The sequence below is a fragment of the Canis lupus genome, chromosome 26 (genome assembly GCF_048164855.1).
Source record: "Canis lupus baileyi chromosome 26, mCanLup2.hap1, whole genome shotgun sequence".
NCBI classification, from domain to species: Eukaryota; Metazoa; Chordata; class Mammalia; order Carnivora; family Canidae; genus Canis; species Canis lupus.
In genome coordinates, this window is record NC_132863.1 from 43,522,832 (window position 1) to 43,635,380 (window position 112,549).

The 112,549-nt window shown below is 46.0% G+C and overlaps 2 protein-coding genes and 2 long non-coding RNA genes across 5 annotated transcripts; all 4 read left to right on the forward strand.

Moving 5' to 3' along the window:
* Nucleotides 1–19,288: 19,288 nt before the first annotated feature.
* On the forward strand, nucleotides 19,289–22,082 carry MC3R (melanocortin 3 receptor). The gene is made up of 2 exons (XM_072799770.1): nucleotides 19,289–19,411; nucleotides 19,718–22,082. The coding sequence occupies exon 2, from the start codon at nucleotides 19,785–19,787 to the stop codon at nucleotides 20,754–20,756; it is 972 nt and encodes a 323-aa protein (XP_072655871.1). The 5' UTR covers nucleotides 19,289–19,411; nucleotides 19,718–19,784; the 3' UTR covers nucleotides 20,757–22,082.
* Nucleotides 22,083–34,193: 12,111 nt separating this feature from the next.
* LOC140618663 (uncharacterized) lies at nucleotides 34,194–83,978 on the forward strand. 2 transcript variants are annotated; one of them, XR_012018728.1, is made up of 3 exons: nucleotides 34,194–34,467; nucleotides 71,213–71,308; nucleotides 82,687–83,978. It is a non-coding gene; the product is annotated as an uncharacterized lncRNA (long non-coding RNA). The 2 variants fall into 2 exon arrangements; XR_012018729.1 differs by lacking the exon at nucleotides 34,194–34,467 and adding an exon at nucleotides 54,895–55,090.
* A 10,610-nt stretch (nucleotides 83,979–94,588) lies between these two features.
* On the forward strand, nucleotides 94,589–99,528 carry LOC140617923 (uncharacterized). Its single transcript, XR_012018071.1, has 3 exons — nucleotides 94,589–94,770; nucleotides 96,566–96,744; nucleotides 99,036–99,528. It is a non-coding gene; the product is annotated as an uncharacterized lncRNA (long non-coding RNA).
* A 1,927-nt stretch (nucleotides 99,529–101,455) lies between these two features.
* On the forward strand, nucleotides 101,456–110,942 carry FAM210B (family with sequence similarity 210 member B). The gene is made up of 3 exons (XM_072801478.1): nucleotides 101,456–101,673; nucleotides 108,152–108,327; nucleotides 108,517–110,942. Exons 1-3 carry the CDS (start codon nucleotides 101,488–101,490, stop codon nucleotides 108,731–108,733), a joined length of 579 nt encoding a protein of 192 aa, XP_072657579.1. The 5' UTR covers nucleotides 101,456–101,487; the 3' UTR covers nucleotides 108,734–110,942.
* Nucleotides 110,943–112,549: the final 1,607 nt, after the last annotated feature.

The window sequence follows — 112,549 nt, forward strand, 5'->3', positions numbered from 1 at the left end:
GGACGGCATTCTCAGCAAGGACTTCCCTTAAAATGAAAGAGAAGCACTTTCCAACAAGCACTTCCCAGGCTCAGATGGTCTTCCCAGGAGCTGAACCATCTTGTGTGCCTCCAGAGCCTTTCCTTCCTCCAGTGACCGACGGGATTCCGGCCTGGCCCCAGGAGGGAGGCGCAGCCCCCCGAGGGCAGTCCCGCAGACGTTCTGGGACATGTGCCTGACACCTGGCACTGTACAAAGCCGCCACGCTGTGTGGATCTTTCATCCAACCTCAGCCTCTGGCTGGCAGCAGATGCCTGCCTAGAGTACCAGCCTCCTGCAGGATGAGAAGGACCAGCCTCCTGCAGGATGAGAAGGCCTTGGCAGGTGCCAGAGGCTGCTCTCCAACCCGGCACCCTTGTGGCAGCAGAGGCAACACACGCCATTCTTCGTATGTGTCACCAAGAACGGCAGCTCCCCCTCCTCCCTGCGTCTGCCAACAGTGGTTTGACTTCTGTTCCCCTAAACAGGGAGAGCAAGGCTGTCCAAGGACCACCCTAATTCAGCTCCGGACTCACAAGCACATAGCAGGTCCAGCTGCTTCTGTGGAAGCAGGGGAGGCACCTGGAAATCAGGACGCAGGGCAGAAAGTTGTCCCCACCAAGAAGTGTGCTCTTGGGTCAGATCCACGGCTCCTAGAGAAATGTGCCTGGATTGCAAGTCTGGTTCTTCCCATGGGGATTCTGTAGCCCCTCCCAGACTCTTCTGGAAAATACAGTGAATCCAACACTGCCCCACAGGGTCACTGTGAGAAGAACCTGAAAGTGAGCCCTTCCTTAAATCTGGGCCCCCAGAGGCGTATGGGCCCCACCCCAGCCCATGCTGCCAAGGCCAAAGATGGGAACACGTATAGAACACGTGCTCTGGGGCCGACCGCATGCAGGTCCCAGGCCCCACCACCACTGCCGCCTCAGGGAAGGACTGAGCCTCTATGGCTCACCTTCCTCATTCCAGCTTCCAGAGGCCCCCACGTTCCTCAGTTCCAGGGGCCCCTTTGTCCTCAGGGGCCCTCGGTAGCTGCACATCTGGTCTCTCCACACCTGCATCCTTTTCACTGCAGCAGGGCAAGGGGGTCCACTCGTAAGGATTACGTGAGGCTTACGAAGATAATCTCCCCATCTCAAGGTCCACTGTATTAAACAACTCTGCAAAGTCTCTTTCGCCATGTAAAGTCACATATTCAGGGATTGGGACACAGACATCTTTGAGGAGGGGGCATTATTTCACTCACCACACAGCTGGAAAGGGGGTTTTAGTCTATCAGCATTGATCTGGCTCAAAAAGATGACAGATCCAGCTACTAATTTAGCTAAGCATAATGTGCATGGTTCTATTCCCTAAACCCACATGCATTAAGCTCCTGCGGTGTTGTAACCGCATACATCAGAGAACCAATCAGAGTCCCTGCCTTCGTGGAGTTTACAACCTAGTCAAGCAGCTCCCAAAGTGTGGCCCTTGGACAGCATTATCAAGATCTTCTAGGAACTTGATAGAAAGGCAAATTCCTGGACCTCGTTCCAGGCCTGCTGAGTCAGAAATTGAGGGGAGTGGTAGTAGACGTAAGTATTAGACATCTGGAGGGATGGATTTGTGTCCTAATAAGACTTCCAGGTGATTTGAACACATGCTAAAATTTGAGAATCACTTTTGGGGGGGCAAAGATAGTGGCTAGTAAGCCTCTATCTCTGGGACTGGCAAACATTTTCTATAAAGGGCCAGATAGTAAATAGTTTAGACTTTGTAGGCCACTCGTGTCATAACCACCCAACTCTGCCATTGTAGTACAAGGGCAGCCATGAATGTACATAAATAAATAGGTCTAGCTGTTTATTTATAAAACCTTATTCATAAAAACAAGTGGTGGGCCATAGTTTGCCAGTCTCTGCTCTATCTAAAGGAAATGAGTTTTCTAGGCTCTGGGGAAGATTTGATTTAAGGATAAAAATTTTATTAGGCTTTCACAGAATCAGGTGCCCCCTCTCAGCCATCCTCCTTCCCCTCTTCTGATTCCTAACTCATCAAGAAACTTCTGGATAATAGTTTACACTCCCAGGAATTCCAGAAAGAGGGGACTCTCTATATACAACACTCAAGTATTCTGGTCTCTGAAAAAGGGATCTCATCATTATAGATGAATACATTAACCTTGAGTTAGCATGAGTCAGTTCACCAAAGAACTGAGCATCTATGGATGTTCTAAGAACACTCTCTAAATGGTATGAAACATTGGACAGTGGCCTCCAAAGATGTCCACTCCTAATCCCTGGCCCCTGAATATGTTACCTTACACAGCCAAAGGGACTTTGCAGATGTGATTAAGGTCATGAGTCTTTTTTTTCTAAGATTTTATTTATTTATTCATGAGAGGCACAGAGAGAGAGAGAGGCAGAGACACAGGCAGAGGGAGAAGCAGACTCCTCACAGGGAGCCCAATGTGGGACTCAATCCCAGGACCCTGGGATCACGCCCTTGAGCTGAAGGCAGACACTCAACCGCTGAGCCACCCAGGTGTCCCAAGGTCATGAGTCTTTAATGGAGCAACTATCCTGTGCATCTTGATGTGAGGAGACAGGTGAGTCAGAGTTAGAAAAGGAGGTGTAGTAGAAAGGTCAGAGTCGGAGAGAGATTTTGATTCTAACTGCTGGCTTTGAGACTGAAGGAAGGGTCCCTGAGCCAAGGGAAGCAGTTGGCCTCTAGAAGCTGAAATATACAGGGAGACAGATTCTCTCCTACAGACTCCAGGAATAATGCAGCCCTGCCAACCCACTGGGGGTCTCTGACCTCCAGAAATGGGAGAGAATACATTTCTATTGTTTTAAGCCACCAAATTTCTGGTAATCTGTTACACCACCTAGGAAACTAATATAGACCAAGACAGAGGGATGCCAAAAGCATAATGTGCATGGTTCTATTCCCTAGTTCTAATCAATCCCAGAAGTCTTTTTTCAAGTTGAAGCCTTGGGATTTCTTAGTGCCCAGATCTCCAGATGTCTAATACCTATTGACCCAAATTGGAATGCAAGAAGAGGTCAGATCCTTGTATATAAATAACAAAATATATTATGTCCAGTTTAAACAGAAAAGGAATTTATTAAGGACATTAGGTGGCTCACAGACTCTCTAGGAAAGTCAGAACATTAGGCCCAAATCACCCTTTTGGACAGCCCCTCTGTGGAGCCTTTGGCCACCATCACTGGTCACACATTGGAAGCACTGATACAAACACAACAGCTGAGACATCTGCTGTCTGGCTGCAGTTCCTCAACTGTCATCACAGTGAATTCCACACTGGGCTTGTCCCTCTTAGCACTACTTCCCAAAGTCTAAAATGGCTAGATCTCTCTCCTTGCCATTCAAAGTCAAGTCTGTGGATGAGCAATGTTGTTATTGCCCAGACCTACAGAACCAGAATCTACACTTTGACAAGATCCCTGGGTGGCGATCCAGGTGCCCAGCTAAGTTTGGAAAGCCCTGATCTGCACCACCCCACCCCGATGTGAGACAACTCAATGGCGCAGACCCTACAGCCATAACTTCACCAACGTAATGGCCCCACGAAACACAACACTGAACACAGAGAACCCAAGTGTTAACCAAGCAAAGAGAACAAGAGTTGCTGAGGAAAATAAGGGGTACTCCGTTTGGTGATTAGTGAAGGAAAAACAACTGCAAAGTGCTAAGATTTATTTTTAAGATTTTATTTATTTATTCATGAGAGATACAGAGAGAGAGAGAGGCAGAGACATAGGCAGAGGGAGAAGCAGGCTCCATGCAGGGAGCTTGATGTGAGACTCGATCCCTAGACTCCAGGATCACACCCCAAGCCAAAGGTAGATGCTCAACTGCTAAGCCACCCAGACGTCCCAATATTTTTTTTTCAGCCATAAAATATAACAGAGACTATGTTTGGACACCACAGAGGCTTTTTTATTCATTACCTCTGATCTTTCAACCAGACTTGATAGCATCAAGAACTCAGAACAACGTGGATCATTTTGTCTTCTACACACAGGAGAGAAACTCCTGCCCTTTGTCATTAATTTGACTTGGTTGCCACAATTTGTGAATCAGCAAGAAGAAAATGGGACTTGGAGAAGTAAATTGGTTTTTCTCTTAAGTTTCCAAAAGTGGATCTTGCAGAGTACAAAGAAAAAAAAAATTTTTTTAAAAAAGGCATGAAAAAGTACCTTGACCTGTTCCTTGCATTCAAGTGTTCAGAAAACAATGCACTCTCTCTCTCTTCACAGAATCTCCTTGACATCAAGAGATGAAGAGGAAGAAGTTCATGGTTTGTGGTTTTGAATGTTCGTGGAACTTCCATGCTGGATTTTAAACAGGAAAATTTACAGTTCTTGGGTTTTTTTTGTTTTTGAATCTGAAAAACGACAAAGTGAGAAAATGGAGGGTCTTTGATCTAAACCCAGCCTAGCGGGGCATATGTTTTTTTGTTGTCACATAGAGATAGAAAGTAGACTAGTAGTTGCCAGGGGCTGAGGGAAGGAGAGAATGGGGAGTGGCTGCTAATGGGTATGAGGCTTCAATCTGGGGTGATGAAAATGTTCTAGAATTGCAACTATACTAAAAACCACTGATTTGTATACTTTAAAATTATGAATTTTATGGTATGTGTAGCTCAATTTTAAAAAGGGAAAGAGAGGGTCACCTGGGTGGCTCAGTTGATTAAGCATCTGCCTTCAGCTCAGGTCGTGATCCCAAAGTCCCGGGATCGAGCCCCGCATCAGGCTCCCCACTCAGCAGGGAGTCTGCTTCTCCCCTACCCCTTATGCTGCTCTCATGCTCATTCACTCTCTCTCTCTCTCTCAAATAAAGAAAATCTTTAAAAGTAATTAAATAAATAAATAATAAAAAGGTAAAGAGATAGAGATTTGCAGGCATACAAAATATTAGGAACCTAATATATAAGTAAAAATAAATCTTGAAATTAGTTGGGAAATAGAGGTGCCAGGGTGGCTTGGTTAGTTAAGCATCCAACTCTTGATTTGGGATCAGATCATGAACTCAGGGTCCTGGGATCAAGCCCCATATGGGCTCAGCACTCTGCAGAGTCTGCTTGAGATTCTCTTCCCTGCTCCCTCTGCCCCTTTCCCCATGCTTATATGTGTTCCCTCTCTAAAATAAATAAGTAAATCTTTAAAAAAAATTAGTTGGGAAATAAAAGCTTATTCAGTGCATAATATTAAAGTATTTGGACACGGAGTTGATAAAACAGAGCTAATTTTCTTCTGCATGCCATTTAGACAAATTAATAGATTTATATACTTGTATATAAATGAAAATCTGCAGATTAAGTGAAAAGGAGGGAAGGAGCAAATGAACAAAGGAAGGAAAGAAGCAAAGTGCCTGGCACATCGGAGTATTCCTAAGGGGATGCTGTTACCGGCAGAGTAGGTGTTGTGGCACTTGGCTGTGTTGGATCCGGTAGAGAAAGGACAGGAAATAGAATATGGGAAAGAACAGGAAGACGACCATTGGACAACGATGTAGGAACTGCCCTCCCATCCTATTATTACAGCTAATTAATACTCATGTATCACAACCCATATCCCTTCCATGAGTAAAAGTAGGGTTTTAAGACCCAGAAGAAATTCACATAAAAATGTTAAGACCTCGAAGGCCAAACTTGAGTAACCAATTGAGTAAACTCAAAATTGAGTAACTCAATTACATAAGACGCTCATTAGCAAGTGACCAAGGCTAGCATCTCAGGGATGCCAGGTAGGTGGCATGTGCCCCTGATACGATGTGATGAGAAGACATGTCACTTCTGTGGTATTCTTTCCAGAAACCCATAACACCAGCCTAACCATTAAAAAAAATCTGACAAATCCAAATTAAAAGACCTGCCACAGAATATCTGACTAGTGCTTCTCAAAACCATCAAAGTCACGAAAAGCAAGGACAGAAATTGTCACAGACTGGAGGAGGCTAAACAGACATGACGACTTAAGGCAATGTGGTCTCTCACATGGGATCCTGGACCAGAAAGGGAACATTAATGGGAAATGGGTGAAATAAAAATGTGGAGTCTGGTGAATAGCAATGCACCAAAGCTGGTTTCCCAGTTTCAACAAAAGGATTGAGATGATGTAAGATGTCAATGATGGGAGGAGCAGGACAAAGGACAAAAGGGAATTCTCTGCACGGTCTCTGCATCGTTGCTGTAAATCTAAAACTACTCCAAAATAAAACACATAAATATGATTTTTCAAACTCAATCACACAGCAAAGTGGCTGGCCACGATGAGAGTGTTACGAATGTGTATCAGAAACTCCTAGATTCTACTTAGATCATCACAAAATGTGGCTAGCCCTCCAGTAACACTCATAGATGAGCTTGTTCCTTGTCATCTTGTTCCTTCCCCAGAGGTGCCCCTGCTGTCAGCTCATATTTGGGCAGTGAGTAACTCTGCCTCTGCTTGTTCTAACCACTCCCCGTAATGACACGAGCTTCGAGCCAAGCACAGATCTACCCTGACCCTTCGTCGAAGGAGGTGCTACAGTCGGTACCCTCATGGAGGCAGCTGCCATGTCCCCCTCTGTGAGGGATGTCAGGAACAGAAATGCCGCCTCCAGCTCTCCCACACTAGTGGCAATGCTGTAAAACCCGATTCCTGGGTACACACAGTGAGAATACTCCCTGCTGCCCAGTCCCATCTCCATGTGGGCACATATTCATCTCTTCTTTTGGGGTGAACAAGGAGCTGCGCTGGCCAGGCCCCTCCAAGCCCCATTTGTCAGCTGGAAGCCTCTAGCTTTATACTTCCTTCAGGATTTGTCTCAGCTCAGAACACCATCTTGCCCAAGAGCCCCCTTGTCCCACACAGCCCACAGCTCATGGCTGACAGTGATAGGTATCAAGGCCCAACCTCTTCAGCCCAACAGGGATGACTTGGGTGGACCACATTTCTCCAGAGCTCCCCACGGTGGGCTGAGGCCAGCCTGCATCACTCTTTGGCTCCTTCCTCCACCCTGTCCCGCCCTCTCCCCTTCCCTTCCCTCCCCACCTCCTCACCATCCCTCTACTCCCCTCCCCCACCTCCATTCCTCTCCCCTCCCCTTCCACAGGTGTCAATCCCTAATAAACATCCCGCACAGTGAGCACCATCTCAGCATCTGCCTCTGGAGAATTCAATCTGTGACCTCTTCTTGATGTGGGGATGGAGGAACAGTATGTTCAAAATAACCAGCTATATAATCCTTAATCCTGAGTGCCCAGGCCCCCTTGCAGCTAGAGTAGAGCATGTGATCTCAAAGGTCTCAAAGCACAGCAACTCATTAGGAAAGCAGAACACCCTATACCTGAGCATTCTGAAATACAAACTATTTTGTTTGGCTTTTGCTTAGGAAAATGACCACCTAAAGTTTTCCATTTCCGGCTACCATTTCAGGAAAGCAATCAGGTCTCAAAATACCCATATGCATAACAGGTTGTTTTTTTTTTTCTAGCCAAGTGAACATCACTGCTTTCCACTCACACATCTAAGACCTTCCAAAATGGAAAAGGAGAAAGCAGCCTCAAACCACTGGAAAGCAGTCCAAAAATGCACTGCCATTAGGAGCACACAAATAGACATTTCTGCTTGAGAATAAGTCAATGGAATTGTTTAATCTCTGTAAGAGCCTCATGAACAAGGCACTACGATTATACCCATTTTACAGACAGGGAAACAGCTTTGAGAGCTGCAGTAACCAGCCCTAGTCACACTGCTAACTTGTGGCAAGAGCTGGTTTCCAAAACCTTAGAAAAAGCAACAACTCACCCAATCTGCCCTCAACCTCCCAGAAAATGATTTCACTTTCCTGAAGCCCAAACAGTGATTTCATCAGCGAGCCATTCTATCAGATTAGGAATCTATCAGATTCCCCTGAAATCCCTGTCTAGTGAATACAATGAGAGAAGTGTGAAAAGGGTTAATGACCGGTTCCCATTACTGTAGTGAACCGGGACTGCGTCTGGTGTCCGGCATCTGCAGGGAATGTCACCACACTTTCCTCAGGGGAACCAGCCTTCCCTCTGGGTGCACAGGACTCGGGTCTAGTTAACTTTCCCACAGCTCCAGAACCGAGTACAGGACTCCGCCCTGGCCAGTGCGACACCACATTCCCCTGTCCCTAGCAAATGGCCGAGGGATGTGCCCCTGGTCCAAAGAGATTCAGAAAAATGCAGTCTGCATGTCTTGCATCAATTGAGAACAAGACCCTCCTGCCTTTCAGCTGGACTTGAATTCCTAGCGCACAGGTCTAGAGCCACCTTTACCCCAACACGGAACCTAAGATTGAGGCCAACGTGAAGGAGGGCAAGGCCACGCTATGGAGCAACTCTGTGCTATAGATTAAATTATGCTCTCCCAAAATTCATATATTGAAGCCCTAACCCCAGGGTGGTGGTATTTGGAAGTGGGGCCCTCAGGAGATAATCAGGATTAGATGAGGTCATGACGTGGGGCCCTCCTGATGGGACTGCTGTCCTTGTAAGAAGAGATACCAGAGGGACGCCTGGGTGGCTCAGTGGTTGAGCCTCTGCCTTTGACTCAGGGCGTGATCCCGGGGTGCCGGGATCGAGTCCCACATCGGGTTCCCCACAGGGAGCCTTCTTCTCCCTCTACCTGTGTCTCTGCCTCTCTCTGTGTGTCTCTCATGAGTAAATAAACAAAATCTTAAAAGAGAGAGAGAGATACCAAAGAGCTTTCTTGCTCTCTCTCTCTCTCTCTCTCTCTCTCTCTCTCTCTCTCCATCATGTGAGGACCACACCTGCAAGCCAGGAAGAGAGCTCTCACCAGAAAAGAAACTGCCAGACCTTGATCTTGAACTTCCCAGCCAGAAGGACCGTGACAAAATAATTTCCATCGTTTAAGCCACCTAAGCTACGGTGTCTTGTTATGGCAGCTGCACTAATGCATCCTGGGTCCTTGTTAAATTCACTGAGCCTTAAATCCAGCCATGTCTGAATCCATAAACCCCCTGAAATTTTCATTATATGAGACATAAAGTAAATGTTTTTGTTTTTTTGTACTTAAGCCATTTTGGATTCACTGCCAGAAGTTCTTCCCCACCCCATGAGCCTATCAGCTCCTTGGGAGGACGGCTCTGCACAATCTGGGATAGAAGGAGCATAGAGCCTTTATGGCTTTTGACAAGATTAGAAGCACATTTGTCATCTTCAAAAAGGAGCCCCAAAGTGAGCAAGTCATTACTTCACGAATATTTCCTGGCTTATCATATAAATCCTCCTCCACAAGTGCAGCCAACTACAATTTTACTGTCTGACCATCTTATGCCAGCCATACGCAGGCTACACCACCATACGCAGGCTACACTGCCACACGTGGCCCACCCTGCCACTTGCGGCCCACACCGCCATGTGGAGGCTCTACCACCATACACGGGCCACACCACCATCTGGAGGCTACACCACCACCCACGGCCCAGACCACCACACGCAGGGTACCCCAACACATGCGGCCCACACTGCCATTGGCCAAACAAGCTCTATGCAATCCCACGTTGCCTTAGAGTTTAAGTATCACCTCTAACAAGTCGTGATTGCCTAAGTGATCCTTCCCAGTGCTCCCCTGGTGCTTTCCTTATCTCTCTGCATCGCTCGCTCTATCCATGAAGGTTCCATGAAGGCAAGAACACTGTCTCGCTCCTCTTTCTCTTCCCAACACCTAGCATGGTACCGGGCGCGCAGATGCCACTCCATAACCGTCTAATGGGTGAGTACATGGAAAAACAGCTTCATCTTCAACCTTCTTTCCAGTGGGGAAAATAACACTGCATTACTGCCCAACAGTCAGCTGCGTATTAGCTAGCGAACGCTCCAAAGTGCTGTGACCGAAAACCCAAACTTTTGGTGACTTACACAAAATAAAAGTTCAATTCTCTTCCATGGCACGGCCCTGAAGGAAGTGGCTCCGGGCAGACGAGGAAAACTAGCCATGTAATAGGCGGTTTCCACGCCTGGGTCTCAACCACTGACGCGGGGCTCCCGTGTAGGCTCCCATCCACGGTCACGGCCACGCAGCCACAAGGGAGGCTGGGAAGGGCAGGCCCTGATGGGAGAGCCACGCGCCTGATTCAAACCATTCTTGGGGTCTCTGTGATTAAAGAAACAGACAATCGATTCTTGTCGGACAATGTTTGGTCATAGCAGGTAAGGATTTGGGCAAAGTATGAGCTTCTTACAGCATTTTTAAGTAATTTCAGGAATAGTCTCGTACCCTTCATCCATCACCAAGTGCCTTCACTGTAGAATAACCCTGAACCGAGTTTGTATGCCCTCACTGCTACAACCACCCCAAGCCCTGCTCTGTACCAATCAGGGGTCCGTCTGGCCCTCATGATAGACCCCAGGAAATGGAGTTCTCCCCAAAATCCCAGTCCCACAGCTAGGTTCCGAATAGCTATTTTCAATACCTACAGAAGCTTTATGATACTGGGGTTGAGCTCTTCGGCTCTGTGGCCAGACAGGAGTTTCCCATTTCCAAGATGTGTGCCTTTCCCAAATCACAGAATGCCTTGTGCCTCAGTGTCCCCATCCACAAAGCAACAATTTCAATTCTCACCTATAAAAAACGTGACGTAGGGCCTCACACAAAATAAGCCCTCCGTAAATGTTGATTGTGGCTTTGACTTCCAGTCCATCCACACTCAGACAGTAAGTGCTGGCCTGGACCTCTCTGGAAGTATTCTTGCTTCCAGCTGCTTCCACATCACCAAATAGGACCAGGGGACCCTTGGCCGACCCCGAGACATTGCATACCTGTGAAGGCCACTGCTCATTAACTTCCTCAACAGTCCTCTTGGGGCCTCAAACTTCAACCTGTTGGCAAACATCAGGTCCATCTGCAACCTACTGCATCCCTGCCTGGCCCACTACACCCTGACACTGGCCTGATCTTGGATCTGACAGGTGTTTGTAAAATGCAAAGGACTGAGAACTTAGCAAAAGTATAAGAGATTGTTTTTACGTCCTTTTGTGTACAGTGTGTGCCTAGCTGGGAAGTGAGGCCTATTAATTCAGTCTCCTCCGGAGAATGTCAATCACAAAACTAGTATGCATTAACGAGAGAGAGAGAGACCTCCTTAGAGCAAATAATAATGAAAGCTTTAAGAATTAAAATGCAATTAGAAGCTGCCAGCATTACAGATACTTTGCACTCATGGATCAAGAGGCTAGTTGCTATTTAATCATCTACAGAAGGAAACACAGTGAAAAGAGCTTCAACCACTCTCCTAATGCAATGTTCATGACAGATCTGAATTACAATGATTCCCCCCCCTTTCTCTTTCCTGCCTGTTTAGTGCCACTCCCCTCCCCTCCCACCCTCCACCTTAATTATGAATTCCAACAAACCAAGATCTGGTAGAAAAGACATTATCTTGATTCCACGGGCATAAGAAGGGCTCTCTTTTCCTCTGGGCACATTGATCACACACTCAAGACGATGATTAAAGACCCCACTTCCACATTCAGCAGGTCTTTGTTACTATCAGGATATTAATTTATTACTCAATTGCAAATGTCAGATGGGCACCTCAGACCCTCTTAATCAAGATACAAAAATTGGGGTGGTGGGATTCACGTGACTGAAGGGTTAAGGAATATAAGCTGCAGACATGCTGGATCAAGCACTCGGAGGATGCACAAATCTCCCTCTTCAAATTCCTCTGGGTTGGCTTCATCGTCAGACAGGCCCCCCTCCTCCCATATCTTATGCCATGGAAACCACCTGCATAGGGCCTTCATCACCCCACCTGTGGCTCCTCAGTCGGCACCTGACTCATCACTATGGCTAGAGGGGTGGAAGGCGTTAGGCCAGAGCTGTCTGAAGGAACTTTCTGTGATGACGGAGGTTTTCTACATCTGTGCTATTTGGTATAGGTGCCACTAGCCACACATGGCTACCGAGCACTCACAATGTGGCAAGGACAGCTGAAGATGAGAAATTTAAACTTTGCCTTATATTAATTCATTTAAATTTAAATGGCCACGTGTGGCTAATGACCACCATATTGTTCAGAGCCTCTTGATGATGTAAGTCAGGGGGCACAGGTCCAAGTTCTTGCCACAGAGAATGAGAAAAGAAAGGAAGACAGAGGCACAATTTCGGGTGGAGGAGAAGTGGCTGCTGAGGATACAAAGACAACTGAGGCTTTCTGGTTTGCACAGCTGGCTGGAAAGTGAGGCCATTTACAGGAAAAGAAACACTGAAGGGTGGCCAGATCCAAAGGAGCAAACACAAACCCAGTGCTGGACATGCAAGTGTGAGTCGCCCATGGGGAGAGATCAGAGAAATGGTCTGGAGCTCCAAGAAGGCTGAGCTAGAGGTATGAATTGGAGGGGCGCAGATCAAAACATTGGAGTGGGCACAGGATGAGATTCCACAGGGAGAAAAACTAAATAGGTTCAGGAAAGGGGAGCCTCCATGCTGGTGTAGGGGAGGAGGAGGAGCTTGAGAAGTGGGATGAGAAACAGTGGCCACAGGATCAGCAGGGAAATCAGGAGTGCAACAGGAGCCAGAAGAGAAGGATCTTAGAAGGAAGGAGTGGTCGATAGTGCCAAAGTCAACCAGATATGGGTTAAAGATGAAGATGTGCCTTGGCCTTAATGACAAGTTGGTCATTGGTGCCCTCTGCAAAATCGTTTCCATGGAGTAACTGGGACAGAAGCCAGGAGGCATGGCTTGGAAGATGATGAGTGGAGAAAGCAGGTGTTGACCATTCTCTCAAGACCTTCAGATGGGAGGGGAAGGAGGGCTGAGAAGTAGCTACAGGAATATATGAAACCAGAGAAGAGCTGAGGTCTTTAATGAGAAGGACACGAGTATCTGCAGAAGAGAGTCTCATCCCACCTTTTCCCCAGATAGCAGAATTTGAAGGACACAACTAAGCCATTCAATGATTTAGGAAGGGGGGCGGGATCCATTAAGAGGCTTGAACTTCTAAAACGGTGTGCTGGGTCAGTGTTTACTTAGGGTGGCACGAACTAATCAGGAAGTCCCCCAAGACTGTGGCACTCCCCCTTTCCCCGATCTTCCAGCAACTTCAGGATGGTGATGGTGTCTTCCTCAAGGAGATAAAGGGATGCAATTTTAAAATACATTTAAAGTCTCTGTCTCCCATAACAGAAAAAGAAAGGAAAATGGAAGCTTTCCTTCGGATGGGTGGTGAGAAGGATCAACAGAATGAAAACTATGAGACAGAATGAAAACTATGAGACAGGCTTCAAAGAAAGGAAATAAAGTCGAAGCTGGTGATTATGAGAATAAAATCTCCGTCCAGGGTAAGGAAGCAATGAAAAGATGCCTGCATATCTATCACGAGTGTCAGGGTGTGCTTCCAGAAAGATGTCCTCCCTGGTCTCCACTGTGAAGGGACACACCTCTAGCAACTCTTCATGTGACTATCGACCATTTAAGGCTGAGGGAGCACAATCATGATCATACTTTTAACAGGAGCACTTATACACCACAAACTTCATCCGTGCTAAGCATACAAATGGTTCTTAGTAAGTCTATTCAATTGTGCAACCATCGCCCTCACCCGGTTTTCAAACATATTCACCACCTGGACTGTGCCCACTGATGGTTAATCCCCACCGCCAGCCCCGGTTCTAGGCAACTACTAATTCAGTGTCTGTCTATACAGATCTGCCTTTTCCATACACATCTAGTAAGTGCAGACACCCCAAATATAGTCTTTTATGTCTGACTTCTTTCACTTAGCATTCTGGCTTTGAGATTCACTCATGCTGTGCACGCATCCGTGTTTTTACTGCCGATTCGTGTTCCACGGTGGGGATATGCCACATTTTGTCTATCCGGTCACCAGGCCAACGGACATTAGGCCGTTTCCACTGTTTGGCTACCAGAAATCACACTGCTGTGAACACCCACGTCCAAGAAATTTGTGCAGATGTTTATTTTCATTTCTCTTCTGTAGACATCTAAGAGAGGAATTACTAGAGTCAGATAATTAAGATTACGTTTTGCTTTCTTTAAAAACCCTATTGGATGTTTTCCAAAGCACCTCTACTGCAATGTTTGCCACTGTCGGTTATGCCAGGGGCTGACATATAAAAATGAACAAGTCAGCTCCCACTCACGAGCAGCATATGGCCTAACAGGAGAGAAATTATCAATAAAATTACAGACCAATGGAGTTACTTTCGGAGAGCATCTAAAAGTGAGGTCTATCGGGTTATTACACAATTAGGACTGTCTAGAGTGGAAAAAGAGAAAGACACGGAGCTTCTTCCTTTGAAACATTTTTGGAGCACCTAATATGTTTCTGACAGAAATTGGAGATAATTGAATAGGAATACGGTCATGCTTGAGGGACTTTGTTCATCTGGGCGGAACAGAACACCTCACATTACTAGAACTTACATAAATAAAATGTTGCTTGTTGGGACGCCTGGGTGGCTCCGTGGTTGAGCGTCTGCCTTCGGCTCAGATCATGATCCCAGAGTCCTGGGATCGAGTCTGCATTGGGCTCCCCACAGGGAGCCCGTTTCTCCCTCTGCCTATGTCCCTGCCTCTCTCTGTGTCTCTCATGAATAAATAAATAAAATCTTTTAAAAAAAAAGAAAGAAAGAAAGAAAACATTGCTTGTCTGGCACATAACTAGAAACCTGAAGGCAAGCAGTTCAAGGCTTTGCCTGCCTCTCAGTAAAGTTGACAGGGTTTCAGCTCCCCCGCCCCAGGTTGGGTGCCCCCAAAGGATCTGGCCCTTGACCTCTGACTTACAAAACAGGACCTGGAGCTCCAGCCTTCATGCTACCATTCCACGTAAGGGCAAAAGAGCGTGTGCTGGTTGAGTCCATTAGCTAGCTTAGCAGAGTGACCTCCCTAGACCTCCCCTGCCTCCACTGGCCAGATGCAGGTCATGCTGCCTGCAAAGGAGGCCAGGAAATGAGTGTGTCATCTGGGCATGCTGCTGGCCTCAGTATATTAGGAGCCCAGGAGCGAGGAAGAAGGGGACAACAGGCCCCTTCAGGCTGGGTGAGAATCCCACAGTCCTGCCTTCTGTCCTTGAAGTAAATAATCAAGCAAAAAAAAAAAAAAAAAAAAGGCAGGGACCTGTGGCACACAGGCAGTGCTCTGGATACCTTAGTTTAGGTCCTCTTCCCTCTTCCTCCTCCCAGCAGAACCCATGCCAGAAACCTGGGAGCAGGTAACTTATGTGTGAGATGATCCCAGGGAACAGGCATGAGGGGGAAGGAAGGAGGAGGCCACCAGGGCTCAAGGCCACAGGGGCCACAGGGGCCTCTGGGGAGCACGCAGGGCAGCTCCCGCTTGCCCACCTGAAGGACAGGAGGCTGGCTCCAGCCCTTAGCAGCTGAGTGTTGCCCCAGACGGTGTTCACTCCCCTTCACTTCCAAGCTGAACCTGACCAGGCTACAAGGGCCACTGCCACTGCCCCACATCAGGGGAGACGCCGAGATACCACGTGGAAGGAGCCCTGGATGTGGGACCTGGCAAAGAGATTGGAAACTGAGCTCCCTGGCACCTGCCCAGCAAGGGGCGGCTGAGATCAGAGGCAGGCTGGGGATGGGAACACAGCCAAGAAGGCCTTCTCCTCGGAAATAATTAGGGTTAATGATAAAATCTAATCGTCCTCTCCAATATGACCTCTGGCCAGCGCTGTGCCCATTGAGTGGCGTGGGACGTGACTACCAATTACATAACATTCTGCATGTCATCAGAGCGAGGAGGAAAGGGTGAGTTTTGTCAGTTGGGGGGCCAGGGATGTAGTGGCTGAAGAGGGAATAAAATGAATAAAGTACATAAGATCTGAGGAAAGCTGTAAAACAAAACAAAAAACCAGTTCACATCCGAGCTGGGTCTTGAGGGCTACGATGCATCTGAGGCCAAACTCAAGGAAGCGTTCTTTGGGCAGAGAGAACTCCCAGGTGGATTATCTCTTAGCATAAGAAGCTCCTCGTTATGGTTTACTAGAACATTCAAACAGGCACCCCTACACTGCCAACAATGTAAGGAAACACCGGAGAAGGTCGTGGCTCACAATTGTTATTAATAGAGCCCATTCATTTATAGAAGATTCAATTTAAAAATAATGCTGCGTCTGAGCGGCTCCCCCAGGAGGGTGGGGGTGGCGTTTAGGGAACGCCAAATCAATACTCATCAGCAGAGAGGGTGCGTCTGAGAAGCAGGTCGGCAGCAGCGGGCCCCATCCACTCGCTCACGCTCAGCCCGTGCCACGCACAGAGCATGAGGGGCCCGGCTGGTGATGGATAGACCGTCTTGACTGCCTAGCTTTGCAGGTAACACCACTGCCCCTGAAACCAGACAAGACAGGATGAATACACCTCTGGATGCATCCTGAGGGTGAGGAGGAGAGGCCCCCCCCTCCCAAGGATGAAGAAGATTGCGTTTTTTCCCCAACCTGGAAGATGGGTGGTTTCGCATCAGAAATTAAGTTACTCTGTTGAGAATAAATAGAAGTGGTATCTCTTATGCCTCTAGGCAGACTGAGATCCCTACCCAGACACCTTTTTTATTTTAATAGAAACTGCCCAAAGATGAGACTATTCACAAACACTAGGATTGCCTTGCAAGTGTTTTCCCAATATTCTCTCCTGAATTTGGTATTTTTTTAATTCTTTTTTTAAAGATTTATTTATTTATTTATGATAGACACAGAGAGAGAGAGAGAGAGAGAGGCAGAGACACAGGCAGAGGGAGAAGCAGGCTCCCTGCAGGGAGCCCGACATGGGACTCGATCCCGGGTCTCCAAGATCGCGCCCTGGACCAAAGGCAGGAGCCAAACTGCTGAGCCACCCAGGGATCCCCAAGTATTTTTTTTAATAAAAAATTTATTTTTTATTGGTGTTCAGTTTGCCAACATACAGAATAACACCCAGTGCTCATCCAGTCAAGTGCCCCCCTCAGTGCCCGCCACCCAGTCACCCCCACCCCCCGCCCTCCTCCCCTTCCACCACCCCTAGTTCGTTCCCAAGTATTTTTTTTAATTCTTGTTAATCTAACTGGAAGAATGGTATTGGAGTCCTGTTTGGATTTGGATTTGCCTCACTCCCTAGAAGGCTGGACATTTCTTCGTATGTTTACTATCCATTTGTATTCGCTCTTCAGCAGAAATCTATTCATACCTTTTGCCCAATATTCCAAGAGGAAATTCATCCTTTTCTTATTAATTCCAAAGTACTCTTTTTCTATAAGAGACAGTAATCATTCATTGCCTACGGCAAATGTTTTCTTCCTGGTCTGTCTCCTGACTTTGCTTATGGTGCTTTTTTTCCAAACTCTGAATTTTGGATTGCTCATCTTGTTAAGAAAATCTCTCCCGTCCACAGTTTTAAATATTTAAAATGTTCTTCTATTTCCTTATGCGTGTTTCTTCTCTCTCATACACACAAACACTCATAGTTAGGTGGATCATTAATCCAACTGGAATGTGCGTGCATGTGAGCGTGTGCACGCGTAGGGGCAAAGGGACTCTGTGCTTCAAGAATTCACACAGTCCTCGTGTACAGCACCAAATGTGACATGAAGCAGGTACTTGGGTCTATTGCTAAATTCTCCCTTCTACATTTTCCAGCTCAAAAGGCATCTCTGTCCTCCCTGCTACTTGAGAAGGAAGGGGAGGTGCTCCCTGCCCACTGCCTCGCCCACAGTTGCATGGTCAGCCACCCTCAAATCTCAGCCAATGCTTCTGCCTGAACACCTCCACCCCCTCCTCCCCTGGCCCCACGCCACCTCCTCCTCGCTCCAGCCTACCATCATCTACCCCAGACTCCGAAGCCCTGGCTTCCCTGGTTCCTTGCCCCTCCCCTTCCAATTCTTTCTCTACCCTGCAACCGGGAGTCTTTCTAAAGCACACCCTCCCCCCAGCCCACTACCTAAAGCCCTTTCTTCCACGGCCCCCACTGCCCACAGGAGACAGTCCAACCTCCCACATAGGGTAGCACCATCTTTCTGGATCCAGGCACTTCTCAGCTTTTGTTTAAAAAAAAAAAAAAAAAAAAACCTTTGAGGTCTTAATTCTCAAATTTTGTCTCCCAGTTGCACACTCTGACCAAACTACTTTCATTTCCTCAAAAACACCGAGCTTCCTTGTAAAATACCTAAATCATAGGGATGAAAAAATACGGCATAAGGAATATGGGCAATAATACTGTAATAACACTGTCTGGTGGCAGAGGCTATAACTATAGAAATCGCACCAAGCACTGTGTTGGGTCACTATATCATACACCTGACACTAATATTACACTGTGTGCCAACTGGACTTTGGTTTAAAAAACAACAGAGCAGCCCGGGTGGCTCAGCGGTTTAGCGCTGCCTTCAGCCCAGGGTGTGATCCTGGAGACCCAGGATTGAGTCCCACATCCGGCTCCCTGCGTGGAGCCTGCTTCTCCCTCTGCCTGTGTCTCTGCCTCTCTCTCTCTCTCTCTCTCTCTCTCTGTCTCTCATGAATACATAAATAAAATCTTTTTTAAAAAATGACAAAAAAAGAAAAAGAGAAAAACACCAACCTTCCTTTTCAATCGATCTCAATCCTGGCCATGCCCCAGGTCACCAGTCGAAAACCGGACTCACATTTGTCCAGGTCCTACCCCTGGGGATCTTGATTCAGGAGGTCAGGTGGGTCCCCGTACCCACATTCCATGATGATCCCCATGGCCAGGGTGGAGAGCCACTGCTCTTTGTCTCCTGGTTTGGGGTATGTGACTCCCTCTGCCCGGGACTCTTTTCTACCTCCTCTGACCCCAGTCCCACGCCACCACTAGACATCACCTTCTTCCTCCAAGTCAAGGCTCAGATGCTCTTTCGTCCAGGAACTTCCTTGGCCATCCAGGTTGGGCCTCCACCCCCACGTCCCCCCAGCCCTCTGGCCTTCGTCATCACACATTCATCACGATGAACTAAGGTGTCCTGACTTCTGGTCTCCCACCTTGGACGCCGAGTCTGGGGGAAACCGGGACGGCGTGTGGGTCTGGCCCACCCTTACATTCCCTGCTCCCAGCAGAGACCTGACACAGAGTAGGTGCTCCATAAGTGATGGCTATTTAAAAAAAAAACAAAACAAAAATGAATGAACAAGCTGGATGAATGGACAAATGCCTGTGGCAGTTTCCATGACAAATAGGAACCGCTCGGCCAAGGCGGCGCGCAGACCAGCGCTGTGGCCTGCAGAGGGCACCAGCCTGCTTCTCACGCTCCCCACCCGAGCAGGTGCCGCTGTCGGGGAGGCGCCTGCTCCAAGCTGATGCTCAGTGGTCGTTCCGCGGCGCTGGAGATGAAGCAGGAGTTGTCTGCCCGCAGCCCGTGTGCGGAGCCTGGTGTTCACCCCTCACCTCTAGCAACAGGTACCTCGTGCCCGGTCCTGCTCTGCAAACGGCTGGCACTCCAGCAACCAGTGGCAGCTTTTCCATTCCCAGGTGGGGGGGTGTGAGCAGGGGCAAGAGTGGGGGAGAAGGCAGACGACACAGAAGAGTGTCCGTGAAACTGGGTGTCCCGGAGAAGCAGAGGAAAGTTCTCTCATCTGTGTCCAAGCTGACTTTCCCTCCCTCTCTTCATCCTGTTGCTCAGAGGGGAGAACAGTACCTGTCGGGACCGGACGGGCATCCACGACCAGCATCTGCAGGGTGATTTTTTTTTTTTTCCTTTCCCAGAAACAGCAGCAGCAGCAGGTTCTGGAAGCTGCCAGAGCCCCAGCTCTGATCCACCGGCCTGTTAGCAATGAACGCTTCGTGCTGCCTACTGTCTGCTCAGCCGACGCTGCCCAACAGCTCGGAGCACCTCGCAGCCGCGTCCTTCGGCAACCAGAGCGGCAGCGGCTTCTGCGAGCAGGTCTTCATCAAGCCCGAAGTCTTCCTGGCGCTGGGCATCGTCAGCCTGCTGGAAAACATCCTGGTCATCCTGGCCGTGGCCAGGAACGGCAACCTGCACTCCCCCATGTACTTCTTCCTCTGCAGCCTGGCGGTGGCCGACATGCTGGTGAGCGTGTCCAACGCCCTGGAGACCGTCATGATCGCCATCGTCAACAGCAACTACCTGACCTTCGAGGACCGGTTCGTCCAGCACATGGACAACGTCTTCGACTCCATGATCTGCATCTCCCTGGTGGCCTCCATCTGCAACCTCCTGGCCATCGCCGTGGACAGGTACGTCACCATCTTCTACGCGCTGCGCTACCACAGCATCATGACCGTGCGCAAGGCCCTGGCCTGGATCGTGGCCATCTGGGTGTGCTGCGGCGTGTGCGGCGTGGTGTTCATCGTCTACTCCGAGAGCAAGATGGTCATCGTGTGCCTCATCACCATGTTCTTCGCCATGCTGCTCCTCATGGGCACCCTCTACGTGCACATGTTCCTCTTCGCCCGGCTGCACGTCCAGCGCATCGCGGCGCTGCCACCTGCCGACGGGGTGGCCCCGCAGCAGCACTCGTGCATGAAGGGGGCTGTCACCATCACCATCCTGCTGGGGGTATTCATCTTCTGCTGGGCCCCCTTCTTCCTGCACCTCGTCCTCATCATAACCTGCCCCACCAACCCCTACTGCGTCTGCTACACGGCCCACTTCAACACCTACCTGGTCCTCATCATGTGCAACTCCATCATCGACCCCCTCATCTACGCCTTCCGGAGCCTAGAGCTACGTAACACCTTCAAGGAGATCCTCTGCAGCTGCAACGGCATGAACCTGGGGTAGGGCGCCGGGACCACGGGAGCGGGCGTCGGCTCTGTCACTGGGGACCCTCCAACCAGCCAAGGTGTTTAGAAAACAGAAGAGGCGGTAGAGACATCCTTGCAAGACTTAAAATATGTCAACAGCCATGACAGTCCGTGTCTTTTGTCTTTGTGCTTGCAAAGCCTTTTGACGGAGAAAATGGTACATATCAGGCTTTCTCGAAGGATTCTCAAGGGGGTAAGTCACTGATTTCCCAAAGAGGCCCTGGCAGGACTCAGTGAGGGCTGCTCTGGGTGCCGCCTGCATTCACTTCCATGCCCCCGGGGTTTGTAATGCCCCTGCTCACCTGCCTCTGCTCCCCCTCCCTGTGTCTCCCTGCCACACATCAGACCAGAAGAAGGACCCTCACTGACTGTAAGAGGGGTTCGAAGGCCTCCTCAGGAAACCTGTCACGGCTCTGGCTGTCAGTTGCTCAGCTGGTCTTGTCCTTGTTTCATAAGAAACTGAGTTTCTACTCTCTTGCCTAAAAAATACTGAGCCTTGTTATGGAAGAAGCAATGCCGTGTATGCCCCTCTTCTTAACCCCCATACTGGCCTCCCCTCGAAAACTAGCATGGGGATGCAACCCACTTCTATCCTGGCTGCTGCTGGCGTTGTCGGGTTCTTATGCATTAAATCTAAGGCTGCTTTCAAAATTCTAATGAAAGACAGATGCAGTGCTTTGGAAAATCAGCACATACCTGTGCACCAAGTATTTTGAAATCTTGCTATTTTAAGGGATAAATTTCCCTATTTAAAAAAGAAAAGGCCTCTTTCCTATTATTCCTTTTCTGTCATTCAAGCGAGAGAGGGAAGCACGGATGAGAGGGCACGTGTCTCAAGAACTTGCCATCCTGTAGTTTCAGAAACTGTGAAAATGCATGTGGCTTTCTCGGCAGCACTGTGTTTGCTCACAGTAGCTGTGTCTCTATCACCTTATCTATACCTGAGTTATCTATGAAAGAGAAATTTCTTGGTTCACTGCTCTTTTTTCTTCCGGCATGATATAAAAGTTGGGGTGACGACCTGGCTCTCAATGCCCGCACCTTATCAAGTAAAGCAACTCATTCCTGTGAGCGTAGGGCGAGCTTTGCTGACTAGCACGGTCTCTGCGCGCTGTACATCACTGCGTGCTACACACGCAGACCCTTGCCTGCTCTAAAGAACTTCTTGCTGTGCTTTCTGGCTGTCCTCACACTGCCCCCCGCAACCCCGGATGAATTCTTATAATATGCTGTGTCTTTGGTGTACAATTGTGTATTTTTCTTGTGCTGGAATATATTGTGGTTACCTTGTACCTGAAGACATCCTGGCAATATAAGCAATATCACTTGTCTCTTGTTTTGGTTGTGATATTTGGAAATAATAAAAGGCTTTTGTGGCTGCTAAATGTGTGACCCATTAAAATACGCCACCTGGAAGCATCCTGGTGACTTTTGCACATGGCCATCAGACCTTACGCTGCAATTCAGAGTATTTTGTAAATGGCATAAACACTGCCATTGACCACACTGCTTATCTTTTCTAGGGCAATGCCTTTTAGCCAAACTACAAAATTCTCCCATTTAGTTTCCAAAAATACCAGGCCGTAGTTCCTGGGCCACTCTCCCTCTCCATTATTCTAATTGAGGCACCAAATAATAGGTCTTGCCCATTGCCACTCAGCCAGCAAAAGTGGAAAATGGGGAATCAGATTCTTTGAAAATTGTATTAACAGCTATAAAAATTATGATGTCCTTTTTCTATGTAAACAAGATAAAAATACCTCACTTTTCACTCTGATATCAGCTTTCACATCACTTATCCTCTCAACAAACTTCTAAAACAGGTGAGTCATTTTACAGACGATGAACCCGTGCAGGAGGGGTGACGTGGTTGTCTAACAATGCCCAGCTGGTTAGGGTCACAGCGTTATCTTGTGTCCTGGTGCAAATGTCTTTTTAGTGCCAACATGATGTTGGCAACAGGTTTCCATATTCAAACCTGACTCAGCTCTCCTCGCTGTATACATTTTCACTTACAGTAGCACTTCCAGATGTAAATGCCCACAAGAATCACCTGGGATCTTATTCAAGTGCAAAATTCAAATTAGCCGGTCTGGGGTGAAGCCTAGGATTCTGCATTTCTGACTCTGACAAGTCCCCCAGGGGATGCAGCTGATAGTCCAGGGACCATTTTTCACAAAGCAAAGCAAGGGCATTTAGGACTTTCACCTGAGCATAATGGAAACCCAAAAGTACTCATCTGCATAGAGCGCTGACCCCCGGCCAAGAACTGTGCTAGATACTGTATAGGCATTTGCTTCTCTGACCCTGGCAATAACTCTACAAGGTAGATACTGTGATCACCCTTATTTTGCAGATGAGGCATCTGAAACTCAGAGATTAAGGAGCTTGTCTATGAAAATTCGGTAACAAGTAGAGAAGCAGAGGTCCAAACAGGCTGCCTGACCCACATCTGCAAGTCCAACGCCAATGCCCTAGCACCTCTCACGAAAACAGTATAGATGATTGAGCCATGACCCGATGACACCTGAGGCATGTGCTGCCATGGAGGGAGACTAATGCATATTTCTACAACTCACAAGTCCAGAATTTCATAATAGAGTTTCCATAGAGATGTCACAAGAACCAAAAACCAATTAATCATTTTATTTGCTCTCCTTTTCCAAAGCCTGTAGATAGCCCTGGGGAGTACATCTCTTATTGAGGGGGTGAACAATATCAGGCGTCCACTTCCATGTGGCCACTACATGTGCCAGAAAGCCAATAAACATTTTAAGCAGCAGGAGTCAGGTTTGAAAATGCTTAATTTGGGGAAATAAAAGCCCATCATGATTTTAATTCATTTGTTAAGTTACGTTCATCTTTCACTCCCATCCCCAAGGTAAGATCACTGCAGTGGTTGGCTCCCGGGGTCTCTAGAAATGGTTGCCTGTTGTCCTTACTTAAGTTGAACTTTTGAGCTTAATTCTGATGTTCTCCTATAGGGCTGGGAGCCACAACATACTCCAGCCTCCTTGGCTGAAAACCTCCCCCCACCAAATGTGGAGTCTGAGAAAAACAGCCCAATCTCTGATACTCACAATCCAGCAGATCACAGGTAATGTCAGGCATCTGAAATCTTCAAACTCCACAGGCAATTATGATGTACACCAAACTATGAGAACCACCTAACCCAACAAGCACTGCTCATTTCTGAAGAATAACAAAAAACCAGCACCCAGGGGCTTAAGTCTCTTTCCCGTCACCATTTCCTGTCAGGGTGTGAAGCACCTGCAATTAATGTTGGGCCCTCCAAGTGCCTACAACATGAATCTAGAAGCCAGGACCACCAGATGACAAAATGCAGACTAGAAGGGAAGCTTTCAATTGAAGAACTCAAACTTTCTCATCTAAGAACACCTACTTGGGAGCCAAATCAATAGAAATAATAATAATTGGATGCGATATGGTGTTAGTATGTGCCTGATACTGTGCTAAGTGTTCTGATACATTAACTCACTGAATTCTCACCAGAAGCCTGGAGGTAGGCACTACTCCCATCGCAGCCTGCAGAAAAGGAAGCTGGATGGTGGAGGAGGTTAATCATCTTGACCCAGGCCCCAAGAAGGTGAGAGAGAGCGCCACACCACCCCAGCTGTGTGTTCTGCACCCATCACTAACTAGCTTGTCATCAAGCAGGACTGGGCACAGATTCTACGTCCCTTCTATGCCAGGAGGAGAATAGTTCATGAAAGTTAGTCTTCACCAGGGGCAGGGTTGTGTCACTGATGCTCAGTGAGTACCAAGTGCTGTCCCATGACTCAAAACCATTCACTTAGAAATATCTAGGCATCCAGAGCTTGCCCACTCTGGGTAAAAGTCATTAATAACAACAATAACTAATGTTTAGAGAGTATTTAATTAAATGCCAGATATCGTCCTGGGCACTTTACATCTGATCGCCTTGAACCTTCACAACTGTCTCCTAAAGACAGTGGTTCTCAACCAGGGGCCATGTGGACCCCAGGGGCCATCTGCCGATGTCAGTAGATACTCTTATGGGTCACATCTAGGGTGGGGGTGGTACTGGCATCTAACAAGTGGCGGCCAGAGCTGCTGCTAGACTCCCTACAGTGTACAGAACAGGCCCCCACAGCCAAGAATTATCTGCCTCAAATGTCGGCAGCGCTGAGCTGAAGAAGCCGAGTTGTAAGGTAGGTAACCGCCATCCTCACCACCTCACACGGAAACGAGCTGCAGAAAAGAGCCTGCCCGAGGTCACGATGCTTCCAGGAAGCCCTAGCATGGAGCCCAGGCTCCAGACTCCCCCTACCGCCAATGCAGCCCACTGAGGGGGCCTCCTGTGCGCTAGCCCCTCCCAGGTGAGGGGACCACTGAGGTGGGCAGGTGGATGGGGACCTGCCCTCCTGGACGGCCAGGGTATTAGGGAGATGACAGGTACGCGGACACCTAGCAGGTGGGAAGGGTGCCAGAGGGCTGCAGAAGCAGAGAGCACCCCCCCCCCGACTCAGCCAGGGGTGCCCTGGGGTAGGGGGCCGGGGAGCCTCGAGGAGGAGGAAGCAGGGAGGGAGGTGAATGAGACACAAGTGGGAAAAAATGAGAAGCACAGGCCAGAAACTGAAGGAATCTCAAGGAGCCTGGAGGTGAGGGCCAGGCCTGCAGGAGGGGAGGCGGCAACCACCGCTGAACTCCTGGCTTCTCTGACCAGCCATGCCTAGAAAGGCACCCAGGGGCCTTCAGGGAGCCCTGTAATCATCTTTCCCTGGGGGCTATTCACTGCTCCTCAGAGCCTCCCAGCCCCCCAAAGGGATTAGACCCAGTGTCAGGAAATGGCAGCTTACCTAAGCCAAGCCCCTCTGCTCCTCTCCCAGGTGGGCAGACACGTTTCTTGCTGACCAGAGAGAGGACGTGGGAAGCCCTCCCCCTCGGCACCCTGACCGGCTAGTAGTGAAAGCACCACGGCTGGCCTCGCTGGGGTGGCGAGCCCCTGGGGTAAAGCAGGGTCAGAGTCCTCTTTCCTGCAGTGGGTGTGAAGGCAGGTCAACACTCAAGGACACCCAAGGCTGGGCTATCGTGGCAGCAAGGGAAAAGAGACTTCTGGGCAATCACACCAGGCACAGGTGTGAAACCGCAGGCCTCTGTGAGCCTGTGTGCTCATCTGTAAAAGGGGGGAAAGGCACCCCACCCACTTACCTGGCAGCATTTAGTTGTGATGACTGAATGCAATGTAACAAGATCCAAAAAATAATCAACATAGGAATTTTACACTCCCCTTCCCTGCACTGGCTTGCCTCTAGAAATTTCTGGAGCTGCCTGCCCCTCCTCCCCCAGGCACCTGCGGATGGCTGTCAGCAGGGAGGAGGAGGAAGGAGTACGGTGAAGGTCCAACATGTCCCATTTCCCAAAGTATAAAGTGTGCTCCACCACGGGCGTGCACGAAGGTCCACGGCGGTACACATTTGCCAACGGCTTCTGTTTTAATAGAAAACTTTCCTCAGTAAGGCACAATTTGAATATTTGGATCTTATTTATACTGTAAGTATATCTAAACGCATATTACATCGTTTACAAGACTCGTGATCTCTTAAGTAGTGTTGCCCAGGACGGGACTCGAGCAGTATTTACAAATAAAGATGTGAGTTGGCGATGACACTCCTCAGTAAATGGGTCACGGACATGACAAAACCATCAGGGTCACACACGAACGAGTGAAGTTTGAGAAAATCTAGCTCAAAGATTTTTTTTAATTTTATTTATTTATTCATGAGGGACACAAAGAGAGAGAGAGGCAGAGACACAGGCAGGGGGAGAAGCAGGCTCCATGCAGGGAGCCCGACGCGGGACTCAATCCTGGGTCTCCAGGATCAGGCCCTGGGCTGAAGGGGACCCTAAACCGCTGAGCCACCCGGGCTGCCCTAGCCCAAAGATTTTCACCGTAAAAAGAAAAGTATTAGGGGAGAGGAAAAATCGGTCAGGATATGGGGCAAGAGAGGAGAAGCTGCCGCCTGTCCATGTGAGTTCAGATTCTCGGGGAGGCTCTTGGTGCGGCTTCCTCGGGTCCCCAGGCCGTCTCCCAGGACACTGCAGTGATCAGCATTGAACTCCGGCCAGGTTTCTCGACCCTGGCTTCACAGATCTCGGGGCCAGACAATTCTGTCGTGGGGCCATCCTGCACATTTTAGGATGTTTAGCGGCATCCCTGGTCTCTATCCACTAGATGCCAGTGGCACCTCGCATCATGACATATGGCACATGACAACACATGTCTCCGGACATTGCCAAATGTCTCGGGACGCCAAACCCAGAGAACCACTGCAATCCGTTCATTTGTTCTCCGCATCTTTTTTTTCTGTGATGCCACATGGAGACTGAATCAAGTGGTTTATGCGGGCTGCCGGGCATGTATGCAAACATCCTATCAAGAGTCTTGAAAATATAAAGTGTTCAGAAAACGGTGCCGTTGTACTAGGTCAAATCATCTCTCACTCAAGAGGATGCGCACAGCACTCTGGGGCTTATGTGTCTCCATCTCACACAGCACTTTCTCAGATCCTCAAGGCTGGGTTGAGTGGCCTTCCCCCAAGCTCTCCAGCCCCATCGACCTCCCCAGACTGAGAACTTACCACGCTGTGTAACTGTCCTGTGGACTCCTCTCTCTTTTCTGCCAGTGAGCTACCCTGAACCTACCAGGGCAGACAGAGTGCCAGTGGCCTCAAACAATGTAGGCCTGGGTCTCCAACACAGGAATTCACAACTAGCTGCATAGACATATAAGAAAACCCTCATTCCCAGAATTCCCATGTGATTTTTTTTCCCCCAGTCTCTGAGGTCAGACAGACCTGTGTTCAAAGCCAGCGTCTTCAATTTGCCGCATAAAGAATGTAAATTCTCATAAAACCAAGTAGAAATCTGGCAGCCAGTAAACCAGGGCTTTATTTTATAATTAAATTATTTTCATTGGCAGGAGGGGAGCTCCCTGAGGTGTTGGAAGCCTTCTGTTTCTCAATCCACTTGTGAAAATTCATTACACTTTATTATTTATGTACTTTTTAATGGAAGTGTAATAAACATTCAGGGAAGTTCTTACAAATTCCGTTTTGCCAGGTTCTGTGATAGGCCATGCAGGAAGCGGGTCTACCCCCGAGCCAGCAGTTGGCTGCGAGTGGAAAAGCAGAATGGAGTGAGTTGCTCCAGCCAGAGGAATAGATTTCCCAAACGATACCTGAAGAATCAACTCAGTTCTCCAAACACTCTATAGGATACGCATCTAACACTGCCGATATATGCATGTTCCTGGCAGTGTTTTCTTTGTTTTTAATTGTGGGGGGAAAAGATCCTTCCTTGCACTGACTGTGTTTATGCACCCACATGTTCTGATTCTGAAGAGGCTGGCACATCCCACTCAGCACCAGAGTGAACACAAGAGCAATATCGCAGATGGTCCTTTGGGGTGAATGCCATAAGAGTGGCTCTGAAGGGCTCTGTTTGTCAGGAAGGGAAAGGCTGTGGGTACCACCCTGAAAAGACTGGGCGGCCAAACGGAGGAAACTCTGAGCTGAAATTGAGGAGAGCCTGGGACCAGACACGGCTCTAGGCTCGCGTGACCCTGAGCAAGTCTGTCACTGTCTCTGGGCTTCGGGCACACACGGATGTGAGGGGCAGAGCTGGACATGGTGGGTGGTTCTCACCTTGTCCCTGTCCATGGCAGTCACAGGTGGGCCCTGCTTCAGCACAGGTGGGCACAGACCCCACCTCAACATAAGCCACAAGGCAGGTGCCTGGCCCCCACCTGGCCACCTGTGGGTCCTCCACCTCTTGGGCACAGCAGCCATATCTGTGACCCAGGACGGCCCAGGGAGACTCCATACCTGTTCTTGAGCCACTGAGAAACAGAGGTCCTCCTGCCCCTGGAACTCTGGGTGCCAGAGGGGACTGCAGGAGGGAGGCATCAGTCTGTCTGACGATGAAGCCAGCACCAAAGGAAGCCGGCAGGAGAAAGAGAGAAGAAGACCCCCGCTGTTATCATGTGAACACCTGCATCCCTCTGTGCCTGAAGGTAATACTAAATCTGGCCTTTAGGTGACTGAGCTGCTGCCACTTATAAACAGCGGCATTCTGACAAATACGGAGGCCGACGTGTGGCTTCCTCAGGGGCCAGGGTGGGGAGAAGTCAGGTGGGGGCCGGAGCGGGGAGGGCAGAAAAGTAACAACCGAGAAGGGCTTCAAGCCCAAGGAGACCAGCTCCAGTGTGACCAGGTGTGCATACAGACTGGGTTTACTGGGTTTTCTTTTTTTTTTTTTTTTTTTTTTTAATTTTTATTTATTTATGATAGTCACACACACACAGAGAGAGAGAGAGAGGCAGAGACACAGGCAGAGGGAGAAGCAGGCTCCATTCACCAGGAGCCCGACGTGGGATTCGATCCCGGGTCTCCAGGATCGTGCCCTGGGCCAAAGGCAGGCGGCAAACCGCTGCGCCACCCAGGGATCCCTGCGTTTTCAAGAAGAGCTGAAAACAAAGACAAACCACTAGAGTAAGACGATCCAAGGAAACTTCTGGTCTACCCTCATATTACACTAAAGGTAAAGCAAACAGAACTGCATGGAAACATTTCTAATCAAGGTATGAAATGGAGGGTAGAAAATTGGGCAACAAAACCCAGTTTCCAGTATGCTAGGCCACCCACCTCCTCCTCAGTGACCCACCATCTGTACGTGGACCTGTCTCGAGCACTGCTCTCCTGCTATCATAACTAGAAACTATGATGATGTTGACACAATCTAGCTTTTCTTGGCAGCCAAACTTGGAGACAGACATGCCTGTGCCAGGCAGATGCTCTGAGAAAACTGCAGGGAAATGCATGGATCTCTGGGGCCTGTGAATAGCTGGCAGAGAGCAGAGTCTCCGCAGAAGGAAGGAGGGTCTGGATGTCTAGTGGGGACAAGATCTGAAATGCATGTGGTCACCAGTGCTTGGAACAATGGATTTGCCCTATGGGGGCAGGGGTGCAACAAAGCACTGAGTCCTACCTTAAGGTGAGCTCAGGGCATGGACTTGGGGTGCCCACAGGGAGCAGGAGAGGTTCACACCTTATACATGTCTGCCACTCCTCCCATCCCTCATCCTCTCATCCCCTCCCCTAACTGGGAACACAGGGAGGAGGTAGGCTCCTGTCGACTTCTCCAAGTCCATCTCAGTCCTGGTCCAAAGCAGGCACTCAGAAAACATCTGAGGCGTGAACAAACAGATGGGAGCAAATGGGGCCTCATCTTTAACTCATTCAAACAGATCAACGTCATAGCACAGAGCCTGAGGTCGTGAGTTTAGAAACAGGCAAGATCTCAATTCGGCCCAGGGCCCTATTTCTCACAGCCTCTCACCTGAGATGGTAGTTTATTTCTGATCCCTCACCAAGAAAAACGGGAATAAGGTCAAACGTGGTTGAGACATTTCAATGAAATAAAACACAAAAGACTGGGTGGCTCAGCGGTTTAGCGCCACCTTCATCCCAGGGTGTGATCCTAGAGACCAGGGATCGAGTCCCATGTCAGGTGCCCTGCATGGAGCCTGCTTCTCCCTCTGCCTGTATCTCTGCCTCTCTCTGTGTCTCTCATAAATAAATAAATAAAATCTTAAAAAGAAAAAAAAAAAAGACTCACTGTCACGGTGCTTGGGGCCCATTACATTGCTCCCATTGCTAACATCGTCATTAAAATTAGTGGGTCATCTTGTTCCATTCTGAGCACACCCAGGGGGCTTCTCAAACAGGAATGTGCACCCCAAACTCCCTGGGGACCCTGCCGAAATGCAAATTCTGATTCACCCCGCTGGGTGGAGCCTGGGGTTCTGTACTTCTAACGGGTGCCGAGCTGATGCCAGCACTGCCGGTCTCAGAACCCCGCCCAGTGTGGCAAGGCCGCCCACGATCAAGACATCAAAACTGAGGCCAAGACAACTTTCCACAGCTGAAATCCCTCAGAAATCCCACCAGAAAACTCCAAAGGCAGTAAAAACAGGTTGAGCAGCCAGCAAGGCTTAGAGCCTCCGGCTGAGAGAAAGGGGAGTAGGGTGACACAAAGCTTCTAGAATCATCATCACTGGTGCTAAGTGAACCAGAAGCACGTAGGGCTGTGGTTCTCAAATTTGGAGGCACATGGCAAAACTTTAAAAGTTCTGATTCTGGGTCCTAGCCATCAGAGAATTTGATTTAATGGGCAGAGAATTTGATTTAAATGGTAGGGGGTGCAGCCTCATGGCACAGATCTTTTTTTTTTTTTTTTACTCTTTTAAAGCTCCAACATGATGTTTTGGATATTTGGAATCAGGTCAGGAGCAGAATGCCATCAGTGCTGGGTGATGCTTACCCCTCGGTGCCTAGGGTCTCCCCCCTATGAAATGGGAATAGAAACTAGCTTCAGGATAATGGCAAGCGTCCCAGATTAAAAAAAAAAAAAAGTGCAAAGACTCTGCTCGGTATACAACAGTCACTCCTGGGCATCTTCTTGCCCAAATAAGACCTCATCTCCTTTAACTTATATCTTACCTAAAGTCTCAAACCAATTTACCAGTCATCTGCCTCACAATTGCTGGTTTCAGAAGACATCAGGCTTCAAATATCCCACTTAGCACATAAAATGCGTACTCTCTTCTGAACTCACCTGTTCTCCACGTCTGCGTCGTCTCTTCCACCATCACAAATATTTGTTGAGTTGGTTTTTTTTTAAGATTTTATTTACCTATTTGACCAGAGAGAGTGGGAGCACACACAAGGTAGGGGAGCAGCAGGCAGAGGGAGATGTAGAAGCAGCTCGATCCCAATGTGGGATCGATCTCAGAGCCTGGGATCATGACCTGAGCCAAAGGCAGACGCTTAATTGACTGAGCCACCCAGGTGCCCCTTGTTGAGTGTTTAATACGGACCAGCTACCATACCCAGCGCTGGGGAAGGAACACTGAATATGACAACCCTGTCTTCATGAAGCCTGGTGGCAGGTGTAGGGACTGCTCTTGGACAAGCAAGGTCTGGATTCTCTTTCAAAGTGAAAGTTTGCAAGAGAAGAACGCACAGCTCCAGGCTGATTGATCTCTTCACTGTGTCTCATTGACCCAATGGCTTTGCCATTTTGTGCCTCGGTTTTTCTCTGTAAGGTGAATGAATGGCTCTTGTTCTCACCAGCCATCCTTGAGTGGAGAAGGAGGCCAAGAAAGTAATAAGGAACACTTTGCCAAGTGGATCCGAAACTGCTCCAGACTTCCCTCCCAGTGTCAGATCACCTCCCTGACAAAGGAATAAAGAAGGAAGCAATGGCAAACAAATTGTTTTGCGTGGTCTAAAGCTCAGCCAGAAAAATTTAAGAAAGGTCAGACTTTGCTCCACAGCACTTGGGAACAAGAGACAGCATGTTACTCTCATTTTTAAAAATCAAATTCTGATGACCTCTATTTATTCCAAACATAAGCAGAGTCAAGACTCTTGCAATTGCAAGCAACAAAAATTCATCTCATACTGGCTTAAGAAAAAAAAAAGAGAGAGGGAGGAAAGAATTCAGGCCCTGCTACTTCTAGACACTGAAATGATGTCATCAGAGATCTCTGTACCTTGAGACTAATTTCCTATCCTTTGACTCCTTTCTTAGGCAGGTTTGTTTCACATGGTGGGCCCAACGGCATGAGGCTCTACTCTCTAAGCTCATTCCTCCAGTAGAAAACCAGCTTCTCTTCCCCCATAGTCCCTCTACCCATGTCCCACCACCCAAAAAAAGAAGAAAATGAACTTCGAGTCAACTAACTTAAATCATATGCCAACCATCAAATCAGTTGCTGGCCAGCGCCTTCACTCAGGCCTGGATAGACCCCCAGCCCACCACAGGGACTATGAGATGGACAGCGGGTCCCACACAAACACACTGGGTGCTACTTCCAAAATAAGTCAGCACACCAGCCACTGTCCACAGTCTACATCCCTGATGCAAGTACTCTCAGCGGGTTCCTCAAGGGGCTCCATCTGCATGACCCACTTTGCAATTCTTTTGTTTCCCATAAAATATATCAGCTAATTCCTAGGTAACTCCATAGTGCATTCACTGTAAGATTATGCAATTCACAGTGCATTCATTTTAAGCTAATAAAATATTGTTTAAAGAGTTTATGCATAAATACAAATACATGTGATAGGAAAGATACTGAATGGGGTGCCTGAGTAGCTCAGTTGGTTCAGCATCCAACTCTTTTTTTTTTTTTTTTCCAGCATCCAACTCTTGATTTCAGCTCAGGTCACAATCTCGGGCTCAAAAGATCAAGCCCCACATTTGGCTCCACTCTGAGTGGGGAGTTGGCTAGAGAACCTCTCCCTCTCCCTTTGCCCCTCCACCCACTTGCACATACTCTCTAAATCAATCAATCAATTAAATCTTTTTTTAAAAAAAAGAAAAGATTAAGTTTTTAACTGGGTGGTCCTACAAGTTTGGTTTCCTAGTGCTTTGTTTCAGACATTCAAGGGCTCACATAGTTTGCTAAAAAGTTTATTTCTCACCCCCCAGTGTTGACTTTGGTTTCAAAACACCAATAGCGAAAGCTTTGACCTTTCTGGGCCTTAGTACTCAACACTAATCAGGTTGGACGTGTCTTACAAATCAGACAGAAATATAAGTAGACAGGGGCACCTGGGTGACTCAGTCGGTTGGGCATCCAACTCTTAGTTTCCGCTCAGGTCACGATCTCAGGGTCATAGGAGTGAGCCCAGCGTCAGGCTCTGTGCTCAGCAGGGTGTCTGCTGTGGATTCTCTCCCCTTCTCGCTCTGCCCCTCCCCTTGCTCCTACTAGCACTCTCTCTCTCTAAAATAATAAATCTTTTTAAAAAGAGAAATATAAATAGTATCTTACCTTTTAAAAGAGCAATATAAAAAGAAAATGAGTGGACCATTGTTTCCTCAAATATCACTTCCATTTGGTAAGCTCCCCTCACCCGTTGCAACTCACATTCATAGTTCAACCATTATTAAAATAAGTAGATTATTCATGCAAATGTTCTAGAAGCACTATATATCATAGCCAAAAAGTGGAAAAACCTAAATGCCCACTGACTCGTTGAAGGGATAAACAAAATGTGAAATATTACTCAGCATAAAAAGAAATGAACCACAGTTACAACACAAATGAACCTCAAAAACAGAATGCCAAGTGAAAGAAGCCAGACACACAAAACTAGAGCTTGTGCAATTACATCCATATGAAACACCTGGAAAAAGCAAAGTCATAGAGACGGAAAATAGAGTAGTGGCTGTGTGGAGCTAGGGGTAGGAACAGAATGAACTGTAGATCTGAATGAGGTGACAAAAACACCCTCACACTGGATTATGATGCGACTGTATGTGACATAATAAAAAGACTGGAATTTGGTCTTTGTCCCTGGTTCTTGGCACAGGCTCCTAAAGTCCTTAGAATCTCCCGAGTGATGAGAATGGATATCGCATGCTAGTGAGATGAGCTGGTGGGAGGTGGGAGTGGGGACCCCCAAGATAGCTCCAGGATGAGGGCTGGTGGCCAGATAGACCACGGGCATGATCACAGAGTTGGCAGTTTCAGCCCCAACCCCAGGAGAGAAAGAAGAGCTGGAGACTGAGTTATCACACCAACAACCACTGATTCACTCAGTCCTGCCTACATAATGGAACCTCCATAAAAACCCGTAAGTGGCGGGGGTTCAGGGAGGTTGGTGACCATACTGAGGACCTGGGAGGGTGGCACGTGCTCCTTCCCACATACCCTGCCCTGGGTATCTCTTCCATTTGTGTATTCTGAAGCTGTACCCTTTGTGATAAATCGGTAATAGTAAGTAAAGTGTTTTCCTGAGTCATTTTAGAGCATTATCTGACCCGAGGAGGGGGCTGTGGGAACCCCAACTTACAGCTGGTCAGTCAGAAGTGCAGGTGACAACCTGAGACCTATATCCAGCATCTCACCTGAGGGCAGGCTTGTGGGTGAGCCCTTAACGTGAGGGTCCCTCCTAACCCCGACTAGTCCGTGTCGGAATGGAATTGAACTGCAGGACACCAAGGAGGCGTCCAGAGAGTTGGCAAATTGCTTGGTGTGGGGGAGAAACCCATACATTTCATGCCAGAAATGTTGTGAGTAAAAACAGCTCCTTGCACAACTCAGTAAAATTGCTGAAAACCACTGACAGTACACTTAAAATGGGTAAATTCTGTGGTATGTAAATTACATCTCCATAAAGTTGTTTTAAAAAAAGTAAACCTGCCAGGAAATAGGCAAATGACATGAGACATTGTGCAGGCAGGCTGTCCCAGAACACAACGTTCTGGGGCCCAGCTACCTGTACCGACAGGAAGTCCAGACCGCCCCCCCAAAGATGCTCCAACACCCTCTACTTCCATTCGTGCCAGGGAGGGAAGAAGGGTCAGTTCTGCTCCTGCCTATCTCCAAGAACAAATTAGATGCAGCTCCTTCAGGACCAAGGATGGCACAGTGTGGAATCCCACTCCACCAACATTGTACCCCATCCCCCAGTGGCCCAGATCCCCACTGCATCAGGGACCAGACCCCTTAACCCCACTCGAGCTGCAAATTCTTAGGGCACAGACCTCCCACAGCAACCTAAACCCAGCGTTTCAGTGTAACTCCCAATTCCATGGTAGACCCAACCCCCAGGGGGTCCTTCCACTCACCCACTCTGCAGGTTGCTAGATTAAAAGAGTAGGGGGTACTCAGTTCAATTTAAGTTTCAGATAAACTTACACTTTTTCAATATAAGTAGATCCCAAACATTGAAGGGAACATTTTTTTTTAAAGATTTTATTTATTTATTCATAGAGACATAGAGAGAGAGGGGGGCAGAGGCACAGGCAGAGGGAGAAGCAGGCTCCATGCAGGGAGCCTGATGTGGGACTCGATCCAGGGTCCCCAGGATCACGCCCTGGGCTGAAGGCGGTGCTAAACCGCTGCTCCACCGGGGCTGCCCTGAAGGGGACATATTTATAATAAAAAATTATCCATCGTTTATCTTGCAACCCTGCATAGGGAATGAATGAGATGGTTCTACTGAGATATATTTTTATTCACTAAATCTGGCAATACTACCCCCAGAGCTATTTTATCTCCTGGGACCCTTTCTCTTCCCTGCTTCTGGATCTTTGTGGGAGCCCAACCCTAGAAGGTCTTCTTAACTTCAGTCCCAGGGACAGGCAGTTGTGTGATCAACCCTTTCCCTTCCAGAAGGTTCCAGGGCTTCTTATGCTGGTTGGTCTGCCTTCCTCTAAGCTCTACATTGCAAAGGTCAGGGCAGCCTTGCTAAGTCCAATAAAAGCTCCACCTTCCTGCTGTCCTCTGAGCCAGCAACACCTCCTCAAGCATCTGTAACTTTTTATCTATGTAGAGACCAAATAGCAGCTTCTCTTGCTGAAAAGAAAAGTTAGGGGCAGCCTGGGTGGCTCAGCGGTTTAGCGCTGCCTTCAGCTCAGGGCGTGATCCTGGAGACCCGGGATCGAGTCCCACGTCGGGCTCCCTGCATGGAGCCTGCTTCTCCCTCTGCCTGTGTCTCTGCCTCTCTCTGTGTCTCTCGTGAATAAATAAATAAAATCTTAAAAAAAAAGAAAAGAAAAGAAAAGTTAGCACAAGCTCTCTCTTCGGGCAGGGCCAGCACTTGACTCAGGAAATGCTTGTTAGCACGAATATTTGCAATTTCTAAAGCACCTACTTTGTGCCGGGCTGTGCAGTCAGGAACCAGGGCACCCTGTGAGGATCGAGGCAGGAAGGGAACTAATATTTACTGAGAGCGTGCTGAGCTCCAGGCACCATTCCAAGTGCTTTCAATGTACCAATTTATTCAATTTCATGCTTGTTTCATTCCCTTCACACCCTTGAATGAAGAAACTGCTTATTATCCACCTTTTAGAGACAGAAAACCTAAGGCACGGAGCAGGTTAAGGAACCATGCCCAAAAGGGGACCCAGCGAGTGCCACATGCTTTAATGACACAAGTTCTAGGAATCAACCACTGACTGACCAACACCTGGTCAGGAAGCATATGTCATCCTTTGCCAAGGGTTTAGGTTACAGGATCAGATGGAGGGGCACTCGGACCTGAAGGATACCACCCACCAACTGGGCATCATCCCCAACACCACCCAAAATAGCCACTGCTTCCTGGGAATTGACTCTGTGCCAGTCACTGTGATCACACAGATCTGAGACGGTGATGTCACTTGCTCCTCTAATTTAACTGCATCTTCGAAACCACACAGCAATCACCCGCATTTCACTGATGCCAAAGCCAAGAAGCCTGAGCTGTTTCCCCTATGGCGCAATAATACAATCTGTAAGACAGGGCGGGGGAAAGGGCCTCAATCATTTCGTGATTAAAAAAAAAAAATGAATTGCTCAAGGATTTGAAAGGCTAAACCATTTTAAAAAGGAAAAACTAGCATTTGTTTAAAGAAAAGAAAATAATCAAATCCGGAAGTCTAAAGTGTTTACCTAATATCCAAAAGCAACTTTCGGTAAGACGGACACACTTTTTTAAGGGATAAATCTAAACTTTTGAAATGAAAAAGACCCAACTCTGTCTGGCCTTACATTTCCATGATGGGATGACTGGGTCTTCAGTACACATACAATAGAGTTAATTTCATTAAATGGGACAAGAAGTGATTGTAGCTGCCTAGAAAAAAGAAAAAAAAAACTTAATAATTATACACTCCCCTCCAAAATGAAAGGTCAGGCTGTCCTACCCAGTGAAAGTGTCACACGAGCCATTAGCCATTTAAGCCTTGGAAGTTCAGTCTTCGGTGTTCTGACTCCCAAAGCTGCTCCTCATGCCAGGTGCCTGTCGCTCCCACATCCAGTACGTGTTGTGCCGGGAACAGACCCACCCTGGGCAGGTACAAACCACTGGCCCAGGCAAGTCCTTTAAAAACAAAGATGCTTAAATCTGAGACACAACATCCCTTTGTCCTTTGGAACCTGCAGCATCCCCCCCTCTCGTCCAACGCCCAAAGTCAGCTAACTCGTGGACTGAGCCAGGTAATGTCACTCTCAGGATCCTGAGGATCCACTTGCCGTCTTGTGACCCAGGGGCATTCCTGGGTCTCCCTGAGCTTTTGTTTACAAGAACCTCACTTTTGTGCTTTTCTCTGAAAGTCCTTACCGGGAATTCATTTCTCGGGGGCGACAATTCCTCTGCTGGAATTAATCTGCAAACAAAACCAGCTGTGTTGGAGGGTACAGGAATGAGGGCAAAGAAGGTACCTTCCAATGTGACCAGTATTAATCTAATCATAACATACATCAAATAGAATTTTGGTTAAAAACCTGTGGTAATGGGGGCACCGCGGTGGCTTAGTCAGTAAAGAATCTGCCTTCGGCTCAGGTCATGATCGCAGAGTCCTGGGATCGAGTCCCATATTGAGCTCCCTGCTCATCAAGGAACCTGCTTCTCCCTCTCTTCCTCTCTCTAATAAATACAATCTTAAAAAAAAAATCTATAGTAATGATAATGTCACGGGGTGATGGAGCAGGATAAGAAAGCTAAATCCTCACCTCCTACGGCGGGAAGCCCACGCATGACATCTGATATGTAGAACCAAGTAGACCTGGAGGCGGACTGCCCTCAAGGAGGAGGGAACTCAGACCACCCCTGCCCCACTGTCTTCCCAGGGCTGCTGGTGATCACAGGGACAAGATGCTTTTGTAAGTCACGCTGCATGGTCACCAAACAAGGACCACCAAAGCTAGCAATGCAGCAGGAGCTGATAACCTTGCAGAGAAGAGGGAAGGACAGAAGGGAACCACTGGGCACCGCGCTGGAAGCTTCAAGGGCAAATCTCACCAAGTCCCACGGCTCTGCGTGGCAGCTGCCATCTCCCACCTTCGGTAGTGAGGAAACAGGCTCTGAGAGCTGAGGTCCACTTCCCAGGCCACGCAGGAAGCGGAGTCAGGACTGCACTCCAGAGCCCTCTGCATCCTGCCCTGTGGTTTGCCCACCCTGAGGGTCACGGGGCACACTCCTCTGTGGGTGAAGGCGCCGGGCGAACACAACTGAACATAACTTTCTGGTTTTAAGGTAAAAATGCCTCCACTCTGCTGATGTATCAAACAGCTATTAACATGTTCTCTACAGATTTAAAAAAAAAAAAACCATCTAGCAGGTACCACATTCATGGCTCCAGACTCCGTAAGGGGCAGGCTAATGACTCATTTAGTAACCCCCCATGATGCTCCTTAACATTTAAAATGAAATGGACAAAGTCTTTTGTGTGCTATAAAAGAAAAATGTAGCTCAACAGGTGCATTAAAAGGCCATATTTTTAAAGGCATTTCTGTTTATAATTATTGGCATTTGTGCTCTAATGCAAGATGAAAATCCTTCTGCTTAACACCCTGAATTCATCTAGAGGGAAGGAATAAAAAAATCAAGTTTGCCTTGAAAACCAAGCTACTTTTTCAAACAGCCTGAGACTCCCAGTAGAACTCAAGTCGCCCTGAGTTGATTTTGAACTATGAGCAACTCCCCTCTCTTCTTTAAAAGTTTATTCATTGATTTTTTTAGTAATCTCTACACACAATGGGAGGCTCAAACTCAAGATCCCAAAATCAAGAGTCGTATGTTCTTCCAACCGAGCCAGCTGGGCATCCCAACTCCCTCCTCTTTCTTAATTAAGAGCTGACTTTTCAGCTAAAAGGCCCCCTTCCTGCAGGAAGCCTATGATGACTGCACCCGGCACTGGTGACCAATGCCTCCTGAATGCCTGGAGCATTTATTACCTGCAACCCCCAGTTCTCACATCAAACAATTGTGTGAGGACCTACCCATCCCAATTACTGCACTTGGTGCAGGGAACAGACCATAGAGATGACAGAGAAGGACCCCGCTCTCCTGGATCTTACCCAAATGAATAAACAAGAAGATATTATGAACTATGGAAATAAGCCAGCTGATACCACTGAAAGTGACTGGATGAGGACGGTGGCATGCTAATAAATGTTTAGCCACCAGCTCTCTTAGGGACAAGGGGAGGCCCTAATTCAGAGTGTTTTCCCATTTCTTTTGTGTAAATACCCTCACATCATGGTTGCCTGTCTGGCTCAAGAGAGTGGATTATTAAATTTTCAAAAACATTATAAGCTGTTAGTCAAGCTACCACCATGGCATCCTGGGACAAGGACTTGGGAGAAGGTGTGCAGCAGTGCGCCATTATGTGAGAGCTCCACCACATGAATGGGAGCACTGCGTAACCTCAAGATCACAGGAAATACCCAAATGTGGTAAAATAATTAGATTTTTTTAAGATTTTTTATTTATTTATTCATGAGAGACAGAGAGAGTGAGAGAGGCAGAGACAGAGGCAGAGGGAAAAGCAGGCTCCGTGCAAGGAGCCTGATGTGGGACTCGATCCCAAGTATTGAGGATTATGACCCAAGCCAAAGGCAGATGCCCAAGCACAGAGCCACCCAGGCATCCCATCCTCTTTGTTTTTAATGCAATTTGCTTCATCATAACTATTTTTTTATTTTTTAACTTATTTAAGAGAGAGAGAGAGAGAGCATGAGACAGAAAGAGCACAAGCAGCGGGGAGGGGTAGAGGGAGAAGCAGACTCCTCGCTGAACAGGAAGCCTGATGCGAGGCTCGATCCCAGGATCCCAGGATCATGACTCGAGCAGACAACAGATGCTTAACCGACTGAGCCACCCAGGCGCCCCTATATAACTTTATCTTTAATAGTGACTACACTTGACTAACAGCTTATAATGTTTTTGAAAATTTAATAATCCACTCTCTTGAGCCAGACAGGCAAGCTCCAACACACCCACATTAACAAGGGGGACAGAGAAGGGCTGTTCTGAGCAAGTGACTTTTACGATAAAACCAGAGAGGAGGGGAGGTGCCAGCCACGCAAAGATACTGACCTGAGAGGGGCCTGGGCCGCGGAGGGAGAGGAGGTCAGTGGGGCTGGAGCTCAGGCGAAAGAGTGCGTGTGGAGAGGCCGGCCTGGAGGACGGGCACACTGTGCAGAGCCTTTGGATGGTAGAAGTGACTTAGCTGACAGTCTCGTGACAACAAGAAGCCACGGAAGGTTTTATTAGGAACCTCTGGGAGAATGGGCCACAGGAGTAACAAGAGCGGAAGAAGGGAGCCCCTCTGGGCAGCTGTAACAGTTGTCCAGGAGGCAGAGGTGACACCTCCCGATGCTTGTGTGTGCTTTTGCAAATGGTATGTCTTAAAGGGGCCTTTACATTTTTCTTGCCTGAGCCCCCCAAAATGAATCACAGAGAGTAAGATACTCCTATTTTAAAGACAAGGATGGGACGCCTGGGTGGCTCAGCAGTTGAGCATCTGTCTTCGGCTCAGGTTGTGATCCCAGGTCCTGGGATCGAGTCCCACATCGGGCTCTTGCATGGAACCTACTTCTCCCTCTGCCTATGTCTCTGCCTCTCTCTCTCTCTCTCTCTCTCTCATGAATAAATAAAATCTTAAAAAAAATACAAGGAAACGGTGCTGAGGAATATCTCAAGGACTTCAACAAGGCTACAGGGCATATTAATGGTTGTGACAGGGCTTGAATTAGTGAACTAAAGGATCATATGCCCCACTTTCTCCAAGATTATCTGTTTTGCCTCATGCATCACGATTATTATCACCACCTTTCACTTTGAAAGATGTACCAATTTGAGATATAAATACAGAATGAGGGAAGACAAAGAACTATGTGAGGGTGCCCTGGAATTGGAGGTATGGATAAGAACTCATGATTTCTAAAGTGTATGTTTGTGTGCATGTGTGTGTAAATGGGCTGCTGAAAGGGCCTAGAAGCAAAGACAGCCCAGAGGCAATGCACACATCTCCAACCCAAATCTTGGTCTCTAAAACCATTCCTCAAGAAAGAAACCAGAGGTCCTCAAAGAAGTAGGTAACTTCAGAACTAGAACAGGGAAGGTACAAGCTAAACCTGGAAAATCTTATGCCAAAAAATAATAACATGCTTGAAACAATGATGGGGAATGTCAAAAGAAGGAATTCCCATTGGCCAAATCTGGGACAATTTGAGCACCAAAATAATTAAGTATAGTAATGAATTACAAACCATTGGGAAAGATGCAAAAAAAGTATGGACACTGATAGAAAATAGAGCTTGGGCAGCCTGGGTGGCTCAGTGGTTTAGCCCCACCTTTAGCCCAGGGCATGATCCTGGAGACCAGGGATCGGTCCGGTGTCTGGCTCCCTGCATGGAGCCTGCTTCTCCCTCTGCCTGTGTCTCTGCCTCTCTCTCTCTGTCTCTCTGATGAATAAATAAAATCATTTTTTAAAAGTTTTAAAAAGAAAATAAAGCTAAATAAATTTACAGTAGAATGGTAACTGCCAACTGGTCAGTGCGGAGAAAGTGGCAGATTTGTAAAACCATCATTTTCGCAGCATTTGAAGAGAAGTTCTAGCAAAAAATGGTTTAAAAAAGCGACATCTAGAGAAGAGTCCAAGGTGGTGGAGGAGTAGGAGACCTTAGCTTCCTCTGGTCCCAGGAACTCAGCTAGATCGCTATGCAATCATGCTCAACACCTGCAAACTCAACTTGAGACCTAAGCAAAGAATAGCTGCAACTCTGCAACTAGAAGAGCAACCACTTTCTGCAAGGTAGGAGGCATGGAGAAGTGACAGCGACCCATGGGAAGAGAGACCGCAGGGCGAGGGAGCCTCAGCAGCCGGCACTGGAAAGGGGAAGAGCAGCTGAGCACAAAATCACAAATTTCAGAAGTCTGCTCGGGTGAGGGACGTCCCTGCCTCAAAGGCGCTCAGGCAGCAAAGCAGGGGGGGGAATCCCAGTGGGACAGTATGGTCTCAGGATCCCCAGAGGGTCACAGGGAGACCAGGGGTACCTGCGTGTGGCAGGGGAAGCCAGCTGCAATCAGCGAGCCCAGGAGCAGGCTCTCAGCTTGGGGTGGCCACAGACCCCGAACTGGGGTGCAGTCTGCATGATCGGTCTCCCAGCAGGGGCCCAGCAAGTGGTAAAACCGGGGAGACCCTCCCTTCCTCCCCGGGGCGGAGCCGTGCAAGGAGTGAACTGCAGGAGTCTGCGGGGCTTAGAGACTCAAGACAGGGTCTTGTGCCTGAGATAGACACCTTAGGTCACAGGCTGGGTGAGCATGGAGTGCAGATGGGGACCAGGGAGACAGGAGGGCTGGACTGCTTTTCCCTAAGGCTGCACTAAGGAGTGGGGCCCCAGCTCTCGGCTGCGGGACTGGAGATTGGGAGGCTGCCTTTTTCACCTCATCCTCTAAAGTTCTGGGGAAAGCCTTCAGGGAGGGTATTATGTCAGTGAAATAAGGTACTCAGAGAAGGATAATCATCATATTGTTTCACTCAAACGTGGAATATAAGAAATAATATAAGGAATTATAAGGGAAAGGAGGGGAACTGAGTGGGAAAAATTAGAGAGGGAGACAAACCATGAGAGACTACTAACTCTGGGAAATAAAGGGTTGCAAAAGCAGAGGTAGGTGGGAGGATGGGGAAACTGGGTGATGGGCACTGAGGAGGGCACTTGATGGGATGAGCACTGGGCATTACACTACATGTTGGCAAACTGCACTTAAATTTTTTAAATGTGGGGGGTGGGGGAAGCCACTTAGAGCAATCCGGAGCAGATTGCTTAGCCCAGCCCCCTGGCAAGGATGGTGCAATTCTGCCCAAAGACACTTGAGACTCAAGGCAACAGGACCCTCCCTAGAAGATCAGCAAAGAACATCCAGCCAAGACTAAGTCTACCCATCACTGAGAACTACAAAACTCCAGCGCTAGGGGAATACGGCATATGGAATTCATGGGGGTTTTCCCCACCATTCTTTAGTCTTTCCATTTAATTTTTTTACTTCTTTCCTTTTCAACTAATTTCTTATGTCAACAAGGTTTTAAAAAATATTTTTTGATTTTCATTTTTACAGTTACATTCTACCCTTTCATTATATTTTATTTTATATTTGTGTGTGTGTATGTGTATGTTTTTCTTTCTTTACAATTTTGGGATGTAGTTTCTTCTAGAAGACCAAAATACACCTAGAATATAGTGTATAGCTCTGTTCTCTTCACCCTTCTGATCATATTAACTTTTATTTTGCTTTTTTTTTCTTCTTTTGTTTTTGTTTTGTTTTGTTTTGTGTTTTGTTAAAGTCTTTAATTTTCATCTTTACAATCACATTGTATTCTTTCAATGTATTTAATTTTATTTTTGTATATTTTTTTCTTTCTTTACAATTTTGAGATGTAGTTTCTTCTAACAAACCAACCAAAATACACTCAGGATATAATGCATTTCTCTGTTCTGTTCACCTGTTTATATTCCTTCCTATTTTGTCTTTTAATTTCATTTTTGCAATTACATTCTATCTTTTCATTGTATTTAGTTTTTGAGTACATATATGTATTTCTTTTGTTACAAGTTTGGGATCTAGTTTCCTAACAAATAGACCAAAATAGACACAGGATCCATTATATTGCTTGATTCTATTCACCTATTCTATTCTGTTCTATTATATTCTCTCTCTTTTTTAAGGTTTTTATTTATTTATTCTTGAGAGACACAGAGAGGCAGAGATATAAGCAGAGGCAAAAGCAGGCTCCCTGTGGGGAGCCTGATGTGGGACTCGATCCCAGGACCCTGGGATCACAACCTGAGCCAAAGGCAGATACTCAATCACTGAGCCACCCAGGGGCCCCTATTCTCTTCTTTCATTTTTTTTTCAGTTTCAGGTCTCTTCTGATTTGTTTAGTGTATATTTCTCTGGGGCCATTGTTGCCATTTTAGTATTTTGTTTTCTTGCTCTTCATTCTTCCCCGGACAGAATGACAAGATAGAAAAACTCACCTCAAAAAAAGAGAACAAGAGGCAGTACTGACTGCCAGGGACCTAATCAGTTTAGACATAAGTAAGATGTCAGAACTAGAGTTCAGAATAACGATTATAAAAATAGCAGTAGGGCTTGAAAAAAGCATAGAAGACACTAGAGAATCCCTTTCTGAAGAAATAAAAGAATTAAAATCTAATCAAGTCAAAACCAAAAAGGCTATTAATGAGATGCAATAAAAACTGGAGTCTATAATGGCTAGAATAAATGAGGCAGAAAAGAGAACTAGTGATACAGAAGACAAAATGATAGAGAATAAAGAAGCTAAGAAAAAGAGATAAACAACTACTGGATCACAAGAGGAGAATTTGAGAGATAAGTGATACCATAAAGTGAAACAATAATAGAATAATTGGGATCCCAGAAGAAGAGGAAAGACATGGGGGGCAGAAGGTATACTGGAGCAAATTGTAGTGGAGAACTTCCCTAATCTGGGGAAGGAAACAGGCATCCAAGCCCAGGAGGCACAAAGAACCCCCCTCAAAATCAATAAAAATATGTCAATACTTCAACATATAACAGTGAAATGTGCAAATCTCAGAGCCAAAGAGAAAATCTGAAAGCAGCCCGGGGCAAGAGGTCTGTAACCTAAAAGGGTAAAATATTAGATTGGCAGCAGACCTATTCACAAAGACCTGGCAGGCCATAAAAGACTGAAATGATATATTCAGAGTGCTAAATGAGAAAAATATGCAGCTAAGAATACTTTATCCAGTTAGGATCTCATTCAAAATAGAAGGAGAGATAAAAAGTTTCCAGAACAAGCAGAAACTAAAAGAATTTGTGATTACCAAACCAGCCCTACAAGAAATATGAAATGGGATCCTTTAAGCAAAGAAAGAGCCCAAAAGTAACATAGAACAGAAAGGAACAGAGACAACATACAGAAACAGTGACTTTACATGTAATATAATGGCACTAAATTCATATCTTTCAATAGTTCCTCTAAGTGTAAATGGGCTAACATCCCAATCAAAAGACACACACAAAAAAATCAGATTGGATAAAAAAAAAAGCAAGACCCACCAATATGCTATCTGCAAGAGACTCCTTTTAGACACAAAAATACCTCCAGATTTAAAGTGAGGAAGCAGAAAACCATTTATCATTCTAATGGACCTCAAAAAAAGTTGGAGTGGTGATCCTTATATCAGACAAGTCAGATTTTAAACCAAAGACTGTAATGAAAAGATGAAGAGGTGCACTATATAATAAAGGGTCTATCCAAGAAGAAAATCTAACAATTGTAAATATTTATGCCCCTAACATGGGGGGGGCAGCCAATTATATATGTCAATTAATAATCAAATTAAAGAAACACATTGATAGTAATACAATAATAGTAGGGGACTTTAACACCCCACTCACTGCAATGGACAGATCATTTAAGTAGAAGATCAACAAGAAAACAAGGGCTTTGAATGACACACTAGACCAGATGGACTTCACAAATACATTCAGAATATATTCAGAATATTCTATCCTAAAGCAAGAGGATACACACTCTTCTCCAGGGCACAGGGAACATTCTCCAGAATAGATCACAAGTGGGTCACAAATCAGGTCTCAACCAATACAAAAAGACTGGGATCATTTTCTTGCGTATTTTAAGACCACAATTCTTTGAAACTTAAACTCAATCACAAGAGGAAATTAGGAAAGAACTCAAATACATGGAGACTAAAGAGCATCCTACTGAAAAAAGAATGAGTCAACCAGGAAATAAGAGTTTTAAAAATTCATGAAAACACATGAAAATGAACACACAACTGTTCAAAACCTTTGGAATGCAGCAAAGGTTGTCCTAAGAAGGAAGTATATAGCAATACAAGCCTTTCTCAAGAAACAAGAAAGGTCTCAAATACACTACCTAACCTTACACCTAAAGGAGCTGGAGAAAAAACAGCAAATAAAATCTAAACCCAGCAGAAGAAGAGAAATAATAAAGATTAGAGCAGAAATCAATGCAATAGAAACCAAAAGAACAGTAGAACAGATCAACAAAACTAAAAGCTGGTTCTCTGAAAAAAATCAGTAAGATTGATAAATAAATCCTGGTAAATAAATAAATAAATAAATAAATAAATAAATAAATAAATAAATAAATCCCTGGTCAGACTTATCAAAAAAAATGAGAAAGAACCCAAATTAATAAAATTATGAATGAAAGAGGTGAGATCACAACCAATACTGAAGAAATACAAACAATTATAATAACATATTATGAGCAACTATATGCCAACAAATTAAGCAATCTGGAAGAAATGGATTCATTCCTAGAGATGTATAAACTATCAAAATTGAAACAGAAAGAAATAGAAAACCTGAACAGACTCATAACCAGCAAGGAAATTAAAGCAGTAATCAAAAATCTCCCAACAAACAAGAGTCCAGGGTAAGGGCAGCCCAGGTGCCCTCAGTGGTTTAGTGCCTCCTTCAGCCCAGAGTGTGATCCTGGAGACCCGGGATCAAGTCCCACATCAGGGTCCCTGCATGGAGCCTGCTTCTCCCTCTGCTTGTGTCTCTGCCTCTGTGTGTGTGTGTGTGTGTGTGTGTGTGTCTCATTAATAAATAAATAAAATATTTTTAAAAATCAATGGGCAGCCCAGATGGCTCAGTGATTTAGTGCTGCCTTTAGCCCAGGGCATGATCCTGGAGACCTGGGATTGAGTCCCACATCAGGCTCCCTGCATGGAGCCTGCTTCTTCCTCTGCCTGTGTTTCTCTCTCTCTCTCTCTCTCTCTCTCTCTCTCTCTGTCTCTGTCTCATTAATAAATAAATAAAATCTTTAAAAGAAAAAGAGTCCATGGTCAGACAGCTTCTCAGGTAATCCTATCAAACATTTAAAGAAGAATTAATACCTATTCTTCTGAAACTGTTTCAAAAAATAGAAATGTAAGACAAACTTCCAAACTTGTTCTATGAGACCAGCATTACCTTGGTCTCAAAACCAGACAAAGACATGAATTCAAAAGGAGAATTAGAGACCAATATCTTCAATGAATATGAATGCCATAGAAAATTTCTACCATAAGACTACACAATAGGATCCAACAGTTCATTAAAAGGATTATTCACCAAGACCAAGTGGAATTTATTTCTGGACTACAAGGGTGGTTCAATATCCACAAATAAATCAATGCGATACACTACATTAATAAAAGAAAGGACAAGAACCATATGATCCTCTCAATTGATGTAGAAAGAGCATTTGACAAAATACAGCATCCCTTCTTGATTAAACCTCTCCACAGTAGTAGGGATAGAGCAAACATACTCAATATGATAAAAGCCATATACGAAAAGCCCCTAGCAAATATCATTCTAAATGGGGAAAAACTGAGAGTTTTTCCTCTAAGGTCAGGAATATAGCAGGAGTGTCCACCATTACCACTGCTGTTCAACACAGTACTAGAAATCCTAGCCTCAACAGTCAGACGACAAAAAGAATTAAAAGGCATCTGAATCAACAAAGTAGTAGTCAACTCTCACTCTTTGCAGATGACATGATACTCTATATGGAAAACCCAAAGACTCCACCCCAAAATTGCTAGAACTCATACAGGAATGCAGCAAAGTGGCAGAATATAAAATCAATGCACAGGAATCAGTTGCATTTCTATATACTAACATTGAGACAGAAGAAAGATAAATTAAGGAGTTCATCCCATTTACAATGGTACCCAAAACCATAAGCTACCTAGGAATAAACCTAACCAAAGATGAAAGGATCTGTACTCAGAAAACTATAGAAAAAGAAAGAAGAAAGAAGAAAGAAAGAAAGAAAGAAAGAAAGAAAGAAAGAAAGAAAGAAAGAAAGAAAGAAGAAAGAGAGAGAGGAAAGAAAGAAAGAAAGAAAGAAAGAAAGAAAGAAAGAAAGAAAGAAAGAAAGAAAGAAAGAAAGAAAGAAAGAAAGAAAGAAAGAAAGAAAGAAAGAAAGAAAGAAAGAAAGAAAGAGAAAGAAAGAGAGAAAGAAAAGAAAACTATAGAACACTCATGGAAGAAATTGGTGAAGACACAAAGAAATGGAAAAAACCTTCTGTGTGCATGGACTGGTGAAGAACAAATATTGTTAAAATGTCTATGCTACCTAGAATAATCTATACATTCAATGCAATCCCTTTTAAAATACCATAAACTTATTTCACAGAGTTGGAACAAATAATCCCAAAATTTGTGTGGAAACAAAAAAGATCCCAAATACCCTAAGGTATGTTGAAAAAAGAAAATCAAAACTGGTGGCATCACAATTCTGGACTTCAACCTCTATTATAAAGCTATGATCATCAAGACAGCATAGTACTAGCACAAAAATAGACATATAGATCGATGGAAAGAATAGAGAATCCAAAAATGGACCCTCAACTCTATGGTCAACTAATCTTCAATAAAGCAGGAAAGAATATCCAATGGAAAAAAGATAGTCTTCAACAAATGGTGTTGGGAAAACTGGACAGCCACATGCAGAAAAATGAAGCTAGACCTTTTCCTCACACCATACACAAAAATAGACTCAAAATGGGTGAAAGACCAAACTGTGAGGCAGGAATCCATCAAAATCCTAGAGGAGAACTCAGGCAGCAACCTTTGTAACCTCAAATGCAGCGACTTCTTACTAGACACATCTCCAAAGGCAAGAGAAACAAAAGCAAAAATTAACTATTGGGATTTTTTTCAAGATAAAAAGCTTTTGCACAGCAAATGAAAAAGTCAACAAAACTAAAAGGCAACCTATGGAATGGGAAAAGATATTTGCAAATGACACATCAGATAAAGGGCTAGTATCTAAAATCTATGAAGAACTTCTCAAACTCAACACCCAAAAAACAAATAATCCAGTCAAGAAATGGGCAGAAGACATGAACAGACATTTCTCCAAAGAAGACATACAATTGGCCAACAGACATATGAAAAAAATGCTCAACATCACTGGGCATCAAGTAAATACAAATCAAAACCACAAGCGATACCACCTCACAAGGGTCAGAATGACTAAAATTAAGTCAGGAAATGACAAATGTTGGAGAGGATACAGAAAATGGGGAACCCTCTTACACTGTTAGTGGGATTGCAAGCTGGTGTAGCTACTCTGTAAAACGGTATGTAGGTTCCTCAAAAAGTTGAAAATAGAGCTACCCTACAACCCAGCAATTACACTACTAGGTATTTACCCCAAACATACAAATGTACTGATCCGAAGGGGCACCTGCACCTCAATGTTTATAGCAGCAATTTCTGCAATAGTCACACTATGGAAGGAGCCTAGATGTCCATAAACAGATGAATGGCTAAAGATATGGTATATACATACAAGGGAATACTATTCAGCCATCAAAAACATGAAATCTTGCCATTTTCAATGACATGGATGGAGCTAGAGGATATTATGCTAAGCAAAATAAGTCAATCAGAGAAAGACAGTTACCATATTATCTCACTCATATGTGGAATTTAAGAAACAAAACAGAAGATGATAGGAGAAGAGAAGAAAAAATAAAACAAGACAAAATCAGAGAGGGAGATAAACCATAAGAGATTCTTAATCATAGTAAACAACCAAAAGTTCACTGGAGGGGAGGTGGGGTAACTGGGTGATGGACATTAAGGAGCACATGTGATGTAATGAGCACTGAGTATTATTTAAGACTGATGGATCACTGACCTCTACCTCTGAAACCAATAATACATTATATGTTAATTAATTGAATTTAAATTTTTTTAAACTCTAAAAAAATTTTTTAAGTAATAAGATTTATGTAAAAAGCAACTATGCTATTAATGATATATTACATAGGAGTTATTCCAACTTATTCCTAAAGAATTTTAAATTCAAATATACTTTTAAATAATAATATGGAATTAGTCTTTTACAAATAACTCACAACATATTTTGTAAAGGTCCCTGTTGACAGTACAAAATTGTTACAAATTTTATTAAGAACTGTTACACAAAAATGCAACATCAATAATAAACCATACTTCATATTAAAAAAAAAACAAAAGCTATACGTAGGGGGAAATGTGGACAAGAAAAGGGATATTCATGTGATCTTAAAGTTTCTCCACCCACATCGCTTCTTAGATACAGGGAGGAATAGTTCCTATACACTGGAAGAATCAGACAGCTCCTCTGAGTCCTGGGTGATAGAATCAGCATCTCTAATGAGGGCAAGTGGACATCATGGGCCTGCAGACAAACACCCTGAGAAGGGCACAACATCACTAGTGGAGTGACCCGATGGGGAATACAAACCCTAAAGCAGTACTTTAGGGAAAACATATTTGTAATCAGCTAAATTAATAAAAATGGTATGTGTTCATATATAAAGGCCTAAAAGGATACACACTAAAGAGCTGAGAGTCATCACATCTGCAAAGTGAAAAAGAGGAGGCAAGAAAACGTGCACTCCCTGCTTTATATATTTGGATAGTATTTGAATATTTTGACAGGCATATACCATGCCTGTCTTAATACCAAAAAAAAAAAAAAAAAAAAAAGAAATATAATCAGCATCTCTGTCACTGGGGCTCTGGTGACTAAGGTCATTTGCAACAAGCAATGGCCTTGGCTGTCCTGCCTCTCTTAACTGAATTCTCTGAAAGGCTTCAACGACGCTTGGGCATTTTTCTCTCTGAAATGCTTGGCTTTAACAAAATTCTGAGTAGAAGTATGACCATGAGTCACAATTACAGGAAGGTTTTATAAATATTATGTAAAAATTACCTAAGGCAGCTTGGCTAAAACTTGCGCAAGCAGAAATGATTCACCCAAAACAATAATTGGGTGAGGAGGGGAGAAAAGTGAAAACCTTCATGGGTCATTTTGTTCAATATCATCCCATGCTGCCCATATCCAGAATGTTGGGATAAATCTTCCCCTTCTGATTCAACAGGCTTACATTTGTCACCATACCTGGGTTTGATTCCAAGAGCCAGGGACATAAGGCCCTTTCTGGACATGTTGAGGCCGCCATTTTGAAGAATGGTGTTCTCCTCCATCCAAATAAGGGGGAAAAAAACACATCAAACACAATTATATAAGGATAGTAGAAAAGCCCAGTGGATGTCTGTCTGGAAGCATTTGCCAAGAAAGTTATATTTATATCTATGCTCATACATCTAATCCTTCTTAGTATTTTCAATAAAATCACATCACATCAGACATCACCTGAAACTACTTCTCCTTCCTCAAACCTGTAACCAGACTCAACCGCTTTTCTCCCTGTCATTGTTTTCACCAACTGCTTGAGGCTGAAGACAATCTCATCCGTCCTTAGGCCAAGACTTCTTTGGGCATTCTGTATTTTCCTCTATTTTACATTAAACCTGCTTTTCCCAAATTTCAGTTATATCTTAGCATCTCCACGGTGATTGCCAGATCGGTTTACAACCTGTCTTAAAATTGACTTAAGGTTCCACACAAATCTAAAGATTACTTGTTCCAACTCTCTGAAGAAAGTCCATGGTATTTTGATAGGGATTGCAGTAAATGTGTAAATTGCCCCGGGTAGCATAGACATTTTCACAATATTAATTCTTCCAATCCATGAGCATGGAATATTTTTCCATCTCTTTGTGTCTTCCTCAATTTCTTTCAGAAGTGTTCTATAGTTTTTAGAGTATAGATCCTTTACCTCTTTGGTTAGGTTTATTCCTAGGTATCTTATGCTTTTGGGTGCAATTGTAAATGGCATTGACTCCTTAATCTCTCTTTCTTCAGTTTCATTGTTAGTGTATGGAAATGCCACTGATTTCTGGGCATTGATTTTGTATCCTGCCACATTGCCGAATTGCTGTATGAATTCTAGCAATCTGGGGGTGGAGTCTTTTGGGTTTTCTATGTACAGTATCATATCATCCGCAAAGAGGGAGAGTTTGACTTCTTCTTTGCCAATTTGAATGCCTTTTCTTTCTTTTTGTTGCCTGATTGCTGAGGCTAGGACTTCCAGTACTATGGTGAATAGCAGTGGTGAGAGTGGACATCCCTGTCATGTGGAAAAAGGGGAACCCTCTTGCACTCTTGTTGGGAATGTGAACTGGTGCAGCCACTCTGGAAAACTGTGTGGAGGTTCCCCAAAGAGTTAAAAATAGACCTGCCCTACGACCCAGCAACTGCAGTGCTGGGGATTTACCCCAAAGATACAGATGCAGTGAAACGCCGGGACACCTGCACCCCGATGTTTCTAGCAGCAATGTCCACAATAGCCAAACTGTGGAAGGAGCCTCGGTGTCCATCGAAAGATGAATGGATAAAGAAGATGTGGTCTATGTATACAATGGGATATTCCTCAGCCATTAGAAATGACAAATACCCACCATTTTCTTCAACGTGGATGGACCTGGAGGGTATTATGCTGAGTGAAGTAAGTCAATCGGAGAAGGACAAACATTATATGGTCTCATTCATTTGGGGAATATAAAAAAATAGTGAAAGGGAATAAAGGGGAAAGGAGAGAAAATAAGCGGGAAATATCAGTGAGGGAGACAGAACATGAGGGACACCTAACTCTGGGAAATGAACAAGGGGCAGCCAGCTGTGGGGATGGGGTGACTGGGGTGATGGGCATGGAGGGGAGAACTTGACAGGATGAGCACTGGGTGTTATGCTATATGTTGGCATATCAAACTCCAATAAAAATATAAATAAATAAATAAATAAATAAATAAATAAATAAATAAATAAATTTTAGAGCAAGTATGTTGGAAAAAAAATTGACTTAAGGGGATCCCTGGGTGGCTCAGCAGTTTAGTGCCTGCCTTCAGCCCAGGACGTGATCCTGGAGTCCCAGGATCGAGTCCCACATCAGGCTGCCTGCATGGAGCCTGCTTCTCCCTCTATGTCTCTGCCTCTCTCTGTCTGTCATGAGACAGATTTTAAAATCTTTTTTAAAAAATTGACTTAACATTTTTAAAAGTACATCTTTTTAAACTTAAATAAGGAATTATTTTAATGGAAAATGGATATGCCTTCCTAAAAATGCAAAAACAGTACCACTTGCTGTATTAGGATATGCTGAGTTGCATGGCAGAAACAAACAATCCCAAATTCTCTATATCATTACACGTTAGAAATTCATTCCCTGAGTGATTAAGGTTCACTACCATCCAGGCCACCCTCTCTAATGCCACCATCCCCTATGAACCCAGGCTACAGCCAACAGACACCCGCCAAGTCAATATGTGATTCTACAGTCACTGGTTATAGAGCTGAGCAATGACTACTGAAGGCTTTCCCATCTAAGTGTCAACTGTGCCTTCGGCTCACATCTCATTGGCCAAAACAGATCACATTACCATGCCCGACTTCAAGACGACAGAGGACCGTGATCCTCCTGTGTGTGTCCAGAAGTGAAGGAGACCAGACAGTGGTGAGTCAGGGAAATGCCTGCCATGTAAATCATGAGAAGACAGTAAACCCAAAAATAAACATAAGAATGAACAATGTTATTAAATTCTAGCTAGATACTGTTGCCTGCCAAAGGGAAAGGAGCCAGAGACAGAAAGGCGTTAAAGAAATACAAGCAGAAGAACCCCTCTAACATGCCATGGAGGACAATAATTCCAAAAATAAGTGTAATGAAAATGAACCAGTAGTATTTTAAAGATTGAGATGATATATTCAAAGTGATTTATCACTAATCAAAGCACATTGCTTATGACTGAGGACTAACTCGATCACTTTTATTATTATTGTTATTAGTTCCATTCAGAGAAGCATTATGCACATATTCACTGAAACAGTTATGAAAACTGTCCAGCAACATTGAAAAATTCATACACTATATGGAAAAAGCAGTGAGATAACTGCTTCATAAAATTGTGTACTTGACACTGAAGTATCATCCAGCCTTAAAAAAAAAGAAACCCTACCGTGTGCAACAACATGGATGGACTTTAAAGGCATTTTGCTTCGTGAAATAAAACAGATTCAAAATGACAAATTCTGCATCATCTCACAGATACGTGGAATCTAAAACGGTCGAACTCACAGAGGCAAAGGCCAGAATGGTGGCTACCAGGGGCTGGGGTTGGGGGAAAATGAGATGTTTCTTAGAGGGCACAAAGCTTCACTCACGTAGATAAAATAAAAAGTTCTAGAAATCTAACGTAGAGCATGGTGACAATAGCTGATAACACTGTACTGTATGCTTGCAGTCTGCAGGGGGTAGATCTTCAGTGTTTTCTTTTTTTTTTTTTAAGATAGTCACACAGAGAGAGAGAGAGAGAGGCGGAGACATAGGCAGAGGGAAAAGCAGCCTCCGTGCACCGGGAGCCCGACGTGGGATTCGATCCCAGGTCTCCAGGATCGCGCCCTGGGCCAAAGGCAGGCGCCAAACCGCTGCGCCACCCAGGGATCCCGATCTTCAGTGTTTTCACCACCAAAACAAAGGTGACTGAGGAGGTGAGGTGATGGATGTGTACTAGCTTGATGGTAGTGATGGTTTCATGATGTGCACGTCTCTCAAAACATCACATCTACTTTAAACATGAACAAAACTTATCTTTAAAATGTAAAAACAGGGCAGCCCGGGTGGCTCAGCAGTTTAGCGCCTGCCTTCAGCCCAGGGCATGATCCTGGAGACCCGGGATCGAGTCCCATGTCGGGCTCCCGGCATGGAGCCTGCTTCTCCCTCTGCCTGTGTCTCTGCGCCTCTCTCTCTCTCTCTCTCTCTCTCTCATGAATACATAAATAAAATCTTTTTTAAAAAAAATAGGGACGCCTGGCAGGGTCAGAGGTTAGCATCTGCATGATCCCGGAGTCCTGGGATCGAGTCCCACATCAGGCTTCATGCATGGAGCCTGCTTCTCCCTCTGCCTATGTCTCTGCCTCTCTCTGTGTGTCTCTCATGAATAAATAAATACAATCTTTTTAAAAAATCGTTAAGGGGATCCCTGGGTGTCTCAGCGGTTTAGCGCCTGCCTTCGGCCCAGGGCGTGATCCTGGAGTCCCGGGATCAAGTTCCGCATTGGTCTCCCAGCATTGAGCCTGCTTCTCCCTCTGCCTCTCTCTCTCTCTCTCTCTCTCTCTCAGTCTCTCATGAATAAATAAGCAAAATCTTTAAAAACAAAATAAAATGTAAAAACATAAAAACATAAAAATACATATATGAATAAGGACTAGGAGAAAACTAGTCCTGTTCACAGAGAGTCCATGTGCTGGCACCTGTGCTAAGTGCTTTCGGCCTTGTTGAGTCATTTAACCCTCAGAATTACCACAAGCAGGGCGCCTTGGTGCCGCAGTGGTTAGACGTCCAGCTTTTGATTTCAGCTCAGGTCATGATCTCAGGGTCAGGAGATCAAATCCGGTGTTGGGCTCCATGCTGAGCATGGAGCCTGCTTGAGATTCTCTCTCCCTCTTCCCACCACCAACTTCTCTTTTGAAAGAAAGAAAAAGGAAAAAAGAAAAAAGAAAAACATTGAATTACCACAAGGCAGGTGCTACAAACTCCAGATAACCAATGAGGAGCCTGGTCACAGAAGGACTAACTAGCCCACACTACAGAGCTTGTTACTGAAAAAAACTGAGATCTCAACATAAGTCTGATGCTCAAGTCTGGGCCCCAAGGGGTTCATTTTAATTGCTTGCCCTCCAAAAGCTTAGATATGCCGAATGCATTACATCTCTTTATTTGCCATCAATTGATTTTGGATCGAAGCCCTCATTCTTTTGGGCTGGTAAGAAATTCAGCCCTAACTATTCTTCCTTTTTCACTAAAACCACAACCATTAACCACACCATTGCCTGCTCCTTTAGGACCATGCACAGGGCCTAGGAAATTTCCAGCACCAATTGGGAAGCTGCCCTGAGTCTGGCTAGCTGTCCACCATAGCTGCTGCCAGATAGACCATTCCTGCCTTGAGCTTCACCCACTCTGCCTCTTCCACACCAAGTATAGCACCAGGCATCTCTGGGATGCCCACAGCCCCTGCCTAGCCCACACTGCCCCTTTGAGTAAACATGACCATCCTCCCTAAGACCTTGGGGAGGGTTTCCAAAGAACAAGGTTCACGATTCCTGCTCAGGATCCCAATGAGAACAAATGCCTTCTCCTGCCCCAGCCTATGAAATTTCTTCCAATAAATAAATAAATAAATAAATAAATAAATAAATCTGGGTAAATCCTTTCATCTCTTTTAAAATTTCTCCCATTAGAATTCCTCCTTTCCTCCAACCCATTCTTGAGGGGGCTTTGGCCAGCAGCCACAAGTCAAATGGCTTCAGGACCCAGCCACAAGTGAGCAAAATGAAGACCACATGGTCCATGGAAAGAAGGCAACTGCTCCTCAGCACCTGCCCAGAGTTGTCTTAGGAGAATTTTAGGATCAGAGTTGCCAGATAAGTTTCCTGGAGATTTCAGAAATCACATGCTTAGGTGAAATTGCACAATCTCTAAAATGCTATACAGGTCTACGGAAGTGCCTTTCAGGCATTATGAAGGCCAGTGTGTGATCCTTGGCTAACTTAGGCTTTGAAAAAAAAAAAAGAAAGAAAGAAGGAAAGAAAGAAGAAAGAAAGAAAGAAAGAAAGAAAGAAAGAAAGAAAGAAAGAAAGAAAGAAAGAAAGAAAAGAAAAAAAAGAAAAGAAAAGAAAGAAAAGAAAAAAAGAAAAGAAAAGAAAAGAAAAGAAAAGAAAAGAAAAGAAAAGAAAAGAAAAGAAAGAGAAAGAAGGAAACTGGGAGAACAAAGTGTTCTTCACACAATTCCTGCTTTGTGCAATATCAGAGACCTCCCCCAAAGAAAGAAAACCTAAAACCTTCTCCCTACCTGAATGGGAAAAACAAAGAGAAGAAAAAACATTACAAACTTAATGTCTCAAAAAAAAATTACCCTAGTACATCTCCATTATTGTCTTATTTGTACAAACTATAAAAATTCAAAGAGCACTTTGACTCCATGATCTAACACATGTTATTTATCCAGATTCTTTTTGGTTACAAGTGATAAGAAAAAAACTAGCTGAGACGCAAAGAGATTTTATTGCTTGTATAACTTAAAAGGGTAGATGTGGCTCTGGGCTCAATTTTATAAATAATTCGGACATTGTCACCAAATCTTGGTTTGCCTCCATCTCAATAAATGGGCTTCTCAGGCTACATGTAATGGCAAGACAGCGGGAGACTGGAACTTGCTTCTAGGTTCAAATATGAAGGAGAGCCTCTTTCCCAGGAGCCCCTCTTCAGGCTCCTTGCGATCCACCAGCTATGATTTGCATCCCTGAACCAGTCACTAAGGCTGAGAGATGAAGAGCTGGTGACTGACCTCACGCCAGGTCCTGCTCCACCTGGGAGCTGAGGCACCCTCCCCAAGCACACGGTGGAAGCAAGGAGGAAGGCTTGCCAAAAGAAACTTGAAAAATGAACAAATGGATGCTGAGAAGGCAGAGGATGTTCACCATAATAGACTTTGAAAAGCCCTCACTCAGCAACCTGTTTTGCACAGCTGCTTACGAGAGGCTCAACAATTTTGAAGTGGTGCAAACCGACAACCACCACCCGCCCTCCATCACCGACAATTTCTAGTTGTGTAATCCACCGGGGCCAGTGCAAAATGAAAATGTGAGGGGTCTTGTTCAAAAGGTGGCAGGGGGCCGGGGAATGCTGTTAAAGGTACTGAAATATAAAGCTTTCCCTTTATTCTGAGGACTCTTAACTGATCATGGTATCTTTCATTCGCTATGTACTATCCTAAGGAAAACCTCAATTTTACATTGTGAGCATGAATTTTACTGCTTATCTTTACTTTATGCAATGCCAGTTTAAATGCAAATATAAGAGCATTTAACTCCTCTCCAGAATTACCAAAATTACACAATTTGTATTTTGTAGCTCACTTGTGCACATGCATCTCATTCCTACTGGAACAGTCGAAACGCGGCACGAAGCTAGCTCAACTGTCTGTGTCTAATTTTTTGAGACCTGAGCATTCGTCTAACATGGTCTACCTTCGGCTACTGATGAGTAAGTAAGACTGGAAAGAAAAGGAGCTCTGGAGTGCCCCTCCCTTTCTTGTTCCTTCCAATGCACCATTTTCAGCATAAACAGTTGGCTTATGCAAGGAAGCAAGAAAAGATATAATAGGGGCCCTTGGTCATTTGTGTTTCTTCGAACAATATTGCCTTCTTTCTGCCTTCAAAGAAGGCTCTGGTTCCAATAGGATCATCAGCCTCCCAAGGCTATCCATGTCCCTGCTTATTCCGTCATAGATGTAAGGTACTTATCTTGTACTCCTTTGGAGTCTTGCTGACTCCCATGTGGAGTAGGTCTGCTGGAAGTCTGTGCTCATGGGTATCACAACAACGGTGTGCAAATGAGGCAGATAGGAACTGCAGCAGACACACACACGTGTCTCCTCTACTCGTGCAAACATGCTGTTACCCCATCAGTCTTCACTTACAAAACACAAAGTTGTTAAGAGTTTCGAGGTGGTGACAGCAGGGCATTTAACCAAGTGCAGGGCCCCTCTGAGAACACAACCTCAGAGGGACAACTGTCCGTGAAGCCGGCCCTGACTTCAGGAGACACAGCAGCCCTCACGCAGACACAGACATTCTCTGTGTTGTTCCAGATATTTCAACCCCATCATCACCACCCAAAACAACAGACTCACAAAGTAGTAGGTTAAAATAGGTTGACCAATAGACAGGAAAATAAAAGCTCTATCAAAGCCAATGCTAAACCCTACAACATTGCCTATTTGGCTAATTATATGTTGTTCTGCTTCCTAATGCTCCTCTTAACATTCATCATCACTGAGATGGTACAGATCGAGCTGTGCCAAATGTTTGTTTCTCATGGGTAAATGTCCAGAAACAAATCAAGCTACTCTGTGTACTTTTGCTAAAGAAGTTTTGCTAAAGGAGACCGGGCTCATGAATCAAGGCCGCAGGGATCTATCACTGACAGGTCATCCACAAAAGAAATGACTCATGTGGAGTGCATTTGGAACAAATTAGTTTTTACTTATAAAGTACCTCTGTAGCTCTTGCTCAGTGCCAGCAACTGTTCTAAACATTTCACAAGTTTATTAATCCCCAGGAAAATTCTAAAAGGTAAGAAAACCATTACTGTACCCATCATCTAGGTGGTCAAACTAAAGTACAGAGAGATTTATTAACACTCGGCAACACAGCTGGTCACCATTTGTCAAGAGGCAATTGCGGTGGTCAGAAAGTCCAACTTCTCAGAGAATCGATTAGGACTACTTTTCTCACCAGGCATAACACAACCCACCCAAAAGAAGTAAACCTTTACTTAGCTTGTCTGAAACCAAACGTTCCTCTGCCCACTGGCTGCCAGCCCTGACTACATCTTGTAATAACCTGGACAGCTCTTAAATATCAAGATGCCCTGGCCTCAGCCCAAACCAATGACTCAGAACCTCTTGGATGAGAGCAGTCATCAGTGCTCTGTAAAGCTGCCACTACTGAGACCCACAGGGCTCTGGCCCACTCTTCCTGATACAGTGGTGAATGTCTGGCCACCATCGAGAGAAAGAGCTGCCATTTGGAAATGACTTGTATTTTAATAGACCTGTCCACCTCCTCTTCTTCTTTAAGAAAATACTTTTTGCATCAAAAATCGTTCTGACCCTAATGCTGGCAAAATCTGAGGCAAGAGTCCAAACTAAGATACACATCTCAGAAGTCTTAATATTTCAGTTATAAGCTAACGTCACAAGTTGTTAAATATCTATCCTCCCAGTATGACAAATATACCCACCCACTCACCAAATGGAAAGAAAACAAAACACCTGTAAAGCAACAGTTTCTCCACACCATTGCAGATAGAACAGATTTGAAGGAAGTTTCATTTTCTGCCAAAGACTGCAATTTGCTCTGGAGCAAGAGTGGGGATAGAAAGATGGATTATGAAGAACTTCTCCCACCCTCACTGGGTGGCCTCCTGGTTTTTGCATCTAATCACACTCCCTAGGAGCCAGGGCTGTAAGTACTGTGATTATCCCCACTTTGCACATGAGAAACAGGCTGGTAAAGGTGAAGAACTCCCAAGACTCTGCACCCACCAGATAGGGCCAGGACTTGAAATGAGCGCTAACTCCAAAACCCATGTTTTTAAGCAATTCATTACATCTTCTCCCCTCTGGTTGTCTAAATTACACCCCTCTTTCATGGGTCTCTGCAAAACCCAGCTACCCGGGCCAACCTGGACCAAGCCCCTCACTGACCGTGATCTATCCAGCCCTGAACTCATGTTATCTCCGACAACAACCACACTAGCGTGTGAGTACTCAGAAACTCTGGGACCAGCCTCACAGATGGTTTCAAAAGAAATCAATTTCCAGATTCTCCAAGTTCATCTGTGCTCTTTCTAAATCCAATCTGAGCACATTCCTGGTGCCTAGAGGTGCTTGGAGCTCCCTGCTCGCTCTCCTCACTACCAGTTCCCTAATTACCCCTTCCTACTCTACAGAAGCCCATCTCTTCTCACCCGCAATCTCACCTCCGTGCACTGTCCCCAAGTCCAAACACTACTGGGACACCACACAAAGGACCAGCAGAAAAGGAAGTTTTCAGAAAACAAAGGATCCTAACGCTGGGGACAGAGCCCTCCACAAGCCCAGTGCCTTCCAATTCTTTGCTTATGATAATATTACAGCAGGACCTAATTGAGTTGTCAGCTCACAGATCATTAAAAATATTTTTTCTGACAAATCACCATGTGATTTTGGGCACATAACTCAAGAGTTTAAATAACGGAGTGACACTGCTGTAACAAAATTCTTTTATTTCCATTAATTTATTCATGTGTGAACAAGGTTTCTCAGAACTTACATTTATAAAAAATGAAAAATAAGACCAGAATTAATGCTAAACCCTGCATCATTATAAGAACAGAATTAATGCTGAACCCTGCATCATTATGGTAATAAGTGATTTCCTCCTTCTGAACAGCCCTATCTTATTAAGAGATACAGTCCAATAAAATGTTACTTCTTATGTTCAATAATTACTTCTCATATTTTATAAGAATTTATTTTATGTGGACCAATTATATTAATAATAACTAAATTGCAAATTCAACCTAGAAGAATTTTTTTTAAGCCCTAAAAGCCTTATGGTGCCCACTCTGGCCAGGAAGCCATATTTTGGCTTTGATGTTTCTACGTTTGCTTACAGAGAACTATGATTAAATGGTCAATGAAAGTTTTTAAAGCACAAAAATATATGTCATTAGAATAAAATTCTCTGTGGAAATTAAAAAAAAGAAATTATAAACTTGAGAAAAAGGAGACAACGTAAAACTCACTGAAGAATTCTTTTTCATCCATGCTTAAATGAATAATGGTGGGTATTCCACTTGTTACGGGATTTAGATTCTACTGGATATAACTTTTTAAGATATGTAAACTTTCTATTGTAAAACATCAATATTCATAATATGCCAAAAGTAATATTCTCTGCAAATACTAAAACTTACAAAGAAAAATATGAATGTCAACCTCAAAATGTATAAAGGGAATTCACAATTTTTCAAAATACTTTTGGGGAGGTATACACGCAAAAGAACTATGGAAGCTGTTAGCCTGTGTCATTCACCAGTTCCCACCACTGTGGGATGTGTCTTGGTTTTGATGTATTTCTGTGTCTTCATCCCCACTATAGAAGAAAGCTAAGCCCAGACTCCAATAGCTCTCCATCCACCCCCTTATAACTCAAGAATAAAGACCTGAATGGAAATCCCACACCTGGGGATCCCTGGGTGGCTCAGCAGTTTAGCCCCTGCCTTTGGCCCAGGGCATGGTCCTGGAGTCCCAGGATCGAGTCCCATGTCAGGCTCCCTGCATGGAGCCTGCTTCTCTCTCTCTCTCTCTCTCTCTCTCTCTCTCTCTCTCTCTCTCATGAATAAATAAATAAAATCTTAAAAAAAAAAAAAGGAAATCCCACACCTGCCAGCTCTGGGGCACGTGCTCCACAGCCATCAGTGCCCCCTCTGGGTCTTAATTTTCTCATCTATAAAAAGGTTCAAGACCATACACCTACTGTATCTATGTTACAGAATTCTTATGAGGCTCAAGTGGAATAATCTTTCCTCCTAGTTTTAACTCCAATTTTTGAAAGATTACCTTGCAGCCTGTTCGCTTGCTCTGAGCTCACAAACACCACCTCCCAAAAAGAATAAAAAATGTTCCCCACAAGAAAAAAATCAATGTCCCTAACCACCACCACCCCTAAACAAGTGAACCTGTTCCATCTTCCTCATTCAATGAACCAAATATGCCCTAAAATTTCTTCACAAAACCCACAGCTCTCTAAGTCACCAGCAATTGATCTTCAAGGCCACTTTCCCTCTGATGTATTTGATTATTGACTGTAGAGCGTTGGGTGTATGGATCATGGAGCTTTTGATGGCACTTCCCTCCCAGGAACTCAGAGGTCTCGGTAGACCCCCTGTGGTAGGGAGTCACACTTACTCCAGCATTTGTCTGGAGAGTTAGGAAGGTATGTGTGTGGGAGGAGAACTACAGGGTCTATGTCCCAATCCCTCCCCTCCAAAAGAGAAGCCAGAAAATGTCTCTGCATGGTTGCGCTCTCTGCAGGGTCTCTGTTCCATTAGTGACATCCTCTGCAGAGCCTGCCGGTGCTGTTTCAGAACTGCTGTCATTTGGTTTGCTTCAAGTATTTAAGTAGGAGAGGGGTCCCTAGGTGGCTCAGTCATTTATGTGTCTGCCTTCGGCTCAGGTCCTGATCCCAGGGTCCTAGGATCAAGCCCCTTGTCAGGCTCTTAGGAAGCCTGCTTCTGCCTCTTCACTACCTGCTATTCCCCTGCTTGTGCACATTCTTTCTCTCTCTCTCTCTTTCTCAAATAAATAAAATATTTTTTAATTTAAGTAGGAAAGAATCCACTACTCTGCCAGCTGCTTCTGTGTGCAAGAAGCTTATTATATTAATAAAAAGACCCTCTCATCCTGGGAAGCCCTGGGAAGGTGGACAAGAGAAGCAGAGTGACCCAATAAATCAGCCAGGGAAAGAGTCTTGGCAATTGCTCTCATTCACCCGGAGAATGAAGACACACCAACCTGAGTCCCAGAGAGGTAAAGCCACTACAGTGCTAATCCTCAAGCCCACAGCTGTCATCCGTGGTAAGAGTCAATACAGTCTTAGGCTTGAAAACCAAATCTGCCACATTTCAGTATAACTCCACTTCTCCCTCCTGATAGTGAAAAACAAGGCCAAGCCATCCCTTCCCACATGTTCTCACTATCTCTGCAGACATACCCACTCACACAAGAGTCCAGAAGGACTGACACGCTGGGCTCTACTGGGCTCGGCGTCTTAGTTCTAATCAATATAAATGCCCCAGGATGGAGGGCAATGAAGAGCCCTCCAGAACCCACTGGAAAGCTACCAGCCCTTGTTAGGCAGAAGCAACATTGCTGGTTACACTGCAGCAAGTCATCTTTGATACTCAGACCATGAGCCTCCCAAGGCCACTGCCTCAGTTGGCACAGAAGAAATTCAAGGGTTCCTATGCTGGAGGGTATTGGCTTCTCCATATCAGGCACTGATCTCAGTGCCCAAGACAAAGCAGTGCGCCACAGACAAAAACTCTATTGGGGGACAGATAATAAACAACAGAAAAAAATAATAAAATATATTCTACATCCAATAGTAAAAGAGACAAAAAAGAGAAGGGTCTGAGTAAGGAATGTGTGTATTGCAATCTGAGATAGTGAGGGCAGGTCACTTCACTGAGAAGGTGACCTACAAGTTCAGTCTTGAAGGAAATGAGGAAAGGAGCCATGCAGTGATCCAGGAAAAGAGCAATCTGGACAGGAAGAACAGCAAGTGTGAAGGTTCCAAATTAAAACCTTTCATGCATATCTTGGTCACAGATCTTTTTTTTAAGATTTTATTTATTCATTCATGAGAGAGAAAGAGGCAGAGACACAGGCAGAGGGAGAAGCAGGCTCCATGCAGGGAGCCCGACGCGGGACTTGATCCCAAGTCTCCAGGATCACACCCTGGGCTGAAGGCAGCGCTAAACCTCTGAGCCCCCCGGGCTGCCCGGTCACAAATCTTAGCATAGCATCATCAATTAAGTCCATGTTCCTTTCTCAAGTTCTATAAAGAACTTATTTGTTGTTTAGCAAGAAGATAAGGTGTTATGGTCACCACTCCAATGGCAGACGTTCACCCTCCAACTAAGGAATGCATACCTGATGCTCTGTGTTCAAGCCTTTCCACTGGTCTAGTAACTTTTCATTTTGAAGCCAAATCATGGTGTGATTGTTTTGAAGACATCTTTAACTGGCAACTAGACCTATGGTAACAACAATGCTCATCAATCAATTGAGAACTATATTAGCAGTTAAGACCAAGTTCACACATGTTCAGATAATGACAACCATATCATATCTGTTGTCTGGCTGAGAGCAATCTTAAATCACCTGTTCAAGACTGCTTGAAGTTTTCAGAGATTTTGAAATGTGATATGAATAATTAACAATGTGACTGAATAAAAGATTAATATACAAAAGCTAGCTCTGTTCTCAAAACCAAAACCTGAAAGCAACCCAAATAATTGGCCACCAACTGGACAATGGATGAGTAAACTACGATGTATTCATATCAGGAGATAGTAGATGAAAGTAAAAATCTATCCATTGCAGCAACATGAAGTAATATGCACAAAGTACGGCATAAGTAGATTTTAAAAAGTCCAAAAAGATTGCATAAGGCATGATACCCTTTTTACAAAGTTAATAACTACTAAAATTAAAAATATACTCTTGAGAATACATATAAATACAACAAAATTGCATAAGAAGAAGAAAAGGAAGGAATTACAAGTAAAACAAGACTCAAGGAGATGGTTACCTTGGGTGGAGGAAGACAAAGGGGTTGGTTGATGTGGGACCATACGGTTAAATGAGGCCCTTGTCTTATCCTCTGGGTCAACAAATACATATTTAAGATACAAGAGCACGTACCACCTTGTTAATCTTTACAGCCACCATAGTGCCTGTCTTTGTCTCCAACAAGAGCAATGGTGGCAGTAAGAAAAAGGAGGCAAAAGCCAGATTCTTTAGGACAAAGATTAGAGAAAAACAAAACAAAATAAACAAGAGAAAACCGAACACCTTCTCCAAAGGAGACATTCTAAACAGCTTCCTACAGCAGAGCTACTCGCACTTTAGAAAGACTTATGGGACAACCACCGTTAACAGAGGACAATCTCAGGCTCAGGATCTCTTGCCTTGTTGGCATAGAAGGCATCCAAGTACAACCTCCCCTAGTCATGGAAAGAGGCAACATTCTCTTCCCCGTGGAGTTCTGCTAATTCTTTCATACAAATACAAAGACAGGAAAAAGTATTTCCACTGGAGCTGACTCACTATGAAAAAAAAATGAGATTCTTTTCTAATTAAGTGACTGTAAGAGATGCTTCCTCTGAAACCTATTGCTTGCTCAGCCAGTACTAGCTTTCAATGAGTGCAGCTGCACAGAAAAAAAAAAATTAAAACATTGAAATGTCACAAAAGAAAGTCATCCCATTTATAAAATGACAAGGCTTTGGGGGGAGAATTTCCATCAAAACTAAAGCTAAGATATCATATCCCTCAGGATACAGGCATCCTCAAGTTGGGTGATTTTAAGAAGTATTAAAAAAGACTCATGTTCAAAGGTTAGGGAAATTACAAGGGATAGGAAATGCTCCGGCTCTAAAGGGAATACACAGACACACCTTTAGGCCTGAAAGAACGTGAGGAAAAGACAGTTCTCACAATGTGGAAGGTGGCCTCCATGTGGAGAGGGCTGCCTGATGCCACTTGGAGTCATATTCTTTAGCCAGAAAATGCAGCCATCCCAAGTCAAACCTGCAGGCAATGAGCCAGGGGAACAGCCACTCTGACCTCATTCCTCGCTCTCATCCCTCCCTTCAGTTTTCTGCTGCGGATTCCCATCAGTCAAACCCAACCTGAGACCAGAGAGAAGGGAGCCCTTTGATGCAGATGTGCATTCAGAAATAGAAAGCAAGGGGGATATGGATGCAAAGGGGATCTGGAAGAGCAAATTAAAAATATCAAATACATACACTGGATGTTCTTCAGTATCTACCTATCTCAATCTCAGTTAGCTCGTCTATTTAACTGACTTCCTATTTGCTCATTTTCTCCAGCTGTTAACTCTGTCACTTGATGAGTGGAATCAAAATCCCAAAAGTTTAAGACAAAATACACAAAGATTATATTGGCCAGAGCTGTTATATTTGGGGGGGGGGGGTTGGAAATAGGGGACAACTGATCTACCCAGAGTAGGGAAAGGAATAGCAAGTTCAATTCTCATACATACACTGCATGAGTATTACCTCCCTCTAAAAATAATGGTTCTAACATATGAGAAGTTGGAAATGTTTGGGACCTAATAGAAGCGAAAAATGAGGCCACCAAATAGGCCATAAGATGGTTCTGCCTGTGTAAAAACAACCAATCTATGTTTAGAAGAAAATATACCAAAATGTTAGCATGTTCATCTTTCAGTGGTAGACTCTTTTGGGTATTTTTTATGCTTTACTTTATTTCTCAAATGTCTTTTAAAAGCACCTAGTACTTTCAGGAGAACAACAAAAAGTACTGATGGAAAAAAACAGCCAGGGCAGGAAGGGTGGGGGGAATAGAGGGGGTGCTGATGATTCATTTTGGCCTCTGGATTTTCTGATGTGTCTATTCTAACCAAGTAACTTGGACAACATCGGCTCCTAAGGGCACACAGTGAAGGCACGGTGGTCTCCCCTTTCTCCACCATCGCTCTGGATGTTTCTCCATCATCCATGACACAGAGGCCAGAGAAGTAGCAAAGGCACTGGTCTCCAGGCTTCTGTCAACTATCTCCCTGCACCTTCTCTTCCCGTGAAAGCCACTACCAGCACAATGGGCCCTCTCTCCCAGCACTCACCTCCAAACTATGCCCCCCTCACAAAACCCAACTCTGACCTTCCTCACTCAAGAAACCCTTCCCTTCCACCCAACTAGATAAAATCTCAGTGTGAGAAAGTATGTGTCTAAATGCCTAGCCCTCGTTCTGACAGATGCTGAATGATAATTTCCTTCTCTTCTCCTTGGTGTTTTTAAATTAACAAACACTTGATTAAATAAACAAAATAATTTCTTTGCAAATGCCAGCCTGGCAAATGTCTCTCTGGCTGATATCTTTTTTTTTTTTTTTTTAACAATCCTTCCCTAGTTTGCCCCTGTAACATCCATAGCTCATTCTACTTCCTCTCCCCCCCCCCATCCCACGCCGCCCCTCAATTTCTAGGACTTGTTCATAATTCAGAGGTCAGCACCAGAGCTGAATCTGTTCAACAGTCATTAAGCAAAGTGCACGAGTTAAACCAAAGCACTGCTGGATAACACAGCTGTTTCTACAGCTGAACAGAGGGCAGCTTTTATTAAATTATGCAGCCAATGTTCCTTTTATTTCCTCAATGAGAATGTGGTTCCTAAATGGTTACATGGATTAATCAGTTAATTTCAACAATCTATAGCCTCCAGGTAATTGCACCGCATTGTGTAGAGTGGACTGAGCATTTAAGATTTTGAAAGGACAGCGATTTGTTTTTTGAGTCCAGGACTTTCCATGGGTCAGAGCATTTGTACCTGCTCAGCCCTTTGGGGACCTCCTCTTACTCAGGCTGGATTACTACTCCCTTGGGATGTAACTTCACAATGTTCCTCTCTGCAGAGTTCCAATTGTGTCTCCTAATCACAAGAGCTTCATGTGTTCCAGAAAAAAATAAAATAGCTTCCCGTTTAGACTCACCTGAATCATAGCAAATGCACTTGAGGAGGGGGTGCTGATACCGGAGGCTTTTGGTGGTAGGCCCTTTTCTAGAAAGGTTTTACTTTAAACTCATATGTAAGCAGGGGGACAAGGCAATATGACCTGTGAGAATTCCTCTAAGGCTAAGAGTAGAGTCACCACCTGTGAGTCTGAAAAATCACTTCTTTGGACCCACTATGGGCTGAGAGCCGCAGCAGATACAAGGATGAGTAAGACCTGACACCCACCCGCCTTCAAAGGGCTCGCAGTCTCCAAGGTACGGTGGTTGACAGTAAGTAGGCTCCTATCCATGTCTGGGTATAGAAACCCAAACAAGTCAGTGTGAAAATACCATGAAACAAACTAAAAAGATTTCAGTGGAAGCAGGCAGTCTGGCTCTGGGACCCTGGGAAAGTTCCTCAGCCTCTCTGTTTCTCTTTCATCTCCTAAAAAACAGGGATAATAATAGTGCCTACCTTATAAGGAACGAACTAGGGATGGTGGAAGGGGAGGAAGGCGGGGGGGGGGGGTGAATAGGTGACGGGCACTGAGGGGGGCACTTGACGGGATGAGCACTGGGTGTTATTCTGTATGTTGGCAAATTGAACACCAATAAAAAATAAATTTATTATTTTTTAAAAAAAAGGAATGAATGAGTTAATGTTTTCAAAGTGCTTAAACCAGTGCCTGGCTCAGGTTTAATTTTGTGTTCTACTTAATGACTGGCCTCCCAACTATTTCCAAGTCTGGAAGTTGATGGTGGGGGAGGATGAACTGCAGATGTTTCAGGAAAAAACTGCAGAGGAACTGGCAAAAAAAAAAAAATCCCTGAGTTGTCTGGCAGTTGCAAAGAAATTTTTGTTTACTTAATCTTTACTTTTCTGTTTACTTAATATTTGAGGCACAATCTGAAAATAAAGATTTATCAAAGAATAAGTAGCTCAATTTAATACATAAGATACAAATATTAACCACCACTAATATCCATAGTCTTCAAGAGAATTATCTTCATCATTAATATAGCTCCCACTTCAGGAATTCTCAGATCACAATTAATATCAAATCATTAAATATTATATCAAACTAGAGATGTGGCACTTGGGAGACGCAAGTATTAAGGAGTCCACTGCTGTCTCTTTACCTCATTCCCTGAACTTTTTCTTAACAACTGCCACAATTGTTATTATGTAACTACTTGTGATATTTTTAGTGTTCTCTTCCTTTGCCTCAATAGACTATAAATTCCATGTGGACAGGAGCCATGTCTGTTTTTTTAACTTTCACGTCTCCTTTACCTAACATGATGCTTGCCACATACGGGACATTCAGTGGATATTTCTTGGCTGGCTGGGTGGGTGGGTGGATGGATGGATGGATGGGTCGGTGGGTAGATGGACAGATGGGTGGATGGATGGATGGACAAGTGGATGGATGGACCAAGGGATGGACAAAAGATGAACACTTCTCAGGATCAACTGCCATATTAGCTTCAATTCTTTTTGTCAGTAAAACATTATAGCTTCAGCTAATGCTCCACTCCCTTCCCATCCCATTTCCCTGAGACAACTGCAGACCTGCGTGTCTATGTGTCTATGTGTCACCTCTGAGGAAGCTTGACATCGCTCATGTTTTAAACACAGCACACTGATACTTGAGCTTTCTGTCTCAGAAAGAAATGAGAAAACATTGTGCTTTTATGTTTTTCTTTTACAAAAGTAGAGTGTGGTGTGACATTAGCTACTCTTCCTGTCTTCCCATTTTTTATCTTCTTTCTCATAGTTTGCAAAGCTATTTTGAGATAAAGAATATGTGACCACTTTATTTTTAAACACCGGCCCTTAAATCAAGGCTATTTCATGAAATCAGTTTCAAAATTCTTTGAACAAAATAATTCCAGTTTATGGATTTGCTTTAGTTTCAAGTTTTAGTCAAACCTCTATTTAACTCTTAAACTGTTTATGTTTTTATCCCCACTTGGCCTCCCATGAAGCTGGTTAACCTTGACCAATTCTCCTAACCCTTCTGTGCTAATGCTCCCTTGTGTAGCACTCAAGGTCCAGAAATGAAATAAAGGGCACACTCAAAGGAGACCATTAAAGAGAATGTAATGAACATCACTAAGAGAAACCAACAAGGGATAGGGAAATACCCCAGAGCTGGCAGCAGCAGAAAGCCATCCTCAGCCTGGACCATAAAAGATGAGGGAAAGTAGTTGGGCCAGAATCTGGTGATCCCAAAGATGGAGGGTAGGGCCACTTGCCAGGAGTTGAGGTTTCAGGCAGGGAGATCAGTCCATGCCCTCCTATGATATTATGGCTTGACCTTCCATCTCCTGATGGCTCCCACTGAACAAATCTAACTCAATCCAGAGGACAAAGGAGCACAAGTAAATCATCCTACCAGAGTAGTGTAGAATGGAGGATATGGAGCTAGAAAATCTAGCTCACCCCAACTGTAAAATTAGGATAATACTAGTACCTGTGTCATATAGCTATTTGGACTATAACATGAAAAAATATGTACAGTCTCTGGCTCAACATATTTGTATATGCCCAACAAATACTAGCTTATTGCATTGCATGATTATTAATTAGTCCATATAATCAATTTACCTCTGAAGCACTGAATAGGCATACTGATGTTTTCAAAAAACTACAGAAGTGAATTCTTTCTGAAAATCCATCTTACCATGGCCTAAGGGACTTACATTCATTTGTATGTCTACTGATTTATTTATAGATCTGTAGTAAGGAATTTGCCAGAGAAGAAGTCCTTTCAAAACTGAATGTTTTCACCACACATAACTCAAGAGAAAATCTTCATTTTTTCTTATGGGTAAGTCTGTGCCTTGATGTAATATTCACGGCCTTGCAGGAAAAAAAAAAAAAAAAAAACAGCCATCTCTTACAAAATGGAAATGATTTTTCTTCAAAGAACCTGCTGCCCCAAATTTGTTGAAACTGATTTAATATTTGGTTCGATATTTGTCCCAATGCCAGTTTAAAATCTGGTAAGAAGTTTCAGGCTGAACCATCTGGCCTGAGGAAGACAATGATGAAAGCTGTTTCAGTACAAAAGATTCCTATATGCAGCTTCCCTAGATCCTCTCTCCTTGAAAGCCAATGACGAGCTTTTGAAGACCAAAAGCTCAAAGCTAAAATGCAAAATATAAGATTTTTATCAATATTATTAATATTAGAAGGTTTTCATTTCTTGTGATCAGTAATTTTGTACCAAGTACACCCAGAGATTTATGTAAGCCTGTGGTAACCCTAATTATAGAAATGTGAGCAATTTCATAGCCATAAGGCCCCAGGTGTACAGCTTTACTAACTCTCTACTCGTCCTTGGGCACGCCAACTCCATTTTCTCCTACCTAGATCAGTAGCGAGAGTGCTTACTTCAAATTGTAGCTCAGCCACTTTTTTTTAAGATTTTTTTTTGATTGACTGATTGATTGATTGATTGATTGAGCAGGGAAATCAAGTACAAACCAGGGGACAGGCAAAGGGAGAGGAAAAACCTCAAGCAGACTCCCCACTGAGCATGCAGCCTGATGCGGGGCTCAATCTCACAACCCTGAAATCATGTCCTGATTTGAAAACAAAGAGCCAGACACTTAACTGAATGAGCTATCCAGGTGACTCTCTGCCACTTTTTAACCTTGAACAAATGATTTAACTTTTCTGGACCTGGGTTTCCTCATACATAAAATGGAAATAGTAACACCACATACTTCATGGCAGTGAAGATTAAATGAATTAATGAACACAAAACACTTAGCTCAGTGCCTGGCATTCATTACCGAACAAGTATTTGTTGAGCACCTGCTATGTCCTAAGTGTTGTTTTAGGCGCACAAAACTCTCTGCCTTCACTGACCTTACATTCTACTTGGGGAAGAGAGACTACAAAAATAATAAACTATACAGCATGTTAGACAGTAATGAATACTACAGAGGGGGAAAAAACGGAGCAAGACAAGAGGAATCCAGTAAGTGATGATATTACAACTTTAACAAGATGGTCAGGGGAGATCTCACTGGGGTAATGTTTTAGCAAGGGGCTAATGCTGATGATGGAAAGAGCTACAGGAATGGCTGGGTGTGCCAGGAAAAAAAAAATAGCCAATGCAAAGGTCTTGAGGCAGGAGAATCCCTGACACATTCAAGGAACAGTCGTAAGGTCCAAAGTAGTCAGTAGTCAATATTAAGATATTTTCAAGGTGAAATTAGCAGGATTTGGTTATGTTGTGTATGAGAGAAAAAGAAGTTAAAACTGATTCGAGATTTTTGTCTTAAGCAAGTAAAAGGACCATGCTGTCCCTTCCTGAGTCAATAAGTCAGTCAGCTTGTTCTTCTTTATTGTTTATAATGAAAAACTCCGGCGTTGATCTGGACTCTCATCTAATGCCAAAGCTGATGTGCATTGGTCCTCTACACCATATTCCCATTAATTGCCAAGCAATTAGTCCTCCAGGACAGCCTGAACACCAGACCTGAGCTGATAACTCAGTCAACAGTAAACACTGAGGTCATTCCCACTCGGCATTAATCTCTGGACTATGCTGGCTAAAATCAGGCTGAGCAAGATTGAAATGACTTGCCAGGGGTCCCACAGCCAGTCAGAAGTGGAGCTTTCAGCTTATACTAACTCACCCTGCCTGCCATGGATGAAGATTTACCTTTCTTTAAAGCAGCAGCTCTGAAGCTCTTGGAGATCCTGGACCAGTCTGAGAACCTGATGAGAATGATGGGTCCCATCTCCTGAAAATGCACCTAGATACACACAGATATGTAGACAGTTCTGGAAGCCCTCCCCTTAAAGCTCATCTGTAAACCCACTCAGGAGCCCTGGGCTATGAATCCTTGCACTAGAAGCAAAGCCGAAAATAAATAGGATTATAATAACTAAACTACCCAGATATACATTCTTTTCAATAGGTGATAGGTGTACATGGAAAAAAATACTAAAATGTAGGACAAAAGGATATTGGATGGTCTCCCTCCCACACCTATGTGGGGAGCATCTCAGTGCCCCTGAACCACTCCTTCTTCTATTGACACCCAGAGATGGGGTGTGTGCGTGTGTGGGGGTGAGTGCCTCTTTATTTTCATATAGAAAGGAGCATATTATTATTCTGTTAATAAACACAGTATTATGTCCCTTAGTTTTTCTCATTCATCTTCAAGGTCATTCCTTCATGGAATCTAGATATATGGTATTCTCCTTAAAGCTCCCCTAATGCTCCTGCTCTTTATAGCTGGCTCTTACTGATGAATACTCAGGGATTTTTTTTTAACTTTTGCCATAAAGAAAATACTGTATTGCATAACCTTCAACATCCCTGTTTGTGCTCATTGGGGAATATGTCTATAGCAAAAGCTCCCGATGTGGGATTGAGGGTCCAAAGAGGGTCCACGGTCATTTTACACTTAACGCATTTTCCAAATTGCCCTCCAAAGGGATTGTACCAATTTACACTCAACAAAATCACCAGGTATGATAATAACATTGCCACCTCTTTCCCAAGAACTGGAACTATTGTTTTTAATTTTTAAAAAGAAATGCATTAAAAAATAAATAAATAAATAAATAAATAAATAAATAAATAAATAGATAAATAAATAAGAAATGCATTGCATGAAATACTTCTTGGCTTCTCTTAACTAGTCCAAGTTCATTCCACAAATTATTCTCACAAATAAAAACAGATACAGTGGGATACCTGGGTGGCTCAGTGGTTGGGCGTCTGCCTTCAGCTCAGGGCATGATCCTGGGGTCCTGAGATCGAGTCCCGCATCAGGCTCCCCACAGGGAGTCTGCTTCTCCCTCTGCCTATGTCTCTGAGTGCTGTCTCTCTCTCTCTCTCTTGTCTCTCATGAATAAATAATTAAAATCTTAAGAAAAAAAAACAATACAGTAATCTAACCCATATACTCAACATTTAGCTCAGGCCAAAAAACAAAGACAGGTGTACAGATAGCTTTCAGAATGCTTGTCTGTTAACGAGGGACTGATGCTTGATTATTAATGAACAGACATCCCATTATTAATAAATAGAACTGATGTCTTATCTGAATTGCAGTTTGCTGGAGGGTATTATGCTGAGTGAAGTAAGTCAGTCGGAGAAGGACAAACATTATATGTTCTCATTCATTTGGGGAATATAAATAATAGTGAAAGGGAATATAAGGGAAGGGAGAAGAAATGTGTGGGAAATATCAGAAAGGGAGACAGAACGTAAAGACTGCTAACTCTGGGAAACGAACTAGGGGTGGTAGAAGGGGAGGAGGGCGGGGGGTGGGAGTGAATGGGTGACGGGCACTGGGGGTTATTCTGTATGTTAGTAAATTGAACAATAAAAAATAAATTAAAAAAAATAAAAAAATAAATTACATATACATCACTTAAAAAAAAAAAAAGACCTCACTCACATAAAAAAAAAAAAAAAATGAATTGCAGTTTGTTTCAATTCCAAAGGAACCTTACATGAATAACCCAGAACAGAGAGAGTTTACAAAATCAAAATGAAATAAAAAAGGGGGGAGGGGGGAAGGAAAGGAAAAGGAAAAATGTCAAGGCCAGAATCCATTCTCATTTCAATTAGTTCTGGTGAAGAACTACTGAATCATAGTCTGCAACATTGCTAAAGCAATCACTCGTTAAGGCAAACAGAGACGGGACTCGATCCTTCCTTTTTCCCTTCGTGGGAGCAGAACATCCCATGCTTTCAGATTTGCACACATGGTACTAAGTACATTTAAAAATGAACAAGAAAGTTCATTAAAGAAGATGTGGGAGGGGCAGCCTGGGTGGCTCAGCAGTTTATGGCCTGCCTTCAGCCCAGGGCCTGATCCTGGAGACCTGGGATCAAGTCCCACGTCGGGCTCCCTGCATGGAGCCTGCTTCTCCCTCTGCCTCTGTGTGTGTGTGTGTGTGTCCCATGAATAAATAAATAAAATCTTTAAAAAAAAAAAAAAAGATGCAGGAGAAAAATAAAACTGGATGTCTCAGCCAAGGTTGATGATTGTAACAGACTGAAGCTCAAACTGGCTCTGGGAGGAAAAGAAAGAGTTCAGAGAGAGAAAGCTCTCACCCCCCGCCCCCATTAAGGTCTATTGATTTGGCATCATTCCCTAAAGGGGCTTATGATTTCCTGGCCTACACCTTATGATGCTCCCTCAACTCTCACCCTAGGGTTACTCCCCTGGGATCCCTTACCCTGGCCGACATCCCAATGGGATGGACACAGATACAGCTACCTTCCTCAGTACCGTCTAGACCCATGGAAATGTGCATTGCAATCCCCCCAGCTCAGCAAATGTGGGCAGCTTCCTCTGCACCCTCTGCACCCTCTTCTCAGCCCCCTGCTATTTGGAGCTGCTCAGGCTGCCACCTGCCTTCAGGCCCCTCCAGGCCAGAGACGGGCACCATTCTACAAGGCCAAGTGCCCATGTGACAAGCTCTCCCACGCCCTCGCTCACCTTCTGCTCCTGTAGCATTTGGGGGCCAGGGAAGCATGGGGAGGTGAGGGTGGTCTACACATGTGAAAGCTCAGCAAGCACCCAGCCTAGGAAGAGATGCCTGTCAGCCTCCAGGCAACACACAGAGTAGATGTTGTCCATCTCTGCCCCCTTCCCCTCTGCCTCACCCTTTCTGTGCTGTCTACCCTGACTTCCAAAGGCCCAACAGGCAACTCTTTTCTCTGGACCCTAGAGCCTGCTCAGCCTGTACAAGGCAAGCTGGAAATGTTAAGATTATTAACACTCCCAGGGAAAAGCCTTCCATCACAACCAGTAGAAGCTGGTTAATACCCCAGCCCCCTCACCCCTCGGGTGGATAACTCTGAGGGGGGCACTCTACACTAACTCCCAATGTGGCCCGCAGTGGTAACATGCTTGATGACACACCCTGTATGGACAGTCTTCTCTTCCCTGTCCCACCTTCCCACTCCCCTACCAGTGTCTGCAGAGATCACCTCTCAAATAAACCACCTGCACTAGAATCTGTGCCTCGGGATCTGTCTCCAGTACAGACTATGTCAGGAAATCAAAACTTTCCCAGAAGTCCCCAGCAGAACTCTGATTATGTCCCACTGGTGAGGCCAGCATCACATGGCCACCAGATGCAAGGCAGTCTAAGAGAAGCTCAAGTTTTTTAGCTGGTTATACTGCATTGCAAACAAAATCAGCCCAGTCTTTCTGTGTCTGGCTTACTTCATTTAGCATAATGTCCTGATTGATCTATGTTGTTACCCGTGGCAAGATTTCATTCTCTTTATGGCTGAATAATATTCCAATATATGTCACATTTTCTTTAATCACTTAACCATCAATGGACACCTAAATTGTTTCCATATCTTGGCTATTGTGAATAATGCTTCAGTGAACAAGGAAGTGGAGATATCTCTTCAAGGCACTGATTTCATTTCCTTTCCATAAAAACCCAGAAGTCGAATAGCTGGATCATCTGGGAGTCCTAATTTTAATTTTTTGAAGAACCTCCATGCTGTTTTCCATAATGTCTGTATCAATTCTCATTCTCACTAGCGGTGCACCAAGGTTCCTCTTTTTCCAAATCCTTGTCAATACTTGTTATCTCTTCTCTTCTTGGTAACAGCCATCCTAACAGGTGTGAGGTGCTCTCGCTGTGGTTTTGATTTGTATTTACTTGATGATGAGTGATACTGAGCACCACTGAGCTTATGGTAATGTGTTACCCAGTAATAGAAAACTAATATATGCCTTTGAGAAGCAGGAGGGATTTCCAGATGGCCCTGTGAATCTCCGAGTTCCCAGTTTGCTGAGGAGGAGGGATGGCCTATTGATGAGGATGAGCCTGGGGGAAAGACAGCCTCCCTGGAATTACCGAGCTCAATGTATAATGAACATGAGCTACAAGGCAGCTACCACAAACAGGATGAAAATTGAGACCCTGGAGCCACACAGCTGGGTAAAATGGTGCAAGGAAAATTATAAGTTCAGATATACTGCAAGGGCTGGAATATCCATATCCTGTACTATCTTTGGTTTGTCTTTGGTTTATCCCAAGGCAAAATTCCTCACCATGCCCCCCAGCCCCAGCAGATCTTACCTCTGCTGACCTCCCTGGCTTATTCCTCTCCATTCTCCCTCTTATCAAATACATTCTTGTGCCATCAGCCTTCTTTCAGTACCTGGAACATGCCGATCTCTTCCCACCTCTGGGCCTTTGAAATTTCTATTCCTCTTGACAGAAATGCTCTTCTCTCATCTCTTGCCTTGGGTGGCTCCTTCTTCAGATCCAGCTGAAATAGCATTTCTTTTATTAAAGGGCTTCCAAGAAGCCTTCTCTAAATGCTCAATCCAAAGTAGGTCCCTCCGTGTCACACCTTATCCCTGCACACGTTTCCTTCCATTTAGACACTCATGAGAACTTGAGTTTAGATCATGTACTTGGTTATTTACTTATTCACCCTCTATCTTCAACACTGGAATGTACACATCCCTGGTGGCTGGAATCACATCTGCCTATTTAATCTCTGCTCCCCCAGCATCCCACAGTGTGCCAGGCCCAAGAAGACCTTCTATGCAAAAAGCAAAGAAAGACTACTTCTTACTTGAGCAGAGTGCTTCTCTGCCATCCTTTCCCCACCCCACCCCACCCCCCTGTCATAAGACCAGCAAGGCACAGAGACTTCAGGATTATGCTTGATCTAAGCTCAAGTTTGGAGCTAAGAACTGTGCCCAGTATATGATGGACATTCGATAAATACTGTTGAAAGAATTAAAATGTTAATATAAAAAATCAGGAGTTCATAGGTATGTACACAGCAAGGATCTCAACTTGGGTAGAATCCAAACACATACGGGTTTGCTGGCAAAACTGGCTTTCGTTTATACTGGGGTTTCTCAATCTGGGCATCGCTGATTTGTGAGTAGGCCATTCTGTGTTGTGGGGGCTGCCCTGTGCCCTGTGGGATGCTCGCAGCATCCCCGGCCCAAACTCTTTAGATGTCAATACACCCCTGCTGGTTGTACCAACCCCAAATGTGTCCAGACAGTTTCAAATGTCCACTCGGAGTGCAAAATCACTTTCCTAACTCAGTGAGAACCACTGAGTTAAGTGTAGCAGAACCTAATCTTTTTTGAAATGTGATCTAGCACAAAACTGAAAAGTATGAAGAAGCTCAGAGTTTTTTGCTGGAACAAGGACACAATCTGCCAGGACACTCGGTTTGCATTCCTTTTCCTGTATAAAATTGATAGACTCTGCTTCAGAAGAAATAGAGGGAAGGAGACAGGGAGACTCCGCAGGTCACCTTGAGGTCCTACAGGGGCCATGCCCATTTGTGAAGCCAAATTCAAGTCCCCAGCTGTGTGGCTACGGTAACATCTGGATTTAATCTGACATGGGGGTGTCACTGTCTTCTCCCACATTGGGGGAAAAACAATTTTCAGCCTCAGCTGGAGTATTTAACACTCAAAATGAAAGTTTCTGGAACAAAAGGCGTCAGCCATACCACAAACTACAAAAGGCAGGTGGGGGAAGGATACTTCTTACATTAGAAATGCTGCTGAATTAAAAGTAAAACGAAGTAAAGGTTTCTCTTATTTGGAGTATGTGATATTATCTAGGAACAAGCAGTACAGAAAATATGCATATATCAAAGAATTTTCTAAGTGTCACTGTGAAACCTCTCATACTTAGAATCTCATTCCCCCAAGATGGTTTCTTATCTGAATTGTTAAACACACTCACCTGTCAGAACTGGTGTCACCAAACGAACCAGGGGTGGTGGAAAGGGAGGTGGAAGGGGGGTGGGGGTGACTGGGTGACGGGCACTGAGGGGGGCACTTGATGGGATGAGCACTGGGTGTTATTCTATATGTTGGCAATTTGGACACCAATAAAAAATAAATTTATAAAAAAATAATAATAATTTTAAAATAAAAAATAAATAAATAAAAGAACTGGTGTCCCCTTCCTAATGAACTATAAGGAACAGCACAGAATCTGGCGAAGGCACAGAGTCCAAAACCACATCCCTCACCCACCCTTCCTCCCCTCTTTCAAAGGTAAAGAGGAACAAACATGTTTTCATCTTAAATGTCAGGCCTTCTCCATTGGGGCTGCTGACTCTGCTCCCCAGCAGGACATCAGAAGAAAAATCAGTCACAAGAGAAAGGAGATGCAAGTTGGAATTCATGGGCACTTTGCTTAAACGGGACTTATTGCTTATAGACAAGGGAGCCTGCAGGGGTCAGAGCACGAGAGACGCCGACTTTTAAAATAGGTTTCTAATTCATGGAACATTTTCTTCGGGTGCAATCTCCAGAAAAATCGCAATCTCAATAAAAAAGCAGATATGAAAGCAGGCATTTTCAGAGACATGTAAGGTCTAGAAATCTACCCCAGCCAACACTCAGCCGAGCAGCTGCCACCACACCTCACCTCGCTCTGCCAATACCTGTATAGTTCCCTGCCCTGAAGGGGTTAGGTTTTTCTCCTTGATGTTTGGTTGCTCTGCGGACTTGGACTTCCAACTGACTGTGCTTGCATCTGGAGCTACTTGGTCTCCCGCCTGCCCCCGGCTTCCAGCCCCTTCTCTCCTGTACCTTGCTCCATGGCCCAGGAGCTAATTCTAGGGACTGCCTGGCCCAAGTGCCCCTTGGCTTGGCCAGTGGAAGGGAGGGCAATAAAGGCACTTCTTCTCCACACACTCTTGAGATTAAGATAGTCAGCTCAGGCTGTTTTTGCACTGTAGCCATAGAATCACAATTTTCTGAGTCTGTTTACATTTTGAACAGCCTGATTGGGATTTGAGGTTGAGAAATGTGATTGCTGATATATATGTGCATTAAGTTCAAGCCATCCCTGAAGAACATCCACTTTTTTTTTTTTTTTAACCTGGAAGTGGAATCTAGTTTGTTGGTTGCCTGAGAGACAAAATGCACTGCTTTGTACCATTTAAATGTTAAGAGGGCTTGGACATTTTTCTGCAAAAAACCTATTTAACCCCCACTGAGTTGCCCAGGCCTCACAGTTTCACAGGTTAGGAAGTTCCCTTTTATTAATAAGTTCTTTACAAAATGAAGGGGATGGATTTCATTTATATGAATTTCTTCCTGTGCTTTCCACTCAATTCCAAGCCCAAGATTTAATGGATCAGATCCACGAGGTCACTGTGACTTAAATATTTCATATCGAGCCTGACCACTATTAACTGAGCACAAGCTTTGTGCCAGGCATGCTCCATTCACTGTCTCCAGTCCTCCTCCAACTCCTGAGGGAAGTAGCATTATTCTCAATGAAGAAACCAAGGCTTAGAAATAAATGAAGTTACTTAGGCAAGCTAGAACTTGAACCTAGGTCTTTATGGCCCCTTAAAGCCTGATCTCTTTTCTACTACAATATGCAGCCCCTTACATTTTACCCAAGTCATCTGAGGTTTCAATTTGGCAATGTCCTCATTTTGAGGTTGCCATCATTTTCCTGCCCCTAATTGCTCAGAGTTGCAATGGACTACGAGCAAGCTTCATGTTTGCCCCCACCTTGGAGTCTACACAAAAGATGCCATGCATTGTTTGTTAGCTAAGGAAACTTGGGTACCATTTGGGATGGTGAGAACAGAGTGGCCTGGGTCCTTCATTTGAGATGATGCCAGGCACTTCTTCTCTAGCTAGGCACAACACATCTGTGTCTTAGAGCTTAGCTGCAAGAGGAGTAAGGCTGTTCTCTGCAGAAAGAAGCTAAGAGGTCAGGAACTGAACTTATTGCTAGAGTACCCACTCCAACACCAGCTCCTTTGGGAACTCATGAACAGGGACCTTGGCAGTTCAGAAGAATGAAGCACACTGACAAACAAGGATCAAAGAAGAAAAGGCAAGAAAGAGTACTTCTTTCTTTAAATGGATATAATTTACATACTATAAAATTCACCCTTTTATTCAGTTTTAGAAAATTCACCAAGTGGTGCAAGGACATCAGCGCTATCCCATTCCAGAACATTCTCATTCCCCAAAAGGAAACTCCATGCCCATTAGCAGTCACTCCTCGCTGTTACCATCCACCAGCTCCTGGCAACCACTAGTCTACTTTCTATCTCTGTAGAGTTGCACATTCTGGACATTTCATAAAAATGGAATTGTTCAATATTTGGCCTTTTGTATCCAGTTACTTTCACCTGCCACAGTGTTTTCAAAATCCATCTAACTGGGAAACAAACAAAGGGTTGTGGAAGGGGAGGCGGGTGGGGGATGGGGTAACTGGGTGACAGGTACTAAGGAGGGCACTTGATGGGATGAGCACTGGGTGTTATACTATATGTTGGCAAATTGAATTTAAATTGAATGAATGAATGAATAGAAAAAAAAAGGGGGAAATTTTAAGAACCATATAAAAAAACAGATCCATCTAAGTTGTAACATGTGCCAGCAGTTATTTTGTTTTTTGGCAAATAATTATATGTATAAAGCATATTTTTTTATCCAGTTATTAACTGATGGACATTTGGGTCATTTCCATTTCTTACTATTGTGAATAATGCTGTTAGGAGCATTCATGTACGAATTATTCTACGGATATATTTTTTCAATTCTCTTGGGTGTATATCTAGGTGTGGAATTGCTGAATCATAGGATAATGCTGTTTAACTTTTTGAGGAACACCATTTTACATTCCCTCTCCATATGCATGGGGTTCCAACTTTTCTATATCCTTGCCAACTCTAGTTACTGTTCATCTTTCTTATTGTAGCTATCCTAGTACATGTGAAGTGGTAACTAATTATCATTTTGGCTTACATTCCCCAAAAACTCTGGTGTTAAGCATCTTTTTATGTGCTTACTGTAAACTAGTACATCTTTTTCAGAGATCCATCTGTTCAAATCTTTTCGTGTTTTCAAAATTAGGTTGTCTTCTTATTGTTAAGAGTACTTTACAAGGGCACGTGGGTGGCTCAATCGGTTAAGTGTCTGCCTTTAGCTCAGGTCATGATCTTGGAGTCCTGGGATCTAGCCGGGCATCCAGCTCCCTGCTCAGTGGGGAGTCTGCTTCTCCCTCTGCCCCTCACCCTGCATGTGTGCTCTCTAATTAATTAATTAATTAATTAATTTTTAAAATCTTTTTTTAAAAAAAGAGTACTTTACTATACTATAAAAGAGTACTATATTCTAGATACAATTCCTTGTCAGATATACGATTTGTAAATATTTTCTCCCATTTTTGTAGGTTATCTTATTTTCTTGATGGTGTCCTTTGGAACACAGAGGTTCTCAATTTTGATAAAGTCGACTGAAGAATTCTATAGAACATGCCTCAAAATCTTCCTCCTGAAAGAGAATGAAGTTGGGTGGTCCCCGGGGGCATTACACTGCCAGCACACCTAACTCTGGAGAAAGACCCGAAGCTGCACAGCTGAGATGAGCCGTGAACTGTCCAGCACCGCGGTGCTGAAATCAGCTGGACCCAGACGTGATGGGGGGGACACCCACAGCCTCTACCAAAAAGCATGTCCAGAGCAAGACCTCAGAGCAGTCTTGAAAATAAGCAAAGAACTTGCCAAGTGGACCCAAGAGAAAGATTATTCCAGATGTAAACAGCATTTGCAAAAATGTAGAAGCAGAAGACAGACCAGGCGCGTTTAACGGACTGCAGTTAGCTGAATCCAGAAGAAAAGTGGCTTGTATTAAAGTGATAGCAGCACTAATGGAAAGAAGTGACCACTTTGAGGATGGCTGCAGATACAGTCTACAAGACCTAAAGAAAGACTGGATGTGAGGGATGAGGAGAAGGGAGGAATCAAAGCAACTCCCAAGTTTGACTTGAGAAACCAGGTAGTTGAAGGTGGCATTTACAGAGATGGAGAAAAGTACAGAAAGACTAGTATAAAAAACTGTAATGTAAAACAGGTCTGCACTAAAAATCAAGGATGAGGAGTAGCAAAACATATGGTTAAATTTCAGAAGCTTGTTTTTTATTCTCTGACTAGAATTGCTCTTGATCATTTTGAATCTCCTTCCTGTGATGTGTAAAATGCCTTCCCTTGTTATACATTAATTTTTATGAAGTAAAGAGGAACAATGGTAAAGGTCACTGCCTCCAAAGCCATATGGCTTGGGTTCAAGCCCAGCTCCAGCTCCTATGAACCCTGAGCCCAGTTCCTCCTTAGGAAGAGATGGATAATCATGGTCTCTAACTTAGGGAGTTGTAATGAATCTTAAAATGAGTAGATATTTTGCATATCTGAGGAACAACTGTTAATGAGTATAAGGCTTCTTTTCAGGGTGATGAAAACATATTATCTGAAAATAGATCATAGTGATGGTTGAACAATCTTCTGAATATACTAAAACCACTCAATTGTATGCTTTAAAAGGGTGAATTTTATGGTTATGACTTGTATCTCAAAAAAGAATCATGAACAGGTCAGAACCATGCTTGGCTAAGTGCTAAGGAAGTTTTAATTAAATGAATTAAAATAAATTGAGAAAACCATTAAACGAAAATTTTAGACTTAAAAATCTTTATCCTTGGATTCCTCCAGCCTCCCACCACAGTGGATTTTTCAGAGTCTACTTCACTTCTGCAGAGGCTTCGTCCCTTCCTCCTAACTGCACTTTCTAGATGGCTCATTTCCACCTCCAAATTTCCCTCTTTCTGTTACATAAAGAAATATCACCCCCCCTAAAAGTCCTCACCCCAATTCAGCACCACACTCATTTTTGTGTATCCAAATCAAGGACCAAAATGCCTTCCATTTAACAAGATTCCATCCTAATTAAAAAGCAATTGTGGCTTATGTTTTCATTTTTCTTAAACAAGTAATTGTGATAGAAATGATATGTTTTTTAATTGAAAGAACTCAAAAGATAATGTGGAAAGGGAAAACTGGATTGATTAGCCAGAGATCTGTGCTTGAGGAAGCACAGATGGGTCTGAAAAATGTTTTTTTCCTTCTCATCTACCTTTTTTTTTTTTTTTAACAAATTTCAGAACATTTTGGCCTCAGGCCTTTGTATTTACTGCTCCCTCCACACAAAATGCCTTTCCAGCAGTTGCTACATGGCTCATTCTCATACTCCACTCAGGTCTCTGTTCAAGTGTCACCAATCCATGGCATCTCAGGGCTCCTTGGCTATCCATGCTAGGTCACACTCTCTTCACTGACACTCATACTCCCTCATACTGATTTATTTCCCCTCTACAACTTGTACTATAATCTTCCATCCTCCATACTGTAGTATTTACTTTTTTTAGAGTCTCTCTTCCTGCTAAAATGTCAGTGCCCACAGAGCAGTATTTTCTCTTTCTTATTCACTACAATGTCCCTAGCACCAAGAACGGTGCCTGGCACATAGAAGATACCCAGCACATATTCAGTGGATGGAAGAATGAATGAACAAATAAATGGATGACACAAGAAGCCAGCATTCAATATATATTCCAGACCAGGATAACATTTTGCACGGACAGTATCACCACACAATGGGTGGCATTTGGGTTCTCTATATCACTTCCCTGGGTATCATGGAGACCTCTAGGAAGCCACTGTTCTGAAATAAAATTACAGGGGAAAAATTAGTTCAAAAGTATTCATGATACTGAATAAAAATTCAATGTGAACAGAAAAAGCAGGGAGATAGCAGTCTACTGTCAGCACCCTTTTATTCTCTTAAGTTTTAAAAATTCATATCTCCTCGGTGCTTGTCTTGCCACTTTCTCCATCAGATTGAGAGCTCCCCAGAGGAAGAGGCTGGGGCAGAACTTAAATGAATTATAGGACATCCAGCTGGTGTCAGAATTGGTCCATGAGAGAAAAAAAGCTACACACCTGATCACAGAAGTGTTCTGTGTGAGTGGCAGAGGAGAAACACAAGTTTTTTCTCTTATACAACTAACTCAGGATGGCTGAAGCAGCAACTCTGGGCATGGGTCCCAACAGTCTGTGTTCTAACAAGCCCAAGAAGTCATAGTGGTGCAAGTTCAAGTTTGAGACCATTGCCTGCTTCCCTCTGGGAAGTCCCTGAAGTGTCTAACCCTCCTCCACACCTTCCCCCTCCACAGAATCATTCCATCTGAGCCCACAGTACCAATTTCCAACTAACCCCAATGCTCTATAGCTCTAAATAGCATGTTTATACCATTGTTTCCAGATTTAGGCGACATATATTGCCTCCCCCAGCAAGAGGAGTTAGCTCATAACTTCCCCTCTCCATTTCCACTTTTGATATTTATAGCCTGAGTTTTTAGTTCCTTTGTGATTCTTCAGAAATGCAGATGATATGCTGAACTCTCTATTTCTTGTTCCATCAACTTTCTGCAGGATCCCCTGACCCCCTGTCTTTGTAAGATACTCATTAGCTCCCATTCCCCTCTCTCAACTCCTCATCCCTCCCATTCATTTCACAATGTTTTGTCAAAACACCTTTGCTTTTCTGTTTCTAAACAGTTCTGATTTTCAGTTCCTTCTGACCTCTGAAAACAAAAGCTAAGTTTTTCATGCTTGGCCTAGGAATCCATTCTAAATGTTGAAAACCAAGAAAAAGCATTTATATTGTTATAGGATTGTGTGTGTAAAAAATTGTGGCACAGTGTTTAGCACATTGTAAGCCCTCTACTAATAGAAGTTATTACCGTTATGACAAGGTGAATGGTGTTCATGTGGTAGCCAGCCTCCAGGATGGTCTCCAGTGATACCTCCTAGTATTCACATTTTTGTGTAATCCCAAAATGCATCACAATGAATCATGTTGACCTATTTGGCCAATAGGTCAAATAGAATATTGTAGAAATTATACTGTGTGATTACCAAAGGTAGGTTACAAAGAACATTGTAACTTCTACTTGTTCTCTTGGGATTATTTGCTCTGGGGAAAGCCCGCTGCCATGTTGTGAGGACACTCAGGCTGCTCTATGGGGAGGCCCATGTGGGAAGGAACTGCAACAGTCAGTACCAACTGGCCTGCCATGCGGGGGAGTCATTTTGGAAATGGATCCTCCAGCCTCAATCAAACCTTCAGATGATGGTGGCCCACATGTTGACAGCAACCTCATGAAAAGTCTTGAGCCAGAACTACCCAATTGATTCTGAATTCCTGACTCACAGAAACTATAAACAATATGTTTATTGTTGTTTTAAGCCACTAAGTGTTGGGGTAATGTGTCATGCAGCAATAGAGAACTACTGCAGTTTACCACAGAGTCAGCCATCCTGTTGAAGAGCCATATTTCACAGTCCATGGCTAGTTCCAAATGGCAGTATTCCAAGTTAGATAAAGAGATGGATCTCTCTAAACCAGAGATCATCCTTTTAGCCTAAGTAAAGCTATGGTTTTAATTATCTGCAAAATTATCTCCTCATCCTAGTGGCAAAACCAAAGCCAATTCTCTGTATATTCTAGGCTATAGCCAGTATCTCACTGAGACCTTTAAGCATTGACATTTTAACAAAGAGGATGGCTTTCCAGAGCTCACTTTTGCACCACACTGCCTGCTGCCCTCCCCACATCTTAATGCACTGCCAAACACACACACACACACACACACACACACACACACACACCACAAACAACTAACTGGCTTTTTAAAACCATAGATCCCAGGTTGCTATTGGCAGGGATTCTTAACCAGTGTCTTTAATCTAGGCTCAGGAATCTGCTTTTTAAAGGAGGCATCCCCCAGGACATCTCAAATGTTGGTAAGGATGCAGAGAAAAGAGACCTCTTCTATACCATCGGTGAGAACGTAAATTGGTACAACCATTATGGAAAAGAGTATGGCAGTTCCCTCAAAAATTAAAAACTGAGCTACTGTATGATCCAGCAATGCTACTTCTGGGTATATATTGAAAGGAATTGAAATCGGATCCCATGCACTCCCATGTCCACTGCAGCACTATTCATAACAGCCAAGATGTGGAAAAAACCTAGTGTCCATAAATGGATGAATGGACAAAGAAGATGTGGCATTATACAATACCAGCCAACCACAAGAAAGAAGGAAACCTGCCATTTGTGACATGAATAGATCTCGAAGGCATTCTGCTAAGTGAGATAAGTCAGTGAAAGACAAATACTGTATGACTTCATTCATTTGTGGAATCTAAAAAAAAAAACTGAGATTGCAAAAATAGGAGTAGAATGGTGGTCACTGGGGGCTGGAGAGTAGGGAAATTGGGGACAAATTAGGGAATTTGTCTAAGGGGACAAACTTCCAACTTGTAGATACATAAGTTCTGGAGATCTAACATACAACACGAGGATTACAGTCAATAATACTGCATTATAAACTTCAAAGTTGTGAGGTGCCTGGGTGACTCAGCTAAGCGTCTGCCTTGGGCTTGGGTCATGATCTCAGGATCCTAGCATCAAGTTCTGCATTGGGCTCCCTGCTCAGTGGGGAGTCTGCTTGTCCCTCTCTCTCTCTACCCCTTCCCCTGCTCATGCTCTGTCTCCCACTCTACTCTCTAATAAATAAATAAAATCTTTTTTAAAAATTTTAAAATTAACTTCAAAGTTGCTGACAGACTAAATCTTAACCATTCTCAACACACAAACCCAATGATAAATATGTAACATGATAAAGATGTTACCTAATCCTACCATAGTGATCATATTGCAATATTTCAGCCTGTCAAACCAATGCACTGCACATCTCAAATTGACCCAATGTTATATGCCAATTATATCACAGTTTAAAAAGAAAGCCATCCTCCTACCCCCACTCAGGTGATCCTGACGTTGGTAGTCCTCATCCACACTCAGAGAAAAGATGCTCTACAGAATGGGGTCTCCTCTCCCCTCATCCATTAGCTGAAGTGATAGCAGCTTGTAAAGCAGGACTAACACTGAAAGTATTTGAACATAAAGGAACCAGACTTTCTCCAAGTCTGAAGGCAGAATGGCAAGCTGAGCTCCATTATGTAAAATATATACAATCGCAATCCTTTCTCAGCCTCATAAAAGATCCCCCAGTGAATAACTACGAGACAAATTCCCCTAAAAGACTCCAGGGCTATTCCTACCTGAAAAAGAGGCTTTTTCTTTTCTTCCCCACGTTTGCAAATCTGAGGGAATTATATCTGGTTCATTATATCAGGTGTTTAGGACCAAGACTGTTTTAATGGATCTTTAAAGTCTCACAGACAATGCAGGGAAAACAATTAGGAAGCCTTGAAAATCTTAAAGTTGAAGCAAGAGTCTGGTTCCTTCCCGCTGCCTCGCTTGGCTCTGCTCAGGGACACAGATTCAAAATACTCATTTCCTCCGCCTAGTCAATACCCTTGATTATTCGCCACTGAAGTTATTAAAGCAGATTGATGTGCAGAAGCTAAAGCTCTGCTGGTGCCCCGGCTCACTGCAGTGGGTAACAAGATTAGGACTTTGTGCCTTACTGAAGCATAAAGATTCTATTTTTAAACAGGACCAAGAGACAACCTTGAACAAAGAAAACCACAGAAACTAAAGTTGAAATTCCTTATCCCAAGAGGAGAGGCCACAGAGATGGGTGTCCTTGGAGAGTTGGCACAGTGATTGTCCTCCACACTACCATTCAAGTAGTATTTATGAACTCACTACGATTTACACGGGCAACATTACTGCGGTAGCAAACCAAGATTTATTTCTATTCCAGGGCTTGCCAACCGGGGATTCCTGGAGCCCCAGCCTGGAACTCAGAAATATTTGGTTCAACTTCTAGAGGTTTGGTTTGATATGTTTGTTTGTTTTTAATTCATTGCCAGCATATAAAAATCAGGAGGTTTTACAGGTGCCTGGGTGGCTCAGTTGGCTAGGCATCCGACTCTTGATTTTGGCTCAGGTCATGATCTCTGGGCTCTGGGATCCAGCCCCACATCAGACTCGTGCTGAGCTTGGAGTCTGCTTGAGATTCTCTCTCTCCTTCTCCCCCTGCACCTCCTCACCACTGCTTGCGTGCACACTCTCTCTCTCCCCCTTTCTAAAATAAATAATCTTTTTAAAAATTTTTAAATAAGAAATGGGTGACGGGCACTGGGGGTTATTCTGTATGTTAGTAAATTGAACACCAATAAAAAATAAATTAAAAAAAATTTTTTTAAATAAGAAAAATCAAGAGATTTTACATTCTTAAAATGCAGAGAGTAGGCTCGGGTCAGTTAGCATTTTCTGTGTAGCAACTACTTGCCGTCTCATGATTCTGGGGTTTGGCAATTTGGATTGGGCTCAGCCAGAAGGTTCTGCTGGTCCGGGCTGGCTTGGCTATTGTGGCTGGGTTTGTTCCTGTGTTTATGATCCACTGGAGCTCAGATGGGGCTGGCTGGTCCAGGATGGCCTTGGCTGGGATGACTCACTCTGTCCTACGTGGGCTCTTCTTCCAGCAGGCTAGGCCAGTTTTGTTCACAGAGTGATCACAGGTTTTAGGAGCAACAGCGGAATGTGCAAGGCCCCTTGAGGCTGGGCTCCAAACAGACACACCATCACTTCTGTGGCATTCTACTGGCCAAAGCAAGTCACAGGCCGGCCAGATTCCAAGCAGGGGAAATCATGCTTCACCTCCAAATGGGCAGGGCCGAATCTGTAGCCACCTTTCCAATTTACCTCACAGCTTATCTTAAGAATTGAATAGAAGGAAGCCAGATTGGCTCAGAGGTTGAGCACCTGCCTTCAGCCCAGGGTGTGATCCTGGAGTCCCAGGACCGAGTCCCACATCAGACTCCCTGCATGGAGCCTCCTTCTCCCTCTGCCTGTGTCTCTGCCTCTCTCTGTGTGTCTCTCATGAATAAATAAATAAAATCTTTAAAAAAAAAAAGAATTGAATAGATGTGGCCATGTTGGGCACACATGTGCTAGAGCACACAGCTGGCCCCTTAGATGGGTATGGCTGTGCCCTTGTCCACAAGCCTTGCCCCTGCTGACTCACTTATGCCCGGTCTGGCTCTGTGGGCCTGGAGGGTTTGCCATTCCTGATTCCAGAATGACCTCCCATCCCACAGATCCCAAAGATCTGTCCCCGAGTCATGAACACAGCTGCTGTGATCACTTTTCACTTCTCAGAAAACATCTCCTTTCTCTTTATCCTGTTTCTTCCCCACCCCCAACCTCCTCACCCCTATACCAATAAATATCCCATTTGCTTCTGGGAGAATCCATGAGGGGAGGGGGAATTGAGAAGTGGGAAACAGGATGATTACTCAACAGCTGGGAGACTTAGAGGAAGAAGGGCCCGGAGCCAGACCACCTGGGTTCCCCTCCAGGCTGGACTGCTCCATTCACGGAGTCTGTCCAAGCCTCTGTCCTCTCCCAGAAAACTGTACCTGCTGTGCTCACACACCTGTCCTGGAAGATATGATGTCAGTTACCTGTTCGTGTTACTTAAATGTGGATCCATTTGGTGTAGCAAAAAATTTAGACACAAAAGCACAACGACAACCCAAAAAGCACTCAGAGGAGTGAGCGGTAAGGTTACTTCCATGCTCACCTCTGAATCTAAGGCAGGTTTCCCACAAAAGGGAACTCGAGACTCAGCCTCGGAAGCATTTCTCTGAACGGTGGGGACTCGACTGCGGCGGGGAGGGGCGGGGGTGTTGACTTCAGTAGTTGCATTTGCACCATTTGCACGCCCTAACTCGCCCCACACCTGCGTCCGTGCAGGTGCCTCACCCCTCGGAGCCCTCGGCGCCCTCGGAGCCTCGGGAGGGCCTGCAGCGCCACCTGCTGGGCGAGGACGCCCAGAACAGGGTGAACAGTGCGCCGGGCCGCGCTACGGGAGGTAAATCCGCGACGGTCTGAACCACCTGCACGCATCACCCAGCTGCAAGCCAGCGGGGCGCGGGGCCCCTGACCAAGCTGAGCTCTGCAATCCCAGCGACCTTCGGGGCTCAGGCCACCTTCGTGCGCGAGCGCGCAGTCCTCGCAGCCCCCACTCCGAGCATGCCCTAGATGCTGCGCGGGGAGGGCTTCAATGAGCTCGCTTCTTGGGGGAAGGAGGCCCCCCAGCCCCCGCATCACGGAGGGGCCCTGCAGCCCCAGATCTCCCTCCCTGGACCTCCCTAAGTCTCAACTGCCTCATCTACAAAATGGAAAAGATAATGCCAACCCCAGGGGTTGAGGTTAACTGCAAACGTGACAATCCCTAAGAAGCACCCAGAAGCGGCAGCAGAGTGTGCAAGAAGGAGCAGCTATTCACGTCAGGCCTGAACCTCCTCTGCATAACAGTTAATATAAAAAGAGGAATGAGAAGTCGTGGTCTTCTCATCCAGCAGCGGCAAAACAGCAGATACCGTGGATTTACTCTGTACCAGGCTCTACTCCTTACCTGCACTGAAACTTGAACATTTTCCACAAAGACGATAACATTTATTCTCTTAACTCAGAGAGTTGTTAAGTAACTTGGCCAAGTCAGCTACCAAGCAACTGGCAGGACTAAAATTCAAATGCCAGCAGCCTGTGTCTGGAAATAATTTTAAAAATATAGATATAGGGCAGCCCCGGTGGCTCAGCGGTTTAGCACCTGCCTTCAGCCTGGGGTGTGATCTGGAGACCCAGGATCGAGTCCCACATTGGGCTCCCTGCATGGAGCTGCTTCTCTCCCTCTGCCTGTCTCTCTCTCTCTCTCTCTCTCTCTCTCTCTGTCTCTCTGTCATGAATAAATAAAATTTTTAAATATATAGATATATATATAGATATATCTTCCTGGATATTTATTGGCAAGCCAGCACCCTCCCCACCTCCCACCTGTTTTCCTCTAATCCATTAAAAAGGGGGAAACTAAGCAACCAAATGGCTTTGCCCCACCACCACCACCACCACCACCACCACCACCAGCACATTCCTCCAGGATGCTTTTGGGGCGGGCTGATTCCTCACTGGAATGGTAGGCAGCCCTGGATATTTGTTCCCCATCTCACAGGGAGAAAATGATGAGGATGTATGAGGCTAATGACTTCAAATCCCTCGCCTGTCACTCCCAGAAGCCAGTCAGTGAAGGTGCCAGCCTCGAGCCCAGCCCAGCGTTCTGGGCCACACTGACCTGGGTCAAAATCTGCGTAGGCCGGCAGGCGAGGGCTGATGAGCAACACCTCCCTCCACACTGCGGGGAGACGAACGAGAGACCGGTGCGTGCACACACGCTCCCGGCCACCCACGTACAACATCACTTTGAAAGGTCCCTGCACGTCGAGGTCTGAGACCTGCCCCGCGTGGTTTCCAGGCCGAAGGGAACTCGGTTTGCCCCTGACACCTCGCGACCCTCGATAGGACCCTGGCAAAGGGGGAATCCCGACTTACCCCACAGGCCGCCTGTTCCTGGGCTTCCCCCCCCCCCCCCCCCCCCGGCGAGGGCCAGCCGCACCCCCCCCCCCCGGCTCGCGGTGAGGTCCTGCAGCCACCTGTCCGGGTTCCAGCGCCAGGGGCCCCCGAAACTGGCCCGCACGTCGAAGACAGGGAGGCCACCCATGGGCAGGGGGCAGTTTTAGCAGCAGGGGACCCTCGGGAGGGGTGGCTCTCCGCCCCCACCGCCAGAAGCCCGAAGCTTCTAGGGCGGCCCCCGCTGGCCTCAGTGGGTCCAGGTAGGCTCCCCAGGGGCCCCACCCTGAAAACGGCTCCCTCCCCAGGTCGGCGGGCGGGGGCGGGAGCTCTCGCGACCTCCTAGCCCCACCCCAGGCTTCCCCCGGCCTCGATCCTCGCACGTGGCCCGCAAGTCCACGGGAGCCCAAGGCACGTCCTCCCTCCCAATGCCCCTCTCTCCCTCTGTCCCCCTCTCCTTTCCCCCTTCCCCCTTCTCCTCCCCTCCCCCACCATCCCTTACTCCTCCCCCTCCCTTCCTCCTCCTCCTCCCCTCCCCCTCCCCTCTCTCTTCCTTCCCCCACCCCCTCCTTCCTTCCCCTCCCGCTCCCTCCCTCTCTCCTTCTCTCCCTTCCCCTGCCCCCTCCCTCCTTCCCTTCCTTCCCTTCCTTCCCTCTCCCTTCCTCTTTCACTCTCCCTCTCTCCCCTCCCCCTCCCTCCCTTCCCCCTGCCCCCTCCCTCCTTCCCCTCCCAACTCTCCCTTCTTCTCTTTCCTTCTCTCCCTCTCTCCCCTCCTCTTCCCCCTCTCTCCCTTCCTCCCTGCCCCCTCCCCCTCCCTCCCTTCCCCCTGCCCCCCCTCCTTTCCCCGTCGCCTCCCTCCTTCCCCTCCCAACCTCTCCCTTCCTCTCTTTCCTTCTCCCCCTCCCTCCCTCCCTCCCTCCCTCTCTCCCTCTCTCCCCTCCTCTTCCCCCTCCCCTCCTCTTCCCCCTCCCTCCCTTCCCCCCTCCCCCTCCCCCTCCCTCCCTCTCCCCCTCTCTCTCTTCCTCCCCCCTCTCTCCCTTCCTCCCTGCCCCTCCCTCTCTCCCTTCCCCGGCCCCTCCCTCCTTCCCCTCCCTCCCACTCCCTCTTTCCCCTCTCTCCCTCCCTCTCTTTCCCTCTCCATCTCTCCATCTCCCTCTCCTACTCTCTCCCCCTCTCTCCCATTGGCTTGTCTCACACCTGGTATAAAAGCCCTTTAACTTTTACCCACTGCATCTAGAATGAAAGCGACTGTTCTGGCAACCCCCACCGCCCCGTAACTTTTTCCAGCGCTGCAGTCCCCCTCACTCCTTGTGCCTTGGCCACTCAGGCCTCCTCTGAGTTGCCTGCCCCCCAACACACCAAGCTCACCTCTTTGGAAATGCACCTGTGCCCTCCTGTCCTTCTGCTCGGCGGCCTCTGCTGCTTTGACCCTTCAGATGGCCGATGCCTCTTTCTTGAGGAGGTCCTTCTGATCACCCAACGCCCAGCACGCACAACTCTGGATGCTCTCCTCACTTGTTCACCGTCCATCAGCCTCACCCATCAATGCTCCATGAGAGTGAGGACCATGTTGAGCCATCTGCCCATAAAACTGGCTCAATACTGGGCAGATCATAGATGCTCAACAAATATTTGAGGGAGGAGAGGGGCAGAGTGGAGGAGGGACAGAGGGAAGGAATGGGAAGATAGCTATACCCCTGTGGGAGAACAACCATTAACTTTTTAATATCATTCATAGTAATAATAGCTAACGCCAATATAGGGCTGCTCTGGGCCAGACAGTATTCTAAGCACTTTACCCTTGTTAATACATTTACTGCTCACAATTACCCTATCATGTACCTGCTGTGCATATCCCCATCTTGTATACGCAGAAACTGAGGCACAGGTTAAATCATTTCCCAGTGTCCTACAGGAAAAGCTTGAACCTGGACCTCACGCCAGACTTCTTACTCTCAACCTTCACCGCAAAGACCCTAAATGTCCACTACATGGGGAAAGGAGTAAACCATTTCTGGTGCAACCACCACAGGTAATACAATGTAGGCATTTCAAGAGAGATGAGGCTGCTCTGTATATTTACCGACACAGACAGATGTCCTTGACAGGATAGTGGCTGAAAAAAACAAACGAAGGACACATTATAATCCCATTTGGGGAAAAAAGAAAGTCAAATAAAATAACTAGATGCCATTGTTTATACATAGAAACCTTCCTGGAAGGACGCAAAAGTGCTAACGGCTGAGGCTAGGAGGTCCTTCCCTGGTTCTCTTGCTGCCAGCTCAGGGCACACGGAACCCTTCTGTGACAGCTACCAACTGGCCTATCTAAAGCCCCCCTGCCTGCCACCCCATTACTCCCCAATCTCTTACCTCACTTCCATGTGGTATTTACTGCTGCCTGACATCAGAGAGTATACTTACTTGTTTCATGCCTGTCTGTATAAGGGTGAAAACAAAATGAAAAAAGTGAATTTTCCATGGTGCTTCTTAAAGCACTTCCTTTAAAAAACTTGAAAATCCCTTTTCTGCCCCGGTGAAATGCCTGCAAACCTTTTTAAAGGTGAAGTAAGCTCTTGACAGTTTTACAACCCAGAAACATGTTTCTTAAAAAGCTGAGAGCTGTATCTTTGAAATGTAAACATGAAGAAAGATAGTATCCTGAACTCCCAGTCTAGGGGAGGGTCTCACTTAGGTGACTAGCTCCCTGTTACAATTACATGCTTGTCTTAGAGACATGACAAGTTTATTATTGTTCTCAGGAAGATAATTAGCAATCACAAATGGCCATCCCCATTACCAGGGGATTTAAGGCGAACTATGTGTGACAAATGGTTCTCTTACTTGAGAACTAGTTACCGTTTATCTTGAGGGCATGGATGCAATGCATTATATCTGCTGAGCTGCATAAAAGGGCAAGATTTCTGTCTTTGCCATCTCTTTAGTGACTCGCCTGCCACAGGTGTCACATTCCAGCTTAATGTTTACTCAACAAAACTGTTTTCTTTCTCTTTTCTTTCTGTGGAAAGATTTTCTGGATTGGCAGGAGATTTTGTTTTGAATTCTATTTCCCCAACATCTCTTCCTTAGAGGAGCATGAGCTCCGTGGGATTTTTTTTTTTTTTTTTTTTTTTTTTGTCTTCCTAGCTCAGGTGTCCACAGCACCTGGAATGGTCCCCAGCACCGAGTAGGCATTCCAAACATGTTTATTGAATGATAAACAGATTAACCCTCCATCTTTTTTGAATTCTATTTCTTGCAATGAGCAAGTATTTGTTATAATCAAAAAAATCAATTGAGCTTTTAAACTCAGCACAATTGCCGATAGAACAGGTAGGCGCTGTTTGCTTTATGGATATTGATTTTATGTCCTGTGAGTCCTCATGCTTCTCAGACATGAGTTGTAGTCTTTAAATCATTACTAGGAACTACTTCAGACATTCTCATTAGCAGCCATTTCAGACAGCATACAAAAAAAAACAAAAAAAACAAAAAAAAACACCAAAAACAGAAACAAAAAGCCTTTAGACCTCATAGTCCCAGTTAATCCAGATCCTTCCTGTGCACTGAGAATGATCTGTTTTTATCTCAAAGACAGTCAGGAGGAGATTCTTTGGTGCATCTCAACACCTCCATGCAGGGTCATGGTTTCCCCTCTGCCCTCCTTCTTTCGTTATGTCTCCCAAGGCCACTTGTGTCCAGATGGAGGGAAGGAGGTTGGGGGTGAAGCATCTGGGGCTTGGATACCACATCTGTTGTGCACACATGGGATTCATTTCCATTATTCTAGGAAGCCATAGAGGACATGTTGTTATTACCATATTACAGGAAAAAAAACCTGAGTTTCCAGGAGGTTGCATACCTTCCTCTGGGCCACACGGCTAATGGTCATGAACTTCAGAACCTACCTCTGACCTATTTGCCTCTGAAGACTCTGCCTCATGGAAGAAAAAGAATCAGTAGTCCTGGTGTAATGGAAGCAAACCTCACCACGTCATTAGTACCCAGTAAGTACACTCTGAGTAAGCCATTAAATGAATGGATGAGATTGTTTCAAGGAGAAGATTACTAACAGGATCTATTGCTGCAAGACAATACAAATAATGGGTATTAAAAAGAGGGCTAGAGGGATGCCTGGGTGACTCAATGAATGGTTGAGTGTCTGCCTTCAGCTCAGATCATGATCCCAGAGTCCCAGGATTGAGTCCTCCTGCAAGGATCCTGCTTCTCCCTCTGTCTCTGCCTCTCTGTGTGTCTCTCATGAATAAGTAATAAAATCTTTTTTAAAAAGGGGGGGGGGGGAAGGGGCTGGGAGACTTGATCATTAAGTCCAAGTTATTTAAAAAAAAGAACAAAAACAAAAAAAGGAAATCACCTATATATATCCATTATAGTCTACATTAGTCAGCTTGGGCTCCCATAACAAAATACCACAGACAGGGAGACTGGGGAACTTAAACACCAGAAATTTATGTCTCACAGTTGTGGAGGCTGGAAGTTCCAGATAAGGGTGTCAGCATGAACAGGTTCTGGTGAAAGCCCTCTTCCCTGCTTGCTGACCGCCTTCCCACTGTGGCCTCACATGGCAGGCAGAGAGCGAGTTTGGACTCTCTTCCACTTCTTATAAGGGCAGTAATCCCATCATGAGAGCCCATGCTATAACCTCACCTAACCCTATGTACCTCCCAAAGTCCTCATCTCCAAAAACTATCATACTAAAGGTTAGTGCTTCAACATAGGCATTGGGGGTGGGGGTAGGGGGCTGGAGTGGAATACAAACATTTAGTCCATAACATCCAGTACTAGGAGACTGGATTAAATAACTCATGGTGCATCAACATTATAGAATGCTTTGTGACTTTTAAATAATATTCCACAATTGTGGTTTCAACAGACAAAGACATCAGTGACCTATGAAGTGAAAAGGTCATGTTATAATACAGTTATACAGCATGATCCCATTCTTATCAATACCAGAGGCAGTGAGGCCTTTGACAAGACCTGGGTCCTGTGGCCAGCCCCTGACCAGAGGGCAGGTGGAGCACTGAGATTTGACAGCCTCACCCAAACTACAACACGAAGAAAGGGGAGCTCTCTTCAAGACAAAGAGGGACTAGGCAAATGAAACAGGAAGAACTACCAGCCATGTTTTCATTTCTCGAATTCTTCTCCATGCCAGGCCCAGTTCTGTAAGCCCTGAAATATGTCATCACATTTAACCATCATGGTGCCCTCTGAGATGAGTCCTATTACTCCCACCTATAAGGGAAGAAGTAGAGACTTAGTTGGAGTCACGTAGCAAAGGTTCAGGCCAGAGCCAGGTTCTAAGCCAAGCCTGTAGTGCACCAAAGCCCTGAGGCCATCCACCAAATCTTGAGACAACAGGCCTTCCACTGTATCACTCGCTGCCAACACAGCACCTGGCATGCCCCGAGTCATCAGAATAATAAATGCTGATTGGAAATGAACAAAGAAGAAGAAAAAAAAAAAAAAAAGGAAATGAACAAAGAGGGTGCAAGAAGTGATGGATGGGCAGGAGTGATTGGGTTTGCCTTGGAAAAAGGGACAGAAACAGGGCAGAGGGAGGACTCCAGACAGGCCACAAACAGTCGCTGCATCTTCTAACAAAGTGAGAAAGAGAACAGGAATAAAAATGCTCTTGTCCACAGGAAGACTTAGGTATGTAGGTATGGTCAGAGAATATGCATTGCACAGCAATTGCTCCCAAACGCTGCCCACTTGCCAGTTGAACACTGCTTGTGCTCAGGAATCTATCCCCCACACTCCTATAGAAACAAGCCATATGAGTAATCACAGGCCCCTGACCCCAGAGCACTTTAATGACATGTTCCCTTGGAAACTGGGAAAAGGGGTTCCTCTGATGGAAGGAAGGAAACTTCTTGCTTCAGCACCTCACCCACTTCCTCCTCAACACTTCACACACACACAGACACACATGCTGGTTCCAACTTGCAAACATACATTCCCGTGTTATTCACTCTGCCACACATGCACACACCACCCTGTGGCACCATCTGTGGGTTACCACCTCCCACCACCTCTGCCAACAGAACCTCAACTCTGTTAGGAAGACAATATGCCTGCTCCAAAGCCAACTCTGCTTCCTTTTGCCAGATCCTTGAGTTTCAGACTCCCTTGCAGCTGAGAGTGATCACGTGGCACAGTTCTAGCCAATGAGACCTAAGGGGCTTCCCGTAGTAGGGGCGGGTGTGTTCCAGAAAAGGTTTTTATTTGCTGTCCTACTGAATTTAGGCATATTGATCTCATCTCTTTCCAGAACGTTCCTGGCAGAAAGGCTAAAGTTTCCCAGACTCCTTCACAGCTGGGCTTCTGGATACAAATTCGTTTCTGCCAATTGGATGCACTTGCACAATATTCTGAAGGCAGAAACTAGGCAGAGGCATCTTCCTAGGGCTTTGGCTTTTTGCTGCTGGTAAGCAGGTTTGCAGAGATTGGGGGTTTTCTGAAGAATTCAGGTGTCCAGTTGCCAAGCTATGGGTGTGGACAGGCAGTTGTGGCAGAGACAGCAGTCACACTGGACCAGTTTTGTGGGAGCTGGAAGGCAGGTGCAGTGGTGGCAGTTTCCTGAACCCTGGATCACAGCTATGGCAGCATGTTCTAGAATTCATTCATTCCACTGGCCAACTCCGGATGCCCACGTCCCCAGATGTGGCTGGCGGGTGTTGCTGTGTCCAGGGAGTCTTTTCTGGGGGCCCAGTCTAGTGCCACTCTGCCCTAGCTTTTCCAGTGGTTTTCCAAGCACTAATTCCCTGTGGTAAATTCTTTTCTGTCTAAAATAGCAAAGATTTAAAAAAATAAAATAAAGTAAAATAGCAAAGATTTAGAATCATTTAGAATCCTCTAGTTTCAACCAAAAAATGCTGAAGATGTCAGGCAATGGAAAGTGTATGAAGATAAGAGGCCTCGGGAAAGGCTCCGTTTCTTTGGGCCTCAGTTTCTTCTTCTGTGGAATGGAGACCAATGGAGTCACTATCATCATTATCATCAGTTAATAATTATTGAATACTGTGGCATACTGTATCTCTCAAAGATGGTCACACCAGTATTTCCCATCCCATAAGCCTTCCACCGGTGACCTCGTCCCTTCAAATCACGCAGGAGTCCAACTCCGTCACTCTTGCACCTGGGCTGCCCGCTGACTCTCCTGTAGCCACCAGAATACGGCCGAGTCCACGCAGCCTAAACTGCAAGGACAGGGACAGGCACGAATCTCCGGCCCCGCGAGCTGCGCGTGGGGGGCGCTCCGGGTCCCAGGCCGCCCACTGCGAGGGCTCGGGCTCCGGGGGCGGGGCGGGGCCGGGGGAGGGATCGCGCGGCTCCGGCTCCGCCCACTGCGAGGGCTCGGGCTCAGGGGGCGGGGCCGGGGCGGGATCGCGCGGCTCCGGCTCCGCCCACTGCGAGGGCTCGGGCTCCGGGGGGCGGGGCCGGGGAAGGATCGAGCGGCTCCGGCTCCGCCCACTGCGAGGGCTCGGGCTCCGGGGGGCGGGGCCGGGGCGGGATCGCGCGGCTCCGGCTCCGCCCACTGCGAGGGCTCGGGCTCCGGGGGGCGGGGCCGGGGAAGGATCGAGCGGCTCCGGCTCCGCCCACTGCGAGGGCTCGGGCTCCGGGGGCGGGGCGGGGCCGGGGGAGGGATCGCGCGGCTCCGGCTCCGCCCACTGCGAGGGCTCGGGCTCCGGGGGCGGGGCGGGGCCGGGGGAGGGATCGCGCGGCTCCGGCTCCGCCCACTGCGAGGGCTCGGGCTCAGGGGGCGGGGCCGGGGCGGGATCGCGCGGCTCCGGCTCCGCCCACTGCGAGGGCTCGGGCTCCGGGGGGCGGGGCCGGGGAAGGATCGCGCGGCTCCGGCTCCGCCCACTGCGAGGGCTCGGGCTCCGGGGGGCGGGGCCGGGGCGGGATCGCGCGGCTCCGGCCCCGCCCACTGCGAGGGCTCGGGCTCCGGGGGGCGGGGCCGGGGGAGGGATCGCGCGGCTCCGGCCCCGCCCACTGCGAGGGCTCGGGCTCCGGGGGGCGGGGCCGGGGGAGGGATCGCGCGGCTCCGGCCCCGCCCACTGCGAGGGCTCGGGCTCCGGGGGGCGGGGCCGGGGCGGGATCGCGCGGCTCCGGCTCCGCCCACTGCGAGGGCTCGGGCTCCGGGGGGCGGGGCCGGGGCGGGATCGCGCGGCTCCGGCCCCGCCCACTGCGAGGGCTCGGGCTCCGGGGGGCGGGGCCGGGGGAGGGATCGCGCGGCTCCGGCCCCGCCCACTGCGAGGGCTCGGGCTCCGGGGGGCGGGGCCGGGGAAGGATCGCGCGGCTCCGGCTCCGCCCACTGCGAGGGCTTGGGCTCCAGGGGGCGGGGCCGGGGAAGGATCGAGCGGCTCCGGCTCCGCCCACTGCGAGGGCTCGGGCTCCGGGGGCGGGACGGGGCCGGGGGAGGGATCGCGCGGCTCCGGCTCCGCCCACTGCGAGGGCTCGGGCTCCAGGGGGCGGGGCCGGGGAAGGATCGAGCTGCTCCGGCTCCGCCCACTCCGCGCGAGGCTCGGGCTCCTGGGGCGGGGCCGGGGAGGGGCCCGGAGGGATGGCGCGGCTCAGGCCCCACCCGCCCCGCGTGCGGCTGCGGAGGGGCGGGGCCGGGGGCGGGGCCCGCTCGGATCTCGGGCTCAGGCGGGCCCCGCCTCCCGGTGCTCGCTGCGCGTCCGGCCCGCTGCGCCCGCGGGAGCGCTTCTCGGCGCGCCATGGCCGGGCTGCTGGCGCTGCTGGGCCCCGCGGGCAGGGTGGGCGCCCGGGTCCGGCCTCGCGCCGCCTGGGTCCTGGGCGCCGCCGCCCCGTGCGCGCCGCCCCCCCTGTTCCTGCCGCCGCTCGGGCGCGGGCCCGACGCTCTGCTGCTGCGCGCGGTCCGCGGGGACAGCGGCGGCCGCCAGGTAAGCCTCCCCGCCCCCACCCCCGCCCCCGCCCCCGCCCCCGCCCCAGGCTCCCTGATCCCGGATCCCGGATCCCGGTCCACCTCCGCCCAAGGAGACCTGCACTCGCCCAGCTGCCCAGACCGAGCGCCCCCAGGGTCCCCAAGGCCCCAACCCCTGCAAGCCAAGGAAGCGATCGTCCCAGTTAACGGCTGGAGAAACTGAGGCTCAGGGCGGTCTGGCGATCTGCCCAAGGTCACACAGCGTCTGGCCGAGCCCCAGGTTCCCCAGGCGTCGGCCGGTGGCCGAGAGGACGGTCGCCGGGGCCCGGACTGGCTGTCGGCGCCCTGTCACATGGTGTCGGGTTCTTCCCCCTCCCTCCGCCCGGGCCCCAGGGCGCAGGACCGCGGCCGCTCACGCTGCTGCTCCCTGTGTCTAAGCAGAGAGCAGGCCTCCCCGCCAGACTCCAGTGTTCCGTCCTGCTCCCTTTCTGTCGCTTTCTTCTATGGATGGGAACTGAAAACCGGCCTCCCCACAGAAGGGTAATACGGACTTTCCTAGAAAAAGAAAAATCTTTTCGTTTCTCTCTCTCTCTCTCCCCCCGCTCATCTCCTTAAAGGAAAACAGTGGTAAGTAGCACAGTCTGGAGACACAGGGCTAACGAGGAGGGACACGCAGGACCGGGCCGCCTGCAGCCCCTTTGCCTGAGGATAGGATCCCTGCCCTCCGCGCCGCAGCCCGGTGACCTCACCCCAAGCAGGCTGAAGGCTCTGAGCCTGTTCGCTGACCTTTCCGAGGGCTAAAAATAGCACCTTCCCAACAAGAGTTTGGGGGACAATTCCGTGAGCTGAAGCGGGGCTGAGCGCTGTGCCAGTGGAGCTTCCGGAATGAACGTTCCTTAGGGATTTGACTCCCGCCCTCATCATGCCTCCTGCCTTCCGCTCCCCCATCTGACAGGCTGCAGGTCTTGTCTCTAAATCCCGAGCCCTCTGCACCCATCTGGCTGCCTCCTAGCGATTCTTTGTGGATCAGCCCACTTGTCCCTTCCTCCAGGAAGCCTTCCCTGACCATCAGTGATGCCTTGGGTGCCTCCACTGACCCCCTCCCCCCCCCCCGCCCAGTCCCATGGATGTGGTTCCTCCCTACACTTATCATCTGGAATAGTCTCCTGACTTGCTTGTCTGTCCCATCAGCCACATCAGTTTTGTCCCTAGCCCAGGGCCTGGCACTGGCAGGTGTGTGGCACAAGAGCATGCATGAATATGAATGTGTATACAGAGGTGACAAGTGTGGGCAGACTCCCCATATTCCTGTCTCTACTCAGTAGTTCTGTGGCCTTGGTCAAATTCCCCCACTTCTCTTTTGGTTTCCTCGTCTGTAAAATAGGATGTCAGTAATTCACATTTCATGGAGCATGAATGTGAAATCTGGCATCAGGTACATTCACAGGGCCTCACGGGCTGTGCTTGTTTCTCCTGCTGCCTGGTAGATGGGCAGGATCCGGGTGGGATCAGAACCTGACAGGCTGCTAGGAGAGAAGATACTCATCACTCAAAGTGTCATCTCCCTGAGAAAATACATCCCTGGCAGCAGCTGCAGGGGTCTCCCCCATCAGCTGTTCCTGGCTACCCACAGGGCACCGTGTTTTTGGCCACTGGGAGGAGGGAGTGCTGTTCGGGTCTCCATCAGGTACCTGAGAGACCTACTCGCATCTGCCTTTGGTGGGGTCTCCACTCTAACCAGAGGGAGGTGAAGCCGCAGGACAATCCTGACTTTGTCACTTAACCTGATTCTCGTCTTGTCAGCTGGCAGCCCAGCCTGCCTACACCTACACTATGGGAGGGAAATCTTAGGCAAATGATTTGCTCTCAAAAGCCCCAGTGTCTTTTGTCAGTTCTTGCTCACATGCTGCCTTTTCAGGAAGCCCCTCCTTGGTGCCCTTATATAAATTGGCAGTGTCCCTCCCCACAGTCCTACCCGTCTACCTCTTCTCCTTGAGGTTTCTCCATAGCACTTGTCATATCTGGCAGTCCTGATGCTGTCCTTTACTGTTTCCTGTCCCCACCCTCCCCACTGGACCACAGGCTCCCTGAGGTAGAGTTTTGTCTGTCTCCTTCATCGCCCTTCCCCCCCGTACTAGGAGCAGTGCCCCGCACAAAGCAGGTATCCGTGAATAAGTGAGGAACATAGCATAGTTGTTTAGAGCAAAGCCTCGGAACCAGACTTGGCAGGTTTAGATCCGAGCTCTGACAAGTAATTCCTGTGTGACCCTCCGAAAGTTACTAAACCTCTCTGGGCTTCCAGGATCCTCTTCTGTTAAGGGAGGATGACGATAATACCTATCTCACAAGGTTGTTGTGAGGACTATATGAATTAATATTTTCAGAGTACTCAGAATAGTGGACTACACTGTAGTGTCATGTTTAGGATTATTATTATTTATTGAATGAATGAATAACAGGTGTCACTCCAAACATTGTGAGCAACAGCTTTGGCTCATTCCTCAAAACCTCCCTGCCTCTTCTAATTTAGCCTTTTATACTCTAGTAACTGTTTGGCTTGGGGGCGGGGAGGCAGTCACACACATACAAACACACAGACACACAACACATGCAGGATCTAAAAGCACTTTGACTAAGTACAGACATCAGGGGACGTATGATGTTATGTGCACCCAGGGCAGTGCCTAACATAACATCACAGGCACTTAGGGTGGTATTTCACAAAGAAAGGAATGTCTGAAAAATAGCAAGCCACCCCCTCAAAAATTCCTTTATTTTAGCTTCTTCAGTCTCCTCTAGGGTTAGTTAGGAAGAAGACCAAATGGCTCACAATGTTTAAAGAAACTTCCCTTTACCACGATAAAAGGAAGAAAATTGTCCCAAGAGTCTAACTCTAGAAAGTTAACAACAGACTCTGCGGCTGGCTCACAGCAAATTGTCCATTGTGTCTGCGTATTTTATCCCTCCCATTGTTTTGCAGTAGATGCTGGTTATTCTGTAGCTGGAAGTCTGGCCGCCTCTTTGTTTTTCTTTTTCTTTTTTTTTTTTTTTTTTTTTTTTGGCCAAAAGGCCTTTTGCCAAAACAGAGGTTGTAAAGAAAAGAGCCCTCAACAGAGACAGGTCCACTCGGCTCTGGTGAATGGACAGATGGGGCATAATTAAGTCGGGCCAAGTGTCAAGGGTGGGAAGTGAAAAGGGGTTTCTGTTCTCAGCCTCAGAACGTCGTTGGCACTTGGACTGGAGATTGTAGATTATTGCCCTATCAGCGCCCGACGCCTGGCAGCCAAAAGGCGGGTGGGGCCTTGCTTATCAGAATGAACCTGAGCTCTGAGCAGCCATTCTGGGTGCTGGGAGGCAAGCCAGTGAAAAGCTTTGGGGGGAAGAAGTCACGTGTGCTAGCCAACCTAAAGGAGACTGGTCTTCTTCTCCCCACCAAAGCCTTGAAATCCCGGGAAAGTGTTCCAGAACTTTAGGAGTGTTCAGCTCTGAACAGGACACAAAGGCCAGTCTGACTGCAGAAGCCGTGTGGCCTCCTAGTGGCCACTGCAGTGACTAGGCCGGGCACTGCCGCCCGCTCACCACCCCCACACCCTCACACCCCCACACCCTCGGTCTCCCGCCTGTCAAAGTGGGAGCCACAGAGGTGCCCACGTCATCGGGTTACCACAAGGGGTTTTATGAAATGACACCTTTAAAGCACTAAGCCCAGCACCTGGCTCAATAGAGGGAGCCTAACCTGAGGACACAGGTGGTTTCCTTTAAACCTTTCAAAAGAAGTTATGGGTTGCTGCCTACCTGAATGCAGTCTAGGAGGGGTACCTGGCTGGCTGGGTCAGTGTAGCACTTGACTCTAGATCTCGGGGTTGTGAGTTCGAGCCCCACGTCGGGTGAAGAGATTAAAGATTAAAAAGTCTTTAATCAAAAAGAGGTGGGGGTGCCTGAGTGGCCCAGTTGGTTAAGCATCTGACTCTTGATTTTGGCTCAGGGTCGGGCTCTGTCCTCACGGGTGAGTCTACTTAAGATTCTTTCTCCCCACCTCCCCGCCCCCACCAATCCACATGTGCACACTCGCCCTTAAAAAAAACAAAAACAAAAACTGCACTCTCTGAGACCTGTGACCAGAGACTGGATCTCGAACAGCCCCTTCCCTTTTGTTAGGTCTCTGTTTTCATAACTCTGAAAGTGGCTTTAACATTGGATTCCCAGGGGATCCCTGGGTGGCGCAGCGGTTTAGCGCCTGCCTTTGGCCCAGGGCGCGATCCTGGAGACCCGGGATCGAATCCCACGTTGGGCTCCCGGTGCATGGAGCCTGCTTCTCCCTCCTCCTGTGTCTCTGCCTCTCTCTCTCTCTCTGTGTGACTATCATAAATAAATAAAATTTAAAAAAAAAAAAAAAAAAAAAAAAAACATTGGATTCCCAGGAATGTGAGCAGCATTGAAAGAAATTGAGATGAATTAAATCAAATTTAATTTAACTAATTTAATTTCTGAATGAAATTGAGATGAGAAGCTTATGGGTAGGAGTCCCCAGTCAGCTGCTCAGCAGCTGTATCTGGAGAACATGCTGAGGGTGGGTAAGGGCAGGGCAAGGGGAGGCAGGATTGGTAAGCAGGGCTTTGCCTGGCAACTGATAACTAATCCCAGTGCCCAGGCCTCACCCCAGGGCACAAAATCAGACACTGGGCACCTGGACAGAAGTACGAATGGACCAGCCGCACGTAAGCCACCTGGGAGCTCCGAAAAGCCCCACATGCTGTCAGAGCTCAAGCCTGGGGGACAGGGGCTCCTGAAGCAAGGCAGGGCTGGGAGGTCCCCTGCAGCCCCCGGGAGGGGCCTCCCTAGATTTGGAGGTGCTGCTCTGGGCTCCAGTTGTTTCATTTTCATTCAGAGAGCCCTGCCCATACCTTCTGGGGACTCTGGGCTATTCTCTTCCATCTTGCCTTTGAAGTTGGCCCGGATGCAACCTACTCTAAAAATACTAAGAAAAAGTCTTCATTCTGCAAGGCAGTAACAGGAGCTAAATGACCCAGATACTGTGAGAGATAGGTCATTAGGATTCAAAAAAATCTTTCATAAAAAAGGCTCCATATTGAGAAGGAGCTTTTTTAAAAAAGAAATGCAGTGTTGTTGGGTCGTTTTTCCCAAACGTTCCAGGCCCTGTAGGTGCTCAATAAATGTTAAAAGATAGGGGCACCTAGGTGGCTCAGTTGGTTAAGTTGTCTGCCTTCAGCTCAGGTCATGATTCGGGGGTCCTGGGAATGAGCCCAGGGATCTGGCTCCCTGCTCAGTGGGGAGCCTGCTTCTTCCTCTCCCTCTGCCTACTGCTCCCCCGGCCTGGGGCCTTGGGCATGCATGCCCTCTCTTGCTCATGCATTCTCTGTGTCAAGATCTTTAAGAAAAAAATGTTGAGATGCTGGGTGCGGCGGTCTGTTTCTATGCAAATCCCAGCCGGTGCATTCATGGCCCAGGAATCGGCCATCCCTGGATCTGCTCAGTTGTCTGGGGTAAACCTCGATTCTGGTCATAAATACAGGTAGCTTCTGCTCTATTTTATTTTGCTTTCACTGTCCTTGATTTTGTAGTCTAGGATGGTTTTCATGTGCTCAGGCTGTGGACCCAGACGACCTGGATTCTAGTTTTGGTCACTTTGGGCCAATTGAAGCCTGTGTGGCTCCTCTGTAAAGTGGGAAGAAAACAGTATCTACCTAGAAAGTGGTTGTGAGGGTGAAAGCCAACAGCAGATGCAGAGAAACATCCAGCACTGCCTGGCTCAGGGACAGCGTCCCCAGGTGTGTGAGCCCGAAGGTCTTAGCTACTGTTGATGCTCTAACAACAGCTTACCAGAATTCCAGTGGCTTAAAACCACACATATGTATTACCTTACAGGTCTGGAGACCAGAAGTCCAAAATGGGTCTCACGGGGCTAAAGTCAAGGCATTGGCAGGGCCGGTTCCTTCTGGAGGCTCTGAGGGAGAGCCCATTTCCAGCAGACTTTTCCAGCATCTGGAGGCCATTCACACTCACTGGCCCCTGGCCCCTTCCTCTGTTCCCAACCAGCAGAGCAATGTCTTCAGATACCTGCTTCTGTGCTCACATCTTCCCTGGCCCTCCCGCCTCCCTCTCTTCACGTATAAGGACCCTTGTGACTACATCGGAAAATCCATGATGCCTGCCCATCTCGAGATCCTTAATCACATCTGCAGAATCCTTTTGCCATATTCACAGGTTCTGGAGATTGGGACCTGGAAACCCCTGGGGCCATCATCCCGCTGATCATACGCAAGCCCCAGCCTTCCAGTGCGCTCAGTGTTGAAGTGGGCGCTAGCCTCACCTGAGGAGGGAGTCACTGGCCCCTCAGTCACCTGAGGAGGAAGAGTCACTGGTCCCTCCCTGGGGAGGAAGGAGGATAGAACAGGGAGCAACAGGAAAGCTGCCGTCAGCTACTAACATCCTTGCTCCTGCCCCAGATCATCTCTCCTTCTTTGGTTTGTGCACAGGACCCCAGCAAAATCACTGCGACAACAGGCAGGGCTGTCAGCAGCGGACAGGAGGAAAAGCAAAGCAAGTCACAGCAGCTGAGAAAGGTCTTCCAAGAGTACGGCGCCGTTGCTGTGTCGCTGCACATTGGAATCTCGTTAGTCTCCTTGGGCATCTTTTACACGGTGGTTTCAAGGTAGGATCTCTGTTCTTTACTGCCATGCATGATTCTCTAAATGACAACATTTTTCCTATGAACTTTTATTCCTCTGACCACTTTTGTCACATTTTTTAAATACTTTAAATCTTAGAGCCAAATCAATTGTCTAACTTAACCCCTCGTGATGATTTTTTTTTATTTTTATTTTTTGGTCTCTTTCCCCAGTGGTGTGGACATGTCTGCAGTCCTGCTTAAACTCGGATTTAAAGAGTCACTGGTGCAGTCAAAAATGGCAGCAGGCACGAGTACCTTCGTGGTGGCCTATGCCATCCACAAGCTGTTTGCCCCGGTGAGAATCAGCATCACCTTAGTTTCTGTGCCCTTCATTGTCAGATATTTTCGCAAAGTGGGATTTTTTAAACCTCCAGCTGCAAAGCCTTGATGAACTCTCCAACTGTGGGCCTGAAAACCTGTTTCTTTTCAATAGAAATTTGGGGTTAGTTTTAGGATATAGCTTTTCTGGGGGAGGAGGGGACAGGAAGCTAATTGCTATATTCTCATGAATAAGGTTTACCTTTGCCAGCAAAAATTCAGGTTTTTTAATAATTGTAATTATTTTGCTTTACAAATGGTCTTAATGCTCTTCATCACAGGGCTTGTATCCATAATCTAAAATGTCAGCAAAATATCACAAACTGAGTTGTCATCTCAAACAAAACTGTTAGCCTACAAAATGTTCCTTCTGGAAGATCACTGGTGAGGTTCTAGTCTGTAGAAGCCCCAGGGGTTAATCTTTGCTCAGATTCTTAAAGGGCAACGATTCATTAAGCTAGTTTTTAAAATTCCCCTTCCTCCAATATCTGTTGTCAGGCTGCCTGCGGTTTAATATGCAATATTCTGCAAAACAGCTGCCAGTGTTACAATTAATGAATCAATTTAAGACTTAACAATATGTAACCAGGATCTAAATTAGCATCAACACTTGAATGTCCGTTACACATGTTTTGGGGGGAAGAATGACCAAGTGTTTCTGGTGTGTTTCATTGATCCTAAAACACCCTCAAATCTGGACATGATGGCTCCTACCTGGTGGTTCTCCTCAAACTGCATTAAAGTAGGTCAGGGTCATTTGTCTCTGTTTAGGGAAAATATGGAAACTTTATCCAGTAGCAGGGGTATCAGGTGGCTCCTGACGGCCTTGTCCACAAGTGAACCTGGATACCACACACATGGAAAGCTAAGACAATCTTTGCTGAACCCTCTACATCAAACTTCAGACATTCCAGAACTTCGGTCACAATGTTTACATTATATCGCTACTTTGATTTTTTTTTAACTGAGTTAAAGTTATATAGAAAAAGATTTTGTTATATTGAAAAAGATTCTCCTTTTCAAAGTTATATTAAAAAAGATTCTCCTTTCTCTAAAAAGGAGAATTGGAGGCACTTGCTGTAAATGGGAGGCAACTGTGAAATAATGTGAACTAATATGAAATGATACAAGCCAGGGAGGGAGAGGGACAGGCAGGTATAATTACTTTCTGATGAGCTGGTTTTACCTGATACAGGGTGTTTGATATGAGCACCCCCCCGCCCCCCCCCCCCCCCCCCCGCCCAGAACCGTTGCTCTTAGGGACATTATTAAGAACAGAAACTCAAGCACGCAGATCCAAATTGAGATTTTTGTCCCTGAAGCACCTAGAAGCAGGCAAACTGGAGGGAATTCCTTTCCGTGGGATTCCTGTAAAGCTACCCTCCAGGCCGCATCCACACACAGCACGGTCCACACCGGGACCCCGATTAACCAGTTCCACCCTGCCACCTTGGCCGAGGGAGTTCCAATTATTAATTACCTAGGTGACAATCAGAAAACTAAGGGAACTATAAATTGACCATCCTGGTTTTACCGCCTGGCTGCTAACTGCCCCCTGGCTAAGCCTTAGTAATCTACGTCCATCTTTCACAAGAAGCTTTGTGAGACAATTCTCCACTTGCAAGACTGTTAAAGTGGACCCCCCACCCCCCACCCCCCACCCCTCCTTAAAGCAATTAGCGCATTGCCAAAAGGCTTCACTGATTTCAAGTTGAACTGCCTTTCTGGGATCTAATTGCAAGGACATCAACACAGCTGAGCCAGATGCCTGGCGAGAGCGCTTGGCAGTCCCTCCTGTGGTCAGGCTCTGTTCACCTAGCTGGCTTCCCACTCCTAAACACCTTCTGTACCAGTCTCCCTACCAGTCAGATCCCTAGTAATGTCTATGCAAGAAAAAGCTGACAGTCCTACAGGATTAAGGGCTGAAATCTTAAACTTTGATTCCACGTTTGGAGGAATGGAAGTGGACTGACAGGGCAAGCAATAAAAACAATCACCAAACCAAATAGCCATGGCCTCTCCTAAGCCCACCTCCACTCCACTCCTGCAGCCAGTGGTCCCAACAGAACCAAACCTGGAAGAGATCAGAGGACCAGGGAATATGTGACTTCACCAGCAAGATGTAGATTGCCTGTATTTACATTGTTTTTATGGAACTAGGGGAAATAAAACATCTATTTTAAAAATGTAAGCAATTGTTCATCCCTAATTTTGTATCTGACAAAATGAGCCGCTTAAGTTCCCTGAAACAAATAAACATCTTTGTAGTTTATGAAGAACTTTGGATTCCTCTTCTGGTTATGCCGTAACTGTTGCTGACTAGGAAGCAGCACTGTGTGTGACTAGTTTGTTAATGTTGTGCAACTACAATGAACTATTTTCTTTGCTCGTGTGGGATTCTGTTTGGGAAATGACAGTTTAGCTGGTGTCACTGGTGAAGTTGGTCACGTTATATTAACTATATCTTGGGTGGATGATGCATGAAATACTACTTTGGGAACGTAAAAATTGGTTTATTCAAGACTGAAAAGCTTCATCCCAAGGGAGCTAACTGGATGGATACCTGGAGCTTTACTCAGTTGTGTTCTGAAGCTTCTGTCACTGTGTCACCAAAGCTGACCTGGAAGTTTCTCCATGTTGGCCACTTCCTTGTATCATTTCTAGTTTCTTGCGTCGAAGTTGGCCATGAAAAGCATGGTTCTTAGTTCTCAGGAACTTCAACACTTCCAAGGTCAAGTTTACCCTCTCTGGTCCAGATGATGTCCACAGCCAGAAACAAATATGTAACTTTATGCATTAGAAGCACATAGTATAGATCAGAAAACGGATACACCTGCTTCTCTCATGGCACCTACTCATTTATTTTGCAGGCCAGTAGTGAACAGGTAGTGAACAGAATTACTCATGCAACTTAGATGTATTTGTGTCTCGATGTTTCAACTTTACATACATGGCATGGCTCCAGAGTAATAAGTACTAAAAACAACCTGCCAAGTGTCCCTTGGGATCCAGATAAGAAGGGGATCAAAGGAAGCCACCAACAGCTGTACTGAATGGGGCAGCAGGCTTGAACACAGGCTGTACCCAAATCTCCCCACGGCTGGGAGAGATTCCACTTACGCAGACATTCCTTTAGAGAATTAAGGGCCACACTTAGAAAATTATTTTTCAAAGATCTAGTTCACCCCACGTGTAGAGCTCTTTGCACCTTCTTGAAAACAATCAGAGCCCAGAGGTGGGAAGGTATGGACATAGATGAACAACTCTTTCAACCCTTTATCCTGACCACCTGCAGCTATAATGAACCCCCCAAAGGTCCCATGCCATGCCAGGTGCACCCACTTCTGTCAACTACTGCTGACTCATCAGGTATCTCCTCAGGATGAGGACCAACCAAGGATTCCAGCCCTATGAGCTGGGCTGCTGTCCTGTACTGCACTGAATGTCCAATGCCTACCTCAGAACTAACGCTGACTGGGCACAGGGCAGTCTGCAGGATAAAGAGAGGGCACTGGCTACCCCTTCCACCACCCAGTCACAGGGCCGTGTGCTTGCCACCTGTGGTGCCATGTTTTCTGCTGCTCCCTCCCTGGGCTCTAGGGACCTCTCGCCATTCCTGCCTCCAACCTTTCCATCCTCCCTCTCCTTCCACCCTAGTTCAGATGCCATTCCCACTTAATTACCCATCACAATTTCCCAGCTCCCTGACTTGCCCCCCCTTCCCCCCACCCACCCCTCCCATTACCCTTGCCCCCAGTCAGTGGCTACCCTACTAAGTCGTGTCCCCAGACATCACAGGGTGGGTATGTTCACAGCCCAGGCCAGCTCCAGAACTGCAGCCCTGACAGTACCATGCAGGGGCCTTCCCACCCTCCCAGTGGGCCCA

Excerpts from the sequence above, each read along its gene's own strand:
- MC3R (XM_072799770.1), top strand. The coding sequence starts at position 19,785 with ATGAACGCTTCGTGCTGCCTACTGTCTGCTCAGCCGACGCTGCCCAAC.
- FAM210B (XM_072801478.1), top strand. The coding sequence starts at position 101,488 with ATGGCCGGGCTGCTGGCGCTGCTGGGCCCCGCGGGCAGGGTGGGCGCC. Across the intron at positions 101,674-108,151 it reads GGGACAGCGGCGGCCGCCAG|GACCCCAGCAAAATCACTGC; the intron begins GTAAGCCTCCCC and ends GTTTGTGCACAG. Across the intron at positions 108,328-108,516 it reads TTTTACACGGTGGTTTCAAG|TGGTGTGGACATGTCTGCAG; the intron begins GTAGGATCTCTG and ends CTCTTTCCCCAG.